This window comes from Odontesthes bonariensis, chromosome 23 (assembly GCF_027942865.1).
Source record: "Odontesthes bonariensis isolate fOdoBon6 chromosome 23, fOdoBon6.hap1, whole genome shotgun sequence".
Classification (NCBI taxonomy): domain Eukaryota; kingdom Metazoa; phylum Chordata; class Actinopteri; order Atheriniformes; family Atherinopsidae; genus Odontesthes; species Odontesthes bonariensis.
Window position 1 is genome coordinate 6,022,344 of NC_134528.1, and position 140,588 is coordinate 6,162,931.

General features: G+C 42.3%; 9 protein-coding genes and 2 non-coding genes across 27 annotated transcripts in view; 4 read left to right on the plus strand and 7 right to left on the minus strand.

Moving 5' to 3' along the window:
• Positions 1-6,206: 6,206 nt before the first annotated feature.
• On the minus strand, positions 6,207-33,914 carry LOC142374447 (neurotrypsin-like). Its single transcript, XM_075458155.1, has 14 exons — positions 33,753-33,914; positions 27,989-28,031; positions 16,486-16,728; positions 16,267-16,405; positions 15,998-16,176; positions 15,708-15,855; positions 12,403-12,581; positions 11,959-12,100; positions 9,781-10,001; positions 8,955-9,096; positions 8,589-8,867; positions 8,298-8,420; positions 7,915-8,183; positions 6,207-7,319 (listed from the first exon to the last, which is right to left on the minus strand). Exons 1-14 carry the CDS (start codon positions 33,822-33,824, stop codon positions 6,754-6,756), a joined length of 2,745 nt encoding a protein of 914 aa, XP_075314270.1. The 5' UTR covers positions 33,825-33,914; the 3' UTR covers positions 6,207-6,753.
• Positions 18,986-28,506, plus strand: LOC142374448 (E3 ubiquitin-protein ligase TRIM21-like). Of its 4 annotated transcripts, none has more exons than XR_012768720.1 (3): positions 18,986-19,090; positions 23,533-26,021; positions 27,203-28,506. XR_012768720.1 is itself a non-coding variant. In XM_075458157.1 (3 exons), exon 3 carries the CDS (start codon positions 23,535-23,537, stop codon positions 25,218-25,220), a length of 1,686 nt encoding a protein of 561 aa, XP_075314272.1. In that variant the 5' UTR covers positions 19,005-19,090; positions 19,537-19,624; positions 23,533-23,534; the 3' UTR covers positions 25,221-27,053. The 4 variants fall into 4 exon arrangements, 2 of the variants coding, with proteins under 2 accessions (XP_075314271.1, XP_075314272.1); XR_012768722.1 differs by having other exon boundaries at positions 23,533-25,297; XM_075458157.1 differs by lacking the exon at positions 27,203-28,506 and adding an exon at positions 19,537-19,624 and having other exon boundaries at positions 19,005-19,090; positions 23,533-27,053.
• Positions 33,915-41,609: 7,695 nt separating the features above from the next.
• On the plus strand, positions 41,610-53,067 carry LOC142373696 (cerebellar degeneration-related protein 2-like). 2 transcript variants are annotated; one of them, XM_075457070.1, is made up of 8 exons: positions 41,610-41,821; positions 42,135-42,208; positions 45,359-45,500; positions 46,209-46,321; positions 47,720-47,868; positions 47,961-48,131; positions 50,437-50,656; positions 50,873-53,067. In XM_075457070.1, the coding sequence occupies exons 2-8, from the start codon at positions 42,206-42,208 to the stop codon at positions 51,485-51,487; spliced, it is 1,413 nt and encodes a 470-aa protein (XP_075313185.1). In that variant the 5' UTR covers positions 41,610-41,821; positions 42,135-42,205; the 3' UTR covers positions 51,488-53,067. The 2 variants fall into 2 exon arrangements, with proteins under 2 accessions (XP_075313185.1, XP_075313186.1); XM_075457071.1 differs by lacking the exons at positions 41,610-41,821; positions 42,135-42,208 and having other exon boundaries at positions 45,224-45,500.
• A 1,048-nt stretch (positions 53,068-54,115) lies between these two features.
• Positions 54,116-68,082, minus strand: polr3e (polymerase (RNA) III (DNA directed) polypeptide E). Its single transcript, XM_075457602.1, has 21 exons — positions 67,943-68,082; positions 67,097-67,210; positions 63,096-63,146; positions 62,923-63,000; positions 62,489-62,604; positions 62,269-62,351; positions 61,936-62,043; positions 61,348-61,397; positions 60,264-60,383; positions 60,064-60,149; positions 59,480-59,524; positions 59,290-59,381; positions 58,969-59,089; positions 58,757-58,838; positions 58,591-58,650; positions 58,194-58,351; positions 58,025-58,086; positions 57,495-57,949; positions 55,764-55,841; positions 55,128-55,250; positions 54,116-55,048 (listed from the first exon to the last, which is right to left on the minus strand). The coding sequence occupies exons 2-21, from the start codon at positions 67,133-67,135 to the stop codon at positions 54,992-54,994; spliced, it is 2,064 nt and encodes a 687-aa protein (XP_075313717.1). The 5' UTR covers positions 67,136-67,210; positions 67,943-68,082; the 3' UTR covers positions 54,116-54,991.
• A 181-nt stretch (positions 68,083-68,263) lies between these two features.
• trnal-aag (transfer RNA leucine (anticodon AAG)) lies at positions 68,264-68,345 on the minus strand. Its single transcript has one exon. It is a non-coding gene; the product is annotated as a tRNA-Leu (tRNA).
• An 821-nt stretch (positions 68,346-69,166) lies between these two features.
• Positions 69,167-81,128, minus strand: eef2k (eukaryotic elongation factor 2 kinase). Of its 6 annotated transcripts, none has more exons than XM_075456829.1 (20): positions 80,867-81,128; positions 80,207-80,475; positions 79,594-79,647; positions 78,459-78,559; positions 76,220-76,280; positions 76,078-76,115; positions 75,261-75,432; positions 74,975-75,124; positions 74,764-74,896; positions 74,550-74,677; positions 74,225-74,444; positions 74,038-74,102; positions 72,310-72,387; positions 71,999-72,055; positions 71,737-71,781; positions 71,120-71,251; positions 70,596-70,784; positions 70,387-70,511; positions 70,104-70,282; positions 69,167-69,655 (listed from the first exon to the last, which is right to left on the minus strand). In XM_075456829.1, exons 2-20 carry the CDS (start codon positions 80,465-80,467, stop codon positions 69,546-69,548), a joined length of 2,298 nt encoding a protein of 765 aa, XP_075312944.1. In that variant the 5' UTR covers positions 80,468-80,475; positions 80,867-81,128; the 3' UTR covers positions 69,167-69,545. The 6 variants fall into 6 exon arrangements, with proteins under 6 accessions (XP_075312944.1, XP_075312943.1, XP_075312945.1 ...); XM_075456828.1 differs by having other exon boundaries at positions 71,716-71,781; XM_075456830.1 differs by lacking the exon at positions 79,594-79,647 and having other exon boundaries at positions 71,716-71,781.
• Positions 81,129-81,788: 660 nt separating this feature from the next.
• Positions 81,789-81,870, plus strand: trnal-uag (transfer RNA leucine (anticodon UAG)). The gene has a single exon. It is a non-coding gene; the product is annotated as a tRNA-Leu (tRNA).
• A 1,370-nt stretch (positions 81,871-83,240) lies between these two features.
• tha1 (threonine aldolase 1) lies at positions 83,241-86,586 on the minus strand. The gene is made up of 7 exons (XM_075457383.1): positions 86,215-86,586; positions 85,727-85,810; positions 85,008-85,096; positions 84,743-84,928; positions 84,060-84,197; positions 83,756-83,948; positions 83,241-83,658 (listed from the first exon to the last, which is right to left on the minus strand). The coding sequence occupies exons 1-7, from the start codon at positions 86,507-86,509 to the stop codon at positions 83,351-83,353; spliced, it is 1,293 nt and encodes a 430-aa protein (XP_075313498.1). The 5' UTR covers positions 86,510-86,586; the 3' UTR covers positions 83,241-83,350.
• Positions 86,587-101,595: 15,009 nt separating this feature from the next.
• socs3b (suppressor of cytokine signaling 3b) lies at positions 101,596-105,656 on the minus strand. The gene is made up of 3 exons (XM_075457584.1): positions 105,409-105,656; positions 104,288-104,633; positions 101,596-104,176 (listed from the first exon to the last, which is right to left on the minus strand). The coding sequence occupies exons 2-3, from the start codon at positions 104,414-104,416 to the stop codon at positions 103,637-103,639; spliced, it is 669 nt and encodes a 222-aa protein (XP_075313699.1). The 5' UTR covers positions 104,417-104,633; positions 105,409-105,656; the 3' UTR covers positions 101,596-103,636.
• Positions 105,657-109,277: 3,621 nt separating this feature from the next.
• pgs1 (phosphatidylglycerophosphate synthase 1) lies at positions 109,278-135,729 on the plus strand. Of its 4 annotated transcripts, none has more exons than XM_075457647.1 (11): positions 109,278-109,407; positions 114,883-115,093; positions 116,819-116,896; positions 124,749-124,848; positions 124,948-125,137; positions 126,116-126,294; positions 128,156-128,355; positions 128,477-128,768; positions 130,127-130,275; positions 130,370-130,500; positions 135,197-135,729. In XM_075457647.1, the coding sequence occupies exons 1-10, from the start codon at positions 109,292-109,294 to the stop codon at positions 130,487-130,489; spliced, it is 1,635 nt and encodes a 544-aa protein (XP_075313762.1). In that variant the 5' UTR covers positions 109,278-109,291; the 3' UTR covers positions 130,490-130,500; positions 135,197-135,729. The 4 variants fall into 4 exon arrangements, 3 of the variants coding, with proteins under 3 accessions (XP_075313762.1, XP_075313764.1, XP_075313763.1); XM_075457648.1 differs by lacking the exon at positions 109,278-109,407 and adding an exon at positions 114,655-114,730; XR_012768643.1 differs by lacking the exons at positions 130,370-130,500; positions 135,197-135,729 and adding an exon at positions 129,439-129,907 and having other exon boundaries at positions 130,127-130,193.
• Positions 135,730-137,536: 1,807 nt separating this feature from the next.
• cyth1b (cytohesin 1b) overlaps positions 137,537-140,588 on the minus strand; it is a 16,163-nt gene continuing 13,111 nt past the window's right edge. For 3 of the 5 annotated variants that reach the window (XM_075457322.1, XM_075457323.1, XM_075457325.1), the window contains exons 8-12: positions 139,951-140,062; positions 139,258-139,334; positions 139,072-139,143; positions 138,414-138,568; positions 137,537-138,335 (exon numbers count right to left, since the gene is read on the minus strand). In XM_075457322.1, coding sequence (XP_075313437.1) covers positions 138,257-138,335; positions 138,414-138,568; positions 139,072-139,143; positions 139,258-139,334; positions 139,951-140,062 — 495 coding nt within the window. In that variant the 3' untranslated portion in view covers positions 137,537-138,256. Of the gene's footprint in view, positions 138,336-138,413; positions 138,569-139,071; positions 139,144-139,257; positions 139,337-139,949; positions 140,063-140,588 lie in introns of all 5 variants that reach the window. The other 2 variants (XM_075457324.1, XM_075457326.1) reach the window with 1 other exon arrangement.

Sequence of the window (140,588 nt, forward strand, 5' to 3'; positions counted from 1 at the left end):
AGCTCTGTTGTTCAGCTTATACTGGAGACCATTTCTTTCCATCTGCAGACACTTAAACAACTCCAGTGGCCCGTTTTTCCTTTCCCTCCACCTGCACCTCAAAGTAAAAGCTCCCTGAGGAGGAGTCTCTCTTTGCTAAAAGCCGATGAACCAAGCAGCCCGGTGAAGCTCTTGTAATTGGGAGGCCTGTTTTGCCTGTCTGTTGTCTTCCTTCACCTCCCTCCCATCATCAGAGCGCGGGCATGATGTGCAGCGTCACCGCCCTTCTCTCTTTCTTTGCTGCACTTGTGTTCAAAGTCGTGAAGTTCTCAACTTGCAGCCTTTTCCAGACTACGCTTTGCAAAACCAAAAGACGGTCGGCTCTTCCTCACTGCTGTGCTAGGAAGTGGAGAGAAGACGACCAGTCGTCAGTGTGTGAGCCCTGCTCCGGCTCTGTACATCATCCCTGCTGTGCGCTAATTTCTTGCTCAAGAGCTTTAATGATGCCCTCGGCTCTCTCCTCAGTTGCCCTTTGCTTCTTCTTAATAACCCAAATGAGCGCTGATTGGACCCTTTCAGTCGATGTAGTGAGAGAGAGCAGTGAACACCTGCACGCTGTCCAATATGTCTCTCTTGGCCTCTCTGTTTAACCCCCTGGAAGTTTCTCGCAGCCTCTCCTGGATCATCGGTCGTATGAATCCTCAGCTCGTCTCACTCCATCTCCAGCGGTGCAGCGTTTTGTCTGTCTTCTCTTTCTGTCGACGCTGTGCTTCTTGCACATTCTGTTGTACGGTTTCACCCTGAGGTCGAGCCGTGTTTGTCATGTGAGAAGATGTGAGGCCTTCGAGACAAAACTCCTCTCACGCGATCAGACCCCCTTCCGGACTGCGATGCTGGTCTTCAGGTTAACGTCTCCGTGTAGATTGGGCACTGGTTTCTGCCGCCGCAGTATCCTGTGACACGGGCCTTGAAGAAGCTGTGGCCACATGCGGTTGAAGCAGCCAGATTGAACACGAAACTGTTCTTCAGCCAAGGGGCTGCTACAGGAAACCGTGCCTGCAACGCTATGGAAACCACAGTTACTTCCTGGAAATTATTTTAGCTTTAATTTTAGATCTCTGCGACAGATATGTGACCTTTTATGTTGTTTTGTCTTGTGCAAAATCCTATTAAATAAGCCAGATTGATTGTATAGTATTATCCAACTATAGACTCAATGTTAAAGGGGCACAAATGTATTACCGGTTGTCGTGCTGAAGGAGCACATGCAGTATTTGCTGCGCCACACAGATGTGGGATCACGTGACGGTGTGAATGCAGTTGGCCCATGTGCTCTGCAACCTTGTTTTACAAAATGACTCAGCAGTTATCCGTGTGAACCCGTCCGTGAATCATCACCTCAACTCTAAACCTCTAAACCTTAGTCTCCAGTTTATGGGACAGCCTAAAACATCTTATACCGGTTTGTTGCAAATCTACTTTTAAGCAGCTCTCACTTTACCTTGGAAAGATGACCCCATTCTTCTGCTTTGATTTGGTTTGCTACCCACACCGGTGGAGGACAAAGAAAATAGATTGTGATCAAATAAAAGGATGCAACTTATCCATCACTGTTGCCCCAAAGCATGCATGTATTTTTTTTTGTCTCATTTTGCCTCCCTGGGACAGGCATCAGCTGCTCCCCGTGGATGGAGGATTTACTTGTTTATGCACAGTATTGCCCAAAAGTCTTGAGCCTCCTCTCTTTTCTTTATATTCTGTTTGCCATGAGTCAGACCTTTTGTGGAAAAAAAAAATAATGGTCTTGAGCAATAATTCGTCAGGTTTTCTGGAGGTCTCTGAAAGTTTTTCTTTGGACAAACTTAAGGCCTGCTTTTTCACCCAGTCCTTGTACCTGTCAGTTTGTCAGAGAAATGGGGTTTTTCGTTTGTTCAGCCACTGACCTTTGAATTGTTTATACAATTTAATTGTTTTTGCCTTATACACTATATTTCTATCCCTTGTTTTCCTGACAGTTTATCAAGAAATGAGGCTTCGCTCAAGAGTTTTCTACAATACTGTGTGTCTGTGTTTGAGTGCTCATCGATAAGGGGTCCAAACCTCAGTCTGCAGTCAGCAGGTCGGCATAACCAGCTGGCCTTGTGTACATTCGATAGGACCTGAAGGCTTCTGTGCAAGTAGGACGTCTCAGCTTGTAGATGTGATTGAAATCCCTCTTGTTGCTCTAAACTCACCGTGTGCACTTAACTTGTGATACTTTCAGTTTGTTTTCATTAATGAAACGGCAACACATCTGTGCAGTATTTCAGAGCTGTATGACTTTACTACCTTCTGCTACATCAATCTCTGAAATGGAGAAAGGTTTACAAGAAACCAAAACTGTCAGCAGGTGGGAACAAAAGGGCAGTTTAATGGTTTATTTAATGATATAAGTGGGGTAAAACCATGCAGGTTCTGTAAGAGGAGTGGGTCTAATAGCTCCCACTAATGTTTCCTTAATCAATAATTCATCTTTAAGAACTGCATTTCACCTAACGTGAGTAAACCACTCACTGACAGCGGGAGCAACAGATGCTTTCCATGCGGAGCATTTGTAATAAAATCACACCCTGTCATCAATATTTTATCCCAACAACCACAGTCTGTCTGACACAAATCATCAACATGGTTTTGGTCACCATTCTGAATATTCAGCTGCTTCCCAAAAGGCTGCCTCATTATGCTCATTGTAAGTAATCATTTCCACAGTTTTCAGTAAAGACTGGCCAATCCGTTCCGATGAGGGTCTCCTCTGATCCCACTGTTTTCAGATGAAAACAAAAGAACAGGCTTAACAGTGCTCATGGGTGAATGAGAAGAGCAGCTAAGTAGATTTACTTTTCAATTACTTTGAGGCAATAAAGGGCTTCTAAGCTGTTTTTGTTTTTCTACCAAATGTACACAATCCATGAGTTTTGTGTGGGTTTCTTTTCGTACCAGAGGAAATTGACTTTTCTTCTGATATGCTGCCTTTAATCTTCCTCACTTGCTTCTCCACACACCAACACTCTTTCTTTATGATCCAGTCTGTTTAATTGGGGACAAATGCGGCTTTAAAACTCGTTCCTTAAAGCTCGTTCCTGAACATCTGAAACTGAAAAGAGATCACAGCAGCACACGGGAGATGTTCTCAGCAGGTTTATGCTTTAATACTCAACCATGATCCAGCACAGTACACTGAGGAGGAGGAACAACTGACAGGTTCAACACAGTTAAAGTATATTTAGTCTGCATCCCCGCCTAACCTTCCTGAAGACATACAATATTTACATGAACCTACAGGAACCGCTAGCAAAACTGATTGTTTCACCACTCTTGGAGGATTTTGTTTTGCTGGAGGAAAAAAAACACGCACACAAACAAATCACAGACATGATAAACACAGTAATTTATGGCAAATTTTTCTTTCACATCAAGTAGAGGGGAAAATGATGGAATCACCTTTTAATCACATTTCTAAAACAAATGCCTGCACAAGTCTAACTATGCAAAGGAGTCTGCAGTAGAGAGAGCGCCGGCAGAGCAAACAAGCTGTTTCACCAGGCCGATTGGCAGGAAACATGGCCCCAGCCAGAGAGCTGTCAGTGGGAACACTGGAAAGGATCATAAAACTCCTTCAAGAAGTCATTTCAAGTCCGAGTGTGGCAAAAGATGTCGGTTGTTTCCAGTCAGCCGTGTCTAAAATTTGAAGTACGAGCAAAATAGGAAGGTTCTGAGAGAGGAAAGATAGAGGTCGACCAAAGAAGAAGTCAAAATGTCAGGACGGAAAACTTAAAGCAATATGTCTGAAAATAGAAAATGCTCAACGAGTTAAAGGAAAAACAAATGGGCAGAGACAGGAGTCAATGTTAGAAATCAGCTAAAAGAAATGGGATTTATATTTAGAAAAGTCTAACATAAACCATCACTGACACCTAAACGGAACAAAACAAGGTTTCAGTGGGCTAAAGAGAAGCACACATGGACTGTGGATGATTAGATTAAAGGGATATTCAGAGATGAATCACCAATCTGCATCAGATGCTGGAACCTTAGTCTGGTGCAGGTCAAATTAAATGTATAAAGATGAAGGAAACGAGCACATTTCCACAGGTTAATGTCAGGTAAAGGACCAGAGGAGATGGCAGTCATTATCTCTACAGTAAATGTACAGGCGGACACATTCCATCGATTAAGAGGAGTTTTGGTGATGCTGAGGTCATTGTTCAGGATGATAATGCATCTCGCCACAGAGCAAAGAGCATTAAAACAACTCGATGACATGACCGGTGAACACTCTGGCTCGCAATCTGATTAAAAATTCATGGTGGAAGTTGGAAAAAGAGAAATGGTCGGGTCCAAAGCTCCAACCTGCAAAGCTGATCAGTCAACTGCTGTACAAGAAAGTTGGAACGCGACTATAATGAAGAACATTGTTTTTCACTTGTAAAATCCTCAAAGAATTCAATCTGTCATAAAAGACAAAAATACAACAACTGAATGAACATCCTCCAGATGTGGTGATTCCATCATTTTAGCCAGGGGTTGTAAAGGGGGAACATTAAGTCTGGGGAGGAACGGCGAAGGAACAGGCCTGAGTTTATCTACAGTAGTGTTGCGCGGGCCGATGATTTTTATGGCCCGCCCCAACCCGACCCATCACGCAGCCAACCCAGCCCGCCCGACCCGAAAGATTACACAATGATTTTTAACCCGACCCCACCCGACCCGCTTAAAAAAAAAATTAAATGAATAAGTATTTATTTATGTAGGCCTATTAAACACAAATGAACTGTCTGCGGCCGCGCAAGGGGGTGCGTAATGTCATAGGCTGCCAAAAGCTGCGCGCATTCACCCTTAATTTCCCTTGCATCAATACAGTTGCTACTCTAAAGTCTTGACCGCAGCACATCCATCTGACGATTATGGTTGTAATTCCACTTTTCGTTGCCACATCGGACACCCAAGCTCTGTGCATGTCATATGAATTTAGAGAGAGAGAGCTTCACGTGAGTAGGCTGCCTGTTTGCTGGCATTCTGCGGTCTTCAGCATTGGTGCTGTGCGCAGGGGGAGAGAGAGCAAGCACACAAGTGCAGACGCTGTCGATTGGCATTCTGCTGTCTCGGATGTGCGTAGGTGTGATTTTAACGGTGTAATTATGATAACTGTCTGTGATCTGACCCGACCCGACCGCAACCCGTGGATTCTAAGAAAATAATGGCCCGACCCCACCCGGCCCGCGGGCTAGCCCGAGGGTCCCGCCGGGCTCGGGCCGGCCCGCGCATCACTAATCTACAGGGTTAGAACGACAGGCTCGGGACGGGCAGTAGCAGGTTACGAGATGCTTCACGACACAGTGGTTCACAGAACATCGAGCACAAGTTCATACACTAACGGCAATGGTATAAAAAGAATCATCGGGGCCTCGTCATTTGATGACGGACTACACCGTGAAAATAGAGCAATGTCGCCATCTTCTGGTTGGATCCCACATCTGCTCAGAGAACAACAGAACAGACTACATTAACTTCACCAGGTTGGCTATCTAGAACACGTACTATCTGAACTCAGGAGTTGCAGCTACTTATCTATCCATCTATCTGAGAATATATCTACCGTGTCTATCTAAAGCAGTACAAAAAGATATTTATGACCCAACAGGCAGCTTAAAATGGCTTTGAAAGGAGAAAATCATCCTGTACAGATTTAAAGGACCATACCACTGTTTTTGCATGTTTTTACTTTGAAATGTGGGACCGAAAATCAGGTTGTGTTTCAGCCACACTTTTCTTTGACTTGTGTTTCAAGAAATGAGTTCCCATCAAATCAGTAAGTCTATTTCTTCTGTTATTCCTATGGGGTGATGTTATTCAACTGATCAGAAGACGGCACTGCTTTATCTCTCAGCTATGAAAGATTATTGGCAAAATTAACTGCACATTTAACGGTTCCTGTCAGGTTTTTTTTTTACAGATTTCAGGGAATGCTCTTAAGAAGATCTCCACACTTAGTATGAAATTAAGAAAATCGTTGACACGTGAATACTGAAAGTTAAGATTAATAGAAACGTGCTAAATCGGTGGTATGGCCCTGTGTCGAGTAGCTTACTTGTGGTTCCTAAATAAACTACGGCACTTTCACCAGTTAAGGTATAAGAGCCTGAAGAGATGAGCCCTGTTTGAAAAAGAAACCCACACGCATGTTTATAAAAAACGAACTCAGGACGAGCCTCACCTGCAGCAGGACTTTATCTACACCAGTCGTGTTAGAGGGGCAGAGATGATGCGCAGCCAGCTTAAATACTACAAGTTCTGTTTGTTAGTTTGTTTGTTTTTTTTCCTATAACTCACACAGAGGACACATAAATAGGTGAAATTAGCATAGATTCTTGTGTGGCTTCTTCTTCAAGATGTCCCTCAGATATTTAATGCAAATACTATTGTCCTTTAAATGCATGCTGCGCTGATTGTTTTGGCTGTTCGGTATCAGTGAAAGGCTCTGATCGGCACGCTGATAACACTGCCGGGCTCATTCTAAACTTCCCATCAATCACTTTCACTGACGCACCAGCCACTCTCTGGCAGCCTGCCCACATGGCTGGACGGTCAGCAGCCGCATACACTTGGGAGTCGCAACACTGAGTTCAGATTTGAATGAGTCTTTAAGTTGGGAGCATCGTTTCTTTGCCTTCCTCTTCCCTTTTCTCTCCACAGGCGGTCACATGGCACAGGTGGTAACCAATGGCACGGCCTCAATCAGACCACGACTTCTTTGTATGTGTCGGCATCTTCTATGTTGTACGAGTGCGTGCTTTTAGTGCGTGAATGAGTGTGTGTGTCTTTTGGCTTAATCTCACCGATGTCAGTTTGTGTGTGTTTGAACTTGCCGTGCACGTGGAAGTGCTCATCTTTGCCCTCGCCGTGTGCGTGCTCGTACATGTGTGTGAGCTCATTGTCAGGGTGTGTCAGACCAATTTGTGTTTTTGCGTGTTTTTGTGTGTGCGCCTCCTCCGGACGTCCCGGCGCGTCGATGACCTCGTCGATCCAGCTCCTGAAGCGGCTGACTCGTGTGTACAGCACAGGAGAGGAGGGGTCGGTGCAGCCGTAACCCCCGGCAACGACCCCAGTGAGAATCCATCGACCCGTCTCCTCCTGACACAACAACCCACCTCCAGAGGTGCCCTGGCAATCGTCAGCATGGAGGAGGCTGGTGTCCGGAGGACTGCCGGCACACAGCGTGCCGTGACTGGAGAAGCTGTTGCCGTAGCGCTTCTTGCATTGCCACGACGACATCAGGGGGACCCAGGAAGCGATAACAGAGTCTAGGAGGAAATGAAAATGTGATGTCAGAAATGTTGAGACGATTGGTCAACAATTCAGACCATGAACTAATAAGCTGAATCATACATCAAGTGTACGGTAGTCTGCAACAGTGTGAAGCTGCACATAGGCACTGCAAATGTTTAAAAACGCTTAACCTTACCATTCAAAATAAAGTACAGCTTTTTGGACGAGGGTAAGGTGCTAGATGAATATGTAAAATGATTTCCAAAGTTATTACGTTTTGGGGTTTTTTTTGTGGAAAACGTGATGGAAAAATTTCATGGAAATCTATCCAGCAAAAAGTAAAAACATGAAACCACATGGTGGCGCCAGAGTTCCAGTCAGGAACGAGCCAGATGAAACAAACAATATGGAGGAGTCATTTCGAGTTCTAGACACATAGTTTCACTACAATCATGAGCAAATTTACAATGTTTGTCTGCTGGTTGCTTGACACGGGTCATTGTGCAAAGTTTTGACATATTTCACTTTTGGTTTTTTGGGACCTGCTTTAAAGTCTTCACAGCTCACTTATTTTTAGACAGATCGTGGACACAGTTTGGCGTTAAAAACAGCAAAGAGCAAAACACAAACCTGGTCCTGTCCAGCCTGTTGTAATCATGACGACACAAGAAGATGGAGTCTTTTCTCCTGTTGTGGCATCAGCAGCAGGGAGGCATGCTGCGTTTGTGTTGGGGTCAAAAGTCAGACAGTGGCCCTTAGAGCTGGGCAGCTTCAGCAAAGCCACGTCGTGGCCTCCGCTCTGACCCTTGAACTTCCTGTGAACCACCACCTGCTCTGGGGTGAGAGTCTGCTCCGACGCTCCGACACGCACCACGTATCTGGACGGATCGCTACCAAACCTTTAAACCAAAGACACAAAGAGCTGAAGGTGGAAAAAGCACTTGTGTGTCATAGTCATGCTTAAGATGCCTCCTGAGTATAGGACCTGTTTTGGAGTTAAGTGCAGGATTTACCTGCTGAGACAAACGGCCGACGTCAGGACCCAGCAGGGGCTGATCAGAGTGCCGCTGCAGAGGGGGCCGCCGGCTTTGTCTTGAGACTGAAGCCACACTGACACCTGCCAAGGCCATGTGGTCCTGAGAGAGAAATAAAACAGTTTTGTCTGCGTCTGATGATCTACATCATGCAGCGTCACCTCAGTCAGATGCTACCTATGTCATAGCTGAGATAAATTCTCATTTATCTTTTTTTGTAATCAGGAATCATACCTTTCATCATATGTGTTTGTCTGTGTTTCATCCTACCTGAGCATGTTTTCCTCTCCTTGGTCCCCCCTCTTGCCCTCCTCCTCCACCAGCTTCCTCAGCCCACAGCTCAGCTCTTCAGGCTTGGCCTTTACCGCTGTCTCTGGTGGCGTGATGTCACACCTCGCCCCTGCGTTCTCCCTGCGCTTGCATCCCTGAATGTTCTGGCCCAGAGACGGGCACTCTCCCAGGAACTCCTCCTTCCCCGTGCACCTGACCTGGTCCAGGTGGATGGGTCCTTTCCCCTGACCGAACCCTTGGGCTGCTACCGCTCCACCACTGAGGAAGAGAAAATGTCATTCAGTACACTTTCCTGTTTCTTTTAACTTAAACTCTGCTCTGTTATGCACACACACAGACAGCGACCTGTGTCCAAGCTGTCTGCACACAACAGCTGCGTTCAGGTCGTTCCAGCCCGAGTCGCAAATACTTCCCCAGTCACCATGGAGATACACCTCAACTCGACCTTCCTTCCTGCTGCTGCCACCCACAAGACGCACCAGGGGACCTGCCAGGAAGAAAAGACTCTCATTCATATTCATGTCTGAGCTTCCACACAGCCCAGTCAACAATGACAGAGCAAGTTATACGTCCACTGACATTGTTAAATGTCATCTGGTGCGCTTTTATTCAGCCGCTATTCTCATTCTGATGACCTCAACATGTCGAGAGCAGAAGCAGAACCTCTGGAGTGCAGAGACAGTAAACAGCGCTTTATTTCCCCTGCTGTCAACATGTTAACAAGTGTTCACACTGAGGACATGATATGGTACCATAGAAAGAGATCAACCAAGCAAAATGTGAATTACACAGCCAGTTGTCCTGATTGTTGCTTGAAAGTCCAACATTAGCTGCACATGTTTATCTACAGTGAAGTTCCGTGAATCACCATTTTTATGGCAAAATCCTGAGATAAAAATGTGCTCATTTAATAGCTCTTTATAGCTGCTTTATGCACACTATTGTTATCAAGATCAGTTTACTTTTATCCAAAGAAATTGGGACCAACACAGCTCTTAAGGCTGGAGAGGAAAGTTCAATATAGGAAGGTGGTGAGTTTGAGGAATCAGAGAAAATCCCCCAAAACATCTAAAATCTCTATGAAAATGACCCAAAATAAAAACAGTAAATAAAAAGAGTCGACGTAGCCTGGTTGGGATCTCATTTCAGTGGACTCATCATCGTGTCTCACCTGTGGAAGGTGCAATCACCGGCACTTCGTTGGTCTCTTGGCTGGATCTGCCTCTGCAGCGAACACCCACGTCCTCGCTGTGGGAGCAGTCGGTCCTTCCCCAGATCCCGTGTTTACAGTCCAGAAGGGACGTCTCAGATCCCTCACACTGGACGTCATCCAGGAGGATCAGACCGACGCCCTCACCAAACGTCCCATCAGCTACAACCTCAGCGTGACCCCTGAAGGGGCAGAAGAGTTGGACAGCAGTCTTTTCAGAATCATGTCATACAAACTTTGGAGGAAACATTTCTTATGAATATATTTATGAATAAAAAGTAAAAGATAAATAACTGCCCAGTGTGGGATTAATAAAGAAGGTTCAATGACACCTACTTTTTTCTCTGTTTTGGTCACTACCAACTTGTGAAGGAAACACAGAGATTTCATCTGGAAATCTATCTGCTGTTTAGCTCTGAGCAGGTCAGTTTGCTTTAAAGTTTATAGAGTGTTTATCAGAGTTTTTCACTAAAACAAGACAAACTAGCTAAACAAAAAAGATCATGCCTAATCTAAACAACCACGCCTAGATTGGAGCTCAGAAATGGTTCCTGTTCCAGTGACTACAAAAAAAAAAAAAAAACAGTGAGAGAAGCACAAAAATACTAAAATACAAAGCATTTCTCATTTGAAATAAGTAAAACAACTTTTGGAATCGTTTAATATTTGTTTCAGACCATCTGTGTTAAGTAAAATGCCAAAACCTCTCCCTGCTATTGCGTGTCCAACTGGTTTTACTGGGGGCGCTGCTGCCAGAAAAACTGGATCACTTTCCCTTTTTCGAAAGTCTGGCAGCTCCCAATTAGACCAGTTTGAAAATAGGAGCAAATAGGAGCATCTTAACTGAAGAGTTGGGGTGAAAGTAATATCATTTAATAGAAATTATCATCATAAGTAAGAGCATTGCTTTGTGCCATCAGTAACTACAGCAGGGAAAAAACATCAGGAAGGAGAGGCAGAAGAAAACAGGAGAAAAAGTTGATTCATTCGTATAGTATATGCTGTTAACTGGGTTGGTGTCATGCTATTTTGCTTTACAAACCTGTTTTATAGTGTCATTATTTATTTAACAAAAACTAAGTCAAAATGCAGGAGCAGTGTATGAAAAATACACCCTTCCTCCATTGGAATTAAGAGGGTAAGTAGCATCGGGGTGCTGCTCATCAAATGTAGTTGATCAACTGATCATCAGCAAGTGTGAGCACCTCAATTACAGCAGAAGTTTGGGCAGTTTGCTGGTCTGGAGAATTCAGGTGTGTGTTAACAATGGTCTTTGAAAAGCAACTGTTTCTGCCCATCAGTTGTCAATGTTCCCAGGTTCCCTCCCAGCAAGTTCACCCCAAGGTCAGACCTTTTAACGCTCCACAAGAGCAACATCTCTGACCTCTGTTCAGAAAACTGAACAAGTTCGGCTTGTTAGGAAGTATTGCAGGAGAAAGCTCTTCTATCTAAAAAGGCAGCACATGGCAGCACAGCCTCGGTTTGTCCATTCGTGTCTGAACAAACAGCAACACTTCTGGAAAAATGTCCTTGTTCCTTGTCCTAGAAAACCAAACACAGCATATCAGCACAAACACCTCATAGCAGCTGTCAAGCACTGATGATTTGGGCTTGTGTCCATCATAAACTCCTCTGTATACCAAAGTATTGCAGAGTCAAATGTGAGGCCATCTGTCTGACAGATAAAGCTTGGCTGAAACTGGGTCATCAACAGGACAATGATCCCAAACACAGCAGCAAGTCTACAAGAGGATGTCTGAAAAAGAGAAGAATCAAGGCGTTGCAACGGTCCAGTCAAAGTCCAGACCTCCACCTGATTAAAATAATGATGTGGTGGGACAAATGTCCACAAACCTCAAACAGCTGAAGAAACGTAAAGTGGGGCAAATTTTCAAAGATGCGAGAACCTGGTAGGCATGAGTTAGTTTGTGTTGAGCATGAGGTGTATGACTGTAAACATGTTACAACTTGCAAAGAAAAATGTAGCAATGTAATACTAGAAACTGTAATTATTTTACATGTGAAACTCGTTCTGGTTTGAAGCTTTAACATACAATATTATACAATCACAGATGGAGTTTCTCTCAGGTCTCAGTGTGTGGAAACCAAAACTTGTCTACAGCCATCTTGTCTTCTTACCTGTAACCCAGCTGTCTGCAGACCACCTCTGCATGCTGCTGGGCCCAGTGGTCGTCACATACCGTCCCCCAGTCCCCGTTGTGAAACACTTCCACTCGACCTTCCCACGGACTGTCTCCTCCCACCAGACGCACCACACCATCTGAAACGGTTTCAAAATAATCTAAATTTATGCAGCCACAAGGCAAGATCCAGTTTCATAAATGCTGCACTGTTTTCAAAGTCTAATTTTCAGATCAATTGCTGATCGGAGTTCAGTTACAGGAATTGATTTGTTTCCTCTGAGCTCCCATAAATCCTGTTCCTGCTTGTCTCAAACAGGATGTTGCTGCTTCATGCAGTAATTATTTATTGATGTTCGGCAGATATAAATAGAAGCTTTAAGCTTACCAGGGTCTACAGAAGCCGTGCGTGTGTGTGACTGAGTGTGTGTGCGTGTGCTACCTGTATAAGGACTGCAGGACACCCCAGCGTCCTCCATGTGGTCACAGTTGTGCTGCTCCCAGTCGCCATGGGGACACTGATCCAGGAACAGCTCATTTCCTGTGCACTTCATAGCATCCAGCAGGATGGGGCCTGAACCCTGACCGAAGTGAGCCCACGACCAGGCCTTCGCTACACCCCTGCAACACACACACACACACACGCACAGTGTGCTGGATTTTCTGGCATTAAAAAAAAAGGGTTTTATCTATTGAAATATCAAAAGATTTTTCTTTTGGGAAATGTTTTCTCATCAAGCTTCACGCAACATGACGAAATGTCAAAGAAACAAGTTTTTGGAATGGTTGAATCAGCTCTCTCATCATTAGGTTTTTATCATTATCATCATTCGTTTAAGCCAATAGGTCCCTCTCTTTTGGTATTTTCCTTTCTCTTGCTTATGTTCTGTTTGGTGGAGTCAGACTCAGTGTCCTCATCAGGGCAGCCTACGAAACTACAGCCAAGAAGACTGGCTTCTGGCTCAGGTTGAGAAGGCAGGACAAGACATGGTTAGCCAGCAACTCCTGAGATAAGTTAGCTGTGGGGGCTGGACTGAAGTTATTTTCAGGTTTCCCTGCAGCTCTTGTGCTACTCTGCTTTTACAAAACTAAAATATATTCCATAAAAGCTTCCTCCCTGTGGTATAAATTGCTACAAGGAAGCTGCTGGTTTATGTGGTCATGATTTATTTATGTTAAAAATGCCATAAAAACGCTTGCATGTGACACACTCCATAGCGCTGCATCTTCAAACATATACTGGGACAAGGACGGTGGTCCAGTTAAATGACCAAGTCAAACTACAATCGGAGCTCAACATGTAACTATGCTGAGTGATGTTAAATCTTAAAGCAATATGAGTTTGTTTAAAGCATATAAAAGCATAAAAACAACTAAACCAGATGTTATTGTGCTGTAAGGACCACAAGATTAAGCCAAAGCCGTCCATCCATTTTCTATAACCAGCTTCATCCTCTATTACAGCTATCACAGAGCGAAACATTTAAAGTCCACACAAAAAGGCTCCAACCAAGATTCAAACTAGTAGCTGTCTTTCTGGGAACCTTCACAATATTCTGATTACTATAAAAAAAAATATATGGATTAACGACCAGATTTGTTATACAAGTGGAATGTAGTGTACTCAAGGTTTTTTCTATTCGGTTAGTTTTTGGTTTTTGGTTCATTTTTGCTGCGATACTTTTATCTGACAGCTTTAGGTACTTTGCACACAGACGAATAACAAATGAAATTAGATTTGTTAACAGATAAAACTACAGGAAAAAAAATCGGTGACTGTGTGACAATGATTTAACAATTTATTAAGTACAGAAAAAATGAACTGGCAACTAATTTCACCAAATAGCTGCCTCGCTAATGTGATGAGTTTGACTATTTTTTAAGAAAATAAAGAATAAAATGATTATCACATTGATCCTTAAGACATAATAATCATTGGTATCAGCAGTAAAAATGCTTTCACATTAAAACATAAGTAACAATGATGTATGCCAGATTTTCCTCCTCTAAGTGCTTTTCAATACCAGGAGTACATTGGATTACATTTAATTACTACATTTGCATACTTCTTCCTAAATAACGATTCAAATGCATTGCAAATTACGTGTCTGAAAATGTCTGCAGAGTGTGTTTTTAATCCGCTCTGTTGCTGTTGAAACATGTCCAAAATCTGAAAAGTGGGTCAACGTTTGACACTTTTGCTCACAACAGAGACTATAAACTAAACCATGTGGTGCAAAACAGATCATTTTAGCTTCATTTTGTCAAAAAAGAAAAAAAAAGTCAAAACACACGAGTGCCAGTCTGTGTGCAGCTGTGTGGGAACTTGTGCATCACTGTCAGGTTTTCTATTATTTACAGGCACAAACAGATGGTAAGGTGTCCCTCTGAGCTTTCAGGAGATGAAGGAAATCTTGTGTTAAACGCAGAGGGAGTTCTTTCACTTCACAGTTACAACTTTATCTCTGCTTGACACTTGGAGTCGTCTGCGATGTTTCTGTGCAGTCAGTGTGTGAGGACGTAACACCGGCTCAGATTCAAACCTAATCTGCACAATCACAAGGGTCTCCCGAGAATTCTCCAACAACAGACCTGCACTCTCCCAGTTCGTCTTCACACCGAACATCTCCAGCTCTGTACATCTCTGAAGAGAATCTGATAAAGGACTCAATTTTATTTTCAATCAGACTTTAGTGAACGACTGGTAGCCCTTTGCAGCAGCTGTTTATTCAATTTTAAATGAAAATACAAGAAATTAAACTCTAATTAAACCCTAAACAAAAATAAATAAAAAAGTAGATCTTTCAAGGTGGAGTTTTGATAAAAATCTACTGTATTTAATTTAATATTCAAATGGAAACCACACAACATAACTGATAAGATGAGCGTGCTCTACAGTTTACATTTCATCTATGCTACCCAGTGATTGACAAAGACTATTAACTCTGTGCGAAAAGTTTCTGTGGACACTGAAAACGGGTTGTAAAAGGGTTTATGCTACAGAAGGTTGCAGTTGATTGGAAAAATCATCTATCTATAAAAATCAGCCATCGAGATCGACCTGGCACCCACCACAAGCGGAGTCAAAGCCGGTCAGGGGAACAATTAAACCCTGTTTTCCACCAAGAAAAGCCTCTAGTGTTGATCTGTGATTTAATACTTTGCATTCTTGATCTGACTGATGTTTAAAGCATCTACCGTCAACTCTTCAGAAGTCGTCGTTGCTAAATGTTTTCGTACCAAACCCACCCAAACCTGTCAGAGCAGGACAGAGCTGATTGGCTCGTACAACTCTTTGGTCTCTACGAACACTTTGTTTAAAGCATGGCTAGACAGATTCTCTGGTGAGTGTGATCTCACAGGTCTTGTGAGAATCCATCTGCTTCATGAGGTAAACATACACCCCCCTCTGATGCTGTTAATACTAACTCGTACCCAAACGGATATTAATCCACAGCTCAAAATAGTCTCGTACAGACGCTCTTTTTTCTCCTGTTTGACTGCTGAAATCTACTGTTTCCAAAGCCTCGAGATTTATGTCTTCAGTAGGAGCCAGTGGGCTTTTAGCTGTGAGCCACAAGGTGGAGAATTTAGGAGGCATTATGATGTAAAAAGACAGTACGAAGAATATCAAATAACTTTAACTTATCCTCAATTTGCAGTAAATGTGATTGAATGTGTGAACTTTTTTGTCGAAGGGCCCCTAGAGCCAAACTATTAAGTGCGGCTGTGACGGTGTAAACGTACCCAAAGCCGAGCTGTCTGCACACCACCTCAGCGTCTCTGTCGTCCCACTGGTCGTCGCAGACAGAGCCCCACCGTCCTGCGTGAAACACCTCCACTCGCCCTTCGAAGTCCTCCTCGCCTCCAACCAATCGCAGCGGGGGGCCACTGCCTGACAGGGGACGAGGAAAGACACCTGCGGTTTTATTTGCATTGCAGTAACAGACAGTATAATTAAAAATGATTAAGGATGAATCTCTGTATATGGAAATATTCAGGTGTGGTTGCCATGACACCTTGGAAGTCACACTGACCTTCTGGTGGCGCACACACCACTGCTGCCTCGTTTCCATGGCTACAGTCACCGGTGACGAACGTCCTGCTCCTGCACTTACTCAGGGTCTCTTCGTCACCGCGGCAACCCAGACGCTCGTAGTGGAAGAGGCCAGAGCCGGAGCCAAACTGGGAGTGCAGCAGCGCGGTGCCAATGTCGCTGAAAACAAAGCAAAACAAAGAAAATCAATAAGACCGACGGCAGTCAGACGTCACTGCAGAGGTGGATGGACTGTTGTTTTACTCCCACCCAAAACCCAGCTGCCTGCAGATCACACCGGCATCCCTGTCCGTCCAGTGAGAGTTGCACACCGCCCCCCACTGGCCATTCAGGTAGACCTCAACCCTCCCACTGCCAGGGGACGAGCTGCCCACCAGACGGGCCGCACCTGAAAGACACCTTTTGTTACTTGTCTGTGTTTTTCATAAGCGTTCGTGTTACTGAACACGCGTGTGTGTGTAGATGTACCTTGGTGGCAGTCGCAGTAGGCCCAGCCGATGGCTCCTGAGTTTTGTCTGAAGAAGCACCACGGGTTGGACTCGCGGTCCGGATTCCTGCAGTAGCTGTGGTCCCCCAGCCCGCGGCCCGGGTACTGCATGACATAGTCTGGGAACTCAGTCCACTTCAGACAGGGGGCGCCAGAGTCTGTCTGGGACACCGTGCCGTTGTAGTATCCCAACTCTGTGAATCCCTCAGAGCAGGACAGAGGCACTGCACACAGAGGAAGACAAGGAGGGGGGGTGGATGAATAAATGGGGAGGAAGATGAGAGAGTAGGATGTTTGGGAAGAAATTAGGAGGATGTGGGTCACAGAGGACAGCAAGGATAAGAGGGACAGTTTGTGAGGAGCACAGAGGAAAGAGGAGTGGAATAGGCCTTCAAATCACATTACACCCGTATCTGTATTTCATCTGAACATAAAGGCTGACATGGGTGATTCTCAAAGGCTGTCCAGTGCCGCAGCATGATCCTGCCGGATGCATTCACCCCTACTGATCCAGGCTGAGCATGACATCAAACCACTCTTCATGTCACACGGTGGTGACCAGATTCTTCGAATAAGCTTTTCTGAGAAGGAGGGAAACGAGAGCGAAGATTAGACAGACCGAGAGCGAAACTGCTGACATCAAAGCGCTGCGGAAATGGGCCAAAAATGTAGAGCAGGTTGTGTGGTGTAGCTTATTAAAAATCAACATAAGCTTTAATGAAAAGGACAAAGCAAGCTGGGCTGTGCACTTAGAGTGTCTGAGTGAACAGATGTAATATAAGTACTGTATTATAAAAAAAAGGTGAGTTTAACAGACAGAGTACCAGTGGATCTTTGTTCATCTGTATTCAAAGCTTCCCCGAAAGGGTTTTGTTCATTATTTTATGTTTTTTTCACTGTTATGCCCTACAGGTGGCCAGACCACGACATGAAGATGATCCATCTTCCTAAGGTCTAAAGCAGCCCCGGAGACATTATTACACCAGTCTCCCATGACATCTACAGTATTTTGCCAAAGTATTTAGCTGCCCTTCATTCCTTAGAAATGTGCTTCCAAGGACTCAGACTTTCTGCTAATCTTTCAAAATGGTCTTGAGCAACAGCTTTCCAGGCTCTCTGAAGGTCTTCCTTTAGACATTGGCTGCATTTTTACTAATTTTCAGTCCAGTCTTTGTCCCTGATTTTTAGAGAAATGTTATCTGTGAACCACTTAACATTGACCTAAGAATTATTCAAGCATAAAATCTACATACAACAGATAACTTTGCAAAGAACCCATACACTTTGTTGCTAGCAGCCTGTCACAAACTCACATAAAGTGTTCTTATTTGTTCTCCGAAGATAAAACAGTTTGACAGACACAAAATAGCACTTTTACACCATCACAGTGTGCACAGTGTGAGAGGTTTAGAGTAAAGCCATCTACTGCTCACTGAACCCTCGTCAGAAGCGCTCTTCACGGAAGGGCGGCTGTCAGGAAGACGTTCTTAAGGAAGGGAAACAGGGAGAAAAGTGAAAACTGAAAATCAGTTGGCAACAGGTCTTATGGCGGGATGAATCAGAACAAAAGGCCAACACCCAAAGGAGAGCTTTGGAGTGTCCTTCAGGAAGCCTGGAGAACTATTCCGGAAGACTAATTACAGAAATTACAAGAAAGCATGTCTAAGACGGTTCAGGCTGTGTTGAAGAATAATAAATAGGACAGTTTCTCTGTCACATTGATTATCAAGTTCATTAGAATTCTACACATTTTTATTCTTTTATACTGACTGTATTTCCATTTCTATTTGCACATTAGCAATAAAATGCTGCACATACTTCCTGTTTTTCTGGAAATAAAAAAGAAATGAGGGGTGGTTCAACGACTTTTGCAGGTACCGTATTTTCCCTTTAATTGCTTCCTCTTTTTTTTTAATCCTTTCATGTTTTTTGTGTGAACTGATGTGAAAGTCTGAAAATCCCAGTGTTTTTTTGTTCTTTCTTTCTTTTAAGAAAGTTGTCCCACTCTTTCAAGCCAAACCAGCTGCTAAACAATGATTAATGGTGGAGTTGTTCCTGCAACAGAGCAACACGCTCTTATCTCTGCGACACACACACACACAGCTCGGCCATCCAGCAACATTATCTCCTCAGTGCAAACCTCAGGCCTGCCTCACACACACACACACACACACACACACACACACACACACACACACACACACACACACACACACACACCGTGTGACCAACACGGAAGCACAAGCACAGACACATTGGGTCCAGCTTGGAGGACGATCAGAGGGAGAGCTGTAAAAGCATGAGGGCGTGAGAAATGTACCAAAATAAAAGAGAAATCTATCCTTGAACTATAAATAATACAGAGCACGCTCAGGCATTATGCCTCAACCTGAATCCAAAAGCCGTCCTTCAAAGGTAGAGTCCAACAAGCATGAATCAGCTACTGACCACGCACACAAAATAGGCGCCTGTGCCTTTAAGAGATAAGGAGGAAACTGAAAGTAAACTGGCTTCTTGAGAAACAGCTAAAGCTCATGAATCATTTTTTGTGCTCATTTTCTGTTCTTCAGGCCCAAACCAACACACGTAAGTAGCTTTTTCTGAGCCAGACTCTCCCTGTAACTCTTTACAACGGAAGTTGTACTGTTGTTTGAAGCTGCGATTTAATCCCACTCTCTGATAGGAAATGCTGCTAGTTGCACAGATACAGATAATTTTGTCTGCTTTATCAAATAATTGACCAGTCAGGGAGCTGACACCCATCACACGTCACCCTCAGCTAACCTGAAAGTACCGCTGAAACGAGCCGTGTTCTGCTGCTGTTTTCGAGGTCAACAGTGAACTTTGAACTTCAGCCTTTAAGCAAATGGAGATGAAAATGTAAAATAACAATATAGTTTAAACATAGACAAACCTTGGGTGTCTTTTATTTCAGCTCCTCTTTTTATATATGTATATATTTATGGAGACCGAAACGGAGAAAACGTTAACTACTGAGGTTTGTGTGAGTTGCCATGTTTGCGTGTTTTCAGCCAGCAGCTGTTGGTGAAAGAAGCGTGATAAAAGTTGGATTCTCGGCCACGTGGGTTGACAGCCCTTTGGCTTAGTGCTGTTTAACAGGTATTCTTCTACTTATGTGATATTTTGTCTCATTGGGCTTCATTGTAACGCTTCAATGTGCATCAACTCCATTTTAGAATAGGTTTTCTCAATGTTATCCGCACTTTAAAATGATTTCGTAATAATCGTGTGCCTGATTTTTAAGTTCACACAAAGGAAAATCTTTTTTTAAAACGTAGCTTTTATTACAATAAAACAAACACTATCAAGCTTAAAACCCTGAAATGGGAGTAATTACTTGCAAAATGACTTTTTTTCTTTCGCTTTTAACTCTTTGCTTACAAACTGCTGAAAACAATCCGAAATTATTATCTCTAAAACGATATCATAACATTTTTTTTAAATCTCATTGGTTCCTACACTTTCTGAGGGGAGCTGCACATACTGTGCCTACAAAGAGTCAACACGCCCCTGTTACAGTGAAAAAAAAATATATATATATATATATATATTTACTGTAAAACTGTTCAGCAAAGAAGGTGAAATCTAACCGAATAGCATTAAGGGAAAAAACAATAAAAAATATCAAGCTTGAAGAACTGGTTTTATAAGTGTGCTCATCCTTTATCAAATTCAGGAATTGTCTTTAAAAAGCAAACGATTGACCATAATGGTATTCAGTTTCGAATTGATTGGTCGTTAAATGTGCTTAGAGTGCTTAGAGCTTAGAGTCGTGATGTTTTACACGTGTGCATCTAACTCTGGAGTTGCAGCGGTGAGACGATCAACAAACGGGTCTTGTTGGTCTCGTTATCTTTAACAAGAATGAAATATACTTAACTTGCTTATGATTAAAAATAGGTTTTCTAAGTGGTACTTAAAGAGCAAAAATGTGACATTTACACTCAACACTCCTCTTTCTCTCTAACACTCTAACTTTAAGCAGTTAATAACATCTTCTGGGGTTGCTGTTTGACAAAGAGCTTTAAGATCAGAAACGGGGTCTGTTCCTTGACATTTCTCAGTTTTGTAAAGTTTTATAAAAGAACATCCAAGGTATTAGATGGAGTAACCCCCCCCACCCCCCCAAACTGGTGAGAAGACGATTTCCTGTATTTTTTTGTACTTCTGGTCTAACTTGCACATCCTGATAGACAAGTTGTACAGTTTTTATGGCTCAGAATAAAGCAAAACTCAGCTTTTTCTTTCATTCATTAACCCAATAATTCCATCCAAGTGGAAAAAAATTATTATTATTTTTTTAACCATCATTAGAAAAGATGGATTTGACACACAAAAAAAATGCGAAGCACATCACCAAAAGAACAGAAGAGGTGATGGCGGCGTCGAGCTGAACCGGTGCTTCGATTGAGGCGGAGGAAGTCTTGAAAAGCTGCAAATACCAGTGAAATCTGGCAGAAGATCTTCGGCCATCTGCAGAGCAGCTGAAGATGAAGAGAGATTTTTAAAGGCAAAGCAGTAACCCAAAATATACATCCAAGTCAAACAAAGAATGGCTTCAACGCGGAACATGCTGCCAAGTTTATAAAAAATAAAATAAAAAGCCAAACTCATATCTTCTGCTCCTAAAAAGATGGAGAGCTGCATCAGCAAGGTATTAATGCATTTCTTTTCTTTCTTTAAACCGTGTAAAAACCCGTGGTTTTAACGGGGTTGAATGTTTATATCTTAACAGGACAGGAGGTGAAAATGATCACAAGTAACTACATTTTCAACCCCTTTTCTTCCGAGAACTTTTTTGATATGTACTTAAGCGTAAATAATATAGAAATCTCTATCTTTCAAAATGAACTTCCATTGTTTGCTGTAGATTTGGAAACGAAGAAGCTGCTTGAATATTAGAAAAAGCCAACTGTGGCAAACGCTACAGCTGATAGATCGCATACATTTTTTATTTTAGCTGGCTTCCCTGTTCTGCTTGAAATTAAAATTCCTTTGAAACAACGACTTCCTCAGTTTCCCTGTAATTCATGGCAGTTTAGCAACCTTTTTTCCCACCGACTCAGCAGGAATGTGAAGAAGAGTTGCACGTGCACATCCGGAAAAACTGGTTTAACATTTAAACACCTAAACAGTGCAGTGACGAAATGCGCTGCTGCTGGTTTTTTTTATATAAACATTTCCACCAAAATCCAAAATGAGTGTTTAAATGTAACGTTTTGGTTAAAGTGATGTCCAAAAGCCTAAATAGGGCGAGCTCTGGAAGACCGTGGTCCTCCACCACATCAGTAGCTCCTTCAGGGAGATTCTGGGAAAACCCCTCCTTCTCAAAAGTTCCCTTTGTGTCGGGGAGGTCGTGTGACTCGTGTCTTCAGCACTGAGCAAACTCTGTCTCCCACTTTTCTGTCTCTGCCACTCACACCCACTTTTCTCAGCATTTTTTCAGACCCATGTAGAAGGTGGCTTCAGGCTCACAGTTGGAGATGAACAGTACGACTAGTATGTGATTTCAACCAATCCAAACACGGCGACAATTTATGAATTGCTTTCTTAAGTCTATCTAACACGCTGTTATCAGGCTAATGCAGCAGCATGGAGAGACAAAGGCAGGAGCAATCATAGGTTCTGAAGTGAGCCGAGATACCTGGATGAAGTATATGGTTGAGGGCTACATGATCTGGTGACAGGTCTTGAAATCCCTTCAATGTCACAATAAAGCCTCGGCAAAAAAAAAGGTACCGTTGCTACGTTTCCCTTTTTCAGTTTCCACACCTGTTGCGATGGGACGACGTTAATGCTCATGATATAATTTAGAGCCAAATGAGGAGACTGAAGGGGCCTGACAGATGGCGTTAAACCCCGACTCTTCTTTAACTTTCCTTCTTCACTGCCACCTGCACATGACTAGGGTTGGAAGTTCAAAGTACATGCTAAAGGTTAAAATTAGTCTGCATGGTTAGGTTTCAATATTACAAATGCAAACTAATATATGTTGGACACATCTATGTGTTTTCTACACATTTTCTGGTGTGACTCGGCTGCTGGGGGTGATTACGAAGCCGGTTGGGTTAGAGTTTGATCCCTGCTGTTGCTTTTTTTTTTTTTTTTTTTTAACTCTCAGGTCTGAATTTAAAAAAAAAAAAATTAAAGTTTCTCTCTAAACTCACACAGTTATTACTTCCCCAATTTTGTTTTGCCATGGAAAAATGTCTTGTGGTATGACCCAAAATCTTTTTCCTCTGTCATTGAAAGGATTTTTTAAATTTAAAAAAAAAAAAATGCTAATCTAGCTCCTCTCATTCATCCTGTCACAAGCAGATGATACCACCCACTGCGTTCGCTCGGACTCTGTTTTCGCCTTTTTTAAAAAAAAATTATATCTGAGTAACTTAGCTGTAACTTTTTGAACCAGAGAGCTATTTTCAAGAAAAGTCATGCTAAATGCCAGTGAAATAAGCAGAAAGGGCAACTTATTCCCTTTCTATTGTTTTCTGTAACATTGCAGATGCAACACTAGCTGGTCAGGTAGCTTCCCGCTCCTTTGGCCGGCAGCTTTTCCACTCGCTGGCTCTGAGCTCGCTCGTAGCTCCTCTCAGTCTTGCTTTTTGTGTCTTTTCCTTTTAGCTTTTGCTAGCTCCTTTATCACTTCTTCATGGCGCATGCAAAACATCCCACCCAGCAAGTCGCCAGGATTGTTTCCTCCTTTATTTCACCTGGAACACGGGGGCTGTTTCTAAGACTGTAGGTGATGCTCTGCAGATTCAGTCATTCTGTTGATGACTGATTGTCCTCCAGACATGCCTTGAAACACATTAAAACTTCTTTTGGGCATGATAAAAGTTCAAATGTCAATAGAAACCTTGTTTGTCTAAAAGTAAATCATAAATCTTTTCCAATGAAAGAATAAAAGCTGAAACCTCCAGAATGGCTAATAAATGGACTCTACGGGGTCATTGTTTTTAATCTAAGTTGTTAAAATGATCTTTTTTTTTCTGTTTGTTGTTTAGAAATGGCCTCCAGCAGCAGCCTGTTCACGGAGGAGCAGTTTCTCTGTCCCATCTGTCTGGATGTGTTCATTCGACCAGTTTCCACTCCGTGTGGACACAACTTCTGCATGTCCTGCATCGCGTCCTACTGGGACGGCGCACCAGTCAGCCAGTGTCCCGTCTGTAAGGAGCGCTTTCAAAGACGGCCCGATCTTAAGGTCAATACTTTCATTTCGGAGCTGGCATCGCAGTTCATGTCGCTTCATGTGACAGACACTCACATCCAGAGCACAGCTCAGCAGCAGCTCAGCTCTGTGGTTCTGTGTGACATCTGCACTGACGCTCAAAGAGAGGCTGTCAAATCCTGTCTGGAGTGCCTGAGTTCATACTGTGACGTTCATCTGGAGCCTCATTGTCGAGCTTCTGGACTGAAGAGACACACGCTGGTTGAACCAGTGGCGAGCTTGGAGAGCAGGATGTGCAAGAAGCATAACAGGCTCCTGATGCTGTTTTGCATAGAGGACAAGGCATTGCTGTGCAACGTCTGCGCCATGTCGCACCACCTGAAGCATGACGTGGTCCCCGTGCCGCAGGCGTACGACAAGATGAGGGATCTGCTGGCGAAAGCTGAGGACAAAGTGCAGCAAATGATCCAAGACCGGTTCCGGAAGGTGCAAAACGCGAGGGAGTCGGTGACGCAGAGCAAGGCAGAAACGCAGGGGATGATAACGAGCAGCGTTCAGGACTTAGCAGAGCTGGAGTTTGAGATCAAGAAGAGCCAGGTGGAGCTCATCGGGGTGGTTGAGAAGAAGCAAAAAACAGCAGAGGAGCAAGCAGAGGGTTTCATTAGAGATATGGACCGAGAGATCTCTGAGCTGCAGGCGACAGCCACAAAGCTAAGTGAGCTGAAGCAGACTAAAGACCAGCTGAGTTTCCTCCAGAGCTACCCAAACCTGTCCCTCCTGCCCCACACCACGGACCTGTCCACGTTCAACTTTAACAGACACCTGGAGATGCAGCACATGTGCAAATCTTTGCGAAACTCATTTTCCCAGCTGCGAGCGCTGCTAAATAAAATGAACACCGAGATACATAAATTCTCCGACAGCGATGACGCCTCGAATGAAGCGGTGCTCAGGTACATGCAGCAGTATGAAGTGAACGTGGTGCTGGATCCTGACACCGCGCACCCCCTGCTCAGTTTATCTGACGATAGGAAGCAAGTCAGGTACAACATGGGTGCGGGTTTGTGGGCAAACCAGGTCATGAAAGCCAACATGTTCACGGAGCATCTGGCAGTTCTGGCACAGGGGGGCTTATCGTCGGGCAAGTTTTACTTTGAGGTGAACGTGGGTCAGAAGACCGAGTGGTGTCTGGGCCTGGCTACGGCGTCCGTCCAGAGGAGGGGGGCACTCGTTCGGAGTTCTCATTGTGGGCTTTGGGCCATCTGGTTCCTGGAAGATAAGTTTGAAACCTTCAGTTCTCCAGCTATACCTGTGCACACGGGGAAAGTAGAGAGGGTGGGGGTGTTTGTAGACTGCGACAGAGGTCAGATATCTTTCGTTGATGTGGTCACTGCAACCCCGATTTACTCTTTTCCAGAGTGCGTCTTCACTGAGGAGCTCTATCCATACTTTAACCCCTGTGATAACGAGTACGGTTCAAACTTGGATCCAATGGTAATTGTTCCTGTTTGTCGCACGGAGTGAGCAGAGGATTCAGAGACTGAAAAATGGAAAAAAAAATTGAATGAACAAGGAGTAATTCTTCCTCGTCCTTCATCAAGGTGCAGTAGAACTGAATGCGTGTTTGTTTCTCTGATTTTCCTCGTATTTTGCTGCTTTTGGGCTGCAGCCCTGAGGCAGAACTCCGTGGCAGCGTGCAGGTGCGAGGACGTAAAACACTGCTTTCAGTTCAAATCGCGGTCAAACACGCGTATGCAGCAGAAAATGGACTTCATCATAAACCCTGTAGATGTAGCAGCTTTCCATGGGGTTGTGTGGAGGTGTTCGTGTTTATTTTAGACAAATAAAAAATTATTCTGTTTTTCACTTTTAATATCACAGGAAAATGATGCAAAAACAACAAATAAATTTACAATCTTTGAACACAAGCTAACCCATATATCGAGCAGCCTACAGAGCAATAGATAGATCATAATACTTCACTATCACTATTAAAAAACACTTTGTATAAACAAATTAAAAATAGTGATAACTGCTGTAGTAATATCAGTTCTTTCTGCCTTTATTATGTTCCTTTTGGAGCCTTCTTCTTTACTTATTTCCAGTGGTTTACCAGACAGCTAAATAATGTGTTTTGCTCATTTTTTCAGTGCCTTTATAGGAAAGTAATCAGCTATTCGATTAATCACACTTGCTCTGTCACATATAGCACCTGCCTTTACAGTCCAGGACGTCATCATGTGTGGAAGTACAGAGTCTGACTTTTGTCTGACCTCCTGAAGTCAAAGCAGCACAAGAAGTCAAATTTCTAAGCCCATAAACCTGGTAAGGACTCCCCAAAGGAGTTAAGCCAAGTTTCAAATACCGTTTACAATCGGCAACCGCTGCGCTTCTTGCCGGTGCGCCTTTAAATTCAGGCTGAATTTTCAACAAAAGCTCAAAGATGAGATGACGGCAGTGTGACACAAATGTTTGCAAACATCGTTGTCCTCATTAATTATTTAACTTTTTAAGAGAGTGGTACGGGGTGAGTTAACAAAGATGAGCTTTAAATATTAAACAGCTGAGCTCAGTTAGGTGGAAAGCTGCGGTAATAAGAAAGCAATCATGAGAAGAATGTGTGGCTCTTTATTTAAACGAGGTAATATCTATGATCGCATCTTTTAAGGAGGAAGCATTATGCAAACACTCACATCAGATGAATCCATTTTTGATTGAAAGGGTTATGAGATGATCAGTCAATCATTACATCTTTTTAACAGTTTAATAGATCCCCCGTTAGTTAGTGTATGTTCTCTACCGATTTAAATGTTTCAGCTTTTAGCTTCACACAGCAGCTCTGACGCCGTTTCAGGGTTTTTGGTGGATTCAGCTAAGTTTTCTAAACAAAGAACAAAGACTGATTTGTTGCGCTCTCACAAGAACATTTCTGTTTCTTGAGCTCATCCTCCAGAGAAGTCACGGTGGCACAGAGGAAAGCCATTAATGTTAGCAACATGTTTGAGTTTCTTACTGTGAAAGAGAAGAAAACGAATCATTTTACACCAAATTTTGTTTTTTTTTCTCCAACAATTTAAGCATTTAGACATTGGCCACAAGATGTGATGTACTAAATCAAGTAGAGCAGGAGCTAATAGCATTAAGTCACATTGCTGAAGTTGTATTTCCTGTACATATATTCAATATATTTATGTCATCTAAATCATGTAAGCTATTTATTTTGTGGTCATTGTGTTGATGCTGTTTAAGCGAACTGATGAAAAGCTTCACCGACATATTGCTCAGTCATGGTAATAAAACTTTTATGTTTATCTTGATTAAATTTGAATAAAGTAAGAAAGCATTATGTAATCCAAACGCTGCATTTTCACTGTGTGTCTGCCCGCGTGGAACATTTCTCTTTCCGTTTCATCATCACTCTTCAGGCCTCATCTTTAAATTCCTCCTCAGTTTTCCCCACTACGTGGAATTTACACTTCCTCCCTCGTCCTGTTTGTCTCACTCAGGCGCTGTAATTCATCTCAACACCCGCACCGCTCACACCCTCCTCATCACCACGACAACCATACCCTGCCCATCGCCATGGGAACGCTCGGTCTCCCTGCTCCTATAATCCATTTCCCAGCCACAATGAGTATTTGACATGGTTTACACTCGCAGGCTTGCTGTATGGGGGGTAGCTGTGTGGAAACCGCATCTTCTTTACAAAACACCAACCATTATAAGACATATGGAATTGGAAAGAAATTGCTTTTACACAGTTTAACCAGATTTTGATTCAATTTTGTTCAACAAAGAGAGGTACCATGTGAAAAATGTAATGTATTCAGTTGCTGATCTTTGCTAAAGAGCCTTGAGGTAGTGTCCATATGATAAAAGAAGCTGGTCTCGCTGATGGATGCCGTGTTTTCTAACTGCATTGCACCTAAATTCAACCCATTTGTCAATGTGTGTGTGCGTTTAAAAGCGCCGATATTACAGCACTGGAAGTGAGCCTGAGCCAGAAGAGTTCCTCACCCCACCCCCATCATCGCCATCATCATAATGGCCTCCACTCCTCTCAGGGATGTACGGAAAGAAAAGAAAAAGGGACAATGAGAAGCGGAGGGGTGCCGCAGGACTAAGTGTAGGAGCCAGAGGATGTAGCACAGAAGAGGAGGTGGGCGACAGGATTTGTGTGAGTGTTCGAGCCAGAAGAAGGAAAAAGACACAGAGTAGAGGGGAGAAATGGCAAAAGAGGAGAGGATGAATGGATGGAGGAAGAGTAAATGAGAGTATCACCTCCCGCCTACCTGAGTTCTGCACCTCATTTAAGTAGCTGTCCTGAGCCACCACCTGCAGACCGAAGAGAAAAAGGACCGGAATTTAATTTCATCAACTTTACCTATATTTGACAGTTTTATTTGGACAAAACATATGCTTTCTGTTGCAAAACAAGGTCTGGACAGCAGTAGGTCTGACAATTGTCTGTCATGAGTCTAAAGAGTAAAGGAAACTGCTTAGAAATCTGTACAATGATCACAACATCTCAGGTTCTGGTGCGTTTATCTAACCATCATCATTTATGCATTCTTTTATTAAAATATGGTACCCTGGTTTGTGCATCGAGAAACTTGCATTTGTCACAGATGCGAACAAATGAGATGTTGCCATGTTGATTCAGAAACATCTAATAAGTTCCCCACTTGTTACAACCACATAGGTTATCATTCATTCCCCTAACAGCTTCCTGTGAAGTGCCACCACAACAAGCGGTGGAGCGTTACACACAGTCCTTCCAGTCATTCACGTGTTTACTACAGATCAAAAATGTGGCAGTTTCTCAATAAAAAGTACAAAATTATACAATTTCTATACCTTCTGGGCAATCCTGAAATTTTCTAAAGTTTACCCAGAAAGAGTTTTTAGTGAGAAAACAAATGTAAGATTTACTGGAAGTGGACGTTGAAGAGGCTTTACCCTGCCAGCCTGGTTCTCAGGTTGAGTTAATGTGTAAAACAGAGCAGGTAATTATCTTCACAGCAAGAGAGTGGGCGTGCTGATGAAGCTGCTATCATGCTGCTGGCTTCAGACTGGAGGATGGTAAAGAAGAAGGGTCATTTTCATGGGGAATATGTCTATTATCAGGATACCTGTCCGATAAAATCAAAGAACAACAAGAGAGTTGGCCGGTTTGGTTGTTGTTCATTAATAAACTGCATGACTGCGGCATGGTACGTGAATCAGTTCAGTTAAATGTATCTAGCTTTAATTGGCAGCAAAAGGAGACCTCAGGGCTCTTTACATAAGCCTCTTTCACTCAGCACATTCAAGGTGAGTATGATGCTGTTTTGCTGTGCATCACAGTCCTGCTTTTAAGGTATAGATGTGGAATCAGAGTTTAAAGTTCATCAGCTACTGAGGGCGTCACAGAGCAGACTCTATAAGAGCGTAAGGGACAGCCAGCGTGGCCAAACACACCTCTCTACTACTTGATGATACAGCGTAACCGCTGTGTCAAAAGGGCTTTAGCGACATTTCCTTTAGTGCAAGTTTATGTGACACTCCCCCCACATAACCCGGGCAGAATATTTCCTTTAGTGGCAACAGATCTGACACACACAATCTCCTGTTGTATGCTACATGTGTGAACAGACAGCTCCACCCCTCAAGTGTTTTTAGAAACTAATTTAATGGGAATAAGGTCAATACACAGTGTTTTAACCCCGACACATCAAACACTGCATGATATAGTCATTGATCCCAGTCTCGATGACACATATCAACCCATATTAACACTTAGAACCGTTTGGCATTATGTTTTGATGCACTGAGTGTTATTTACTTGTCTTTATATGTCCTTGTGTATTTGTCATTTATCTAAATGTTTTTATATTGCTACTTTTATTCATTTATTTCTGTGTATATTTTCTTAATTCATTTTCTTACTCTTTTACGGATTTATTCTTTTTTTGTGGCGTTTCTATCTTTCCATCGAGGACAAGACGTACTGGCACAGTGTCAGACTTGGCTCCTTATGTTGGCAGCTGGAGGTCTTTGTTCACATGATCTCTGCTGTCATGTCTCTGTTCTGCTCTGAGCTCCTCGGAGGCATCACGTTGCTGTCTTTAAGTTTACACGAAACATTCACATTTATACTAAAATCTCACAAATGTAATTCTTCTTTTAAAAAAGGGGGTGACTCATTCTTCTAGAAAAGATTTGCATATTTTTTAGTTTTATCCACATTCACATGCAAGGAAGAAAAATTAGGTGCACTTTCTATTGCAGTAAGAGGGTCCTTGAAGATTAAATGTACTTGTGGATGAGTTTATTCCTTGCATAATACGAGTGAAGTGGACAGTCTACACATACAGTCGTAGACAGTATCAGATGTTGCATGAAATCGATATGTGACTGTTTGTTTCGTCTCTGAGATCTGTTCAGAGCAGGAGAGGACACACACACTCACATCTCTGTGGAAAAACAGCAGCGAGGGCATTGAAATACAATACATTTCACCTTCACACAAGTGACTTCTGTTCTCTGCTTCTTGTTACTGTCACTGTCCAGAAACAAGCTACTGCACACACACACACACACACACACACACACACACACACACACACACACACAGAAATGCATAAACAGCAAGAAACCAACAAGCAAACATCTCCCAGAGGAAACCACTCAGCCTAATGATGTTAGAGCAGAAACAGGTGACCTGTGCTTGTGAACATCGGTGCAGATATGTCCATTCATGTCAATCACACGGCTCGATTACGCCAGTAATCCGTTAGGACGCTCTCACAGCTGCGTCCCCTGCATAGCTATGCAAACACACACACACACACACACACACACACACACACATCAGCTTACTTTGATCTCCTTGTGAGGATTCCCACTTTAACCATCACAGCTGGATGTCTAACCCTAATTCGTATCCATTTTTTACCCTAAATAATCTCTTTAAAAGTTGGTCCCAACAAAACACAAGAACCAAGAGCTTCTTGTGGGGTTTTTTTGGACCTTATAAGCATATAAAATCAAGCACACATACACACCACAGAGAAGGATGCACACAGACAGGGAGGCAGAAACACATAAGCTGGTCCATTTCAGCACATGGAAGTGATGCTTTCAGATAAAGCTTTTTAAGGCACTTTATGCAATATTTGCTTTATCAAATCTATTCTGTCTTTAGATTGTGGAGGCCCTGAGTCACTGCTGTGGTCAGTAATTCCTTTGACTCCAGTTCTGTGCTTTTTAGGAGCCAAATACTAATTTTCTGTTATTACAGTTGGGTCGATAACAGCTGTCAGAATTTTTCAGAAGACTAAATCTTTGTCAGAAGATTTGGCCATATCTTCAGACTTAGACGAATGGGTAAATGCAGTGGCAGAGACTGCGTCTACTGAGTCGGTTGATTGGTTGATTTAAAAGGAACAAAGTGTTTTGTCTTTCTCCAAGACTGATTCAGATCCTATCTGGTCTTCAGAAATTGGTGACTGAAGCACATTTATTGTTATAATAGTCACAGACTGAATTCCTTTTATTGTATTGGTAGCTTTTTTTTTCTGTTTCTAGGCTTTTTCTGGTGGTTTTTGTTGGTCTGGTGTGCCAGTTTACTATCAGTCCTAACTGCAAACCCGCTATTTTGTATCAGTTTGTTAGAGCAGCGTTACAGTAAAAATGCTAGTAGGTCTGCAACCACTTTTTTTACACCTTAACTCATTCACCATGATGTCCCAAAGCACAATTCGACTTAATCAAACAGCTTCTTTTGTCGGACCAACGGAACAAAATCGAAAAGCTGTCGAAGGAGATGAAAAAACAAGCACTGGAGCCAATCAACTTATGATATTTTGTGATTAAAATCGACAGCTATGATGATCAAACTTGTTGACAAATTTTCTTTTAAGTGACTAATGTATCAGTCAAAGGTGTCTTGGTGATTTTCTGTCAATTTTCCTCCATTTTGAGCCCCAGACTGTAAGACAGCTGGCCCCTGGGCACAGAAATGAACAGGAAAACAGTTTCCAACTGTACATCAGAGCTTAAAAGTTTCACTCTGTGATACAATCAGAATAAATGGATTTCATCAGTGTGCGTAATACGGCTTTAAAACTGATTGTTCAGTACATTCAGGGTGTCTTTAAACCAAGCTGTCCCTTTCCGTTCAGCTGTGACTACAATGCAAACCGTTTCTAATACACTTAGCAGCTCTGCAGACTAATATTTATGAATCAGATATAAGATTATGAACTAGCTGACAGTAAAGCGCTTGGTAATAAGTATGAATCTTCACTGCTAAAAGCCTCCTATTCAACCACTCACACAGTTCAGTTTGATAAAGATTGTTCCAGTCGTCTTGCTGATTGGAGCAGTTTATGAGCTGTTCGAGAACAGCGGAAGACAAATAGAGATTTGTAGGCCAAATCTGCTCTTAAAAATATCAGAGCTGACGCTTCATTTTTATAGCCAATAGCTACCTCAACTTTTACATATGTTTTACATATATTTTTGGCCAAATAATCCCTGTCAAAATCAGCATGTCACAGCTAATAAAATGTGATAATTTGCATGTCAAAAGCAAATTAATAGGTGTCAAACAGAAATATAAGGCAAGTACAGTGTTAAATAGGTGCTGCAGCGCAGAAACTTTTGAAAACATTTTAATGTGCATTCAAGGAAAATCCTGAAATAATCTTAAAATAGTATAAAATGGATAAAAAAAATCAATACAAAACATCTTACACCTATACTGTTGACTGCATGTAGACAAGTTATGGGCACAATGCTGTTTCTGCCATGCAATTTAAAAATGAATGCCTTTTCGTCTTATTCTCTGGGTGCAGCAACATGAAGTGGAGAGCTATCTCAAACCTTTTTAGTGTCCAGAAATTAAGAATGACTCAGAGCGAAGTAGAGTTTGCAGCTTTCAGAGAACTGATGTTGAAATGTTAACAGCTGGGTTCCTTCCTGTTTACCTGTGAACAACTTTGATGCTTTATTTTGATGTCAACTACAAAAGAAAGAGCACCACCAGCAGGAAACTCCTGATGAAAAGACTCATATTCAGGTGGAGAACTCATCAGCGGTGTGTTATTTGTCCTACACGCACGGCCGCTTCCAGAGTTATGGGGCTAATTAAATCCTGCCGATTCTAATAGCTTCAACACTGACTTCACCTAGCTCATATACGGCACATTAACACCAAACCCTCTCAATGCTGTGGCTTTAAAAGAGAAAGGATGAAATAGAAAAATAGAAATGAGGGAATCTACTCATTAATTGATTATTTTATCAATCACCTGCTGTTTCGGCTCAGATCAGACATGACACAGTTTCCACTTAAAAATACTTCACGTGGTCCCAGCGGACACTCTGCATGCTCTGACCTACACCTGACAACACCACCTGCTACCCCGCCTTTCTGTTTCCACATTTCCAAGTTTGACCAGATTGCTGTGACAAGCTTCAACCGCGCGTGCAGGGCTCGTCCCCACAACCCCGCGGGGGCAGAGGAGCACCGACGGGTTCTGTTCATGATACCCCGCTGATGGGTAAGGAGGAGGAAAGGAGGAGGTGGTGGTTGCGCCGGGGGCCGTGCATGTGTGCTCTTCTGCGTGCGTGTGAATCAATATAGAGTCCACTTAATTGGGAAATATGCCGGGAACATGCCACCATTGATAGGTTCATATGCGGATCTGATGCTCGTTGACGCCCCGACCTGCCTGCTTTGTTGGAAATGCACCCTGAATGAATCAGCGTCGGATTCATTTTAAAGATTAAAAACATCCACGGGCCATTCCTTAAATCTGGGTTACACATAGCCCTTAATTTTTGCAGTTGTAGGTCTTATCAATCTGATTATCAGTTTAATTGTCGACCCAATTAGGGTAAGGTTTGTAAAAATGCAGGGCAGGTCATTAAAGCGGGACTGTCACGGGACAGGATTCAAGGAAAAAGAAAAGCTTATTGAAAAAAAAAAGGAAAAAGCAGGCCGTACTGAAAAAAAAGAAAAAAAATCAACCTTATTATCCTCATCATCACACAGGATACAGTACGTACCTCCGCCACCAGCGGCAGCCAGAGGCAGGCGGTCCCGATCAAGCACAACATTTCCCGGCTGGTGAGAGCCATCCTTCGCGCCCGGAGTGTCCGTGTCACAACCAGAACAGCCGCCGCTCCTCTCCCATCTCTGAGTCCAACCTGTCCGTGAGGTGAACCGTTCTCCTCCGAGCCCTCCTCCCGCTGCTGGATGAAACGTGGTGTGTGATGATGTACGTGGGAGGTTTTACGCACAGAAGACAGGGTGCGGCAATGTGAACGGGATGGAAAACACACACACACCAATCCGATAGTGTTGAGCTCTGCAAAAACCTGATACCGCTCGTTCTCCCTCTTCTCTTGGCTCTTTTTTCTCTCTCACAGACACACAGGATGGTTTCTGCGGTAAGTCACATCGCTCCTGTTTCACTAGTGCGGACAGTTTGGCTCAAATTCTGTCAGTGGACTCTGAATTATGTTGTGAATTTCAGTAAAATCACCTCAGTATAGTTCATAGCCTGCAGACATGCACATTAAACTGAATATATGTTTTGTAACCTATTTCTTTTCCCAAATAGCAAAGACTGTTTGGCCCAAACCACATCTGGCCCACATTTGGCCGTGATTACGTCAATGATTTTAGGATCAAATCCAGCCACAAATACCATTCATGGCCAAACCTGGATGTTCTTTGGACCACACCTGACCCTCACAACCCTTGCCCTAACACATGTCAAGGCCAACTTATATAATCTTTGGCCCCATTTGGGGTATATAACTCATACCATAACCCAAATTCGGCCCAGCTCAAGACCTCTGGCCCATATAACACTAGCATTTGGCACATCAGTACCCTAACTAAGCCATAAGTTCCAAAACTACCCCCAGATTAGTCCCAAATGTGTCAGCCGTCCAGGTTGGTTGATCAGGTCAAACATCCATAACAGATGCTTGACAGATTTAGTCCTAAAATGTTGTTTGGTCACACAGTAATCATCATAGTGTTTGCATTATCAGATCAGACTTTGAACCAGCTCTTGTGAGGGGTATTCTATGCTATTAATAGGCTTGTAGGGCTTTTCCTACATATGGATGAATTGGGAAACAAATGGCCCAGGGCACAGAAGTTAATCATAGCCTACAGAAAGGTGTGTAAAAATGAGTGCATTACCTGCAGGTTACATCTCTTCCCAAATAGTAAAGAATGTTTAGTCCAAACACGGCCAACATCTGCAAGTTTCTTTAGCCCACATGTGGCCATTTGAGTATTTTTCAACTTAGAAAAACCATAAACTCTGTCCCAAACAAAGAGACTTGCAGACTTGCAAACAAAGCATCGATATGATTTGGGAAATAAAGTAGAACATATGGCATAGTTTGCAATTGTGCAAAGACAGAAGACAAAAATTATGTTTAATTATAATGGATACACCACAGCACTGAAACCGCCTGCTGCCAAAAAGGTTTGACCTGACACAGACAAGCAATCTCTGGTGTCCTGTGGTGTGGCACAGGGATGTTGCAGCGGAGTCTTTGGATCTTGTAAATTATGGATTGAACCCCCTGTAAATTAGGCTTCTTCTTCAGTCATCCAATACAATTCTAAGTCTTTAGGCTTCTTGTTGCGTTCCTCGGGTTGTTTCTGAGCAGTTTTTGTGTTATCCATCCATCCATTTTCTATACCGCTGAATCGGTATAGAAAACGGTCGGGTCGCGGGGGGGCTGGAGCCTATCCCAGCGGTCAATGGGCGAGAGGCGGGGTACACCCTGGACAGGCCGCCAGTCCATCACAGGGCGTTTTTGTGTTATGGAAGGCCATATTATACTGTTAGAGGAGGCTGTTAATGCTGTTGCCATGTGGATGTGTGCTCGTTCTGCAATGATAAGTGGCGTTTCCATCCAAATGCAGCATGAATTCTGATCAAAATTTCAAATAAATCAGTTGAAAATAATCTCATTTTTGTGTTTTCATTGACTATACTTATGTGATTATTCAAAGTTTTATACAAAATTTGTAATTGTTGGTGTTTGTTCTCAATTTAGAAGAAAAGGGAGTAACAAGATTTTGTAGTTAAACAAGCGCTAACAGAGAGTAGTGGACGATGGATACTGAGACTCTGGGGCAAGTGGAACAGTTTTTGTGACACCTTGGTGAGCATTCATAAGTCCTGTGTGAAATCTGTAAACCATTACACATTATATTCGTTCAACTTATTACCATTACACGTACCTTCTATCGATATACCAGTTTTCTCTTTTCTCTGTTTTTCTGTCTCCTCGTTCTAACCAACAAAGTGTTAAATGTACAGTTTTGATGAAATGAAATCACTGTTTGAACATGAAAATAATACATGTGACATCATTTTTAGTCTGGTGGGAAAACACCACAAACGTTCTGTATTCTCTTCTTTGTGCTGCAGCTCTTTTCAGTAAATCTGATAAAACATAATTAGCTTTGTGAGACATCAAAAACAGAAACTGGCAGTGAAGCAGAAAATTCTCTGCAAAGATTTGACTGATGGTGACAAGACCCCTCCAAAAAATATGCATTTGTATTATTGCTGTTGACAAATAGCCAGAGAGTCTTGTTTGAATATGCTTTATTTGAAGCTGATCCAGGAGGAAGCATTTGACATCGGTACAGATAAAAACAGTCGCCTGAAAGGATGCTTTGTCTTCACTCAGCAGCTGGACTGCACTGGAAAGAAATGGTCCGCTCAGCTTTTTCCAGCTTTTGAGCACTCTTTATCAAATCGATGAACAAGAAATGCAAAAGTCACCCAGAAAATATTTAATTTAACTGGATGATAGTTGTTGACATGTATGCTAATAACTGATAGCTCTTGTTTTGAATTTATGAATACACATAACTTATTGTTATAGATAATTATCAGTTCAAACGTCTTCTACCGAGTTGTTTAATGTCGTACAGTGTTGTGCATTTACTAGTTTGAATGTTTTGGGGGGATTTTTGTTTTGTTTTGTTTTTTTAATCATCTTTCATTACAATATTTGCATCATTATTTAGTTGGCTAAATGAAGATGTTAATCTTCTGAGAACAGCTCCCAAATTTCATGGCAATCAATCAGATATTCTGAAGGTTGACTGATTGATACAGTGAAGCATTTCAGCACAGACTGAAGGGCTTTTCTACATCTTCTGTCGCACACCATCCATCATGTCTGCTATCTGCGCAGTGTGTAGTCATGTCGCTTTTCATCCACAAAATCCAAGAAACCGCTGAGCAGGAGACAGCCATCATTCCCTCTTTTTCCAACCTGTGAATACAGCTGCCTGTCTTACTCCTAGACTAGAACCTGGTTTTGAAAAAAAAATGACATTTATTTTGTTTTTGCAGGGTCAGACACCTTCTTCACACAGAACTGAATGCATGAGATGTCTCCGTTTCAAAAGATTTCTACACCAAACCAGGCACTTGGGTGATTTTTTGTTCCTATGCCTCTGTGATCCCCTGAAGCTGTGTGGGAGAGATTAGCTAAATTCATCTACTTCACAGAGTTTTGTTTTACCCATGAGCCCCAGGATAGGAGATTACTTTTGAAATTAACTTTTTTTTCTTTAAAGTTTCATAGTTTCCACTACCAACGAAGCCTTTGATGTTGCTGTTCGGTGATAAATCCAATTTCTGTTATCATCATCGCCATCTCTCCCCCCTTATTTGTGTGTCTTTCCCCCTTCTCACTTGTTCCTAATTTTCTGTTTATTGCATTCTATTTCTGTAAACAACAGCTGTGCAATATAAAAGCAATCTCTGGCAGACACGTGTGCATGTACAGTACTCAGTATGTCTGCTTGCCTGCTTGTCACCCCCCACTCCAAACGCAAGCCCATATGTGATCCTGGATGAGAGTTGGCATCACGATGGTTTTTGCAAACGCCTGGTTGTCACGGCAACACAGCAGCTCCCCTCAGTGTGAGCACATCTCCCATCCTTGGTTTTTGTGTTCGTGTCCAGAACAAAAGGCAAGAAGAAAAGAGGATGAGAAATCAGTCAAAAATCATAACAAATTAAAATGGCTGCTCTCCGCCTGTCACACATCATTTCTGCAAAATGCAAGAGCTTTGAAGATTAATTCAAAACAATCACTCGCACACAGTCAAATATATATTGAGTGTGTTTTGAGGCTCTACCCAGAGGCACTTCCTAAAATCCCATTACACCCTTCCCCACCTCCCCCCTAAACATTTAGAGGATCCAATCCCCGCAGCCAAGACAGTTGGTATGGAAACAGATCAGTAAAGCTCAAAATCTCTCTTTTAACGACTCATTACCAGTTTCAGCGGCACATTTATGTCACTACTTCCATGCTGCAGCAGCAAGAAACACTATTCTTCAACCAGATTGCTTCAGGGATGAATGGGGAGTGAGTGAATGGAGTGGTGAGCACTGTAATATTTCAATTTCCTCCCTCTGTTTATCTGACTTTCCCTCACTTGGAAATCCACTATTGTGCTGCATCTCTTCAGTGCCACATATAAAACACGAGTGCAATTCTTGTTTTCTCTAATCACTTTCTGCCAGGTGGACTAGAGGAGTGCATGGGGTCCCATTCTGTTGTTTTGACATTTCACACCCCATGAAATCCAAAATGAAGCTGCAGCATGGCACCGATAAAAGCAAAAAATGCCACGGGTGTAAGTGCAGATTGGAGAAAGACAAACAGTGTTGATTCTGCAGGAACAGATCCCAGCCGCCCCATCACTCTGAGAGGCCGAGTCCCCACAGAGAGCTCTTGCTTCTTGCTCTGCCTTTTCTCTCATCTCGCTGACAGACGCTAAAGACAGATGCAGAAATTAGGAGGATGGATGGGAAGAGAGGGAAGACACTGAAGGTGGAGCAGAAAGGGGAGAGCACGTCCAAGATGAAAGAGCTGAGCTAAGAATGCACTAAAGGGAAGACTTGATGTGACAGCAACTAATCTACAACCTGGCTGAATAATGTGGGCTAAGGTTAATGGGGTAAGTGTAGCATGACAGTAAGACATCTGCAGCCTCACACAGGCTGTAAAAACTGTTCTCTCTCAGATTTCTGGTTCAAGTGACTCTTGATAATCAGGGGCCGTATTCATAAAAATTCTTAGCGCATAGAATTGCTCCTGGTGATGAAAATCGAAAACATTTCTTAGAAATGTCCCCTGAAAATCAAAGCGTACATCTTGGTAAAGATAAAAGCAATTGATGAAGCATCTTAACCCTTAAAAAGACTGTTAAAGTGAAAAACTGTTCGGAGTAGAAAGGAGGACTTTCAAATGGCTTAAGAGTTCCTGAAGAGGAGAAGAAATTGACCAGATAGTGAGAGGAGATATGCTCCAGAAAATGGATGACAGGTGGGCTGTGGAAATGCTACAGATTAGCTTGTGCCAAGATTGTGTCTGTCAATCAATCAATCAATCAATCAATCTCTATTTATGTAACACATTTTTGAGCAAAAGGCTACTTTATAAAGCAAATAAAAGTGCACAGGCAAGTAATGACCACACTTATAAAAGCAATTTGCAAAAAACAGGGAAATCACTAAAAATAAAGTCTTTCAAACAGGTCAGTTTTGAGCTTAGTCTTAAAAAGATTCCTCCAGTGTTTGTTTGGGACCGGTTTTCTTAGACAACGCAACAGTGCCATAACACCAGAGATTAGAGGAACCGTTAAGATGTTTCACAGCTGGGAAAATGCAACTTTGCAGCAGTTATGATAAACATAACAGGAGTCATTCTGAGTACAACAAGAAAAAAGTTAAACATTTTCAAAATTGCCATTCCTTGATCTCTGCTTTTCATGTCTCTGCAGCAGTCGCAGCTAGAAGCATTAGGATTTTAATTTGTCTGCACATACATCCACCTCCTTCTCGTTAACATGATAGAGTGAGACCGCCTCCTCAAACCTGGCACAAACTTTCACTTAAACTAAAGGACTAACTGATCAGTATTTAGTGGTCAAAGGGGAAAGTCTACATAATCTTACAGATCATGTGCTAATTATGACAAAATGATGAACTGATGACATTTTATAGTGTTTTTAATGAATCTGGACACCCCATGAAAACTTAATCTTATAGGAAATAAGCACCCCCACATTTATGACGATTTCAAATGCCTAGAATTAGATGACGATACACCACACCAGGTATAAATCATCAAAGAATGCAAAAAGGAATTTGGTGGGGAGCTTGTCTTATTGAAACCTTTGACATTTAGTTTGATTTGTTCTTTATTGTAGTATAACTATGGTGAGGTACAAAAAAGCTCTTGGAGGAGATTTTGAATGCATACGAGTCTGGGAAGGGATAAAGAAAAGATCAAAAGAATTGAAATCAGCCTTTACACTGTCTGCAATATATTACAATTGGAGAATATTTTAAACTGTTGCTTACTTACTGATGTAAGACTAGCAAGAGAGCAAATGAAATTGTCTGTTTTCTAGAGCGAATCTAATATGAAATGTTATTATTTTGACACAGTAACTGAGAACATGTTTGCAATGAACCAAAGACAGCATTTGAGTCAAAGAATCTCCTACAAGTTGGAAATGTATGTGAGTGAATCTCATGATATGGAGCTGCTGTGCTGCTGTGCCAGGAGAGCTCACCAACACGGAATCAACCACGAATTCTTCCTCGTAACAGAAAGAACTTGCATAAAAAGTGAGACCATCTGACAAAATATCAGAGCTGAGGCAGAGGTGGTCCATGTAATATGACAATGACCACTGAAATTACCAATCTGAATGCCACTGAGATGGAAGAAACCTCTGTAACATCAAGCTGAAAGAAGCCTTCATTGAGGAGTGGGGAAAACTTTCTGCCAGTTGTTGTCAGAGACTGGAAGATGATTACAGGAAATGTATCATTGATTTACTCATTTTTGTTGTCAGATAAGCAAATTTATTGTTCTTGTTTGCGTGGGTGGTGCGATTTACACCACTTTCATCAATAAATATGATTTGAAAGAAGATTACATATTGATATTTCCTACATTTTCAGTGGGGTGTCTGAATGTTTTCAGATGACCGAACATCCAAGAGGTCGACCATATTCAAAAAGACAGTGACTGAACTTTACTTTGAACATTAATCTTGGGTGCTCAGAAACGTAGCTGGTTAAAATAAGTCTTCTGTGCGGCTGGGTTTAAGATGTGTGTGTGCATCACGCACAGATAAACAGTTTCTTCTCTGTCGTGACAACAATAAGTGTGGGTCTGCTGCACACATTGTGCCTCCTTGTCCTGTTTGCAATGTTCAGGAGAGGAATGGGGAGTCACGTTTATGCGCCTCTGAGCCGACAGCAGAGGAAGCCACAGAGCCTAATTGTGTGTGAAAGGAGAACACAGCACTCTGATGCAGTCATTACTTGTCTAACTCCGTGTCACACGCATGCTATTTAGAAGGCAGATACGATGCAAAGTTTACTCTGTTTATATGAGCGAGCAAAAACGAAGAGCAACAGTACAACAGTGTTGTCATTTTTCAACTACGCAGCAGGGTTTCTGAGTGAGAAAGATCTAAAAACTTGATTGATTTCATTTGTCTAACATAAAATGACATGCCTTACGTTTACAGGTACAGCCACAATTACAGTCCCCCAAAGTCCTGACAACAGATAATGCAGCTGAGTTCGGGCATCGGACTTACTTTTGGTGAGCCTGTTCTGGCCCAGTAACAGTCGCCAGTCTTGGGTGTGTTGATCTGGCCCAGTGTGGGCTGAGAATTTCAATATTTCAAAAATTTCAGAATTTCAAAATTTTGGCCAAATTCAAACCAACAACAGACCAAATGTGATTTGGTTTCGGCACCCTGAACTGGACCGACGTGCTCTGCTGACCTATCCAGAGAAGCAACACAGCAAACCTGGAAACAGAGACTGAATTGTGACTTTGACTTTCCACTTTCCACTAAGGAGCGACACAGATTGCCGCATAAAATCCACTATCTTGCTTTTAAAACACATTTCAGATTAATCTGCAGTTTTGCTGCAACAAGAGGAAAGGCAAAGCCAAGACCAGAGTTCTGGCGTCTGGGCCCTCATGTTGAAACATCTGACCAATGACACAAGAAGAAATGTCAGAGACTAATCAAGGTCAGTGCATCATCCTGTAGAAACCAGTCTAAATTTCACAGAATACAGTCAATTCCATAGTGCTGAGGTTATTCAGTTAGGACAAACAGACCCACAATGCCTTCAAAATAACCATGTTCAGTGTAGGTGGAGGCTAGAGATCTCATGTTCCAGCTGAATGATACTGAGTCATTGCAGGTGCACAACAACAATATGAAGTCCTTCAGAATACATTCATAGGAACAGACGACTGAACATAATTGAGAGGACAGTACAAACCCTTTTGTGTCTTCCTCAGTTATGACTTGTTTTTATTTTCCTTCCTCTGGTACAGATGCTGCTTGGTGTTGCCACACAGTCAGGGTTACATTCAATACAGTCTTCTAAGCACATTATGGGCCGAGCATGGTGAGTTACTTTTTCCATTAAAATCGTACTCTCCACACTGTACAATATGATTGTATTGTGTAAGAACAAGAACAAAAGTATGCAGACGTACGTCAACAGAGCTGTTAAACAATTAAAAGATAAATGCTTTGTTTAATTGGACAAAAAGGAGACTGAAGCAATAAATAGACAAAGGAGATGAAGAAGATGAACGACTTCTCTTCATCACCCAGCTCCAGACTGAATGTGTCCTGCGTGTGATCTGATCTGATCTGTGGATCAAATCTCTGTGCTAAAGTTGATTGTGTCTTTTAGTCTGTTCAAATGAATAATTGAATCAAAATCAGAGTGTGTTCATCATGTCTTCTTTGTCTGGTTTGAATAAAGACTTTCATGATGGGTCTGTGTCCCTGAGCAGAGCATTCAAGACCAAATAGTAAAACCACACTGCCACCAACTGATTGAAAATAATATGTGCACATCATAGTGACGCAGGTTACCAAAGATAAGTATTCAGAAAAGTACCAACGCACACCAGCCCTAAGAAGTAGTGGTGGATAGGAGATCTACTTAAGCACTTGTACATTTTGAAGGTATTTTTTCTTGTAATTTATTTCTCTGCCACTTAATAGTCATCTAGTTTGACTCAATAACATTTTAGAGGTAAATGTTGAAGTCTTTGCTCCTCACACAAAATAATATGAAAAAAATATTTGTTTGTTTGTTTGTTTGTTTCTTTAATTGTTTCAAATCTGTGTACAGAATAGACTTTCACAATTAGCTACAACACTACGATTTGAAAAGGGTATGGAGGAAGCTTTGCTTTTAATATTCCAACCCCTCACTCAACCGCTCACAACAAAACAAACATAAAAACACAATTCAGTACAATAACTCTCAACACAAACACAGGACAAAGACAGAGACACAGACAGGCCCAGACAAACAAATATGTGAAAGTTAATTAAAATGTCAGATAATCTTAAACCACAGCAAAACCCACAGGAGCTTCCCACAGGCACAGCTCAGTTTTCCACCGCAGTCTCATCCCCAAGATCAGTAAGTCAAGTAAGAAGACCTTTTTTAATGCGTGACTTAGTTAACACAGTAGAACCAAATTTTCATCTCTTGAATTCATGATATAATTATTTAAACTTTTGTTTGTGCCATTTCAGTATAGACTGAGAATATGAATTACATGTATAGAAATATATAATCTTCTTAACTGTCTAAGTAAGCTTGAATATGTTAAAGTTGGGGAACGATTTAGCAGTAAAGTAATACATGTTAAACATTAAAGATTTTCTACAGGCTTACTGACTATTTAGAGGGCCAGTAGGCAACCAGAATTAGTAAAGAAATGTATGACAACCAAATCATTAGCTTGTTTTGCATTTCATGTCCAGAATATCCATGTTTAAGTTTAGCACATGGCTTTTCCCTTTCTTCCAGGATGAACATCCTTTAATTTCTAAAGAAGTAGACGGTACTGGTATTGAGTCCAGAAGAGCAACAACAATACAGAGGAGAGTGTACACTGTGTCTTTTCCTAACTGTATATAGATGGGAATCACAAACTGATCCGATGGAAATTAGTTGCACATGGATGGTTACAGCAGAATGTTAACCTTTCTCCAGTCTTCAACAGAAGGGATACCACAGTGGCCCCTTGCCATGTCTCACAAGCACATTTGTTTGTCAAAAATAATTAAAAGTTCCCAAACTGTCGCATCCAGGCATTATGCCGGGGTCGCAGTTTTAAAAAAAGTCGCAAAACATGACAAATTCATTAGTGCGCTGTGATTTGGTCACTCATTTCCCAGACGGAGTGAGACCTCTTCCTAAGACAAATATCCCTGTCGGGGAGCCAGGTCCCCGCGCATGCGTGGTGCAGAACGACCTGTTTTGGGACCCAGTGCCACCAGAGGGCAATCTCACTCCACATATCACACACTGGCCTGTCAGTCTCCTTTCACTGAGCTTAAACAGGTGGACAGAATTTATTTTTAAGGCCATCATTCATCATTACCAATAGTCTATATATGCAATGTCATATGAAATGAATTTTACTCCTCTGTGGCGGTATTTACTGCTCAAAATAATGTTCTTTTCTGTGGTGGTAAACATGAACACTGCATTCACCACTGCAGCGCCCCCGTGTGGTGAGGGTGATTCTGCCGTTACCAAGGGCTTTTTTTTTTAAATTAACTTTATTGAAAAAATATTACATACAAACAATTATACATAGAACAGCAGACAGGTGCTTCAATATTTATGTATCAATAAAAATAAATAAATAATAAATAAATAAATCACAGTGAACTAAAGTTATTATTAGTAATGCCAGTAAAGTTCAAAAAGTAGGGAGGATGATAAATTGATGAATACTGCTGTTACCAAGGTGGAGGGGATTCGGAGGAGCGGGTGTCGTGAGGTGAAATGCCGGAAAGTCTGCGTCCAAATCTACAAAATAAAGGCAAAAAAGGTTTTAATCGTTCTGTTTTCGAAGAGAAAATTCTGTGGGAATATTAAACAAACAAACTGGATCAGTGGGATGAGCTGAGGAAGCCTCTGACTGAAGACACTTTGTTGTTTGATCAATGCATTGTGTAGTAGAGGATGTGCAGCGGTGTCCATTTTGTTGAACAGCTTGTGTAGCTGCCCAAAGAGAAATCTGCAAAGCAGATTAAACTCCACCACAGACATGTTGAAGAAATGCAACATCTTCCAGTTACATTTTCTTGAACACCAGGATCTCTAGTCTGTGAGGTGTATATTCCAAAGCCACATGGTATTTTCCATAATGATAAAATTGTATAATTTTTCAATGTTTTTTTTACTTCACTTTTAACAATTAGAAGAAACACTTTTTTATAGTAACATATATGTGTTCATAACTTGCTATATTGATTTAACTGAACGGTGTTTGAAGTTTTTTTTAGTCCAAATGATCCAACTTAAATTGTAATTGTAAACCAACTTTATTTTTGACGTTCGTCTCAACATTTATCTTGAAAATCCAAACCGGAAACGCATTTTGAGCACAGCAGCGGAGTTTCATCAGCAGCCACCCGTATGTCTGTCCGGTGATGAGCGCACACCGGTGCCGGCGGCTGCAGCAGGCGGGAAGGACGCCAACTCAATTGATTGAATTCTATTTCTTTTTTCCAGCTGCCACGTTTAAAAATTCAAATACGCCTCAACAAGTGTGAGGGATTTTTTTACGCGAAGATGCTGACAGACACGATTGTTGAGGAGGAATTTGAGATCAAGGAGGAGGAACCGTGGTATGACAAGCAAGACCTTGAACATGGTACATTTCCTTTTCTGTCTTTGTCTGTCAAGCCTTACAGAAAAAAAATGGTCGTGTTTTCTCCTTATTTAATGCATTTCCATTTTCCAAATACATGGGCACGACATCTAATATAATTATTGCATTTAACATATAAATCACAATGAAACTTTTAAATCACGCAGGTGCTCTGTAGGTTAAATTTGTAGGAATTACTGCCTGGTTGTCTGAATCTATGTGATTTAGTGTTTTTTTTTTTTTTGTCGATTCTGCGAGCTATGTTCTAAGAAATTTTGTTGAAAATTTGTGAATCTTGGCAGGATGCAGGGAAAGACAGGAGTCAGCAGGAGACTCACATATGCGGCAAAGAGAAAAAAAAAAGCCATGTCTGAATGTGGCTTTAATCATATTGGTGTGTGTGTGTGTGTGTGTGTGTGTGTGTGTAAAATCCTTCTTCTTATGTTTAATTTTTATACATTGAACCTGCATTTAAGAGAGGGCCACATGATGCCAGGCTGGGCAATTCTCTGATATATGTAAATCCATATCTGTTATTTAGATTTGATTAAATGTAAGTCAGTTCCTGATCATGGAGGTAAACGTGGTTGCTGGACTCCTGCCAACAAAACCTCACAAAGCTGCTTGGAAGGTCTCTGTGCCTCCATCAGTGACACTGAGCTATGAGCTCCGAAGCCCGTCCGATTCCTGCTCACTCCATCTCTCCCACAGACCTGCAGCTGGCGGCCGAGCTCGGGAAGACTCTCCTGGAGAGGAACAGGGAGCTGGAGCAGGGGCTGCAGCAGATGTACGCCACCAACCAGGAACAACTGCAGGAGATCGAGGTAAGGACGTGTCTGTCGTCTCGTCTGACTCGGCTTCAGCTCGTCTCTGTCAAACCAGGACTCGGTCGTGTATCGGGTTACTTCATAAAATGACATGAATTATTCCACGAGAGCTTCATGTTGTGCTACAAAATGATTTTAAAATAAAAGGTATGGAGAGGCCATGATTTTCCTCTGGAGATAGTTGGTCATGTCTGCCTTTACTTCTCCTGTTTCAGTTTAAATTGATCAAGTCCCGACACTAAAAACTCAAATTCTGCCTCCCAGGCAACACAAAATCCTGCCCTGCCCTCTCTGTAAAGGCTGAACTGAAGGCCAAAACAGCACGTTATTCATGAGAAGATTTGTTTTCTAGTATGGTTGTTTTCTGAAAAAGATACCAGAACTGATCAAGGTTTAAATATAGCGCAGGAAAAACGGCAGTCTTTGTTGTAAAGGTGGAAAATGAGTGTTATTTGTTGTGTTGAAGGGTTTGTTGTCAGCAGTTTTCATAAAATGTAGTCATTTTCATGAGAAAATATCAGTTTGCATAAATGTATTTTGGTGTATTGGTGATGTAACAGCTTGTTATGTTGATCAAATGTGTATAAAAGAAGAATGTACTACTATATTACTTGTTTTCTTCTTGTTGTTTCTCTGTTTGGGATTACACCGTTGCTTGTGTAAGTCTCTGCATCCTCTTGCGAATTCAGGATTTCTCGCAGAACTTGGATCGAAACTAAATTTACAGAAACAGGGTCATTCTGGGGTTTCTGGATCTAAATGCATCCCTGCACCTCCCCGCTGACTTGCAGAATTAATCCCTTAAGACCTGAACTGTGATGCTACTTGTGAGCAGCGTTCCATATGATTACCTGATTCAGTCACTTATAATAATGATGAAGCAGAAACACCTTTAAAAGTAGAGTTGACCTGTGAGACTCTCGGCGTACTGTGCATGTCCTTCACTGACTTCTGACAGTTTATGGGAGCTGTTTCTGTACAGTTTGACATTGGACTGTTTGTTGGCAGTGCAAGGACGATCTACAGGTTTTCCTTTTTCTTTCTTGTGATTTTAAGCCGACAGATACGCTGTTGAAAGTTTTATGTCCTGGCAGCAACAACTGATAAGATTAATTGTTCTCAAAGACGTTGGCCCTTTAACACGTAAGGGGCATTGGGTCAAAGAATGGTTGAATTACATCATTGTTTTTATCTTCTCGCTCTCACGCTGCAGTAAATTGACCGACGATGCTGCTACCTTTAGTTATCCTAAAAAAATCACCATAGAAACCTCTCAGCCTGCAGATGATTGGCTAATTGGAGTCCTGAGTATCCTTTATGGCAGCCTTACCAGGCGATATCAAACAGTTTTTATAAGCTCCTGTTTTTATATTATCACCTTTCTCTCTTTGTCAGTACCTGACGAAGCAGGTGGACCTCCTCAGGCAGGTCAACGACCAGCATGCTAAAGTGTACGAGCAGCTGGATGTTTCAGCACGAGAGCTGGAGCAGAGCAACCACAAGCTGGTTCAGGACAACAGGACTGGCCAGCAGAAGATCCAGGGGTATGATGATGGTCTGGAAAAGTTTCAAATGAAGGTCTTTCTGTTTGCAGAAATTTTCTGTTGACTTTAGAGATCTTTGTTTTCCCATGCAGGCTGACAGAAACCGTGGACCACCTGCAGACGCAGGTGGAGGAGCTGCAGCGTCAGGTGGAGGAGTTGAAACTGAGTCCATGTCTGCCTCAGAAGCCTCCCAACAGAGAGGGGGGGCCTCCTCGCAGCGCCCAGAGCGCGTCCTGCCTGCAGGAGCTGCAGAACACACTTAGGTGAGGATCTGAAACTGGAAATGATCGTTTGCATCAGTTTCATGGATTAAAAAAAAAACTTGTTTTGATTCTGTACAACAAAACGTTTTTGAAGTGATGACAGTAAAGCAGAAATCGATGTGGCTGTAACTAAAGAATAAACTAGAAGGATTAAAGATAATAGTTGCTTATAAAACAGATTTCAGTAGCTGCCCAGGTTGATGCAGCATGCAAAAAGCTCAAAGTAGTTACATATAAGACAATGACACTGCTTTTATACAGTGTTTATATTTGTACAACTTAAGCAGAATATCTTTTAGCTTTTCGACCGTTCGTTGGAGTTATAAATTTAAGGGACTGTTTGACATTTTGGGCATACTGCACTGACATCAGGCAGCAACTTGCATGTGATATATACAACTTTTTAAAAAATGGATGCAGCACTGCTACCCAACAGGATTGCCTCCAGTTCTCATATTAATGGCTTGTTGTTTTTCCTTTGTAATGTCCAGATAGCAGCCATGTTACAAGCTGTATGAGTATGTAGAGTCCAATGAAGTGCTTTGTAAGAAAAACATTATCATTTTCATGCCCTGGAGTTGGTTCAGGGTTCAGCACTGTGTTGCTGCATAAGATTACATAATAATGAAGAAAACTAACTGCCTGAAGCTGAAAAATGTCTTCAGCTTCCGGTCTGGGGTGGCCACGAACACTCCTGCCCACATACCTGCTAATTAATAACCTGCTGTTAACATTCCCATCTGCATGACTGGTTATATTTACAATATTGTGTGGCGAAAATGACTAAGCTTGTTGCTCTGTTTTGTTGAGAAGGAAGCCTAAAGGAGTCAGTCTAAAAGGGTCAAATAGTCATTTAAAAAACGTTTGTTTAGAGCTTATTCCTCAGCCGAATAAAATGATCGTAATTGTTTTGTCACAGATCCAGAAACTCTTTGTAAGCCTGAAGAAGGGATCAGCAAATCCTCCTAGCTTCAGTTAGGCCTGCTAATCCTGCTCCTACTGTCCTCCTCACAGCAGTGTGCTTGTTTCATGCTGCGGCCACTTCCTCTTGGCTTGTGGCGGGACGGCTTCATTCACTGCCTCAGTTTAGAGTCTCTGGTGTGTAATCCTGTTTGGGCGGCTCAATCAAAAAACATCCAGGTCAGATGCATGGAAATCTCAGCAATGACAACACAGCAGTGTCGCAGGGACAGTTTGTTGGATGAGGTTGGAAGGAAGGAGGTCAAAGTCTGAGCTGGAGGGCACAAACATGTGTGGATAACTCTCTGAAGCTCGTTGATTGTAATCTAATGCTTTCGTATGCTTTTCTGGGCTTGTCGCTCTTTTTGTTTTTTTCTGACACTTTTTAAAACATTTCCACAAACTAACAACTTTTGTTACATCTCCAGATCTCTATGCAAAAAAAAAAAAACCCCATAAAGATATATATTTATGTTGATTTCATAGTAAACATTCTTAAGATCATTAGAGCTGGACTTGGATAGCGATCTTGGACCTTTCGACTCTCTTGTGTGCGTTTCATGTTGTAACCTTTCACGTGGTTATGCCTCGCTGACAGCACAGGCGTTACAGATTAGAAAGAGTTAGATAACGGTGCATGGGAATAGTTGCTAAAATGAGTTCACCCGAGTTAGAGCTGCAACGGTTATCAACTAGTTGTCAACAAAAAAACTAACTCCTGATTTTGATGATCAGTCAATTAGTTGAAATAATTTAATTTACAAAAACACAAATTTCTCAGATTATGGTTCCTCAAATACTGATATTTTCTTATTAAGATCAGAGAAAAATGTTAAAATTCAATCAGAAATCGTTAAAAGTGCTCCAAAAAAGGCATGTAGATCTAAATATCCGTCTCACTGAAAGTTTTTAAATGAGTATGAATGACTGCAAACAGGTGATTTTTATTTTTTTTTATTTTACCACTGTATTATATAGTGGAAATCATTCGGTGTTTCAATTATATCACTCAAAGCTACAAGATTCTCCTCCATTTTCTTGGTTACCAGGGTAACAGGTTAAGCTTCAGGCTGCTTTTGTGAGGTTTATTCATTCATTCCTGCATTTTAGCCACCAATTCCACCACCGATCCTTTCTGATGCCTCAACCTAACAAATGAGGTTTTTTTTTTGCCTAAACCTAACCAACCATAGAATGAAGAAAGAATAAAAACTTATTGTAACTTTTGATTTCAGGGGTCTGTTCAGGCACAATAAGTGTAAGGGAACAGAGGAAGTTATGCATTTGAGTCGTTCCGCCGCCATCTCGTCATACGTCAGGTTTAACCGTCCGTGTCTGTGCGCAGGTACGACTGTGATCCTGATGAACGCTCAGACGACCTCGAGTCTTCTGCTGTGTTGTGGCGGGAGGAGGAGCAGGTATCGCTGCGACAGTCTCTCCGTGCCCTTCAGACTCAGTTTGCCACTGAGCGAGCTCGAAGGGAGGAGGCGGAGCGAGAGGCGGAGCTTCTGGCAGGGGAGAATGCAGCGCTTGAGCAACAGCTGGCAGGGATGGAGGGCTGTCGGGTATGTTGGAGCAACTTCTCACATCTGTTTGATAATTAGGATTTTGGTATTTTTAATCAGATTTTTTCACATAACAGAAAATATTTTTGTCATATTCTGATTAGTTGGCAAATATGGAAAACGCTCCCTCCTGGAAAGAATAAATCATTGTGAGATCTTTGGCTGACAGTAGGTGTGATTTGTCTGATTTCTAAATCGTTATTCTGTCTCCATCAGGCCAGAGTGTCTGAGCTGGAGCACGAGGCGGAGGAGCTTCGTCAGCTCTGGAAATCAGAGTCCTCTTTGAGATCCATCAGGCCGGACGTCATGCACGGCCTGCTGCCGCACTCTCTGTTCCTCAACCCAGAGGAGGAGAACGAAGGAGTTCCGGCGGCGGCCAAGAGCCCTGCGGTCCTGAAGCGCTGGGCCAGCGAACGGCTGATGAAGGCCGCGCAGGTGCCCGACTCTCCTGACAGGATCTACGACCATGAGTGCTCCTGTGTGCGCCGAGCTGAGGTGGTGAAGTATCGCGGGATCTCGCTGCTCAACGAGGTCGACGCCCAGTACAGTGCCTTGCAGGTGAAGTATGACGAGCTGCTGCGGCGCTGCCACCTGGGACTACAGGAGGAGGAGGAGGAGGAGGAGGACGGGCAGAGCTACAAGTTGGTGCAGACTGCAGCGCTCATCGCAGCTCCACCTGCCCTGACTGACACGGAGGACTTTCAGGATGACTTTCACCAGCCAGAGTACAAGGAGCTTTTCAGGGAAATCTTCTCCCGCATTCGAAAAACCAAAGAAGACCTGATTGAAAACAGATCCTCAGCCGGTGAAGCATTACCTACTTTGCATTAGCTCCATTTGAAGTAAAAACCAGTTGAGAGACTAATTATTGTCTTCAAGTAACAGAGCAACTCTGTGGAAAGACTTTTATTTACCCAGATATGATGATCGCCACACAAACGAGTCGGGAGATATGGGTGATGCAGGAACAAGAGGACTAAACACCACCAGCTCACATTGCAGATGTGGCTCATTTTGCACAGAAACACCAGTGCCTGACGCCGCCGTCTCTACTGTACGATCACTCTACCTCATGTCACACAGTTCTGGTCACAACCAAACTCCTGTGGACACCTTTCTGGGGGAATAATCCATCATCTTCTCATAAGCTGGTGACGGTTTATTTTAAGGTTCCCATAATCTTCTAAAGGGAAAGTGACATCTTAATGTAAAGACTTAGAAGTCCTGGCAAAGATACCATTTGGTTGTAATTATTGAAAAAAATACAGACACATTTCATTATCTTGGTGAATGTTTGTGACATTTCACCAACTGACATTCATGTTTCCAGTCCACATAAAGTTCACAGAACCTAAGAGGATGTCCTCAGTTGGCCAACCAACTATTTCGAAGCCCAAATGTGCAACTTATCTGAAGTTATTGGCATTTCAAAAGCTGGAACTTGTTACTTCCAAGTGAAATGTCTAAAGTTGCAAACAATGATCCATTAGCACTTATAAAGTTAATTTGGAGTCGTGTTTGCATCCACCTGATGAATATGGGTCCAATATTTTCTCCTATAGCCTGATGTTTGGTCTCCATCAGCCGCTGAGGAGAACACACCTTTTGCTCTAAATTTCATCTGTGACTCGAGTGGGGAAACAAAGCAATAAAGTTGCATTCCAGGCAATTAATCAAAGGTTCAGGGGGCTCCAGCTCCACATTATCACCCTTTCATAACTATAACTGGTTATTGCCCTCAAATAATTCTGTTTTCTTCATAAGGACAGTTTTCAGGACACTTTCTAGAAAATTAAGGGCAACATCTAAGATGTAACTCTGCGGTACATCTCTGCGTTTTTTTTTTTTTTGTGTGTGCGACTTATTTTCTTTGCAACTATTTAAAAAAAAAAAGAAGAAAAAATTGATTGTAGCTTTGCCTGCGCCTGCAAAAAAAAAAAAAATCAACCAATGCACGGTTGACCAATATATGCAATGATGTATTGGTGTAGGAGTTCACACAAGGTGCTCACAAGGTGCTTTTTTTTAACTGTAACATAAATATTATACTTGGTTATTGTGTGGTAGGTTAGCTGGTTGTGAATGTTATATCAAAGGGAAGTTTACCAAAATAATAACTGTGTACTTGATCATGTAACCTGTAATGAAGGAATGTGTACGTCGAAGCCTCCCAGCAGCAGTTGCTGCTTCGCTGCCCGTGTGTCCTTGTTAAGCTTAAAGGTAGTTTGTGAAATCAAATGGAGATGCACTTTAGAAATGCACCCGGCATCGTCAACGCTGTTCGGACACTTTGTCTTTGTTGGATAGTTGATGCAAGCCATTTTTAAATCTTTAAATCACGTTCTGGATCTGAATAAATCTGCACTGTGCTTTCACCTTTAATGTTACCGCTCTGAGCCATAAAACATGAAGCAAGCAGAGACGGCATTTGTCTTTTGTTCTCTGCTTTCTGCTGAGTTTGCCCTTTTTTCGGTCATTCGTTGCTTTTACACCCTGAGAATTAAGCGGCACCTTGTAACACTAAAAATTAGACCATGAACGAGTTTACGGTCTCTCAAATCTGTCAAAGCAAATAATCCTAAAACTAAACGATAATTAAATCATTTAATTGTATACAGGCGGCTATCCCCGTAGACTTGGCAGAAACGGCGGGGTGGAAATGTAAAACAATAGGAAACATCCCGTGTCATAATTCCAGATGTGGTAAGAATCGGAGCTCGAAAAGAACTTAAAATCCCTCTTCAAATGTTAAAACACAAACTTGTTATTATTCAGACGGATGTGGACTCTTAAAACCCTGAAGGGAAATAATTGGTTTAAAAGACTTCTTTATACTGTCCCCAGCTTTGCTGGTAAAGTTTTTTTTGCCCATCCTACTTTAGTGTTGAAACAACAGTGAGTGGCTTCAGTCAGAGGCTTCTTTAGCTACCCATAATTCCCCTTTGGAATAATGAAATAATTTTTTCATTTTAGCTGACCATGTGAGAAATTAAGGCCTTTTTCTCAGCAACAACATCCTCCTTCATACATAATGAGATGAAATCCAGTGAGAAAACTATTAAATCCCTTTAGTCTGCTTTACATAACCTTCTTGGCTGCAAACAGGTTGGAAAAATATCCCACCTTATGATCTTCAGTTGTACTCAAGCTAATCTGGCTAATTTTTCTGACATTTCAGCCCTTTAATAATACCCCCAACATGTTAAGAGTTTATTGAGCAATATACCTGAGGAAAAATTTAAAATAATTTGATGTAGGGAACTGTTAATTGGGCCTGAAATGTTGGAACACAATGAAAATCAAAGCATCTCTCATAAACAGGTGGGGGGTTTGACTTTTAGCCATCAGCTAATGGCAATTGCTGTAACCATAGCAACAGCCGCTCTCCTCCACCATCACCCTACATGGCTATTTGTGTGCTGGACTTAGTTTTGCAGTGAAATGTACAAAATATTTTTTATTCCAAATTGCATCTTTATTGGTTCTCTTCAATGATGTCACGGCAAGGAAAAAAACATTTGAAAACCTACATTCAACCCAAAAAAAACTTAACTTCAGCCGCTTAATCCACTTGTTCCCCAGAGTTGATAATCAGTCACACGAATCTATTTAACGCAGGAAAAGCCACAGCAGATTCCAGGTCCACGAATACCAACAACATTCAGTCGAATGTGTTCGCTCGTTTCGCATTCCAGTTTCCCTTTTTGTCTGAATGAGTTTAGCAGTTTCTTCCAATGCTTTCGCTTGTTTTAATCCATCCTTACAGTTCGCCTTTTCCACCTGAGCATCATGGGTGGGACAAATACAGTACTTAGTTTGGATTTCAGAACTAAGATCCAATCAGATCCAATAAAAATAGATTAAATTACAAAACGGAAAACCAAATTTCGACCCACGAGGCCTTAAACAATGTTTCGTTGATACGATTAAATAAAAACATGTTCTCTGGTGATATCAGGTGTAACATGAAAGCACTCCGAGTCGCAGCTGTGAACGCCATCTGCAAAAGAAATTAATTCTACTGATAAACCGTATACATAAATCTTGCCATTTCTTCATTTTTTTGCTCTAAATCATCAGTTTCCGCTCAGACTCTCCAGCTATGCGGGAGTTTCTGTCCTCCGCTGCGTCAGTGCTCACGTTGTTGTCAGAAAACTTTCTGTTCTGAGCCGAACGCACAGCTGACATCTTCGTCCTCCAATCGCCGTCTCTCAGAGCCGGGCCAGCTGCTATCATCGGCTTTCATCTTTCAACTGCCCTCCCACTGGACACACAGGAGAGGTTTTAATTGGCTAATGGTGACCGCAGAGAGGGGGGGGGGGCAGGCTCTCTGGGTCAGGACTGTATCGTTCCTTTGAGGTACCACATCCCTGCGTGGCTGCTGCAGCACTCCTGCAACAACAAACTGAAGGTTAGATCAGTGGGAAACGGCGGATTAAAGTCGGAAATTCCGCCCCAGCACCCATCTCACCTGAAGCAGCCGGTCGATCTCGGCTTTAGAAGCGTCTCCAATCTCCTGCGCTAGCTTTGTTTGAATCATGTTCCTCCTGATTCGGTAGTTCTTCGTGAATAAGTCGTACAGCAGCCGACGGTGCTGCAGGAGAAAAACAGAACAGAGGAAATAATGGAAAGGTCTTGCTAAACTCCATCTTGCAGTAGGTAGTCTGAGTAGAGGAGAAACCGCTCATATTTCTCAGAGCAAAAGAAACAAAATCCACCCCTAAAGCTGATCAAATAACCAGCTCTGCTTCATCTGTAGTAGAACCAAAACACTTTACAACTCTGAGAAGTCGTGTGGTCCAACTAAGAATCTGTCTTGCATGTAATGACAGACTTAACTGATTTTTGCAGAGTTCAGAGAAGTCAAGGTGCAAAAGGGCCCAATTTCTCCCTCTTTCACTGAGTCCGTTACTGCGTTAACCTTAATGTTATAATAGATAAGGAGCAAAGTCTGAGAAATAAGCAACACAGTGAGGAAACCACACACAGCTGCTCTGACTAACGTAATCTTTAGTCTGAAGCTCGTGGGAATTCAGTGACTGCTGACACCGACTTGTGGTTTGCGGTCCGTTTTGGCAGCGAATGCCTTCACACAGCGAGTGTTTACCCTGTCGAAGTCGTCTCCGGTCTCCCACAAGCCAAACACCTTCTGTTCATCAGGAGCCGCTTTGCTCTGAGCAGGAAACTAAAAGTTAAAGAGAAACAAAGAAGTTAAAAGTTGACCTGAAGTCACGACCTTCTGAGATTGTTATCGGACCGTCCCAAAACAGTTTCTGTAATACCTGTTGAGCAAAACATGGACTAATAGCAACGCATTTCATTCACCAGCGTACCAGCTACAGTGAAGTCTAATCACCTTGTTTTCCCTCAGGCACCTGTTCTGCTTGTTAATTTGTTGTTCTGCTTGTTAATTTGATCTTCTGCTCAAATCCCCAGTCTAAACAAGAACAGTCTGAGCATCCACAGCCAGGATTATTTGTCCAGACACGACCCAGTGACTCAACGCTGATCTGTGAACTGTCAGATAGCTAAACAATAATGTTTACAGAGGGCAAAGAAAGACTCAAGATCTGCCTGTTTACAAATAACCTCCTGGCTTAACCATTAACTGAGCAGTAAAGGGCTTTGCTCTGGGACTAAGAATCTGTTGCGTAACAAAGATGGCTTCAAGCCATTCCACTCTCAACAGCCTTCAAAATCCTGCAAAATGGATAAGACCCAAGCCAGGACAGAGCTGGCTCAGAGAGCTTAAAGAATAAAGACACAAGAGGATGTGGCTAACACAACAGTCTTCCTTAAGCCTAAAAACAGCCACCTGAGCCCAAATGCACAACAGACCATCAGACTCCAAACACACAGGGCTATCAGGTGGCTCTTTGAATTTGAGTGGAACCTGAGAGCCAGGTTTGAGTGCACCTACTCGGAAAAACAACCGTTAATGTCGTTATTCTGTGCAAGAAAACGGATACGGCGAGAAATCCCCCTTTTATTCAGCACCACGGGTTGTTTTAAGTAGACAAACGAGAGGAGAAGCAGCTCTAATTTCAGGAAGGAAGGCAGCAATCCCGACAAATAAAAAGCCCAACGTGCAGGTGAATCAGAGGACCGATGAGCTCGGAGCCAAGCAGGCCGAACAATCCACAAATCACGCTTTTAAAAGCCGTTTCAGGAAGATAAGGGGCGGGGAAGTATGCGATAGTGCGGTTTAAGTGGAATGCATGTAAACCGGTAACAGGACTGCATCAACAAGAACATGACAGGAAGCTTCAAAAACTGGAAGAGCACCTGGGTCATCTAATCCCCCAAAGTAGAAGACATTCATCTGCTGTGTAACTGACAGTTTAACTACATCAGGATCTTATTCAGCCACGTTTCTTATTCACATTCAGCTGCTCTGCTGAGTTGCATGGTCTGAAGTGTGGATGTGGTTTCTGTACCAAAGCGACGATGGTTTGCTACTTCCTGTTGCTTTGCATGGGAAATGTGAAGCTGTGTGTTCAACATCCTGTTCGTGTAGGTTTGAACTTATTACTCTGCTGTAAACAGATCATTTCAATGAACAGCCAGAAAAGAATATAGATCTATCCCAACTCTGGAAAGCTTATACACATTGAACACGTTCACTGAGCAGGCGTTGAGAAGAAGAAAAACAATGTTTCATACAAACTGTAAGCACTCAAATTTGAAAAGAAAGAAAGAAAGAAAGAAAGAAAGAAAGAAAGAAAGAAAGAAGGAAACAGAGGAGGATCTATAGTGTATGTAAAGGAGTTTTGCATCCACGAGTTAGTAAATTCTGAGTTTTGACCATAGAAGAGAATACTTCTCCCTGAATACTGACAGGCACCATAATCTGTTTGCACTGGCAGAGCAGCACGGCGTCCTGGAGCATGTGGTCCGAGATGGAGTGAAGTATGTGCTGTCCCGCCGGCATGGAAGCCAGGTGCAGGTTAAACAGCCTCTTTAGCTCGTTCAGCGTCAGCACAAAATGTTTCCGGAAAGTTTTTAACACAAACGCCTGCAGCTCCGGGGACGGCGTGTTGGCGGGGCTCCCTCCGTTAGCGTGATCAAAACGGGGGGTGATGGCACTGGGGTAACCATTAACAGAACCGTTGGGGATGGAGGAGGAAGAGGTGTCCATTGGCTCATCCTCATTGTTGCTGACAGGGTCCCGTTTGATGTGGACGCTGCTTCCTGCGTGTCTGGTGTCCAGGTCCTTCTGCAGGGACGACTGGTTTTCTTGCGCTCGCCCCTGAGCCATCCTCAGGCGCTGCTCCCCGCTGATGTGGACGGGCTCTAAAAACACAGCATGCGAACGTCAGCTCAGGTAATCTCTGCTGAGTATTTCACCAACAGCAAGCTCTTACTCACCAGGCTGAGGGGCATTCTTTGGCACCATGTCTTCTTTAGAGAAACTGAACACCTTTTCCAACCTTTAAGGCAGACAGGGCAGATTGTTCCTGATAAACAACAAGCTATCTTCCTAAAAGAATCTTCAACAGCACTTTAATACCCTGGTGAGATTGTTAATGAAACCTACTTGCTCTGGATGCCAAGCCACAGCATGTGCTGCCTGTTCTCAATATCTGGGTGTTTCTTAATGAAGTCCACATCAGTAGGCAACAGGAACTCCCAGCCCCGGTTGATCCGAGGAGCAGCCACATGCTCGAGAAACTCCTTCACATCCTCTGGAGGAAGCTAACAGAGGGAAAGGGAGGGAGTAGTTTGTTTTGTTTACCCAAATAAACAGAAATGAGGCAAGAGGAAAGTGTTCAGAGTCGGCCCCGCTCCAATAAAGCACCCATCAAAGACTGTGGAGCTACTTCCACTGATCAACCATTCCTAAATTATTCAAGACAGTTTCATAGGTTTGATTTCATGGTTAAATAACATCTCAGAGTTCAGATTTACTTTTTAAAAATCACACTGAGCCTTACTTTGATGATGGATGTAATCTCCTTTCTCATCACAGAGCGCACCTGCGTGAACCTCCACATCTAAACAAAAGAAATAAGTGATTTACTAGGACTTCAAAAAGAATGCACTGGATTTAATTCTGCATTGTTTAATAAAAAGGGACAACGACAGGGAAAAACAGCTCACCACAAAATCCCTGCCGCGACAGAGGACCTCAGCGGGGACGCCACTGTGAGCGCTGCACGTGTTTTTAGGATACAAAACGTCACTGGGGACAAAAACACATCAACATCAGTAATATTCAAACTAATCAACTCTGCTTTTACCACAAAAGATCCACGTGCAAACTGGTGGAGAGAAAAAAAAAAAAAAAAAAAAAGGAGGAGGAATGGTCTCACCTCTTTACAACCCAGTTCCCCTGAACCAGCAGCGCCACCTGCTGGATGCAGCGCAGCACTGAGGTCTGGTCGGTGCCAGAGGCGAGCAGGCCCATCAGGTTAGCGAATGGCATTACTTTGACTGCAGAGAGCAGAAATTATAGAAGGAAATGTGACAGGAGTCAACTAAAAGGTAGATTTCTACATCACCTTTGGGTTCAAACTGAAAACACTCCAAACGTTGCACCATATTCCAACATCCTGCACCCGAGGAAGATTAAACTTCCAAACACGCAGCAGGCCTAATATTGCTAAACACACTGTGGCGCCCCCTTGGCCTACCATTCTTCATCAGGGTCTTGACTTGTTCTCCCAGCGGCAGAGTGCGGAGCTGTGCCATTGAGAGCACATTACTGGGACCAACGGGCTTTGCTCTAACAGAGAAATAGATAGTCATGTCAATGGTGCATTTCAGTGAATGTGCTTCTGTTTAAATCGACAATCATTTATCAGAAAAGGAGCAGATACTCACACTTTCTCTTCTTCGAGAGGGGGCATCAGCATGTCCAAGTACTCCCTGAGAAAATAAGAGGAAAGGTCTGTAATCTGAGGTGAGCACAGCTGGGAGGTGAAAACAGATCAGAGTGAAGCTAGGAAATGCTGACAGGATGGTGGATCTGTAGATGTTCCTATGAATTAGTGACAAGAGTATCTTTGACCTCCAGCAACAAGATGTAATTCTGACAAATCGCCTTCAAATCGATGAGCTGCGAATAGTAGTGCTGTTAGGTTTACAACAAAATAATCCACGGTATTAATGAGAGTAGGTCTCATCAAAATGGGTAGAGGGTTCAATTTATAAGTTAAATGCCTCAAGACAAACAGCTGATGACTGTATCTCTTCTCTCAGGATCTGTTAAACCAGAACAGAGGAAGAGGGCACAGTGAGACGGTGTCACTATGAAAGCAGCAGTGCTAACCATCATTCCACCCAAAATCATGAAAGTGAATGACGATACAAAATCCGGTTTGACCATGCTGCAAATAAACACAGTATGCCTCAGACTCTAACCAGTTAAAGTCGTGTAACCCACTGTGACGTTTGCTCATACTCACTTTGGAGTTTTGACCAGCTCAGAGTTTTCAGAGGCGTCCCCAGACTGACACAAAAGGTACTGCCTTTCATGCTCCGAGTGCCCGTCCTGCGTTAAAATAACATGTCAAACACAAAACTAAAAGACTGCAACACACTATGAAGCGTCGCATGAGGTTTTGTTTTGTTTTTTTGTTGAAAAATTGTTAAGAGCTCCCTCTACCTTAACACCGTGGTACTGCAGGTGAATCCAGGGTTCCTCCGCCTGCTTCTTCTGCAGGAACTCGTAGGACTGGATCCTCCTCTGCCGGGCCTGCTCTGACTCGGGGCGGGCGAACCTCACCTGGAAGTGAACACAAACAGAGGACGTTTCATAATTCTTGTATTTTCATAAGCGCTTAAAGCGATACTCCGGAGTAGATTCAACCTGGGGTCATTTGAACCGTGATATCCAGCCAAGTAGCCCACCTGCAGTTTTTTCGATATTGGCTGAACATCAGCTGAGTTACTGAGTTATCCCGAATAGCTTCGTACAAGCGCTAACGGACCCTGGCAGTATCTCCAAAATTACCACACTAAAATCACATGCCATGACACCAAACTTCTACAGTAGTACAAATATGGTCTGTACTCACAAAACGATGCATTTGGAAGTTTGAAAATAGTCCAGGAGTTTATTATTATTAACACAAGCCTGATAGCTTTTCTGCTGCTAAAGCTGCGTCGACGTCACTTCTGGGAGCTTCAAAGTAAGATGAGGGTTGATCTACTACTGTAGACAACAAAGTATATGCCATATTCTACATGAATTTTTATGTTGTAGAGTTGTGAAATTATTTTAATAATGGAGAAATTGAGCAGCCTTGCTTTGTTGTCTACAGTAGTAGCTCAACCCTCATCTTACTTTGAAGCTCCCAGAAGTGACGTCGACGCAGCTTTAGCAGCAGAAAAGCTATCAGGCTTGTGTTGATAATAATAAACTCCTGGACTATTTTCAAACTTCCAAATGCATCGTTTTGTGAGTACAGACCATATTTGTACTACTGTAGAAGTTTGGTGTCATGGCATGTGATTTTAGTGTGGTAATTTTGGAGATACGGACCAGGATCCATTAACCCTTGTAGAAGCTATTCGGGATAACTCAGTAACTCGGCTGATGTTCAGCCAATATCGAAAAAACTGTGGGTGGGTTACTTGGCTGGATATCACGGTTCAAATGACCCCAGGGTGAATCTACTCCGGAGTATCGCTTTAAAGCCAGCGTAATTATGATTTTATGCTGCGTGTGTGTAAACGCCCATCTTTACCGTAATGGCTTTGGCTTCCTCCTCAGCTTCATCCTGAGACGAATCTCCACCTACAGGAGGGAGACTCTCGTCATGTAACATTTGCACATGATCGTAGCACATTCGAAGATGTTACGTTTGAGACTGCTTGAGGACTTACAAGTTAGACATATCAAACACAAAATTAAACTTCTCCCAGCTATTTTCTAGACAAATCAATGGTTTTATCAATTAGATCTGAGAAAAAAGTGAAAGTTAGTGGCCTTTTAGACCTAAAGATAGTCTTGATTTATCTCATGAACGACCAAAATATCAAAGATATTCAAATAAAAATACAAGAGAGGCACCACTCATGTTTAAAGAGTTGGTAAGAGGCAATTCTGTGAGCAATTGGCTTAAAGAAAACAGTCAAAACTGTGTGTAAAAAGAGCATGTTTTGATTTTGATACCAGTAACTAGGCACTTTTAGTCACGTATTTTTTTTCATATATGTAAAGATATTTAGTTTATCAAAGAAATAAAAAATGTCTTCCCAATTTAGTGTCATTTCTAAAAATAAAAACAGGAGCCTACGCCAACTTCTTTCACGATCAAACGAGGAAAACGCACCTTCGTTTGCCGCCTCGCGCTCTCTGGTTTTGTTGTCAGCCTTGTCCAGGTAAGAGAAGCTGGGTCTCATCTGCAGGATTCCCGTCAGAGGGGTGATATGAAGCTCGCCTGTTCACAAAAACAACAACAGTTCAATGGCTTCCATTCATTTAACGTCACAAAGTAGCTCTCAATGACATATCAGGTGATAATTGTCAAGGCAGTTAAATGATTGAGTTAAAAAAAAAAAAAAAAAAGGGACTCTTGACGTTGAGTGAACTTTGAATGTTTACAGGAGCAGGCCAGATAAAAAATAAACTGCGGCAGCTGTTTAACCAGTTAATCTGGTCTGACCTTTGCGAAACACAGCAGCCGCATATCTGGAGGTGTTGGTGGTTGCCTGAATGGAGGAGAAGGTCTGCTTGTCCATCTTTTTTCTGAAGAGGAACCATTTAAAAAAAAAAAAAAAAAAAAGAGAGAGAGAACACTCGGTCAAGCAAACTATCTGGCAAATCCTTCAGCTTAACAATCAAAGGAAAGTTCTAGAAAATAAAATTCTCCAGGTTCGACGCACGCGGAGTAGGTGTTTGTTTCGTCGTAAGTTGTGCCGTCCACATTCAGAGCTATCTGCTCTCCTTTACTGCGACAGTAGTTCGGACTCATGGTGTCGATGGCCATTTCCAGCTCCACCTGTCCCACGAGCACAACAAAAAGTACACAATAAATGCTTTGCGATTATTGTTATTCCAATCAACGAAAGCGGAGACGAGCCGAGTATCACGATGTGGGAAATCTTTTGTATTTTGCATTAACTAGCAAAACAATGGAAAATGAACATATTACTGTTATCTAATTCACTGACCTGCAGCTCAGAAAAACCACAAAACTAGAAGCTCAAAATCTTCAAAATGAAAAAGTCTTGTATAAAGCTGGTAAAAACCACTGGACTAAAAAGTGACGACAGAAAGGCATCAGATGCCTAAAACAGACTTTAAGGAGCACGTTTACCCTCTGCTGTTTGGGTTTTATCTTAGCAGACAGGTGGTTGACATCATCATAGGTCATAGTGGCCGGGCGTACGGGGTACTGCGTCAGAAAAAAACAAGACTTGTTAGTCAGAGACCCGTGACATTTTTAACCATTTAGCACCAGGATCTTGCACGATAAAGGTAAAAGCTCACCTGGAAAAGATACAGCTTATCTGCCAGACTTTTGGCGAGGTACACGTCGATCTAAATGAAACGGAAAAGCGGAATAAAGTCACTCAGATTGTACAAACTGATGTATGGAGCAAGGAGATTCTCTCAGTCAGGCGGGCTGTTTCAGGTGCTGTTTTTATAGCTGGATATTTCTGCTCCGATTTTTCTGCTGGCTTCTCTTACGAAACAATTACTGAACTCACTGAGACAACCCCCTGTCCTCTCATTGGTTCTCAAAGTCATGGGTCAAACAAAACCTCCACGCATCTAATAATTTTCTCATCTTTGCCTTACAGGGAGAGTAAGGCCCCCCTGTCCTCGACTCGTACGAGACTCAAATGTTGACAGCTTCTTTTCTAAAACTTAAACTTTCCTATTAACCATTCTTTTATTTATACATTCAACAGATATATTTCTCACAACCTATTGACCTTAGTTGTAAACCTCCTCCCCTCTCACCCCTTATAACATCCTCTTAGATGTCAAAGGTCAAAATGTGATTGATCAAAGTCTGGCTTCGTGTTAGTTTACATTAAAGAACGAAGAATGGAGTTTTTCAAAAAACCTTGCTAACCCGCGCACACTGTGAGTTACCGTTTACTGTTAATGTGCGGCAATGTCTGCAAAAATATGATCTGCACAGACACCTCATCAAAAGAAAACTTTTCCCCGAGTCCTCACCACCAAATTCAGCGTCGGAAATCTGCAAATGAAGTCCTGTGGACTGAAGAAGGTCAAGCAGAATATTTTACTAGTCAACAGGAAGGATGGGGCTGATGAAACACCAGCAAATTTAGGGGGAACACTCAAAAAATAAATAAAAGGGTTACCTTTTTAAATCTTAGCTGGCGGGAAAAAAAACTGGCTACAAGCTCAGTCATTCTTCTGCTCGTTCAGCCAGCACAGCTCATGCAACACAAGCTACATTAATTTCTGAGTATGAATGAATAACAGCTGTTCTTGTGGTACAAACTGAGGTCAACAGATTTGACGAGCTGTTGGGGAGGTTAAACCTGAGATGACGGAGATGAAAAACAGAGGGGGGGGGGCAGAAATAAAACGCAGAGAACACTTGACCACTGGTGCCCAAACCGTATGCTGCTGTCCCCTGAGCTGAGGAGTCACAGTGTGTCAAAAGCCCTGTTGATTTGTAAACTAATATTTATTACATGATCTATTATGCACAAATGGGCATCACGAGTCCTTGAATAATTTAGGTGTTTAACCTTTTATTAAGTTAAGTCTAGGTTAGTATTATTAAACTACATAAATTGTTGACAATTCCCCCAAATCATGCTTTAGTCTGCATTTCTGCTTGCTTATTTTCCCACATTCTGTCTAAACATTATTAAATACTTTCAAATCTGACCATCTATTATCTTCTGCTTTGTGAAGGTTGGGTCTCGGAGGCAACAGGTGGAGGAGGGAAAGCCAAAGATCTGCAGTGTCCGCAGCAACACTTTCCACCCAGTGGCGGCTCCTGACATTTTTTTTAGGTAGTGCAATTTCCAGTCTGTGAAAGCTGCATCAGAGTGTGCTGTGCGAAGCTGAACTGATTGCACTGATGCAAACCTGTTATGCTCCCACACATGAAATAAAATGTCCAATCGTCCAGAAACTCCTTGTCTTCCTTAAATAAACACAACGCAGAGTCGAGGGGTTATTTGGTCTGCCAAATAACCAAAGTGACTGCAATTTCCCCCCGTTATGTCCATAAGTACCATAAAAGTCCATAGGACTGAGGTATATTTGTCTAGGTAGCATAATTTATTGTAATAATTTTAAATAATTTTTTGTTATTTTTTTGCATAATTTGCCAATCAGTTAATATTACACCTTAACCATTATTTATTTATTTTCCTCATATTGTTCCAGGATTCTATGAACTAAGTAAACACATAAGCTCTTAATGATAAGATTCATTCAATTTTCATTCTAAAGAATGTAATTAAAATGACAACATATAAATCCAAGTCAAGTGTTTATTGAAGTTTTGGATAAAAGTATAACCAGTTGTCAAACATGGTTAAGTGCAGCTTACTTATGTGAGATTTCTCTCTTTTTTAAATATAATACTGCACCATTAACAATGAATGTGTCATTATACATTCTGCTATCATTGTCAACATTATATAAAAGATTTAAATCATTACAAGTCAATGATTGAGCACAAAAGGGTAAGTTATTTAGCTACATCAAATACTACCTGGAAAATAGCAGGGTTGGTGGAGCCCTGGGTTTCATCTTTGCCTCGCAAGGCGAGCCCGAAAATCCTGCAAAATTCTTCCAAACTTCCTTCTCCGCATTAGTACGACGACTAAAGGGTACTTCTGTCAGAAATACTACCGTATTGTTGCACTCGACACTCGCCATCTTCTTCATAGAATGTTTTTTTTTTTTTTCTTTATTGAAAACCACAATGTTACAACAACAAGTAGAACGTTCATGGTCCCGTGCAACAGACACATGACGAAAGCACGTTGTGCGTCGTTTGTGCGAGCACATAAACCCTCATAGAAAATGCATTGGGAGCAGGATTTTTGAAAAAAACCGAGGTCCCATTCATGTCAATGGGAGCTTCCTGGTGCAAATTCGACCCTGACAGAAATCGCACAAAATGGGCGTAGCAACCCCAGGCGCGACCTTAATCTGATTGGACAATGACATATACAACCAGTTTGCCTAGTAGATCAGTCCCACCTTAGCAACTAGATTAAAAAAAAAAAAAAAAAAAACTCTGTGTTTGGTAGTGCGTCGCACAAATCGCCCCTATGGAGGAGCCGCCGCTGTTTCCACCTCCTCCTGGGGGGCTCCAGAGGCGTTCTCGGGCCAGAAGGGATATATAATCCCTTAAAGGGATAATCTGGAGTAAAATGCACTTTAGATCAATTTACGGGATGTTGGGAGTACATACGTTGAGTTGACATCAAAATCATGTCATTCGGATGTGTTTTGAGAATTTCGATTTGACCGTTTTTAGCCAAAAGTCGTTAGCCTGGAAGTGAATGGGGCAAATCATGTCACCGCTACAAAACGCTATTTTTATACCTCTTCTACAGCTCCAAACAACATAACACTTACGTGGTAGTGAGTAGAGGGTCCCTAAAGCCAAACCGAAGTGTCCCGAGGTCTTCATGTGGTCGGATATAGAGTCCAGAATGAATTTAATCAAGCCAGGACCTTTCCGGAAATGTGTCTGCTGCAGCTGCCGCTACAGACCGTGGTGAAGTTGGTTTGATATTGGTTTGAAAAAAAAGACACCTTATTTCCTTATTGTGAATATCTGTCGAATATCCAATATCAAACCAACTTCACCACGGTCTGTAGCGGCAGCTGCAGCAGACACATTTGCGGAAAGGTACTGGCTTGATTAAATTCATTCTGGACTCTATATCCGACCACATGAAGACCTCGGGACACTTCGGTTTGGCTTTAGGGACCCTCTACTCACTACCACGTAAGTGTTATGTTGTTTGGAGCTGTAGAAGAGGTATAAAAATAGCGTTTTGTAGCGGTGACATGATATACCCGCGTCACCTCCAGGCTAACGACTTTTGGCTAAAAACGGTCAAATCGAAATTCTCAAAACACATCCGAATGACATGATTTTGATGTCAACTCAACGTATGTACTCCCAACATCCCGTAAATTGATCTGAAGTGCATTTTACTCCGGATTATCCCTTTAAGTGTGCTCTAGGTCTGCCCTGAGGCCTCGTCCCAGTTGGACCCACCTAAAAAACCTCCAAAGGGAGGTTACCAGGAGCCACCCTAATCAGATGCCAGAACCACCTCAGCTGACTTTGATGCAGAGGAGCATCTAACTAAGGCTGAGCCCAGCCACCCTCTTAAAGAATTTCAGCTGCTTGTAGAGGACTGGAGCAAAGATGGAGCAGTAAATGGAAACCTTTCAGCTCAGCTAACCCTTTACAGCAAGCTACAAAGAAATAAATGAATAGTTTATCTGAAATATTCTCAGCATACCTCCTCTATAATGGGATCATCATCATCACCACTGGCCATATTGACGTGATCAGAGGGACGGGCTGAAAGGAGATGTCACAGGAGAGGAGCAGCAGGAGATCTCAGGGATCCAACCTGGACAACAAAAACACACCGAGTTATTTACTCATACCAAGAGGTTACACCCATAGTGGTGATAAAGAACAGCCAGCTGGTGCAGTTACACAATATGCTATGATTCACTGAGTTGGTACGAGTACACAGTCCACTTACAAGTAAAAATACCAACAACTATGAAGACCCTGAAGTGGACACTGCTAGATCATGATCATGTTATCTGTCAGATGATGCTTTCACTGACACAGCCAGGTATAACACTCACATGATATAACTGTACGCAATCCCCTTTAAATGGCTGATCTTCAGGAAAACGCCTTTTATTAGGCATTATGTGTGGTATACACGTCAAAACAGTGATTTCAGACTATTATAACAATCACAGCAGATACCTACACGTATAAAAGTCAGTTTCTAGCACCGTTAGCTTTATCAGCCAGGTTGCAGAAGAGTTGTATCTACACAAAGGCCCACATTACACAGCGGTAATCTTAACCCCTATACACGTAAAAACAACAAGACAAAAAACATCAAGCTAAATGCCTCCATTTACTGTAAATGCTTAAGCAACGTATACGCTAACAGGATGCTAGCCGGTGATAACAAGCCTAGCCAAACTACTGGCACCCACTAGCTTAGCTCGGCATGCTAACACACACATGCTAGACAAAATTAGTCATCGGCCTGGATTTAACGAGCCTTAATGTAAACGGCATCCACACGAGACACCTGAGCAAAAGTAGCTCTCACCTGCACACTTCACCACACAGTTTGTACTATCTCATTAGGGTGTATGGGCAGTCCATGAATCTGGTGCGCAAATGAGCAGAAGTCAGGCAACTGATCTCTACAGCTCGACTCGAGGTACCATGTTGACTCTGCCTCACAGACACGTGGGGAGGAGCTCGTGTCCAAAATGCTAGGAAGTTCTCACAGGGGCACTGTTGTTTTAGTATTTTTCATATCAGTTAATGTTTTTTGATTAATTTTAACAGAAGATAGATTTTTGTTGTTGCAGGTAGCTGACTTATTGGCTGAGGACACCTTGCTGTGATGGGCATAAAAAACTACTGGCAGCGGTGGGATTCGAACCCACGCCCCCGAAGAGACTGGAGCCTTAATCCAGCGCCTTAGACCGCTCGGCCACGCTACCTTGTGCGTTGCTGAGAAGTGAGCGTCTAATTGTTGTACTCGTCATATCCTTCCTGGCTTAAGGAATCTGTACAGATGGATGTTTGACACGTATTGTACACAGGATATAACTCCATTACAATGTGTGACCCGTTGTTCTCCTCAAAAGGGTATGTCATACATTTATGACAACGAAAACTTAATTAAAAGAGTTTAAATCGGTGTGTTTTCAATTATCCTGTGCAAAAAACAGCAAGGTAATAAAAGACAGATGAGTAAACAGAACACTCTTTTTTTATTTTTTATCCAAACCTTTATTTTAAACAAACAAGCAGGTGAACAGCTGATTTTGCTTTATTTCTTAACGACAATAGTCTGTGAAATAGTACAGCCGACGTTGTTTGGAATTAGTCTGTTAGAAAAGGCAACATATAGTGTATTAAAAACAGCATATTCGAGGCATCTGTTAAACATCCCATAGAATTGCCCATTAACGCAGATAGTTTTGTCATTACTGTCAGCCTGTTGTAACACATCATTCAATAAACTGAGGCCTTTCGATTGCATTTATTCATAAACTGCACATGGGAATAGACTGAAATAAGTGAATTTATTGAAAAATGACTTATTAAAGTGTAACGTGTGATCTGAATCGTAATTTTATGAAAATTATGCCTTGACAATGAGTGAATAAGTCAGCTGTTGAAGTTAACTAAGAATCTGAGATTTTTTAGCTAAAAAACTCAACTCAATCACTATTGGCTTAAGCCCTCATTGGTAGAATAATTTGCTCAATGACAGACCTTCCACAGAAGACAACAATCACAATGGAAAGATGACCCATAAAAAGCAATGCAAACTTTATTTTACACTCTCATACTCTGACTTTTTTTACACATACATTCTTCCAACATAAGTACATCAACATTTTGGGGTGGGAAAAAAAGTCAATATTCATCTTTGTTCTGATTCTTAAAATCTTGTCTTTCATACAACCATATTTACTTAAATAAAAAGGTAGTTCGAGGGGAAATTTAAAAGGAACAGGAGTCAGCATTGATTTGCCTCGCAAACAGAGACGGAAACAGGGAGAGAAAGGACTCATCCTCGATGGCTCAGCAAACAAACGCAAACTGCCAACAGCGAAAAAATTCTCTCGTAAAAATATGTAAACTGTAATCATTCAGGATGTAAGCTGAATACGTAAAACATGTCTCTGTAATTACTCCTCCACCAGCGCCCAGGCCTCCTCAGCTTTCATGTAGTACTGGTTGGCCAGTCGACCTTTCATGGCCGCCATGGCGGCTTCTGCGGCTTCTGTAAACAGATCACCTGCAACAGAGAGAACAGATGTTACAGATGTTACAGGCGGCTGCAATACAAAGCACCAAATCCCCCCAAAAAGACTACTAACAGGTCTCTAAAGCCTGATATGCATGTTAAATATCTTCACTGGGCAACATGTTTGTTGGAGGAGATTCACTTCCAAAAATTGCGTCACTTAAATAAAGTTTGCTATGAAAAAAACTACAGTGACCAGCTGTTTTAATAATGAACTAAATTTTCTTAGAAGATTTCCTCTGAATTCAACAGGATCCAACAAATCTGGCTGCCTGAGACAAAGCTCTAAAGATATTAAGAAATGGCCCAGAATGCAGATTTTTGCCCTTTTTATGATATTTACTTATATTAAAGAATATCCCAATATTTTTATTTTTCCAATGGGGTTATATGAGCTACTAATCCATAATATCAAGGAAAGATTTGAGTGGAATCGAACCTGCTTTCTGTGGGTCTGCGGTGAGGTTGTGGCCTCCCTCTTGGTACATCTCGGCCTCTCTGGACAGCAGCAGGTAGCGAGGCTCGTCCTGCGTGCCATCGAACTCTCCACCCTCATCAAAGTCCGTCATGTTCAACGCACTGTCATACCAGTGAATTGCTTCATCCCAGTCCTGCTTTCTGTGGAACAGAAACGCCCTACAATAACCGCTAAAAGCCACCAGGGGGCAGCGTTACACCGCTGCTGGAACAGGTTTGTCTGCTTTAAATGAACCTACACTGACCTGTCAGCTGACAGATTGATTCCAGTATCAAAGGCTCTGGCCACTATTATCATAGACGATCTGTCACCCGCTTCAGCAGCCTGCACCAGGTACTTGAAACCCTTCATCCTGTTTCCTGCATTATCCTGTCAACAACACAGATAAGGTCAGAACGGGCACATACAGGTCAAATCAGCTGAAAAGGGGATGCGCACATATGTGTGAGTTACCTCCAGCTCCATGTCTGGCAGTATGTGATGAGGCAGCTGCAGACAGCACTGTCCTAAGGCTACGATGGCCTCCAGCTCTCCGCACAGGGCAGCTCTCTCCAGGTGGAACATGGCTGAGTCCTGATCCCACTGCTCGTCCTTCTCGCAGAAACGACCCGCCTCGTGGTAGCGGACCATTCCGAGGTGGACCTGGGTGAAAGGTCCAAAGGAGAAACACATGAAACAAGCACACGTGTGTTTCAATGGGATCTGCTGGATTTCTTAGTGAGACAACTTTTTTTTTTTCTTTCTGGCATTGTATGAATTGGACTAATTTGGATTTAAATTAATTTGATATTATTGGATTATAATGGGCTTGATTTGGCGCTATATAAATAATACTTGACTGAATTAAATCGAATACAGTGACCACTGTTGGGATGAATATATTCTTAACTGGTGTTTATTTTTTTTCAACTTTACTCATTCCTCTTTTTAGTCCGAATTAATTGTCCACGAATAAATGCGATGTTGTGTCCTCTCACCTTTCCAAGGATCGACTGTCCAATCTTCTTCTGCAGCAGAGCGTTGATGCGCTCCACTTCAGTGGCCACACAGGAAGGTCGGTGGACGTGAGCACGGGACGAATGGTAGAAGCTCCACTTCTCCTCTGTCAGCTGACCGAGGTACGAGAAGATGAGAGAAAAACAGAGAAAATGTTGCCATCTGTTCCTCACCAGATGAGACGGGGAAAAAAAATGACACTGCACTCTCAGCCAGGGGCGCACCCATCCAGAGAAGTCTGCTGTAATTTTAGAGCTGGAGGAGTTCACCCACAGAGCGCAAAGCGCGAGAAAAGGAAAACACACAGACGCATGAAGCTACTATGGCAGGAATCGTTAGTGAAGATGGTAGTTTTGGTGAATTGGAGGTAGATGGTGTTTCAGTTCCAAAGATCATTTTGCTTTTATCTGCATTTTGGGCTGTCCTCAATAACTCAGCTGAAAATAGTGGAAGAAAAGACATTGGAAGCCGTGACAGATAACGGTGCACACAGCCAAAAAAATAAAGCTCTGAAGCGGAAAAGACTGCACAGCGCCGCTAAAACAGCTGGCTTACAAGCCTCCGTGCAAATAATCACCCTTTCGTGGTCGGGACTGACTGAATATAAGTTTGCAGAGACTCTTGGAGGAGTGACCATCTTCCTCTAGTGAAGGGAAACAAAGAGGAGGAGGAGGAACTAGATTAGGAGAAAGGTGATGAGTGATTTGGTTGTTAATCAGGTGACGAGAAGGAAGGGAAACGAGAAGGTGAAGAAGGACCATGATGGGGAAAACTAGGGTGGGATTATTTGATTGTGATGATGATGGTTATGTTTGAGGGAATGATGGCATGTACACACATTTGCTTTAATATTTGTTTACCCTTCTGACACTGTCCTCATCCGATTCAGAATAAGCCCTGTGGTAGCGATGATGGACCTATGTGATGATACAACAAGCTTTGCTGTAAGAAAACCTAACATGGGTCAAATTCAATGTGGAAAACAGAAAAAGAACTAACAAGTCTAACATGTTAAATAGCTGTTTGATCCATATATTGTTTGTTTTTGTTCTTTATAACTGCCTGACTAATCACTCTAAAATGTGTTTCTGCTCGTAAATCTCACTTGAACTTGCCACAGTGATTTAACTGAATTGTGTTGGAAGTTGGAAGCTCAAATGGAAGCTTTTACCCCATCGACGTGGTCATTTGGATCCCCTTCACTCCTCCTCTCGCTGGGGTAGCCGCTGTCACCGCCGCTTTCTGATTCCTGAAGGCGGAAAACAAAAAGGGGACTTGTGAGTTGTGTGGCAGGAGAGATGGCCTTTGGACTCAACAGCACTTTTAGCTCTTCATTTTCAGCTTTAGTTTGAATTCTAACAGATCATCCCCAGACCTTAAAACGGTATACTATACTATACTGTTTTACATTAATTTTTTAGTTACACATGGCACCAGCTTTTGAAAGATGAAGGTCGGGAGTAGCTAAAAAGAGCTCGATGAAAGGGTTCCTGCACGGCACTGCACCAGTGGTACACAGAGCATTGCATATTTACCCGCTGTAGCTGTCCACTGCCACTTGGGGGCACTGTGGAACAACTGTACCTGTACAGATCAGCCACACCACTGAAGCCACTTAGTTGAGAATGTCATGTTCCGTTGGGAAACTTTACGGCACTCACGAGGACTTTGCTTTGGGCTTGTTTAGGAGGGTGTTAAATGTCAAACACTTGGGAGTAGCATTCCAAGACAATGGCAGGCACACTGCACCCCACAGTGCAAAAAACACCAAAAGGGGACCCCAGAATAAGACCCATCCATGAAGGCCCCACCCGAAAACCCATAAGAACCACAGGACCAAAAAAACCTCTAAAGATCCAGTAGCCAGGCGGCACTCCCAACAGTCCTGATCAGAGTGGTTCTAAGTCAGAAAGGGGATCAACACAATATTAATCAGATGGTTTTAATGTTTTGGCTGATCAGCGCGGGCTACTCTTCTTTATGTTTTTGCTTTGCCGCTGCAGCAGAAGAGACAAAGGTAACAGCAGACAAAGAACTTCTTTACCAAAGAACAAAGAACCAAATTACAACAAATAATGCATTGTAGGTTGAAGGCATTGTTGGCAGCTGCAGTCACAAGCTGCGCTCGTAAACACACGCACACATTGTCTCATTGAGCTCAGCGGTCAGAGTGTTCAAGCTTTCAACAACTCCGCTTCGGACCACGAATAGTGTCAACACTCAAGGACAAACTGCCATTTGCTCATTGCAATCCTGCACACAAGCAAATGTCTGTAGCCTCCACGATCTTCTATCTCTCAAATATATATATATATATATATATATATATATATATATATATATATATATATATTATAATATAATATATATAATATATATAATATATATAAAAATTATGCAAACTGATACAAATGAGCAATTGTTAACCCCATATTATCAGAATGTTTTAGTTTTGTTGGATTTATCCTTTTGAAAATATAACCCACATAAAAACCCCACAATAAGAGAGAACAGCGGTTCAATCAATTAATACAAAATGACAAAAGAAAAGACAAAGAATTGAACAGATTATTTTAACTCAAAGTGTTGTTTTTTTTTAAGGAATTTGTGGATTCAGACTCGAATCAAAACTGAGCACACAAGACCTGAAGAAAATCTGAGGGTCAACAATAATCCTTCAAAAACACACACACACACACACACTCTTATTCAATTAGCACTTTCACCCGCTTTCAGCTTTAACTGTCGGATGCATGATGCAGATCATATGCAGAAGCTCTGATATTCCTGGAAACTCGTTTTGTTTAATGACCCGTTTTCGTTTTGTTCAGTGAAACAATGCGTTTCTGTTTTTGACTTAAATTGTTTGTGTCAAAGCCACTTTCACCAGGTTACTCACCTTGTGGTCTCCTGCGTTGTTATTGTTGAGTCTTTCATGTTCGTACATTCCAGTGAAAGAAAAGCCTAGAAAATACAGTAAAAATGTAAAGCTTTTCACAACCGGTGGTTCCTCAATATGAATGTATGTAGAGCCGTATAAAGAGCACTATAAGGGCGCTTTTCATGTAAAAGAATTACGAATTTACCGGACGTAGACTTGCCCAAAGACCCGCCTGCTGCTATGGGAAAGCCGGGGAGGGCGAGAGGAGAGCATGGGATCGAGTCAGTGTCGCTCATGTTGTCATCTGCAGAGGAGGTCTCAGACATGCGGGACAGCAGGGGGGGCGCCCGGCTTGCAGAAAAGGTGCGAACACGAGGTGATCCGCAGATTTCCTCTGAGCCCCTCAGCACCGTCTTGGCAGTTTTCTGGAAAGAAAACCAGATGAAACTAAGCGGGAATAGATCGCAGAAGAAGCGGAAACAGGCTTCAGATGGACTCTGACTGAGACTTTATCGAAACGGTAAAATTACCAGCAGTTTGTTGGTGCAGTCCAGCTGGGACTTCTCTGATGGGGCGAGGTCGAAAGGCGTCAGGCCCATGCTCTTGCAGATCTTGTTGCAAAGGTGGGAGTGGAAGAACAAAGCCATGCCTCGCACACCTGGAACACAGGTGTTATCAGAGTGGAGCCTCTTTAGTCATTTCTGTTCTGAGTATGTAGCAGCTGTTTGTCAAATTGAAGGGTACCTAGATTTCCATCTCCAAAGTCAGTCCCCTTCTCTGTGTGGATCTGAGGGTCTGTGTAGAGATCTCCGACTCCCTGGATGTCCACCACGATCAGCTGGTGGCCCGAACGCTCAAATGAGAAGTGACTGAAGGCCTGGTGGAAAAGAAATGAAGCTTATATTGGTCTGTCAGCTGAGCGCGAGTCAATACTAAAAGGCAACGTCTTGCTCACCTGTGGAGTGAGTCGGATGTTGTCGTCCCTCACAAAGCCAGAGTTGGAGTTGTATTTGATGTACTTGCCCTCGATGTAATGCTCCAGGTGGAAGAGAGGTTTCTCTGGTCTGTCTATCATCTCCACTACACACATCTGCATGATGTCCACCTGAGGATTTAAAATAGATGGTGGATTATGTAATGGATAATCAATAAATACCACAAAGCTGTGCACTCCGGCTGATATTTGCTGATATTGTGCTTTATCTGTGCACGTCAGATGACCATAAATGTTTGTCCTCTACCTGTTTGGGAGGTCTGTGGCGATTGTACTCCTCCCCCCAGAGTTTGGCCTCCATCTGCAGCCTCACATCCTCAAAGTAGACATTTCTGTCCACCGTCTCCATGTAACGCTTGGCCACATAGTTGGAGGCCATCTTCCAGTTGCTGCTGTGTGAGAAATTTGAGAGCTTCTTCCTGTAGGGAAAAAAGAAAAAAAAAAACAGTTGGGTTTTTGTAATAGTGAGCAGCATATACATTACATTTGTTTACAGTCTAAAACCCCCGCTGAAGCTATGATTCTTTATTGAACTACACAGCTGAAATACCTCAGTTCACAGAAGAAAACCTGGTGTGAACCCACTCATATGCAGTACCAGTGTTGGAAGAAAAACATACCACAGCATTTCTTTTTTTAGGACCTCAAATGTTTGGGCTTGTAGAGGCAGGGAGAGTTATTTTCACCCTCTGTATATTTTGTTCTTTTTATAGAGAGGAATTTTTCTTTGTGATATTTTAAGAGAGAGACATCTGCAAAAAAGGTTAACTTGTTTCCTCTCCTTTACATTTCCCACATTGCTGAGGATTGAACATTAAAAATGAGACGCTTCAAATCTATTTCATTCAAACAGCAAACGTCTGGGGAATCGATTCTGTGAGAAAAGAGTTTGAAATAAAGCTGACGCGCCGTCATTAGTGTGGTGCTCTGAAAATGTCGCATTTGAGCAATGTCGACCAAAGACATATTTCACTGTTTTGTTTCCACGTCGACGACGAGGAAGAGGACGAGGGCAACAAATGCTGGATGAGAAGTGATGAATACAGAGAAATTGTTCAACTTACGATCTGAAGCACTCCCTCATGGCCCCTTTCCCAAATGGCTGTGAGAAAATAGAGGAGAGGGAAATACATCAAACATGAGATAAGACAGTACAAGTCTCTACAGTACAACAAAACCTTTTTTTTTTTTAGATAGAACAAATACCTGGGTACCCATCTTGATGTGGATCTGGTCTTGATTCCACTCTCCTGTGACCGCATTGTATCTGTGAATGTGAACAGCTGCATTAATTATGTTATTATTCAATATGTTTGTGTAAAAATGTTGAACGCTCCTTAAATCCTCCTGAAATTATATATATATTTATGTTTTTCTTATTTTCTGTGGTTTTATTATGAACACGTTACACATGTTTGATTTAAAAAAAAAATAAAAATCTAATCAATCAATTTTAATTTTTAAGCAAGAAAAATAATCACTGTGGACCAAAACAAGATACTGCTAAGCTCATGTGCATTGGGTACTGACACACATCAGACTTCCAGAATTTTCTTTAAGGAATAGCATGTCTGGAAAAATCCTGTATATCATAATAAATCTGTAAGGACGCCAGTCAGTCAAGTCATTTTATTCTTTGGTAAGTCAGACACAAGTCACAAAGTTGCTACCTCTAATGCATATCAAGAAACAACCGCATTTCTATCAACTTTTTCTACTTCACATCTTCTAAATGCAAGCAAAATGACCAAGAAAATGTGGCTTAACTGTCTAAGACCTTAGTTTATCATTTAAAAAATTCTTCAGCCTGAGCTAGTTTGTGTTTAACACCTAATAGCGAACGTTAGCATGCTAACACACTGTGTCGATGTGACAGAACGAACCCCGTGACCCTGCTCTGCAGTTAGATAAACCCGCCAGGTTATCTGTTTTTGTTGTTGTTTTGTGTACCACCTGTTACACTGTAAATCCTTTACGGTCTGTCACACCACTGACCTGGTTTCCATTACAAGACCACTGCGGATAAAAATGGCAAGACTCCTCCTAACTGAGGCCCCTAACTAAAGGAGCTCAAAGGCCTTCAGTTTAATTCACGTCTGCCAAGTAAAAGGGTTTGTCCACAGCTCATTCTGTAGTCTTATCACGGAGCCACATAAACCATTTACGTTTCCTCTGTGTGCAAAACACAGGGAGGCATGAAACAAAGAGGTTCGGTGCCAATGATAAGGTCATTCTGACTGCATCCATTTCACTTTGTTTGAAGTTGCTTAGCTGTAGTGACCAGGGTTACTGCAGTTAATATAAAGGCATATCGAGGTCAGTGAGTCTGTTTGGATTGGCAGGGTGTGTGTCCTGAGTTAATGAGTACTGCATGTGCACAACTAAAACCACCTATCAAACGGTCGGTGCAAAGAGATCACTTTCCACTCATGCATCCAGAGAAGAAAAACCAAAGAAAAAAAAACAACTTTCCAATATCTAATCTTCAGTCCTCTCTGCTGAAGAGCCCTTTAGGCTGGGAACACAGCGTACCGTGACTTTCATACTGCAGGGGGCAAAGAGGAGTGAGGTTACCAGTAAGTAAAATTAGCACATGAAAAAGGCACACCAGGGCAAAACCCAGCCTCTGATTGTCCCTCCTCCCCCACGTACAGCATGTAACAGGAATTCATCTTCATCCTGCTCTTCGCCCATACCCAAATATGCAGTTGTGTCCTTTTTTAAGGAGTTTGCAAGAGGCGTGTTAGTGTACAGCATATAGAAGCCAAGCTAGTCATAATATCTGGGTGCACTCTTGGTACCCCACCCAAATACAAGATGATAAAAATAACTCAACGGGCCAAAGGATGTCATAAGTGCCTCATGTACCGTTGTAAGAGGCAGTAATGTTTGTCAATAGGGAAGTGGGGATGGGGGCGAAGCCTGAAGTCATCTCTGCGTCAACTCTGAATGTGTAAACAAGCGCTTGTCCTATCAGCTTTCTAAAGTGATATGGTGTCAGCTTTGTCAAGTTAAAAAAAGGCAAAACCTTATGTAACACGCAAAGTTAAATGAAAGACGTCAAACATCTAACTATAGAATACTGCAAATATGATTAATTTAGCATTTTATCAACATATGGGATATAAATATTTTACTTTGAGAGGGTTTAGAAGCACTCAAGATCACACTCCACCACCCATATTATAACATTTAAGCCTCTAAAATCAGGAAAAGCGCTGATGTCATTAATAACCTTAGAAACAAATGCATTCCAGTGAGATGAGCTACCTCCAAGCTCACAGTGTTGTGCATTCAGGGTCGTGTTGTGCATAAAGGAACATTTGTGCCGGCAGAGCCATTGTTAACAGAAACGTGCTGCACCAAAAGAAAACACACCGATAGTGAAAAGTCAAAGTCGGCTGAGTAAAACGTTCATCCTTCTTTGACAACAAGTCATACACACCTGTAGCGAATGCAGGGCTCGGTCGCAATCTCCTCCAGATGAAACTGGGCCCACGGGTCGGGCATGGCTCGAGCCTTCTCTATTGCATGTAACCATAACGCCTGTCACATAAAGAAGCATGCTTAGTTGTTGTCAGTATTTGTTTTCATGCAAACTTTTAATAAAAGCCTGGTTTCCAGACAGGTTGCTGCAACACAGAGAAGAAAGAAGGGGAGAAATTCCATGCAAAGCTGTTAAATTAAACAGCAGCAAGAGGGGGGGCTTTTTTTTTTTTTTTCCTTCTTTATAAACGTTTTCTGCGCTCACTAACTGATACTTCGAATCTCACAGCTTCTGCACTGAACTCCTTCCCCTCATTCCCTGAAATATTTGCACTGAACCATTTTGGGGCGAAGAAGATTGATGAAATAATGGGTGGATTTCAAAGCAGGCCAGATTAAACGTATTAATAAAAGCCAGTTTTGGAGTAATGTGACACCCACGCAGTGCCCCGTGGTCATCTGCAGTTTAAAAAAGCAACTCATGAATCAAGTAGTAAACTAAGTCGAGTCCCGACCCATCCCACAGGGCACAGCAGCACGTCTCCCTCGTATTTCACGGCTCACTGTCCCGCAGACGTGTTTATATTTAGAGTGACAAATTTACATGAAGTGAAATACGAAGGGTCATGTTTTCAACTGAGAGAGCGTGACGTCGGACCCCGACCACGTGAGGGGAGGAGGTCCCAGGATCATTTCAGCCCTGTGATGAGGCGCGAGGATCAAATGAATGTCAAGCCTGGTTTGAAATGACAGCAGTTTGTGGGATTCACGTCAACATCGGCGATGCATGTTGTAGCTCTGATAATAAAGTCTGGTCTTTGGTGTAGCTTTGCATCAATCATTAACTTTTATTGTTTTCCTTTTAAAAGAATCTGTTGTGAAGGAAGGGAGGTTGCAACACAGGAACTTGTAATGAAAAAAAAACATCAGTAAGCAGAGGGGCAGATGGGAAAAGATAGTAGGTGAAAACTAAGAAGGACATTCCACAACAGGGAAAGGACAGCAAATTATAGAGCAGGGTTGGGAGAATGGAGGTATGGCTTATCATTGATGAGGAGGGAGAGAAGCAAAATGTAATCTGATCCGACACATACCCGTGCGCTCTCAGACAAAACACTGTACGACCGAGCTTCTGCCTCTGTTTCTTGCTATTTAGAAAGGTGAAGAAAATGAGTAGTTTTCCGTCAATAAACAGTTCTCTTAACAGCATTATTTCAGTCAACATTAAGTCTCTTTTGGTGCAAAAACGGAAAAACAACACAACAACTCAATAGGGCTTTTGTCCCAGCTGTAGTTGGCTGCTGCTCAGGCTCTCTGATGAGCAGCAGCCTTTACGGAGCTCGCTGCTGATCTGGAAGCAGCCAGAGTCTGAGCCTTAAGAGACGTGTTTACAAACAGCATATTAATGAGGTGAAAAGTGCTTCCTGTTCTTGTCAGACAGTACATTGAAGATATCTGCCTGCCTGGCTGGCTTCCACTCCAGTAAACAGACATACACATGCAAATAGTACACATACTGATGCGTGCTTGCATGCATGCTCGTCTCTCCTTTTAAGGCGAAGGCTGTTCACACAGATAATTGCAGAACTGAGTAGTTGTAATAGTGCACGAGCATGATGATTACTTGATTTCAGTGTTTGCTGATACTTCTTCCTGTTTTAAACATCTGACCACCACCTTGCACCCTGCTGCTGGGCAGTGGCTCACCTTGTACATGAAACCGCCCTTAGGAAGAGAGTTCGACAGCTGTCTGGTGTAAACCATGTCTTTCAGGTAGTGGCAGACCTCCCTGGCACTGTCAGAGTCAGAGCCCAGGATGGGGGAGATGAAATGCTCATCATCATCATCATCATCACTAGCGTTGGCGTCGCTCAGGGAGGAAGCTCGCTGTTTGGTGCCATTTCTCTGGAAGAGGGGTCTCTTGGCACTGCCCTCCTCCTCCATTCTGAACATCAGTTCGTCTTCCATGATGTCTGCTGTTGTTTTGACCAGAGAGCAGAGAAAGAGTTTGAGAATATTCGGATGCAGTGGAAAGCAGAGCCCCACTGAGGGATTAATTCATGTTTAGGAGCAGTATTATTACATGTACAAAAGCGCCCTGCATCATGGCTGGACAACACATGACGCCATTAGAGAGGAGGCTGCACTTCAGTATGGGCATGCAAAATCATAAACTATTTCATTTATGTGATCAAGAAGATGTAGGCACATGTGTGTTGTAATAGTAAAACATGTCCGTATCGTTGGTGACATCCTGTTCAGCATGCAGCAGCAGCAGGGAAGGATGTTGTCTCCAGCAACAAAAGGCGTTTTACGTTGTTCAATTATGTCTTGGTATTAGATGCAGGTTTTTAATTAACAACAAACCTTATAATCGGATGTACATAGATTCCTTCAATCGTCGTATCTTGACAGACTGTGACAGTGCATGCAGCCACCTCGGTCCTGATACTTCCCACGACCTGAGTTAGAAGACAGATAAACTGGATTGCATGGGCAACCGTTAAAAACTCCTCCCAGGTCCGAGGGCTTCTTTCCTGATCCTCCGCTGTATCCTGAAGGTCCGGGGACGTGCCTGGCAGCGAGCTGCAGCTCTTGTACACTTGCGCCCACAGCGCCACGGCGACGGTGCTCCTCCGCACGTATCAGTACGCCAAAATGTTCTGGCCACGCCCATGCGTCCCGCCGCCTTTAGGACTGTCGGAAATGTGAAAACTAATGAATGGAACGCATGGAAGAGGAGTCTGAGATAAAAAAAAAATGTAAAAAGATTTGCGAGGACACCTGTACATCAAGGACGGAACAAACAACCAAATAAAAGTAGTTTTAGGAATAATATCACACTCATTTGGCCAAGACCGAAGAAAGACCGAAGCAATTCTGACTATCAGCATATGAATGCAGCGCTGAGATAGCCTCACTTTAGACTCTCTTTGTGCACTAGTACAAACAGAGACCTCGTGTTTAAACGTAGTGTTGCCAGTAGTTTTCCATGCTGAACACGGTCAGCAGGTGTCAGGTATTTATATGGACAAACCAGTTGAGGCGGTATTTACATTGTTTCGGGTTAGAATTAGCTCAAAGCAAACCAAAGTGAAAACATTTGTTACTTTCTTAATGACATTACCAAATTTGTTTTATTTCACATAATCATGTAGTGACAAAATAACTTGGGAAATTAGTAAGGGCAAAGAGGGTGCATCTATTAACCGTTCCTTCACAAATTGGAAACCATGACGTACAGCAACTCCTATGATTTAAAGACTCTGTATTTTCCGCATTGTATTGAGGTAGCGTGGCCGAGTGGTCTAAGGCGCTGGATTTAGGCTCCAGTCATTTCGATGGCGTGGGTTCGAATCCCACCGCTGCCATATGTTTTCCTTTAACCTTAAAATAAACAATCGCAAAAAAAGCTGGGATATACGTTTTCATCAGGTACAGAGAGAAAGATAGTGCCCACATTCATCGATTTATCCTTACAGACTTTAAATAAACAGGTGTGGAGAGAGCTATGTAAACAAAACTGGAACGATTAATCGTAGATACAGACTGACCTATAACAGCTTTCTTAATCAAATTTTATATCACGCCACAGAAATGACATGAATACAAACCTTAGATATCCAATCTGTTCTTTAGAAGTTGTACAGAGGAAGGCTAAATTCCACATTCACTCGGTTTTGCACAAAACTCAACACATTCTGGCACAATTTGTCCAATATTTTGACAAAACTTCTAGGATTGCCCTTCTCAGTAGACCCTCGGGTTTGTTTAATAGGAGATTATTGTGGCACATTTAAAAAAGAACGAACAGAAGTTTCTGGCTTTGGCCTTGTGCGTGGCTAGGAAGTGCATAGCAATTACGTGGCCAATATCTAAAAATCTAAAAAAAAACTGTATTTCACCTGAAAATATCACTTTTAATCGTCAGGAACGATTATAACTTTTGTTAAGATTTGACTTATTTGACACACCCCACCAACGCCATTAATGGAAAAGCGTACGGCCATCAATTTGATTTAGTGGTGCCACCTTGTGGCCTATGGTTGTCATAACATCCTTTTAATTGTCTACCATCACCATATAAACTAGATTAATGGGCAACACAATTGTGAACACACTCGAACAGAGCTAAATTTTAAGGGTAACATTTCAGGAAAAAACACATAACTTTTCAGATTTTTGTTCATAACATATAACATGTCTTCTCTAAGAAAGCCGATCTTACAATGCTTTGTCTGTATTTATGCAAACCAGAGCAGAAAGTCAGGGTGTGGACAAAGAACATCTGAGGGTGTCCTGGAGTCTCTCGCTACTGGGACCTTAACGGTAGATCCTTAGTGCCCTGTGGATTGGGGGGTATGCAGGTTTTCCCAACAAATCATTGCATTGTAAAAAATATGTGCAAAGTTTCTCCCTTTACTCAACACTTACACCTTGTTTCCAGTTTTAAGTCACTTTTTGACTCTGTGGAATGGAAAGATTTAAAACTCTGGACCTGAACAAAGTTTCCTAGCAAAGATGTATGGAATTTACTCGGAATTAATTCTTGTCTTGTGCCACAAATCTCCCCATCCGTCACATATTAGTATTTTCTGATTTGCTGAGTTATAAATAAAAGAAATTTTAAAAATGACTGAATTCAAATCTGTATCATATATATATATATATTTTATTACATATAATAAGGATTTTGTTTAATTAACTGAAAGAAAATTAATGAACCAAAGAGGTCAGCATCCAATGTGCCTAAGGTTTTATTTGTCCTACAAACATAGCATCTGTTAGTCCTTGCTGAGATTACTCTTTGAATATTCCAAAATTCCTTATTTTTAGACATCCAACGAGGTTTCACTGGGCTTTGACCTTCTCTCTCAAGTGCTGAGAGGCCACAAATTGCATTTTCTGGATGGCCAGCTGGGTGTCTTCGGGGGATATCCCAAGATGCCACACCGCCCTGATGGAGTTCCCAAAGTGAGGATACATGAGGACTTGTATCCCCTGCCCCAGAGCTGCCTCTTCCCCCTCCTCGACCTGACCCATGCGAGCACAGAACTCACGGGGACTCAAAGAGGAATCCAGCACGCTGAAACGCAGGATGTTGGTCTCCACAGCGCCCATGTCCACCGAAAACAGAGAAGGCTCACAGTCCAGTAGAGCTGGCAGAGGAGGTGAAACGAGTACAATGAAGAACTCGACTTTAACCGCAGTGGGTTAACGCCTTTAATTACATGTACAGAAGGGTGAGCTACTCACCTTGAGCAAAGATTTTTGCATTGCGATGATCGTCCTCCAGTCTTCCTACCATGTCCTGTAAAGACAGTTTTCCAGCCGCAGCGAGAACACCAGCCTGCCTCATTCCTCCACCCAGGACTTTACGGCACCGTATAGCTCTGGATATGAAGTCACGTGGTCCAACAAGCATGGAACCCACAGGAGCACCCAAACCCTGACACACACCAAAGACACCTTACTGAAGTTACAGGGCTCCATCTTTGCTTTACAGGATTTTAACCGCTTTGTTGGTATGTTCTCATGCACACTGCGTCTTCAGACCCACCTTGGAGAGGCAGACACTGACTGTGTGTGTGTGCTGCAGTATGGTGGATGGAGGCACCCCCAGGGCCACAGCAGCGTTCATCACCCTGGCTCCATCCATGTGAACCGACAGACCATACTGATCTGCTAAAGCACGAACCTTTGAGATGGAAACAAACCACCGGACATAGTCAAAACCCTCCAAAAAAACTTGGATTTTCTCTCTAAATAAGCCAATTATTCCAGCTGCTTCAATATATTAATAAAAGTTTCGATTAGCGTAAGTTAGATGGAAAATAAACATGATGACTACTTAAAATCACTTTAAACAAATCTTTTAATCTATGTTTTTACTTAACAAAGATGTGCACATTTATTAGCACTGCTGTCAATATGCAGGAGTAACCTGAGGGGCTATTGTTCATCTGACAAAAAGCAGACAATCAAATCAGATTAAACAGTTATCAAGATCATTTATAAACATACAGAGCAACAACTAAAGGCAACAGAGAACATTGTTGGCAAAAAAAAAAAAAAAACATCTCACAGAATGCTTTTATATTGTTTTTGTCCTTAATTTGGAACTTTGAGTCTGCAAAAGTCTGAACTTTAAATGAAAAATGTATCATAACCGTGATAATAAGACGCGTCATTCATAAACGCAACAAAAGCAAAGCCCTGATGAAGAAACGCATGCAAACACACCTCCTGCAGGAAGGGCAGAGGCAGCACACGTCCTCCCTGTATGTTGTGTGTGTTCTCCACACATATGAGGCGTGAGCGTGGGTAATGTGGGTCTGGGTAGCCGTGGCGGATCTTTGACTCCAGCTGATCCAAGTCAAATGTCCCATCAGAGAGGGTGGTCACGGTGGTGGCGTGGACACCAGCCAGCTGTGTCAACACAGTAAAACATGCTGAGTCCTTGCAAAGATAAAATGGACCGTGGACGATGGAGCTCCTGCACACTCACCTGCGCGCTGCCTCCTTGTTCATAGATGTGCAAGTGGGACAGATCGCCTACAATCATCTCGGCATCCCGTTCCCTGCAGTGCACCATCACTGCATAATGAAAAAATGCGCATTTGCGTCCTTCCTGTCATCAGAAAGACTGATTTGGTTCCCACCAATGGCGTAGCCACGGGTGTGCCGATGCCACCCAAAGAGGCATTATCTGATTAAATAATAAATGTGTTCAATCGCCAAGCCACGCCGTCTTGCACTTTAAATTAAGAGCTGGGCAGTGCGCACAGGTAAGCAGCAATATGGTTGTGTCCTTTACTCTGCTGCTATGCTCAATAGTTGTGTTCAGATGGTTAAATAGCTTTGTTGATCATGCGTAATGTGGATACGTTATGGCTCTGTGTGTCTGTGTGTGTGCGTGTGTGTGTGTGTGTGCTATGTTTTCGCTGTGTTTTTTGTATCACCTTGTTATTGATTTATTTGAGCGCACGTCACGTGTGAATGTTTAGGCCTGCTGTGAACTACTGTTGACTAATGAGAACGCACACAACGTGTGGATATGTTTTGTGTTCATGACGTTGTATTTGAGAGATACATTCTTTTGAATGTTTGTGGAGGTGTAACACTATGTTGAAAATAAATTTGGCACACCCAGTCTTTGCTGGTGCACACCCAATGACATTTTTCAGGCTACGCCAATGGTTCCCACCAATAAAAAGTAATGCTTACCTGCGATAAGATTACTCATGGTTCCAGTGGGGATGAACAAGGCGGCCTCCATCCCGAACATATCAGCTGCAAGTTTCTGCAACTCTGCAGAAATCAGAAACATACTTTCAGGGTTAGCTAGCATTTCACAAACAAAGATGCAGACACATTTGGGACTAATCAGGTTATGTGTCATTTGGGCCATCTGTGGCCCAGAGGTCATGAGGTCATCCTTTGCTATCAGGGATGATGTTGTAGTGAGGCTTTTGTAGGCAGCTGCGTCTCTGTGTTAACTGAGGGTCAAATGACAGATGTGTCTGTCTTCTATGAACCGTACAGCCAACATAAAGCCTTAATAAAAGTCCTAGTGGTGAAGTATTGGCTGGTCAAGTCGTTGGTTTGATGAAGTTCTTTAAAGATTATGTCTAATATGTGCACATATGCACACACACGAAAAAAGCAGAAATGTTTCTATGCCTTCCAATAATTGTATCATTGCTCCCCCTTACCATTAACTGTCGGGTCCTCCCCCATCACGTCATCTCCGACCTCGGCCTCCGCAATGGCCTGACGCATCGCCGGCCCGGGTTTGGTCACCGTGTCGCTGCGGAGATCCACCACCCGGACGTGGGTCGCCCCGCCCGGGCCGGGGTATTTGGGCTGCCCGGTGTTGTAGTAGCCCCGCGCGGAGCCCAGTCCCATAGTGGCGGCTGCATCTCGTGTGCTAAGCAGTTTGCTGGACGCAACCAGTCCGTGGTTCAGAAATGTACACAAAACCCTCTTGGAAAATGTTTTCAGATACATGATGCTTCTCTTTTAAACATATTTATCGCACATTTTTACGCGTCGAACTTTGGATCGTTGGACTCGATAATCATTGACTGACTGTAGGACTAGTTAATAGATCACCTATCTACACGATAGGCTGAAGTTTCTTTCCTGTAGAAGTAGAAGGTAGGAACACTGCTGATGATGAAAAATGAAAGGCAACTGTACTCTATTTCTGACACATTAAATCACTTTATTTGATAGGTTAAAGTGGTCAAGGCATTATGTAGGGATTAGACTGTTATAACTCCTCTTGAGACTGTCCCATGAGCTGAAGTCAAGCTGGACATAGTTGATTCAAGTAAATTCAAGTCTGCATATATTATGTGGAAACTGTTTTTGGTGTGTTTTTGCTTGGGGCTAAAAAACTGCCAATTGCGTTTCTTATAGATTACCTGAAATGTGATTTCCCATTGAGACATACTGTGGGGATGAAAATTTTATATGAAAAGTGGACAAATGTTCCATTTTTAGGGGTTTTGCCTATCTTTCATGTTTTCATTCGAGGCATTTGGGCTGGGATTGTGTCTCCATGTGACAATGTACACAGTATCAACTGTGTAACATCTCTGTGACAGGCTCTGGGGACTTTGCAGACATCTTGCTTTCCTGGAGACATATGCCAAATATTATTATATACAGCTTTGCAAGAGCACGTAAGGTTAAGGGCCCCAACTCCAGACAACATAAAAAAAAATACCTCACTCCCTCGACACTTGTAAGAAAGAGGTTCCAGATGTTGATGTCCACCCGATTAGAGGTTCAGCTAAACATTATGTCCTTTATGACTGATTTCATGAGGATAATAATAGGATAAAGGGTGCCCACCACGCAGAAGCTTGGCCTGGTTCCACAACTTTCTGGGAGATGTAAGAATGAAGAAAAACAATGACTTCTTAGGCGTACTTTTCCCATCAACCCATCTGTTTCTCATTAGGAGTATTGTCCACCATCACAACACTCATAGAAACAAAAGACGAGCGGATAAAATAAGCTGCACCTGTCTTGAATGAGCCTAGAAATCAATAGGGACTCAAGTGGGCCCATAAGGGTGAATTCAGTCTGACGTAGTTCGCTTTTATGGTTCAACCTGGTCCAGGTTTTACTTTTCTTTTTTAAGCTGAATTAATTGCAAATTAGTCCGACTAACTGAAATAAGCCTGGCTTATGTGGAAAGCTCCCTTTATGCAACAACCCCCAGGATAAGTTGTATTTTAATAACATTGTATCTGTTTGTTTTTCTTGCCTCTGTCTGTAAAAGAAAAAAGAAATAGGCTACTATTGAGATCTGTCACTGAAGGGTAGAGGTAAGGAGCTTCTTCTGTTGTCAGCATGTTGTGACAATTCAGGAAATTTGCTTTGTTGCTGTTTTCCCTTTGTTTCCGTTCCTACCTGTGTGTGCAAACTGTTTGTTTTTTTTGCTGAAAACTTGAATTAGGTTATATTTCCCTGCCTTTCCAGGGTGTACTCCATGTCTCATCCTGTTTCAGATGACAGGCTCCATCTTCACAGGATTTTAACTGGTTTAGAAAATGAATAGATGGATAGTTGTAATGTCTAAATTTCTATATCTTTTTTTTTTTGTGGTGGTGGTGAGTGTCACCTACTATGCTGTGGTTTGTGGTCTTCCAGTGAGTCCTGGACAAGACGTAGGTGACATACAGCAGCTGCCATCTGGAGTCATTGTTTACTCCGTTCATATTGCATCTGTGTTACTTATATTTTACCCCAATACTCTATTAGTGGTACACACAATTAACTGTCATCCTAATTTAGTGTTAATTTTGAACCAGTTTTTCCTAGTTGCAATTCCTCTGGTATGTACACCGTGTTTTATTTTACTTGTGTCCTGAAGCTGCAGTGCAGCCTCCGGCACTGCAGATGGCACTGTCGTAAAACACGACGATCCTGAAACGGTGGTACTACAGAAACCTGATATTACATCCACACATCAACATCCACAGATTAGAAAGGACCTCAAGGTGGCGACAATATACCAAGAAAACTTTTTAACAAAATACGAATGGCAACAAAATGATCTATTCCACTGCTTCTGTTTTTTAGAGACTTAATCAAAACTCTGTCACCTCCGAACTGAAACCTCATTGTAAACACAATCAATGCTTGATAAGTACAATACCCTAATTTATATATTAAAATATGAAAACAATTAATCAGTCTAATTACATCCCTGACAAACATGTAATTGCGTTTATAATGTTTGCAATACATATTGGTAATCATAAGCTGCTGTTTGTACAGGATTGAAATACAGCGCTGTGTGAGTGTCTTAAACAGGGCTCGTTTCTTCATGTGCTTCCAGGAAAACAGAAAATATAAGATAAGATAAGACATACTTTATGGATCCCAGGGTGGTAAAGGGTGGTTCTGTTTTTACAGCAGCAAGTACAGAGCACAGGGAACAATAAAAATAGTTGTAGCGGTCTTTGTGACAGCAGAGCTGAATGAGCCGCCTGGAGGAGAAACTACGCCGTCTGTCCAGTACGTGATGAGAGGGTGGTCAGGACTGTCCACAGCTTGTTCACAGTCCTCTCCATCACAGCATCAAACATCTTCAGATTGTGTCCAATGTACCAACCTTTCTGATCAGTTTGTTCAGTCTGTTTGCATGGCTCCGATGCTTCTCCCCCAGCAGACAACAGTGAAGAGCAGTACACCCAGGTACCTGTAGTCCTCCACTGCTTTGACAGTCCTTCCAACTAAAATGAACGACCACCTCTGTGGTCTTTTCCTTGTTCAGCAGCAAGTGATTTCTACCCAACCACTCCACAGACCCATCCTCCAGCTCCCTGTACTACTCTTCCTGTACACCATTTATACACCTCACCACCGCAGAGTCATCACAAAGCTTCTGCAGGTGGCACAAACTGGAGATGTATTTCAAATCTGAGGTGTATAAGGTGAACAGGAAGGGACACAGCACAGTACCTTGTGGAGCTCCTGTACCACTGACCACCACGCCAGCGAGAACACCGCCCGGGCGGACAAACTGTAGCCTGTCTGTCAGGTAATGAGTATTCCAGGAGATGGTGGATGAGTTGACACCCTAACCCAGCAGCAGAGGCTGAAATCGCACAGGAGAAATCAAAGAATGTGATTCTCTCACACCACCACCATCCAGGTGCAGCTACAGCAGATAGATGACAGCATCATCCACCCCCACAGCAGGTCGGAAGGCAAACTGTGGAGAGTCAAGTTATGATGTCACCTGCAGGTTTAAATGGGCTAAGACCAGTCTCTCTAACACCTTCCACTGCACCGCCAACCTGTCCAGGCTCAGACAGAGGGCTGGCTCAGGACTTCAGAAACAAGGGGCTGATGCGAAATATATGCAGTGAGTTATTGAAACATGTGCATTTATAAAAGGAAACACAATCTGTAAGGCAGACACAAAGGTTGCAGAATTCTAATAAACTTGAAAGTCTAAATTTGGTCTGAGCACCTTTATTCTACAAAACAGCCCTCTGTGTTGAACCCTCTTCTATAAGCTTTCTGTCATTTTTTTAAGTAGTCTTCAGGAATAGTTCTCCAGGCTTATTGGAGGACATCCCAAAGCTCTTCTCCGGATGTCGACTGCCTTTTGTTCCGTTCTCTGTCAAGATGATCCCACACTGCTTCATAATGTTGAGGTCTGGGCTCTGGGGAGGATTCATCCCTCTAATAAGACCTGTTGCCACAGATTTTCAGTCCGGCTATTAGGTCAATTTTAATTTCTTTCAAACTGTGTTGTCTTTGGCATTTCTCATAGATACAACTAAAAGAAATGTGAACAAATCATGTGCCTTTGAAATAGGTTGCCTGAGGACACTATTTAAAACTGATTCTTTGCTAAGTTGTCTGTAATATGTAGACACAACACTGGTTCATCCCTGAGTTAGTTGCTTTTTTCTTTAAGCTTGAATGATTCATAGGTCGGTGTTCAGTGGCTTATCAAGCCAAGAAAAAAAACATCCTCTGAAAATGCTCAGATACAAGGACAAGGACAAAAAAATCTGCATAAAAAGAATGCCAATGTACAAATATAAACTATGAAAAGATCCTCCAACTGTTGCTTGAAGCCATTTTTGATAATTACAAGATAGTCTGGCTCCTTGGAATTTATTTAAAAAGAAATGACGAGTGGCTCAAGACTTTTGCATAGTAGGTGTACTGTATGTTCGGAAGTATTAAATAACTTGGAAATGATCTGGGACGAAGTTAAAGCAAAAATTGATTACTGTAGGCATCACAGAATCATATTTATTGAAAGATTATTGCTGTGCATTATATTGTATTGCATGGCTGATGTTCTATCATGCCTATATTCAGATCACTTTGCTGTATTTAAACCACTTTATAGAAAATTTGTATGAAAACAGAAACAATCTTTTTAGTATTTTCACTTAACACTGTTGATAGCACACCTGTTTGCTACTTTTAATACCTCTCCGTCATCTCCAGTCAGAATTTGAATCCAAATGTTTCCAGTCTTCTCTCCATGGACGCCATAAATCCTTCACAGTAAGAGATATGCATCTATGTAAATGCCTCTTTGCATCTGTGCGTGTCTGTCTGTTCCGCTGCCAGTTTGAGCGATGTGTTTACAGTTTGATGTAGTCATGCTCTGAAATAACTATCACACTTTGAGATTCTTCAGGGGTCACTTGCCTGTTTTTGGTCTGACCTTTAGCCCCACACTGACCTGTAAAGGGAGATGCACATATTTACACCCTTGGAAAAATGGAGATATGGGGTCAGGCCCAAACTAAACTGGTTATATTTTCTACATTTTATGGGAAATTAAGCCCCTGTCTCTCAGGCTCCTGAGGTTAAGTCAATATTTGGAGATGAAAGTTTGTGGGAATTTTACCACCATGGCACTCACTATCAACCCCCCCCTGCCCTACAAATGATATGGCTGCATTCACATCACACCCCCTACACCCCCCCCCCCCTCCATCAGCTCGCAGGCGTTTCCCACTCAAATGCATGCTCTTGCTGTCTTAGCTGATTTCCATCACTCGATAAAAAGTCCCAGTGTGTGTTATCAGGGCCGCCCTTTACTGTAGTTAAAGTTTACACTGGCAGTAACGGTGCCAGGTTTTATGATCCATAACAAGTCGTCATTGAAAGTCATTAGCAAACATCAACATCGTAAATTGGCCGCAGTTGGTCTCGGGAGTCTCGCAAGGGCTGTGAACAGGGAGACATAAATATGCATCAGTGAGCGATGCAGAGCAGCGGTAGATCTCTGTGATGAGGAAGGTGGGAGACAGGCGTCCTCAGCAGGATTTTTTTTACGGGATCATTGTTGGCACTGCGCTCCGAAACCTCACATTTTTGTCTGCGTGTGCGCTCCGCTTGTGTTTTGTTTCTCTCAGATGCCTTCCAGCATTCCTCGCCTGCGCGCACAGGGGAGAGTGGTGTTTTGGAGAAAATATTGAATTAGAGAAAAAGAAGCAGAGAGGGAGAAATGAAGGAGAGGGAGAAATATTGACTCCTTCTGGGAAGGAGCGAGACGGCAACGCCTTTCCAATAACCATAAACCCACTGGGCTGAAAATAGACGAGCCGAATGAATAAACGAATGTGTTCATACCACATGAGCTCTTCTCTTTCACAGACTGGGGGGAATGGAGGTGACCCCCCTCCCCTTCCTCCCTCTTTCTCTCTCCTCTTTCACTGAGGCCATCATTTCTTCACCATGACGAGAGATATTAACCGGAACAAAACAGGTGTTTATGGGAAGCCTTCCCTCGATTGAGGTTTCCATGCACACACAAACACACACACACATTTCTCTGTGCAGCATAAAGGTGTCGACATCGGGGCCTGTGAAACAAGAGTAACATCTGGTTCGCATTTCACACCAGCCCCCCCTCTTTCAAATGTCATGGGCCATGTGGACATACTTTACACAAACCTTTGCATGGTTTTCTCTGTGAGGACATTCAGTGACATAATTCACTTTATTCTTAAACATCCCAACCGGTGCCGAACCTAAGTTTTTAACCACGGAACAGCTGGAAAGGTCTTAACTTAGAGCAACACTAGAGAAGTTGGTGAACCTTAAAACTATGTGCTTCTGACTCATTTTGAAGTTTTGTTACGTGCATTTCCTGGGCCTGAAACTGCCCTGGAGCAGCCAGGGGCTGAGATACCGCAGTTCACTACTTTGTTTTCGGGCCCGCACCACAACGTTTTGCTTTACGGTCGCTTGATATTTTTGTGGACTTCTGATGGCAGAAGACTCAACATGACAACATATTCATGTGTATAGCTGTGCATGAGCAGGGCTCCCACAGAGATTAGTTTTTTATGACAGGGGTGTTTTAACACACAACTTTATAGAGAGCCAAAGAGTGTTACTTCAATGGTTTCTCTTAATGTTTCTCACAAAGCTGGTTGGACAAGCACACAAACACACATATGGACATCCCTTCAGAGGACATTATTTTAGCTTCCATTCGTTTCATAGACACTATATAACTTCAACATAATAACTGTTTGCTTAAGCCTTATAGCTTTAACCAAGTCCTCACCAGAAAATTTAACTAATAACATTACAGGGCTTTTTATTTTGTCTTCAAAAGGGAGACAAATCTCAAACTAATCTATGGCTTCACAACATGAGTAACTCGTGTATACACACAGATCACTAGATAATCTGGAACCCTTTTGCTCTTTGGCTCCCCCTACAGTTGCAGGATATAATAGCCCTGTCGTAAAAAAAACAAATCTCCATCTGAGCCCTGGGAGGCAAGCAAGGGAGGCATGATGGTGTAAATTCTTTTTTAAAGCAGGGAGGGGGTTGTCTTTTGCTCCTGTTTTCCTTCGTCTTAAATACTTATTTCCTACAGTGTCCTAAAAACAAAATAAGAAACATCCAGAAACAACCATACACTACATGGCTCGAGATTCATGGACAAATGAACGTTGCAATGTCTGAGCAACACATTCCCAAACAATGGGCATAAATCTACTCCTCTTCTGGAAAGGCTGTGGGGCCTGGCGACAGGGATTTTCTCCCTATCACACACACAGGAGCATTTGTGACTTCAGGCACTGATGTCATGTGATAAGGCCAAGCTTGCAGTTCATCCCAAAGGTGTCGGATGGCTGGTGGACAGAACTGTGCAGGCCGGTTTAGTTCTCTCATACCAAACTGGGAGAGCTCTATCCTTTTTGTATCTTAGTCTGTGGGCATTGTGTTGAAACCGAACTGTTGGCACAAAGACAAGTGCAAAATACAGTCTTAAATTTTTATCGTATGCTGAAGCATTAAGATTTCCATTCAGTGGGCTGAAGGGACCCAACCCAAACAATGACCAGCAGTGTCTGCGTGCTTTTGGCCATGTTGTTTATTCTTGGTTGTATTTGCTGAGTTTTGAGACATCTTCTGTCTCCACCTTCGGTTCTAGAGAGGAGAATGGAATCTGAGTGTGGTTGAAAAATGACATTTGAAAAGCTCAAACTAATTGACTTGTTTTCACAGAACTTGCCGTGAACAGTTTTCATTGGAACCGCCATCTTGGCCCAAATACTCCCAAAGAAAACCCCGAACAACAAGCTCTGGGGATTATCGTAACCAAAAAATTAGTTCTGCAAAGACTCCAAAAAATATCTGCAGGCGCTTTTTAGAAAAAGGTTCAGAAGATGATTAACTTTCTTTTGTTTTGTTTTGCATGAACAGACTCTTTATGTTTGTGGAAAATATATCAGTCATGTGATAATAGAGCACTTAACTAGGCCATCAAGATCACCCACTGTAGGAATCAGCTGCAACCACTAAGGGCTGTGAGTACTCATTCATCTCATCCTTCATTCATCTGCTTGCTGACTGCTTTCAGTCAGTCATTTCTCATTTTGTTCATTCAGCTGTAACTATAGAACCTGACCAGCTTGTTCAATCTCTCTTCCGAGAACCATCACATCTGTCTTCTTTTCTACCTCCATCTGCAACATTCATTTACCAGACCTTCAGTCACCCCTCGCTGCGATGCTGTCACCCTCTTGACCCTCTTTTCACTCCTTCTCCTTCTCTTCATCCTCCTTTGCCACATTGCCTGCTCCCCTCTCACTCCGTCTCTCTCTGGGAAGTCATGTGACTTCTCTGAAGCTGAGCCCTATAAACCAGCAGTACATGGGGGGCTCAGCGTGTATACGGCTCTCTGATTGGCTCTCACATTTGGACGCTGCTTGGTGCGGACAGACACACATAGATATTGGAGACCCCCCATTTTCCTCTTTCAGGAACAAATGTGATTTTTCACATTACAAAACAGGAGGGGGTCATAATAGTGTTTGTGTGTGTGCGTGTGTGTGTGTGTTTGCGCAAGTGTTTACACATATATTCTTTTTTCAGTTAATATTCAAATAGAAGATTGGTTATTGGCCTTTAATGTGTGGGCTGTTCTCACAAGGGGAAATAAATGACTAAAGCCTGAGCAGAGTCATTAGTTACATGTTGGGGGATGTGTGTTGTAGAAGGCCAATAGCTGAATTGATTGTTTAATCCCACTGAATCCTTGTTGAGACAAAACACAGTCTGACAGATATTGGCAAAAAAAAGGGCAGCTAGTCATATTCATCAGCACATCCAGTTTGGTTTAATAGTTTCTGTTGGATGTAATTTGTTGTGAAACCCCTGTGAGATCTTTTATGTAACCTGAAATTATTATTATCTGAAACTTACCCCAGAAAGTTGTTTTGGTCTTGACTCATCCTAAGATCCCAAGTTTTTATCCGGCTATGATAACCGTGGCTTCAGGAAGGGAAGAGAATTAATAATTTTATCCACTATTGAAACCACAGAGTATACTGTTGGTAAAGAAATGTCAATCACGGTGGAGCCTCTTTGATATCCTTTGCCTTTTTACTGTGTAACCGACACACAGCCAGAGACACATTTTTCCTTTGGCTGTGAGTTCATACTCTCAACAACTATTGCAGCGTTTTCTGTAAAAAATTCTCAGCAGTCATTTATGATCCCCAGATGATTATTCCTAATGACTTACATGTGACTGTATCCGGAAAATTTCAGTATCTCTGTTTACAAAATTAATTGTTACAGTTTTGTACAGATGTTTACATTCCTTTGAGAAAAAAAATCCAATAATTTCAGTGATCTCACTTTTCTTAGAAAGTGTGAGCACTGGCTTCTGTTCAGAGTGTCATTATTTTGTGCTGCAGTGGAAGACACTCACTTTCTCATACACCATTTAATGTGTTCCATTTTTCTTAGATGGCAGTGGAGTCTAAAGAATGGCGTGAACATAAAATTATAAGGATTCATGCAAGCAGTGAATGATTAATTAAACTATTTTGGATTAAACTACAGTCTAGTAGTTTATCTAGTTCCATCAGAGGAGTTTGTATTCGCTGGATCAACAAAACCTCCTCTCAAAGATAAGGAGTTTCTATAACAGTGATTATGATCTTTTATTGTTAATTCGGCTTTCCGCTTCAGGCTTGTGCACATAAAAAGGGAGTTTAAATATTAATTCAACGCTTGTATTGTAAACAATACAGAAAAAACTTGACATCTAATTCTTAAAAAGAGCAGGTTGTATGAATTGAGAGGTTTGAAAAATACAATAATCATTATGGTAAAATTGTTGAAAATTACAAAGTTAATACATGCCTGCTCAGTATTTCATGACGACGGTACATAAAGCTCTTAAAACTTGCCATGACACTCTCCCATAATAATAGAAATCATGTTAGTCATTGACCACATCAAAGTGAATATTTATTGATAGAATATTATCTCATATATAGACTGATTATTTTTCTGAGATGTTTCCAGTATAGAAACAATATAATGAACTTGTTGGCAAATCTGGACAAGATATGAAAACATATATAACTGATTCTACGTGACCAACTAAAAGCACGGTTCCCATGTTAAACACGATACACAGCTTACATCTTCCTTTAACTCTGCGCTTTGCATTTTATCCCGGTGTAAAAAATGAACTTTCGATACCTCTGCTTGTTGACATTTAAATTTGATTTCAGTCTGAGTTTGCTGTCTGGGGTATTTTTCAGATGATTCAATCTGAAACTCTGAACATAAGGAGGGGCAGGTTATCAGTTCAGCTAACGTTACCATGGTGCCTGAGCCAGGTCAAAGTAACACCAGAGAATCTTGCACATTTTTTGCTCTTTGGCTCCCCCACAGTGGAGGGGCGTAGTATCGCTGTCATATAAACCTGCATATACTCATATAAACCCTGTGTGAGCCCTGCACATGTACAGCCATACACATTAGTTTGTTGTCATGTTGAAGAGAACACAAAGACGCCATCAGAAGCCCACAAAAATGACAAGCGACCGCAAAGCAAAGCGGTGGGATGTGGGGAAGAAAACGAAAGTCATGAACTGTGGTATCTCAGCCCACTGGCACTCAGGGGTAGTTTCAGGCCCAGGAATGTGCATAACACCCGTCAGTGCACTTCAAAACGAGGTTAACAAACTTCTTTTGTGTTCCTTTAAAAGAGTCACCTTCATGACACTGAAAACTCTTCAATTATAGCTCAACATTGTTTGCTAAACCACTAATCTTTCTTGAGCTGGCCTTATACTACACAATTTTTCAAGCTCTTTCAGAGTGGTATAGGGAAAGGGATTCTCACGAGAGTTATGGTGCCCGTGATCTCCGTCGTTTGGAGTAAGGTGGTCATAAAACTCAATCCAGGCTGTTTTAAGGCAGTCTGTCTCACATCTTGGAGTTATGATGAGTGTCTCGTCTTGTTTTATGCAAATTGTGTCGTTTAGTGGCGTATTCTGTGTTTTCAACCACTACGTGCAGGGAAAACTGGCTGAGACTGACCATGGCAATGAGGCCAAAAAATGCACGGTCCAATTGGACCGAACAAAAGGAGGAGCCACTAATTGTATTATGGCAACAGCACAAATGTCTCTACGTTGTTTCACTGCACTTAAAAATGCAGCTGTGGCGAAAAGCTGCTCCTCAGTTTGTTTCATTTTTATTAAGAATTTCCACCAGGTGCAGGATGGGAAATAATCTCAGATAAATCTAGTTCTGGTCTTGCAAATAGTGAACGTCCAAGATATCGAGTCTTTGCAAAAGTCTTTCATCTGTGATTTAGAACTTGGTGACATCGTGTTTAGATGTGACAGGGCACCAGACATTCGTCTTTTAAAAATCTTTAACATCAGAAGTTGTCCAGTGTATGGGGGGCATCAGGAGTACGTTCCACACACAGTTGTTTCTGCTTTTATCTGTGCAGACATTGTAAAACACACTATCCCGTTATCTAGTACTGCAAGTTGATTGCAAGCAGGCAGATTCAAAGTAACACATTAAAATATTGCTGATACATGCTCTTCTTTAGTAGCAAAACCAGGTGACAGTGTAAAGGTTGAGTCTTGTGTTTAGCAGTATGAGCTGGTAGAGATCAAAAACTGAACTGAAAGAGACTTACTGTCACCAGGAGGAAATGATGATAATATTTCCCCGGTTTTGTTGAATGTGTAAATAATATACTGTTTGCTGACATGTTTGCCCTTGCTCCTGCTGCTGATGTCTTTCATGACCTGTTATTCCTCACTTTTCCCCATCCTCCATGCATTGCTATCTTTCCTTTTTAGTTTTTGTCTCTTGACCTAATTTTTCCTGCTGTTTTTAACCACTTTGTTTTTTTATCATTATGGACAACTTTAGATTTTCATTTGAAACAGAAAACTGAATTCTTCTTTTCATTTACGATGAAAATGTTTACCTTTTACCTTTTTTGAGCTGTTACCTCAGTTTATTGCCGCGATAGAGGGCAACCGGGAGCATCGCATGTTCCGACTTCCGTCCAGGAAAAAATTTCATAGAAAATGTTACAAGAAGTTGGATTTTGGTAACTCAGAATGTTTCTCAACTTCAACTTCCACATTTATTGCTGTTCCTCATATAGGCCGCTTACACAGTAAACACATTTTTCTTTTGTTTGTCTTGATCTGACGAAACATTGGACCTTTAGTTGATTCTTGGTTCATCTATTTCTTGAGTTCAGAGACTGGTGACGAGTGTTTATTGCTTGACAGCAAATGAATGAAGCAACATGCAGTCAGCTGTCTTTATTCCACATGATTTGGAGTTCTGATTTCCCACGTCCAGCGTACAGACCGATTATTTATTGATCGACAACATTTATTTTTTACTGTGGCGCTGCATTTTTTTCTTACAAGATTAGAGTTTGCTGTCCATTCATGACCAAAAACCCCTTACTCACCATGTATGAATGTGCATGCGGTAATGTTTGAACTCCTGTGTGTGTCTGCTAAAGCGTCAAGTTGAAATGTTGTGCAGTCCCGCTGGCTGGCTGTGGGGACACACACTGACACCTGAGAGTGTTCGAGGGATTGGTCTGAGTCCACGCTGTTACAGTAAGCCATTTGGCATTTGAGCTTCTCTGCTGCTACGCTTGTGCAGCTGTGAATGGAGAGGGGGGGAAAAAAAAGAAATAAAGAAAAACAAAAGTTAAAACAATACATCTGTGCCTATGACAACATGCCTCGCAGCTGCCTTTTCCAAACTTTTTTTTATATTTCGGTATGAGCCACACCCGTGTGTTCATGTGATAGGCGTTCCAGGTGTTACGGGAAAACCATTTCACTGATGACCTGCATGGAAATGAAGTTAGTCACAATGAGTTTTTGGGCACTGTAGAGTGTGTGTGGGGAGTGGGGGATGGTGGATAGTGATCTTAGTAAAATACTGAGGTTTGACTGTGTTTGTGTGTCTACATGTGTCACACTGAGCTGGTCAGTACATGTCAAGACTGCATGTCTTTACAGGCTTGAACACACAAAATCCTAGTTGCACACAGGATTTGAGTGCATTTGCCTTTCTGTATGCTTCCCATATGGTTTTCATTGATCCATGTCCCTGTTATACCCCTTCTGCTGCCTCGCGTTCTCGCTGTCTGTGTCTGTGTGCGCCGATGGTGAAGGAATGATGGAATGCTGGAGGGTAAATCTCTTGTTTCCTGGAAGCCGGTCTGGCTTTATCAGAAGCGGCTGTGACAATACTTGAACTGATGGGCCAACCAAACGTCTTTCCTTTAAGAGGCGATCAGGCAGCAAAGAGCCTTCCTGGAAGAAATAATCAGCAAACTGGAGACCCTTCCTGGAAAGGCTGCTGTGGATTGCCAGTTGCAGGGCATTTTCCTAACCTCTTAATATTCCTTCCACCTTTAAGGATTGACATGCTGACATTGGCAGGAGCTCATATATGTAATGAAAAACACAAGAAGCTGTTGATATTATGATTTTAATCAGGCTGCAAGAACATCATTAGTCCAGCAGTGTTCCCATTGCTCAACTTGCTTCTCATTCTTTGTGCTGCATTAAGACATGCAGATAAATGTGTGAGAGTTGGTGCCCTAAAGTTTTGGTGTGAATGTTTTGATTGTTGGAAAAAAGAAAAAACTCTCGAGAGCCGGGTGTTGTGCTTGGCTGGGACACTGTTGACAACTGCTGAACTGGACACAGCTAGTCATAATCCGAAAAAATGAATCATAGTGGAAAAACTTTCTGCGAGCATGTGAGATTCACAAGAGGAGCGAAGGATACAGGCAAAATATTCCAGTCCGACTCACCAGGCAACTATGAGGAACATAAAATGAGTCACAGTGAGCTGAGCTGGCTTATTTAGACAATGTGTTTGTGTGTAAAACTGGATTATTCTGGTTGGATTTTGGGAAGAAGGCTCACTCTTTCCTGTTTGTCTTTTGACAAGTCATTCTTGTCAGTAAGTGCCCCGCTCAGTTTTTGTCAAAAACACACACACCAACTCTTGAACCAAAATATGAGACAATGGATCCCTTGATTTAATTAATTATGAATTAAATACCTGAAAAACACTTCTTCTCAGTCCTGGGCTGGCTCATTGTCAGGGATGTTTGTCAAAAAGGTCCAAATATACCAATTATATGTTCACGTCAACGACTCAGTTTCACTTCACATTTCAGACTTTTTTTTTCCCCAAGTTGAACGAGATGCTCTGTATTGTTTTGTTTTTTTTCTTCTTAAAGAAAGCCTCGTCTCATTAGTGCTCCCTCGTCTATCACACGCAAACTCTCACTCACACAAAGACAAGTCATTCGCTCCTTCTCGTACGCACACTAACACCAGGCAAGCCGTAAAAACTCAACTCAATTAAAGTGCCTCTTTCCTGGAAGCCAGCCTCAGACAGAGCACAAGGTATGCAGGGAATGGGAACCGTGTGTGTGTGTGTGTGTGAGAGAGAGAGAGGGGAGTGGGGGTGGGAGGTGGGGGGCAAATAAATGAAGAAACTAACCTCCTGCTTAATTTTACCAACAGCTATCTCACTTGACCAAACACTTACGCACTCACACTCTGCACTGGCTGCACACTTAAACCACGGAGCGTCATAAATCTCCTCCACGTGGACGCTTTCACCTATCTGACCTCACACACTCGCACATATACATCTATCCACATGTTCCCCAGAGGACACCGTCCTCTCTCAGCCCCTCAGGCAGGATGTATAAAACCCCACTGCATTCCTTTCCAGTTAGGTCCAGCCCAAAGTGAGCTCTCCACACAGTAACTGCTGTGTCAAAGGTTGTGTGTATATGTGCGATGGAGTTAACCTAACTCTGCGCTTCTGGGAATCCCTTTGTTACTGCATGGCGTGCACATCAGCAATACCCAAACCACCCTTTCCCATATATTCTCTGATGTTTATGGGGTTCACCCACAATGCTCTACTCGATCAAATAAGTGACACTTTCAGTCATTTTACATGATGAATGTGGGCCCGCCTCGTGTTGTTTCTTTTAGCGCAATCCCGGGCTTTCAAAGCCAGCCGACTAAATAAGCCCTGCTTTGTTTAACAAGGAAATCCCATTTGTCAGTAAATAATCTTGTTGTAAAGCCAGGAATTGCTGGAATACAGACTGCTTTATGATACATTACAGTAAGTTAGCGCAAATCCATTCAATATTGACTCAGAGGGAGAAAAAGAGAAGCAGCAGAGGAGGCAGAGAGACAAACAGTGAAGTAACACACAGGGCAAATGCATTGGCTTTTGTAAAAATAGTGCTCTTTAATATAAATTATTGAAATATTTTAGAAATATAAATATGTGCAACGTTCCTTTTCATTTATTTTGTAATGCTTTGTCATTTCAGATATTACAGCTTGTATTTTGCCAGACTAGTGGCCAGCCTTTTGCAAAAGAGTCTTTATAAAAGACAAATGATTCACATACACATGGTCCACCGCTGCAGCACAAGTAAGAAGTCGGTGTTGACGTGAGAGCGTAAGACTCAGATCTGACCAAAAAACATGTGTCACCAGGCTGCAATTCAGCGCCCTTGTCTAAAGTAGCCACATGAGCTTACACTAATTTTATGATGGGAAAAGGCAATTACTCCCATATGGATCACAGGTGAGTACGAGCACGGGACAAACGGGGAGGAAAATCAACACAATCCTGGTCAAATCTGAGTCTTGCAATTTGTTTTTACAAAAGGCATTTTTCTTTAAAGAATCACTTCAGGGAAGTCTGGAGTTCCCTTGACTTTCAGACAGACAAACCCAACTGTTCGCTCCTGCTTCAGAGGTGACGATGGAAGGTAGATGGGGGGCAAAAAACAAACAAACAAACAAAAGCCATTAGACAAATAACAAAAGTCCAAATGACAGCTTATTTCCACCTTCTTGAGTTGTGTGAGAAAACCAGGAGAGAAAGAATACAGGCACTCAAACATACATGGGCATTTTAACAAAAAAATAAACGAGTTGGCAATGCAATCTAAGAAAACCTAAAAAAACAGAATTAAGACTCGGCAAACGCTCTCTTTATCTTGTTGGCTGCTATATTTACAGGAGCAGCGTCCCGTTAAACTCTATCATCAATTACATCAATGTTTTTGTAAAGCTGTATACCAGTATGTCTCCTCCCCTTCTCCCCTTCCCATCACCGCAGTTCTCCATCCTCTTCAATTTCCCTTTCCTAATCCCATTTCCCGCTCCTCTTTCTCCCTTAGCTCAAACCGTTTTCCCACCCTCAGCAACCTCTTCCCCACCTCCAACTCATCGTCTTCAATCCCCAGTGAGCCTTACAGCTTCACAGACATTTTTTCTACCCAATCGGGGCAAGAATAAGTCCTGCCGCCGCTTAGTTTGGTCCCACGCCTGAGCTTTTGTGTCAGTAACAAGCTTTTGTCTCGGCGACAGCAGTCTGTTTTCTGTCACTCTCAAAGCCAACATAGATCAAAAATAGGGCAGGGTAACAGAAGACAAAACGAGACACAAACAGAAGGAGAAAATGCTTTGTAATGTTTTTTTGTCCCACGCTAACAAAACCTTCGTGTGGGCCTGTACCTGCATGTGTGTGTGTGTGTGTGTGGAGCTAGCGTGCATGACCACCCCACTCCCCTCGATGTGGCAACATTTGCGGGAAACAGCAATGGAAATATGTGCACAACCACAACACACGAACACACTCAGACAAACAAATACTGAGCGCTGGGCCCCTCATTTGGACTTTGCCTTTTCTCTGTAACTCCTCCTTCATTCACTCCCTCTCAGCCTTTCAGCTCTTTGCCATCTGTCATTCTGTCCAGCGATCCAAAGTGTTGCAAATGACATGCTGACAGAGGAGGTTTCTTCTTAAGCACATTACACCCACCGAGATCACTGGCGGTGCATCGATCACTCACGGTCATCGTTTACGTCGACCAATCGGGTTAGTCTTCTACGAGGCATTGCTCTGCGTCTGAGTCAGTCATAGGAAACGTTGGCCTTTGACCTCTGGCTTCGTCTGCCACTCGTGCTAGTGGTCAGTTTTTCCAAGGCAGGATGGACGAGGTTATCGTTGGTTACCCCCAAAATCACGCTCCTCATCCAAAACTAAGTAGAAAGTGTCCATCAGTGATTAAAGAGATCTACAATCAGCTGATTCAGGCCACTATGGAAAACTGACCTTATATTAGTTTCTGAGGCTCAGCCTGGTCAGTCTCTGGTGGCACAACTGTTCTCGCATGCGCTGAGAACTGATCTGTGCGGTCGTCCAGGCACCTGGTCTATGTAGCAGAAGCTCTGCAGTTCCTGTCAGTCATATAGGAGCATCGTACTTCTCCAGGAAATCTCGAAGTGTGTGCGGAAGCTGCTCGGTTTGCTGTGATGCCCCGAGACCTCTGTTGTTCAGCGTCCGCCTGCACATGTGCTGCAGGGACGAGAGAGACGTTAGGAGGGGTCGCTGCAACTCCAGGGGGATTTTCTCTCCACCGGTGTGGATCAAATAAACATTGCGGCCCTTCATTTTTGCCTCTCCTGAATTCCCTCCAGCTCCAGCATCCGGCCCTTTCCCCATGTAGTGCGCTATGAGTTTAAGCACACAGTCAAACTGAGGAAGCTCTTGGGTGTTTTGAGCATCTGGCTGCAGGAAGAAGCCACGTTCCTCGCTGTGGATGCGCAGGTTCTTTGTTCCCCGAGCTGTCTGCACAGACAGGGTGAAGAAGTAGTGGTGGTCTGAGGAGTCACGGATCAGGAAAGTGCCAGGGGGCTCAGAGCGCAGCAGGGTGCTGGCCTCCCGGCCCCCAACAGCCCCCCAGTAAAAGCCACTCTCCTGGAGCTTACGCAGAGCACGCATCACCTGAAACGGGTAGAGACAGCATGTCATCACACGTCATTAGTCAGGGTGAACATTGGGACTCCAAAAACCCCCAAAGCAACTCGTGTAAATAAAAAGTCGGGTGTGACTGACCTGCTGGTAGTGTTCATGCGAGCTGAAGGGCTTGTAGTGATGCGGGGTAAAGTTTGACCTCTGAACCCGGCCCTCTGGAGGGGGAGCACCGCTCATTGCAAGGGGGTTCCGTCCACTGAAGGTTACCATGGCGCCATGGCCCCCTGCCTCCGCCCGCTGGTCGAGAGGCAGGGGGCCTAGAACAGGAGCTTGGAGGCAGACAAGTGGAGAGGCATTTGGGGCAGAGGGAGAAGAGATGGAGGGGGAAAGGGATGAGGGTGTTGGGGTCACACACCGGGTCCAGGGCCCCGGGGCAGAGGAGTCTGATGCATCCAGAGAGGGGCTGGGAGAGAGCACCAAAACACAGCTGGAGGGAGACGGGAGTGGGAGAGCACAGATTAGCCCCTATCCATCTATATATAGACTGATGACATACAAACATAGAGGCAATAGAGTCTCACTGGAAACTTACACTCCTTCATTAGAAGTGACATAAACAAATGACCACTTTGGCACGCTGGAGCTCTCAGTTTACTCCCATAAAATGCAGTTATGGCGACCGTGACAAATGCATGAGGCAGGACCGGGCAGTGAGCATACAGGTTATATTTAGTTTTAATGAATCCTCTGCTGCAGCTGCACCGTGCAGCCAGACGGCAACTGGATCCTGATTGCTTTCAATTGTCTTCGATCGGCGCACCGCAACAAGGGATTTCCGAATCGGGGTCACTGTGAAAGAGTCAGTCGCACTTTTTCCTCCCCCTCCACCACATTCACTCATTACACTAAATAACTCTTTATTCCTGCACCGGCGGACCTTTCTCCGGTTTCATTGGAACTGAATTGTGTCCCGTCTGCAGTGATCCCCTGCAGGCTACGGGGAATTAGACTCTGCTTCACGGGACAGTGCAGGACGGAGGAGGGGGAGAAAGCAGGAGGCGCCATAACGGCTCAGAACCACCACCGAGGTCGGTCCACTACCCAAAATACTGCCGAAACAACCCAAAAACGTATAGTCTACATCCTGCCGGACTCACGCTCCAAACTGCCGCATGACACCTTCGGTACTAAAACTCGCTGCATCCTTATCTCCGGTGTCATTCAAGCAGACGAGCCGCTCTCCGCGTCTTTTCCCAACTTACCTTACTGATATGTTCAGCCCCGCACCGCAGCCGCTCGTCGCCGAAGGAGAAGATATGCAAACTACCCGAAAGTAGTGCTAGCTGAATTATTAACTCAGGCATTAAAATCCAAAAGAAAAAGTATCCAGAAAGTGTGTGGGTTCCTTCTCAGAGCGGAGGAATGTGGCAGCGGTGATATCAGCCGGAGAGATCCCGTGTGTGTGTGGAGGAAGGTTACAGGAGGTTGTTTCCAGTGAGTAAAGCCGATGTTCGTAAGGCTCCGCCTCCTCCGCTCGGAGGTTCTTCCAGTAAACACACGCACGCTCGCGCGCTCGCGCTCGCACGCACGCACGCAAAGAACAGGCGCTCGCGCTCGTGCTTTGGCAGATGGCCAGTAAATAATCAGCGTGACCTTTGCCGGGCTCTTTCCTGGTACTGGTGGGTTCCCTTTCTCGACAAGGTGAAAAGGTTAAAAGCTCCATACAGGCAATAATAAAAAGAGAGAGAGAAAAAAAAAATAGAATAATCACATTCTGTTAATGTCACAGATTCACGGAGCAGGATTTAAAGACACATCAGTGGTACGCATATTTGATCTAGAGCAGTGATTAACAAGTATAGGCTACTGCATGAAGAGTAATTTAATCATGAGTTTAAACAGCACACTGTTGCACACTGAATATAGGGAGTAAAAACGAATTATTAAGCAATTAAAGGCATGGTCAAATAATCGTTCATATCTATGATTTATGTAACATCTCTGAGGCGTGCTTTGTTTATCTCTGTAATCTGTTTCCGTCAGTCTTTGCCCATCACCGATGCTGCAATGTGCATTTTTCTGCTGTTCACTAAAACAGAGCCTCACCTTAAAGCAGAACGCATGTCCTTACAAACTGTCAGCATCAAAGATAGTCATTCATTTTAGCCGCTTCTCTCCACAAAATGCCAGGTGATCACATTAACACCTGACCTACTAGCCCACAAGGAATCAAATGTGCGAAGATAAGGTCCCCCGGGCTGCCGTTCCATGTCAGGAAGCCTCTGACTTACAGTAAATGCTCTTGAGCAACAAGCAGCAATGTTACTATTGTGTAGAGCCTGACCTGAAAATACTCTTTTACAAGGAAAGACCAACATTGTAATCTTATCGTACATTTATTTAGCAAGACAGATGCTGGTGTTACATGATTTTATGTTGTTTTTATGTAAAGTGTCTTTAAGTATTTAGAAAAGTGCTTTTAAATAAAATGTATTATTATTATTATTTATTATATGATCATCTATTATGTAGCTTAATTATTACTCCAGTTATGTTGGCAGAATTTTAATGTTTTATCTGCTCAGTTGAGTTGTTCTTATGCTTGGTTGATTTTTGTCTCAATGTTGTTGTCAGTGTACTGTTGGGTAGCTTCGTGTTTGATATAACTGCCATGAACAGCTTTTTAAAGTTATCATTTTAATTGGATACGCTTTAAATGAGCCCGATATGACTTGTGTTATGAATCATTTATTGTTCTGTAATGCAGGTTTACAGGGAACAATGCATATAAAGTATTATCTGTAAAAAAAACTGTCCTAATTTACATATACGCACTGAGCAGAAGACTGAGCACTGACCGAGCCAAGTTCAATCTTCTTGCTTAAATTTGCATGGATACGATAGGGGATTTTTTCTTTTATCATTCCAGAAACAAAAATAAATAAATACAGTTCGCAGCTGGGAAAAAAACAGTAAAATATTATACAAGTCAGGATACGATATTATATGAAAGCCATCTTTCAAAGCCTTTGCGTTGTAAACAGAAATAAAGGTGGGAAGGCTTTGGTTTCACATGATTCTAACTATGCAAGAGGAAATATTTGGTTGAGACTATGAAATGACGAATTTTCAGAAAACTGTCTTTAAAGAAATTGATTATGAGAATTATAAATTTCCCTACTTGTTTACTTACATTAAGTCTGTTTTCTGAATTGCTGTTTAAATATGACAAATAGGCCAAAATGAACAGTACTGTGTGTATCCCAATCTTTTCTTTTTCAGTATAGAATACATATACATTTTTCTTTCAGGACTTCTTCTGGTTTGAGAAGTTAGCTGTGGTTATTGTGATGTAGCAGAGCTGCAGAGTTAAAAGTATTTCACACTGAAATGATGGCTGGTAGAAACTAGTCAAGTAAAGAAAATGTTACTTCCCCGTCTGATTAGCAGTGCAAAAAGTAGTTCAGTTCATGTATTTGCATCAATAAAACCAGAATAAAATCAACCCACTGATTAATGTTCATATCAAGCTGCAAAACTACGGTTACCATCCTGCCAGCGGTGTCATTACTTTTCTATAATAAGTAACTAGCATCTGTCCAAGGTCCCAACAGGCTGGCGACAAACTCATCTGCTGGCTGAAGCAGTCTCCTGTGCAAAATACAAACACAGACAAGTTTCACTAACAGCTGAGAACACAACTTGACAGGTCCCGTGGGGAGCCGACATAAGCACATGTTTCCAGGAAGGCATGAGGAGGCTAACTTGCAAGGCTTATCTGTGTCCACATTCCCTTTAAAAAATACACAAAGACTACCAAGACTGGAACAAAACCTTCAGATACACACAGCATGACTGAATTTGAATACATATACACTTCTAATCTGCTTTTACTTTGTGCAGTAATGTCAACGTGTACAACTTGAGTTTTCTAAATGAATTTTAAAGCTCATTACATATCATTTTATAGTCATGTGAGTGATGTGCTATCATTTTTACCCAGTAACATTTCAAAGGAAAAAAGTCTTGGGTCCCTCATTTCTTTGTAGATTTTTAGGGAAAACAGGAAATTTGAGCAACAGTTTATTGAAATGTGCAAACATAAGAGGAAAAACAGTATAAAATGGAAAGTCAATATTTGGTCTGAGCACCTTTACTCTTCAACACAGCCTGAACCCTGTTAAACAAGTTTTCTGTCATTTCTTTAAGTAATCTTTGGGAATAGTTCTCCAGGCTTCTTGAAGGACGTACCAAAGCTCTTCCTTGTAAGGTCATTTCTATTTCTTAAGGACATCTGTAAGATACTTTTTTTTTTTGAGGCCCGACATTTCTTCTTTTGTATTTGAAGGACACACTGTACACCACTTCAAGATATGGTGGGATTTAATCTGAAAGTTATTTTGGAATCAAACTGTTTTATCGCTGGCATTTTTTTTTGTGGCAATGGGAACAAATTTGTGTGCCTTTGTCACAGGTGGCTAATAACAAAGTGCCTAAAGATACTATTTAGAATTGGCTCTTTGCTATGTTGTCTTCTATGTGCAGACACAACACTGGTTGACATTGAGTTTTTTGCTTTAGTGATTTTATATTTCCCTGAAAATGGTAAGATACCAGTCTTGACTGATAACGGGTGAACAAGCTGCCGATATCCACCGAAAAACTGTGAGATGCACTCAGAAAGCCAGGACAATTATTGCCCGAGGCCACTTTAAACATGACGAACGTCTGGCTGTTTGTAAGAATAAATGCCTATAAAGAAATGAGGGGAGTTTTCAGACCTTTGCACAGCACCGCGTGTCTATTTCTGCACATTTAGCAAGAAGAAATACTAAAATTTCGGTCAACTGAATCTCTCTCTCTCTATTTTTTTTTTTTTTTTTAAGTCTGAGTAACATTTAAACTGAATTTGACCACTTTTAAGTGTAGTTAGGGTAACTGATGCTACAAACTAAATTGCAGGCGGACCACTTGATCTTAATAAGTTTTATATCTCAACCTGGAGACAGACAATCGGTAACGCTAAGTTCATCTAAATGAGTTATTTAGTCCACGCCGTCTAATTCAGACTATTAAGGTATTATATTGTTATCTGTTAACGAAGAGGTGTCGATAAAGGTTTTCAAAGACGTTGGCGCTGCAGCAATGGCGGCTCCCATGTCCTGGAGGAGGCTGGTGCATTCCGTGTACTCACCGGCCATCGCCGGGGTTTTTACCCGAATATCGGACCGGTTGTTCCGCGCAAGGGACAGAAGAAGAGGGTAAGTGGCACAGTGCATCAGCTCAGACACAGAAACGAAGAGAGAGCTGTGCTTTTCTGTCCGCGTCGTCTCCACAGCTAGCACTCTTTGCTAATTATGTTCCTGCTAATGCACCCATTATCGGACACGCGCAATTTCGTGCTTTTGCTTCAAGGCACCCTAAATGCTTGATATTTGAACACGCTTAGTTCCCAGCTTGCGACGCAGTTTTGTGCAAAACTAATGCCTGATTTGGCCTGTTTCCACTCGGCTAATGCGGCTCACTAGACTTGACGAACGATGGCTAACCTTCAGGAAAAGTTTTCGTAACTGCACAGTACACCATGTTCTCGTCATGAAGCGCTGCCTGTCAGTTTACTAAGACTGAAATCTGACACCTCTCATCCAACACACACGCGTATTTTTCTCCTAACTGATGCTTACATGGTAGAGCAACTGTGTTGGCTGTTCAGATCAGCAGGTGTAGTGACGCCTCACACTGACACACCTGTGTTTTCCACGACACAAGGATATATTCTTCCTGCTTATCACAGTAGACCCTTTCACTGCAGACATTTTTGCTTTGTCATAGCAGGAAAACCACAGAGGGGTTTGTTAAAATGAAAACAAGTGCAGGTAGCTCAGCAGGTTTTTAGAAACTTGCCAATGTGACAGTTAAGACTCATCGTTTAAGTTAAGTCATCATTATCAAGCTTGTTCCACCTGTGCTTTACTTCAGAACCTCCTCAGTGGTGTTGAAGGGTAAGAGCATAGCCACCTTTAGTCCTGAGGAAACTTTAGAAAAACTTTCTTTAAACATTGACAAAGGCGCTTTGAGCGCCCTGTTACACAAGTGTACTGCTTTTGTAATACGCCGTGGTTTATATACATATAGCTGACTGGATAAAACCTCTTTCACAATGTTTTCACAAAGCAACATTGTGGGCAAATAGTCTTCGCCTATGGTGGAACAGAGCTTACTCCGTCTCCCTGAACACTTTCTGAAACTTAACGGAGTTGATTAAAGATAGGTAGGGCCAATGAACCGAGCCAACCGAGTGAAAATATCTTATCATTGCAAGGCTGCGATTTTTAAATCAACAATAAACGGAAAGAAAAAGTCAGACATTGTGGTCATGTTAAAAAAACAATGTGGCTCACAGTCACCTGCCTGTCCTTACATCTATTCACATGATTCCAGTTATTATGACTGTGTGTTGCTTTGCATGTAGCTTACATTTCCTTTCATAAAAGATGGTGAATTACTGAAGGAGATCATAAAGAAAGCAAGCAAGATTTTTAACTTATCATTACAGTATTGGATCAGCTCCCACTGTGGCAGCCGCTTGGACACTTCCAGTTCATTTATGCTTAGCCCTCCATGACCAGACTTGTTGTACATCTGTAGTTTTCATGTTATAGGACAGTCCCCAAACTGTAGTCAGGAAAGTTGGAAACATGTCACTAAGCAGATTTAAATGGCTCTTGGAAAAAGGGGGGGAAAGTAAGTTGTTCATACATCTTATGTGTCAATCTGACTTAAATTGAGCTTCTCAAAAACAGACTAACACAACCAGATGATGTAGTTTAGGTTCGAATCACTGCTGCGTGTATGCGCTCAGCTAGACTCAAATGGGTCTAAGTGCTCCACACTCTAATAAAATCTGTATTTTTATGACCGCAGCATCATCTGACAAAATCACCGTTCAAGTAACTTAAACACAGGGACTCTGCAGTAAATTCAGCTGCACTTACATGTATGATGAGCTCTTGAAGAGGCAGTTAGACGCAGCACAATGTCCTGAATGTTTTCTCACAGTCCACAGCATCGAGGCTAGGGGTGGGACGATATGCTTTGGTCACGATTCGATTTGTATCACGATTCTTGATAATTGCGATTCTCCAAGTATTGCGATTCGAAATAATCAGTAATTGCAATTTTCTTCCTCCTTTAAAAAAAAAAACAAACCAGTTGAATCATACACTTCTAGAATGAATGTCGTTCCCATAAACGATGCACATCAGTCTGTGTCAGTCAGTCCAGCAGCTGACATTTATTTCAACTGAGACAAAAAGAGGCATTTTTTAAAGTTTACAGTTACAAAATGAAGTGAAATGTCCACACAGCACAAATGTGGACTAGTTTTAACATAACTTAATGTGATGAATTGATGAAGTTTATCTGGACACAGATGTGATGTAATATAATCGATAAAGCTTCCCTTGGCATAGCAAATGTGTTTAGCATAAACGGTATTCAGATTACAATTCTGCTGCCATAATGCTGGACAGGACAAGGGTAAAAAAATAAAAATTGATTTTTAAAATCATCCCATAAAAAAATCGCAATATGTACATGAATCGATTTTTTTTCGCCCACCCCTAATTGAGGCGTTCGCATACTTTAGTCAATAACTCGATTCAGCTCCCGTGCATGTAAACGGTTAGGACATTGGTCCAATTAACTGGCCCAGCGAGCTGTAACTGTATCTAAACTCATCTGAGCTACAGCTATATAACTACTGTTAACTCAGGGATCAGAAATGTACTTGTTGACTGTCTAAAGAGTCAATTACAGAACATTTGCAGTATGAGAAATACAGATGCAAAAGATACTCTACGTATACAACATAATTGTATTTCAGGCTCCAGCCGGTTTAGCTGCTTCTCTTTGGAAAACAGAAACATTATGTAGATATGGATTGTTACGTAACTCTCCCAAAGTGTCCACATTGTGTGTGAATTACAAACTGCCGCTGTCCTTCCCAGGTCAAGGAAGCGCCTGGTTAGATAGTCATTTTTGGCTGAGGATGGTTCCTAACGGAGTTAAATGATCTGGAATGATCTAAGCACCAGCCACGATAAGAGCTTGTGTCTTTATTTCCTAAATGTTCAGTACAGGCCCCTCTGTGTTTCTTGTTTTATCTCATTGAGTGGGGGACACATAGGGCCATCCTTGACCAAAGAAGATGAGATAATGCTGCCCAACAGTTTGTGATTATTTATTATATAATTAGAGGTAAAAACTAAACGGAGACCCCTGTTTTGACTTCTGAGCAGTTATAATTCGACGTGTTTTTTGGCGGTGGCTTGCTTCCAAGTTTTTTTGACGACAGTTTTGGACAGGCCCTGTCACACTTGTTTGAACATGAAATGGCAGGTATACAGAAAGTCATACCTACAAAGAAGTTGTTTTTTTCTAACATTTTTAGGATGAACCTAAACACCGACTGGGAGCCAGGCCCAAATTTCCGAATGTCGGTGCTGCCCTTGTGTTTTGGAGTTGATCTGATACGAATCCTGGAATGTGGAATAGAACGACGAAGCCTGTAAAAGTCTCCTCTTAATTATAAGTAGACAATTGCACGCTTCTCTTATTGTGAAAGAGAAGTATGTTAGAGCACATACTTTTGGCATTACAACCAAGTTGTAGTAATGTTGGATGGTGGCCTTTATCTACATTGAAAAATCTACAAACTTTTACTGTTTGCTTAATGAATGAGTTGCAAAGAATGAGGATGTGAATCCTTTAAGGATGTCAGACGTTCCCAGTTATCCAGTTTTGAATTCTAAGTAGGACAGTGGACGTTTCTAAATCACATCCTTCATATCAAGAGGGATGTGGTACACATACCAGAGTAAACAGCTTCTCCATTCATTGATCCATCCTGCTAAAGGCCTGCATTGTTAACTGAGCCCATGACTCTGAGAGGAAGTTATATCCATCTCTATTGGAGTCATCAAATAACTCATTGAATAACTTAATTTAGAGAGCAACTACAGACCATTTTATGGAATTATTGTGCAGATTTCTTTCCATCTATTTGCATCCCTCTTTTGGGATGAAAAATATATCAGTTTTAACATTATATCAGAGACTTAAGTCACTTTAGGCTGAGGCGATATTTGTAAGTTTGCCACTTATCTCCCATCTCGTCTAGCACACTCACATTGAACTTATAAAGAATGAATTATTTCATTAATTTCCAGACTGTTCCTCTGCCCTGCATGTAACCGTGCTGACTGTCTTATCCGTTACAACTTGCTGAAAACTGCACAGGCGTCGGTATCAGCTGCCCTCTGTTACATAATCCCATCAATGAGTTAGATGCTCTTTCATCTTTTGTAATTTGCACTGCTGTAAAAGACGAGATAATTAACCGTAAACTATAGATGCACACAAGGAAGTACACTTTTATGTAATGTTTTAATGAAGGTGAGCCCCACGTGTGTTTATGACTTGACTCTTATCAAAAGTGACGAATTGAATTTGACTATATACAACCTCAAATAAACAAGAACATGTGTCATCTTAAACTGTAACAGAAGCTAAGACAAAGGAGACAGCTGTGTGGAAAAACTGAGATTGTATTCATCTAATTTTGGACCAAATCATTTGTTGTTGTTATATCCTGGTTTTATACGCATAGAAACATTAAAACTTTGTCATATGACTGTTTAAAAAAAAAAAAAAAAAATGTTTCCTTAAAAATTTACTGGAACCATCCGGGTTTGTGCCCACATGGCGTTTTTTTTTTCCGAGCACCAGCTTTTCCTTTTCAAATGTTCAGAATGATTATAGAGTGGCGTGTGCTGCACCCAGCGCCTGAGCGCCAAGAAGTTATCACCTCGGTGACCAGGAAGATGTTCTTGCTGTGCCTGTGTATCTGGTACTGTAGGCTGTGACACATCTCACAGAAATGATCAGAACAAAGACAGATAAGCTCATCTGTGGGAAAACTGAATGTTGATTGTAATGATATCAGCAGCGTGTTCGTGACAAAGCTGTTAAAATGTGGAGGCTCCTCTGATAGGAGTCCTACTTACAACTGTGCCTTGTTTGATCAGATGATCAGAATGAACTATATTGATCATTGTTGGTGAAATTCCAGATGGCTGGATTTTGGATTGACTGGAGAATTCACCTTGTGCTGTTATCACATCACTTATTACTTTATTTTATAACATTTTTTTTAATAGAAAACTATTTATAAACTTACCTTGGTTACAGTGACTGCCCTTAAAAATATCTCTTCTGGCAGCCGAGCTGGAAATACGACTCGTTTTTATAAACTGTTGATATTTTGTCCACAACTGGACGTTGGACAGAATAATGGTCCTCATCTCAGGGAAACAACCGTGTGATGACTTCACTCCAGTTATTTATAGACTCTTATGAAAGATTTTTATTGTTATTATGATTTTAAAACTTATCTGTTTACTTTGTTGCAGAAAGTGATGATATTTACAATGACGCTGCATGAAAAAGGAAGGAAATGGAAACAAAAAGGGAAAGGTGTTTATCAAATGTGCTGTGGATTGTGGCTGCTGATCAGTTAATCAGGTACATTTGATTAGCAGCAACCTGGCTGTGGCCTGCCCTCAATTCCCATAGAGGCAGTTAGGGTGGGCTTAGTTTTAGGAGGATAACTTCACGGTGTGATATGTGATGTGTTGTTAACACCCGTCCTGCTCTGCCTCGTGTGTCTGCTGCAGGTCGTCCGTGCTGCTGCTGGCTCCCCTCCTCGCTGAAAGCGACCCGACTCCGCGCCGTGTTTCCAGGCCCATCGGGTCAGCCGGAGCCCAGGGCACAGACGGCCTCTGCTCCCGCTTCCGATGGATGGCGGAGCTAGTACCTGCCTTCCGGGTGCCGGGCACCCACATCCACATTCTGACCTCACCTGACCAGTTCTACCAGGCCATGAAGGTCCGTGTCACCGACAGGTGTCATTTTTTTGGCTCTACTGTGTCTTCGACAGCGAATGGACACAAATGTTTTGCTTGATTCTTAAGTCTTTAAACACAAGATAATCTGTATTTAGATGGAAAACACTGGCAGAGTTACACATAACTGGAGCTATTTTATGGTATCGCTCTGAGTCCGTCTCTGAGTGCTTCTGATTGTCACTGCAATTGTCATTGTCTTGCCTGTTACCATCTTTGAGTCTTTGCGTTTGTATCTTTGAGTCTGTTTCTGGTTTTATCTTTTCGTCTTGCCTGTTTGCATCTTTGAGTCGTTGTGTTTGTATCTTTGAGTCTTTTCCGCGCCCACTTAGCCCACAAGGGGTACAACAAACAAAACATTTCAAACTGAGCATGTGCAACCTTTAAACAACAATCTGGTGAATGCAGTCTGTAATTAACATTAATTTCAAAAGTGGAAATCCTTTCGTTATTGTTGGCAAAACCATTTGGGTTTGTATGAATGTGTGTGATTTATAGTTGTGACACTTCCTCATAACATCCAGATGGAAAGGTTTCATGTGAATGACACAGTTTAGTCGTAGCTCCATTATTCTTTGTCATCACCGTCACAAGGTTGTTCAGTGTTTGTCACGATTTTGTAGTGCCTTAAGCCAGAGGAATTCCTGTGGACAGAACAGGTGTTAAAATAAACCAAGCTGGAACATCAACTTAATTCAGCAAGACCTCGGATTTTATTGCTGTAGTTGGGAGTATTTAAGGAATAAAAGGATTATGTTAAGTGTGTCATACTCCACAAAGTTAATACCAGTAGTGCTTAGGAATGCATTAAAGAGGCCATTTTTTTTCCACACAAATCTGCCAAACATTTGTTTAATCTAAATTCTCAAATGAGAGAATTAAAAGCTTGTTTGGTCTTATAAACAATAAGTTGGGCTCAGGACATGTAAACAATCTAAACGCAGGACCTGAGGTCAAAACTCTGATGAGCATTTGTATTTAGCCTACACCAAGTAAGTTGTTCCTTATGGCAAAACACTAAATGAGAAAACGTGTTTTTGTTATTACTTTATTGACTTTTTATACTCCGAACTCTAACTCTGTAACTCTTCCCTCCATTATTTTTATTTTTTTGAGTTGATTTCATGGTCCTTTTTCAAACGTACCAGTAATATTTGGTGTCTTTTTTACTCTAGTATGTGCCTCAAAGCTGTTAATCGCTCCTCCATGTTCACCGGCCTGTGGTTAACTGTGTCAGTCTGAACCCTTTAGGTTCAGAACAGGTAGTTTATCGTGATTTTTTTTTTAATTCATTTTTTTTTTTATCGCTTCATCACTGAAATCGGCAGCCTGTGAGAGCTGAAGGTGTTAACCGGAGCTGGAAAGTGAAAATTAGGATGAATGTCACTATAAACGTTCAAAACAAAGAGCTTCATGACGTTAAGAGATCACTCTTAGATTATCCGTAGGAATATTGATTAAAGGTCTCATTTTTTTCGCATTATGTTTAGATTTCAGAGCTGCATTTTAAACTGAGATTGCCTTTATGAGAGATTCATTGTGGCCTCTTACATCTACTTTTCTTCTTTTGACAGTCTCAGAGCAGCTGTGTGTATGTAACTTGCAGGAAAGTCTCTGAATAGGCATTTGTTACCGGATTCCTAACACACATACACTAGAGTTTCATTCACCATTGTGATTCTTTGTTTCTCTTTTTCTTTCATATCAGGCGCGTATCAAGACGGCGCAGAGGCGAGTGGTGATGGCCTCGTTGTATCTGGGAACAGGTCAGCTGGAGCAGGAGCTGGTGAGAACTCTGGTGTGCCTTACAGCTTCTGGGAATGAACTTTGTTTAGTTCAAGGCAGGTGAGAACAATGCCATGACAGCATGGGCGCGTGCCAGATAACTGGTCAGAGATGCCAGAAAATATGAGTCAGAGTTCTCTTCCAAGACGACCGCAGCGTGGTTTGTTCAGAATGAAAAAGTACTCTAGGCCAAACTACAAGGAATGACCCCAAAATGCAAGGGTTTATTGGTATAAAGAGACCAGCGTTGGCGTGTGGTGGCTTGCTGTTCTTCATGCTTGCAAAGCCTCGCGTAACAACACGAAACCAAAGCAAACCACAGTCTGGACAGATGCTCGTATGCAGCTGTTTTTCATGTTTTTTTTTAACGAACTGGAATGAGCAGCAGCAGCAAAGAAGGTGAAGTACTGAAATCCAGAAAAAGGTACACGCAAGCCAACTTACTTAATTACAGTTAGAAGCATCAGAATCAGCCACTGAACTCTGTAACCTCACAGGATGATGGATTACTAGAAATTCGAGTCAGTAAGGTGCCGCGAGGCCATGTGACTTTCATATCCAAGCCCAGGTTTGCTTTGAAATGGATGAAATTAACTAAACTCAATGCAGTGCAAAAAATTTGAGCGTGGTCTGTGGTTGCGACTGAAAAATGTAAACGGCAGGTGTGATTTCAGAGTAAAACCAGGACACATTAACACAACACTGTTCCCAGGCTCAACCGCGGCTGGACTATTACTGACAGTCACACCTGAACAGTGTATTTACTCAGATGGATAGTGCAAGCGTGGAGAATAATCTGATAACTGAAAGTGAGGCTTATTTGCCTTCAGCAAACTACATGTAAAGGTTATTCAAGCTTCCACATGTTTCCAACTCCTTTACTGGTCTCCAGGTGGCTTTAGCGTGCAAGGAAATAGGCAGCACAAATGGAAGGAAGGACAAGGCACAAAGCTTTGCACATCGTGATGTAAAGCCCAACCAATACCTGACTTTTGAGGCCTGATATCAGTCAGATTGCAAGGTGTTTGGCGGAAAAACATCGATACATACCAGTGACGCGCGGGTCGACATCCCGCAACCGACTGCTTTTTCCACTAACCCTCCCGTTAACTCAGACCGCAAGAAATATTTATGAAAAAATGTTGACCCGAACAAAAAAGTAGCCAATGGTCTTAATGAACATCCTAGCGTCATTGGAAACTCACAACGGACCTCATATAGCCTACCTGCATTCATTTTTAAGGTGTTAAAATTGTAAGATGGCATTGCTTGTAAGTTTATGTTGACAAACTTGCATTCAAAAGTTAAATTAGCGCTCAGCATCTAAAAGAATACAATAGAGGTAGCCTTCCCACAACAATTGGCTATAGGCAACTTCGTCACATGGATGAATAATAAAAGCTCTCGCATCACATGCACAATATATGTCTTTATTAATGTATGTCTGTGAACGCGTGTTTCATTTTAGACAACCAAAAGTATCTGATCAGGTCGCATAAAGACATCTATGGTCTGTTTACTCTTTGGCTGCGATGGCTTCCCGGTGCCACACTTGTGACGGGCCATGTTGGTCGTTCCAGTTTTGTGGCTATCAAATGCATACATTGCTTCACAGGAGGTGCACATGACAAAGCCTGAAACTGCAGTATCCTGATGGACAAACTTATCTTTATCTTACATTTATAATTTCTGTTCAGTCACGAGTTCTACCAAACATTCAGTATTTCCTCCTTAAAAGTTTCATCAATCTCTTACATGTTTCGTTTTCTTGATGCAGACCAATAATTGAACCCTTCGAAACAGAGTAGCATCTTTTCCCTGACCACAGAGATAAGCTGCTGTCAGTGGATTTATCAGTCTGACTGATTGCTTCAGCTTATTGAAGAAAACTTTTCGCTGTCTGCGATGTAGTTCCTCTCCTCTGATGTTTCTTTCTTGTCCTGAGGACGTACAAAATGGGAAATGAGATAACTGTGGTGGATACTGCTTTTGGTTGCATAGTTACAGATCAGCTTCTTTTTGGGCTCTTTTCTTCCTTATTACTTATTCATTTTGTAAGCCTAAGATCCCCTAAGTCAAATATCTATTTACTTCACAACTGCTCCTTTAGTGGTTTGAAGCAAACAGGAAAAACTGTCCTTAAGGTTCTCGGGTTCTATTCCCAAAAAGAGATCCACTTGTGCCTCTTTGACTTTACTTTAAACAAAAAGGAAAGAAATAAGAACAATAGATAAAATCAGATAAAATCAGTAGTTGAAATGTGATTAAGTTTCGAGCTTTATTCAAACGCAGCTGAAAATAGGTGTGTCTTCAACCTGGACTTAAATAACTGAGTGTTTCAGCTGATCTGAGGCTTTCTGGGAGTTTGTTCCAGACATGTGGAGCAGAGAAGCTGCATTCAGCTTCTCCATGTCTGGTTCTGACTCTGGGAACTGATAGAAGACCGGATCCAGATGAGCTGAGGGGTCTGGAAGGTTCATACTGGGTCAGGAGGTCACTGATATATTTTGGTCCTGGACCATTCAGAGCTTTATTGAGGCGCATCAGAACTTTAAAGTCTATCCTCTGATGGACAGGCAGCCGGTGTAAAGACCTCAGAGCTGGACTGATGTGCGCCACTTTTTTGGTCTTAGTGAGGACTCGAGCAGCAGAGTTCTGAATAAGCTGCAGTTGTCTAACTGACTTTTTAGGTAGACCTGTAAAGATGCTGTTACAGTAATCAAGCCTACTAAAGATGAATGCATGACTAGTTTTTCCAGGTCCTGCTGACACATCAGATCCTTTAACCTTGATATATTCTCAAGGTGATAGTAGGCTGACTTTGTTACTGCCTTAATGTGTTTTTCCAAATTTAGGTCTGAGACCATCACTACACGCAGATTTCTGGCCTGGTTGGTAGTTTCTAGGTGTATAGATTGAAGTTCTGTGGTGACCTGTAATCGTTTCTCTTTGGCTCCAAAGACAATTACCTCAGTTTTGTTTTTGTTTAGCTGGAGAAAGTTGTGGCACATCCAGTCTTTAATCTCCTCAATGCATTTACCAAGAGCCTGTACAGGGCCTCGGTCTCCTGGTAACGTTGTAATATATATCTGGGTGTCATCTGCATAGCTATGGTAGTTTATTTTATTGTTTTTTATAATCTGTGTCAGTGGGAGCATGTAGATGTTAAACAGAAGAGGTCCCAGGATGGAACCTTGAGGAGCTCCACATGTTACTCTTGTGTGCTCAGATGTAAAGTTACCTTTTGACACAAAGTACTTCCTGTTCTCTAAGTATGTTTTGAACCAGTTTAGTAATATATTGTGGTCAACTGTATCAAAAGCAGCACTGAGATCTAGTAAAACTAAGACTGACATTTTTCCACCGTCTGTATTCAGACATATGTCATTAAACACTTTGGTCAGAGCAGTCTCAGTGCTGTGAGACAGAATTTGTGAGCTACACTCAAACAGCCTCTTAGAGGGTGATTGAAATGTTGAGATTTTACAATCGTTTTGGGAAGCTGAACTAGCCTGACTCCTTGCTTTTGTCCCTTACTTCAGCTCTAAAACAAAAGTCAAGGAGATAGCCTAGCGGTGCAATTTAGAAACCGTTTTAATTACCAAAAGCAAAAATAGCTCACATTTCGGGGAAAATACAAATGCTCTGATTGATATTGACACCCTCACACCCACTGTATGAACACTCAGGTGCTGAGTGGCGAAAACAGAGCAGCTTCCATTACTTGCATTACATCTGAGTTCACACAGTGTGAAAACGCACACCCTATTCCAACACCAGTGACCATTGATCACATAAAGGAAAATAACTTGTGTAGATTTTAAGGTAAAATTTCATGATGAACTTGGTAAATGAGTCGCTGTGGATGCAGCAATCAGAATAAAAGCAGCCGGCACGTCGGCCCACAGAGTTGGTAGTTATCATTTAATGAAAACTGATGGTGATGGGCTGACTCGGATACATTTTTTGAATCAGAAAACCCGTTTTCGGTCCCAGCAGTAAAGCTTTTGTGCTTTTGTTGAACCCGTCCTCCAGGAGTACTGTGCAGAGCTGGTGGAGTCCAAATACTTCACAAAAACCTCATCTCTCCACCCAAAATTCAGCCTGTTGGAGTCTTCTTTTTGTGATTAACTCCCAACTTTCTATTAAAATATATTCTTGATTGGCGGTAATGTCTTCCTTACTGTCTGGTCTTCTGTTCTTTGGAGCCTTCAGGTCTCTTGTTCTTCGTGGTCCCACGGCAAGTGATTACACTGCCCTCCTTTTTAGGAAAGACATGATTGGTCAGTTTAGCTCTCATTTTAGCAGGATCCCTCATTCCGTGACCGTCACGTTGCCTGCTCTAATACAACAGAGGACCCAACCAACACATTTTGTTGTCTTCTTAGCAACACAGAGCTGGAAAAAATTCTGATTGGATGACAAACTGTTTAGGTCATACTTATCAGGGAGAAGGTTTTGTGTCCGTGTTGGAGTCCTCTCCAGCACCTCTCACATGTGGAGTGCCTCAAGGCTCTATTCTTGGGCCTCTTCTCTTCTCGTGTCCCTGTATTTCCTTCCTCTTGGATAATTCTCCAAAAATAAGGCATCACAATCCATTTTTAATGCAGACAATTGTCAGATTTCTGTGCCACTGATGCAGGAAAATGGATATTCTACAAACCAACTACTCGAGTGCATTTCAGAAATTAAGACATGGATGTCAATTAACTTTTTCTATTTTAAAGATAACTAGACTGAGGCTATGTTGTTTGGGCTTAGTGATACTTCTAAAGTTCAAGTTGACCTGAGTCCGTTAAGTCATTATTTGACTCTTAGCAACAAACCTCAGTGTGAGGCTGGAGAGCAATCTTAAATTTCAGTCAACTGACCAAAGCTAAACCGTTTCCTTCTCTGCATCACTTTGAGATTTTAATCCATGCTTTTATCACAACTTGTTTCGACTACTGCAGTGCACTAAGTGTTAGTCAAGCATTACTTGCTCTACTACAGCTGGTTTTCTCATTGGTTTGAGGTGTTGGCTTTTTCTGTGACTTGTTTCATTGTTAGTTTTTAGTGTTTTACCTTGTTTTCTCTTTATTGTATTATGGTTTTAATGTTTTCACATTGTATTTATATCTGTGTGCAGCACCTTGGACAACTGTGTTGTTCTTAAAGTGCTGTACAAATAAAGTTGGATTGGAAACTTAACTTTTAGTTAGCCGTTCATATTTCTGCACAAACTGAATGGAACAATTCAAGGGGTTTAAATCTTCAGAAGCATTTGGTTTTGGAAAAAATCAGGAATTTGCAACTCCATACTGGCATGTAAGGGGCACTGTGGGGTGGCATATAATGACTTAGCAGAATAATGCATCCCTGGTTTCTTATCCAAATGTTTGCTGTATGATTTCTGCTGAGAATGAGCTGCCCCTGGTGGTAGCCTATGTTGAACAGCCTTTTCCTCTTTGCACCCTGTAGTGAGTCATACTTTTCCCATGCTCTTGAAATGGACAATAAAGAGCCGTTTGTGCTTGATGAATGCAGCATAAACGTTAATTTATTCCTTTTGTCGTTCGGCTCCTTCTCGGAACATTCACGCATGTATCGGGCAAAGTACCGAATAAAACGTGACCCTAACCCTAACCTTCCTGGAACCAGAAGTCCTGATTTTGTTTTTTATTAGCTAAGTTTAAGTTGGAGAGATGCATGAAGGAATATACTGTATATGCAAGTGATATTTAAGCTTAAAGAGTCTTTTACTGAACTGTAAAAGCTTTGTTTCCATTGGCAACTACAGCTGCAGGAACCTACCATTCAGTATCACCTGACACCTTAATAGGAGAATATACAAAGCTCAACATGTGGTTGGCTAAATATTGTTGTAGGGGCGAGATGTTAAAACACGACTGTGGTCCACAGGAAACCGTTTGGTCTCAGCAGATTTCGTGACTCAGAAGTTTGGAGAGAGTTATCAGGGCCACGCCAAATGGGTATTTGAAGATATCTCAATCTATCACTTTGCTGATTCAATCATTTGGTTTTTAAATTGACAAAAAAATGGTGAACTTGGGCTGCTCATCACACGTTTCAGACCAAACAACATTTGCAACTATACGATATGGAGGAAAGTGGCAAATCTGGATATTTATAAAACTGAAAGCTAAGACTATTTTCCTAACGATTGACAATGATGCCACCCATTTTGGTTGTAAAAGATCAGAATATGTTGCAAAATGCTCCTGTGCTTCTTGAAGTCTAAATGTTTTATTTATTTTTGCATCCAACAGCTAAACACACTGACGATTACTCCAACGAGAAGAGAAAAATCATAAAATCTGCACATTTGAGCAGCTGAAAGCAGCAGATCTATGGCATTTAGTTCCTGACTTCGATGATTGATAGATTGTTAAAATTGTTGCGATCAATCAAGACTGCTAATTAAAAAACGCTGTGACACCTAAATTTAATTTGACTTTTAGTTTACTCAAGACTGAATGAACCCAAGATGTTTCTACTTTTTGGTTTCTTGAGAGCTGCATTTGTTTTGATATGCATCCATTTTAATCTTTCAGGCTTGCAACAGAGGCAGTTTAGTGCGAGTAATGAGGTATTATAAAATAACGATGTTATTTCAAAACGTCGATTGCGATCGCGATTTGGTTCGGAAAGCAGGATCCATAGAAGTCTTTGAGGAGCAAAGGTATACAGAAGATCTCCAATTTGTCAGCAAATTCCCGAGAAAATAATTGAACTGTTTAAAAGCCAAATTCCTAAAAGAAAGCTTGGAAGGGATTTGCACGTTTCTCACGCGATGGTGCAGAAAATCATTAAAACATTTTCAGTGTATAAAGGATGAGTCAAAGCTGGACACCCGTGATCCTGCAGACGGGCACATAATCATGAACTGTGGTTCATTACTGGCTGATTAAAACTACACAGACAGGAATGTCACATTAAACTTTACTGTGCAAACAAGAAGCCTTAAATAGGAGGCATCTGGGCTGGACCTTCACACTTTGGAAACCTGTACTCTGATCTGACCGGTCAGTATCCAAGATCTATTTTTTTGGATGAAATGAGCAAAGACCAAAAGGACTGCAATGGCAGCATTGATGCTGAAAGGTTCTTGGAGGTTTCAGAGCAATACACGCTGCCTGGAACGTCATGCATTTTTCAATAGAAGACTGTGTGAAACCGCATTCTGCTCACATTACAGAGGCATGACTGCAGAAGTACGAAAAATGCGACGGTGACCTTGTACCGTTGAGCACCTTAAGAGGTGTTTGCGGGGGGGGCTGAGACAAAATAAAAACTGAAAAGCTTGGAGAACGCACGGCCACATTACAAAGTGGTAAATACTTTACTCTCCCAACTGTTTTTGGAATGTGTTACAGACCTGAAAAACCAAAAATAACTTCTTTCAGCTCCTCACATAATTCAGACCAAAGGAAAGATTGTGCATCTGTAAGTGTGAGAAACTGTCAAAGCTGGTTTGCTAAATGTCAGCTATTGTTCGTCTCCCTGAGGACAAGAATTTGTTCTGTGTTAAAGACGAACTCAGAAGGGTGTCATTATCTTAATGGGTTGTGCAGCATATTTTAAAATCCACAAGTCTGTGGGCGAGGTTTGAAAGATGCGTGATCTGTGCTCACCTCTCAGCTCAGCTTTAGGGAAGCAGCTCGGCAGCTGCTGTGAGCACAACACATCCAAATGTCTGAATGAGAACAATTGCATCTGATTTACATTGTGATTAATGAACACGGCCCTGTTGCATTAGTGTTTTTTTTACATTTGAATCATGAATCCAGCTGTGTTACATAAATGACAGGCTAAACTGGTGCAGAAGTCCTAATCATATTTGTTTTGTTAAGGTGGACTGCATGGAGGAAGCTCTCCAACGCTCCAAGGAAAACAGTCACTCTTCTGACCTGAAAGTCTCCATATTACTGGACTACACGCGAGGATCACGAGGTGGCCGTCTTTTTCCGTCAGACGTCATCGCAGCTGTTGGTCACAGATCCCCACGCTCACCCTTCCCGCTCTGTTTGTGTGCCTGTGTCCCACGTGCAGGGCAGATTAACTCGAGGACCATGCTGCTGCCTCTGCTGCAGCGCTTCGCTTCTCAGATGCGGGTGTCTCTGTACCACACGCCGGACCTGAGGGGCTTGCTGCGGCTGCTGGTACCGCAGCGCTTCAACGAGACCATCGGAGTCCAGCACATTAAAGTCTACCTGTTTGACGACAGCATTATCATCAGCGGGTGCGTTGAGTTCAGTCTGGTCTTTCCTCTTTGACTCAATATAAACTTTTTTAGCCTCTGTTTGCTTATTTGGCATGAAACTAGAGTGGTGGATTACGTCCTTTGGGTCTCATTGCGTAATTCTTTCCTAGTCAAAGAGCAGGTGTGTACCACTGGAGCTAGGAAATGTTCTCACTTTGTGACATATGCAGGGAAAGTGGAGATCAGTGGGTGTGCTCCGAAGCTTGTGTGGTTTCCACTCCATTTCAAGAAAGACGAGTGAACTCATGTTTGGAAAAGAACCACACTGAAGTTTTTCTCTGCAAAATTGGGCCAAGAGGACGAGTCGACTGACGTGAAGGCTTGTAATTATGTCTTAGAGAGCACCTTATCTGTGGTAGTGGTAATGCTTTTCTGCTAAACAGATGATTTAAACCCTCCTATGTTGTAACTCCTGTCTGCTTTCACCCTCGTGTAACTTATTTTGATCTCTGGTGCATTCGCATAAAGATTTCAAACTCAGATTTTAGCTGTTTACCACCGTCGTTAGGAAAGGAAAAGGAGGGCATTGGGTGTTCTCCAATACCAACCTTCCAGCAACTTGGACATCAGAACACAATTCGGGATCATTGATTACAAATTCCACACTCTCTGGTTTGTCAGCATCATCATTAGACTCAACCAGAAGATTTCTGCTGTTTTTTTTTGGTTTTTTTTAAAGCTAAATCAGAAGGTTAAAGCAGCTCCAACACGAAGCACACTACCAAACAGACGGTGCTCAAATATGGGTCATTAAATGTGACATCTGCATCTTCAACAAGCACTCTGAGTCATGCTTGACATTCCTCTTGAAGCAGGTTGGCCTTTTACATAACATGATGGTGCACAGACACAGATGGGTGTTAACATGACTGAGGGGAAGACACAAAAACATGAAAACACTCTCAGCTGGAGAGGCCTTTCCCCCTGCCCCCTTCTTTACCCGGCTCTCTTTTTCAGGGCCAACCTGAGCGACTCGTACTTCACGAACAGACAGGACCGCTACGTGCTGCTGGAGAACTGCAGGGAGGTGGCGGATTTCTTCTCAGACCTGGTGGAAGCCGTGGGGGACGTCTCCCTGCAGCTGCAGCCCGACGACTCGGTCACCATGCTCGAGGGCATGGTGCACCCGTACAAAGGTAGAAGCCAAACACGCCTGTGCGTGCACAGTTGCATGTCGCTCAGTTATGAACCGGTGCTCAGTACCAGCAGCCCACCTGTTGCTGCTAATGGAGCTGGAAAGCCTAGAAAGACGAAAGGATGCTGGTCAGAGAGACGCGTTCTGTGGGAGGACAGAGAGAGGTCTTGCGGTTTGCTAGCGGGATGTAAAATTGTCAGGATTTTGTCTGCCTGAACACACACACACACACACACACACTTGTCCAGTGTGTAACTGTAGCACAGCACGCCAGGATGTTAGTTTTAGAGATGAATGACATCATGTCTGCCTGGCTGTACCGTGGAAACGAACACCAGGAATAGAGATGTGATGTCACAGTGTTGCTGGAAGAAGATATGTAGTGGGAACTGATGCGTACACACACACACACACACACACACACACACACACACACACACACACACACACACACACACACGAAGTTATTGGGAATACAGACTGAAGCTGATGAAGTTCCAGTGAAAGACATTTCTATTGAATCACTGAGTGGATTTGTAACTGAATAGGAACGGTGACGTGTCCTGATGCGAAACAACAGCGGAGGGGGTGGAGACGGCAACAGTTGAGGTCAAACTATTGTTAGCTTAGGTTCAAAGGTCACTTCACCCGAATTACAGAAGTAACAGGAGTATCAAACCTGGTATCAAAACTTTTCGTTTTGCTTCACTTCTTTCTGACATTCATTACGTTGACACGACCTTAAAACTTGTAATCAGTTCACTCACTCCTGCATGCAAACGTGCATTGAGACTCGACTTGTCTGAGGAGCTCTGTGCATGTTCCAGAGAGAGGACAAAGACAGCAGTCTCATGTTTGAGGTTTTTTAAACAGCCTTGGGTGGAGGTGCATTAGTGCTGGTTTATCACGTTTGATTCTGAATCTTTATTGTGAACGAAAGCTGCTTTTTTTTCTTTCTTTTTCTTTATCTCGTTGATTGAAGAAAGGTGTGGCATGACAACTTAGTGACAGTTGTCGAATGTCGTTTTATTGGTGGAAAAGCCTGAAATGCCAAGAATATGTGAAGGAAGTGGATTATAATTTCCATATAGTTGTCGATTTTAATCCTCATTTTGTCCGGTTACTTTGTGTACATTTCTGTCTCAAGTATGTATTGATAAGCCTGTTGTTTTCCTTAACTTATCGAAGTAAAGTTGCTGCCCAAACTGACACAAACTTGTCTCTGAAAACTGGAATTTAGAAAAAAGAAAAGAAAAAGAGATGTTAACCACCGCAGCTGCATGGTTTTGACTTGCAATCAAGAGAGTGCTACTCGATGAGCAACAACAAACACAGCAACGGCTCGGAATCCAGCTTCAGTCCAGCCTAATCGCTGAATTCTCTCGTTGACGCACATTTTATTCGTCTACAGATGGCCTCTGTTTGTCTTGAAATGACAGAAGGCTAACTTCAAAAGATTTAAGGTTTTCTTTTTCTATGTTGATTTTGATACTGACCCTTTAATCCTGACCGGTTTTGATGTCCATGTGTCAGCCAATCAGAAGCTATCATTTTCAGCTCAGGAACTGACTTTTCACACGTTTAATTATCCTCCTCCCTGCTTGACTTCGGAGTTGTTTCCATCTCTTCGGAAGACCTTACACTCATTTCCTGTAGACTTACCAGAACCATAACTACTACTTATAAAACTACAGCCAACATTACTGTCACGCTTTTGGCCCTAGAGTTGAAGGATGTACGTTCCCAAAAGGGAGTCGGGTCGTCGTACTCTGATCACTGTGACCCAGAGATCAGTCTGACCCGTCCCCCACAGCTCATCTCTGTCTGCACTCGCTCTCACACCGGGTCTCTGTGACGTTCAGGCAACCGGCAGGACTTCTCGGCAGCGGCGAGACAGCGGATCATGGAGGTCGTGAACACGGCCCACGTGAAACAGCAGCTGCAGCACCGCTCGGAGGACTTGGAGGACGAGGGGATGAGCGACGGGGAGGAGGACACCTGGGTGTTCCCCCTGGTGCAGATGAAACCTCTGGGCATCCAGGTGGACGAGCAGGTCACACAGGTGAGCCTCCTCTGACCTGCTCTGATTGGTGGCGTTTTGTCTGTTTCTGAATAACCAGTAATTAGATGTTCACAACAAAACGGGAATAAAAAATGTGGCTGTCTTTGATTTCCGTCTCCAGCGCCTGCTGACGGATGCCGGGCCGGACTCCACCGTGTATCTCACGTCAGGCTACTTTAACCTGACCCGGGCATACATGGGGCTGGTGCTCGGGACCGGAGCCAGCTACCGGATCCTCACCGCCTCCCCCGAGGTCAACGGGTTTTTCGGGGCCAAAGGCGTCGCCGGAGCGATCCCTGCAGCTTACATTCATATCGCCAGGCAGTTTTACAACCAAGTGTGCCGGCTGGGCCAGCAGAAGAGAATACACCTGCACGAGTACCACAGGCCGCAGTGGACGTTTCACGCCAAAGGCACGTAAAATACGAGCACACAGATCTGTCTGTCGCTCAGTCACAATTCTCCCTCTTTTCTTCTTTTGTATTTCTCAGTACATTCATTGTGTGTATATGAATATATGGAAATGCCCAAACATGTGGGAAAAAAAAGCACGATTCTGTGTTTTTGTCTGAGAGAAAGTGTTCAACCTTCAATCTTTCAGCAAATTAGTGCGTTTATTCAGTTCTCACCTCTTTATATGTAAAGATTGTGGAATTTGAGAAGCACTCTTTAATAGACCTACCTCTGCAGATTCTCCTTTTATAGAGATGTTATAATTATTGTGACATGAACAAAACTTGCTCAATTGCATCAGAACAATAGCTGAAATCTTAGTTGAAAACACTGGTGCTGCCAAATGAAATTAAAGAAACACAAAGGAGGCTAATTTAACTGAAGTGAAGACATGTTAAAGGTACACCAGTTGATTGCAGCTCTTTTGATTTCCTTGAACTTTTCTTTGACCTCAGACACTCCTGTTCGAGGAGGTTGAATTCTTTTGTCACCTGATCCTGAGCGAGTCTTCTCTTCTTCTGTTTTTTTTAAGCGCAGAGAACTCACCGATACAAAAGCTTTTTGCTTAATCAGGACTTCCTCCCCCTTGTTTTTGTTTTCTAACTTGGGTTTTTTCTCGTTCGTTGGCAGGTCACGATTCACGGTTGATTGGATGAGTGCGCGTTGGGTTTTTCTCACTGCCGACTGCACACTTTCTCTGTGTGTACCACAGATTTCAAGCTCTTTCTTTGCCATGTTTGAGAAATAACAACCCAGATTCCTAATAATCTAAGTCTATGTTTTACTTGTTTGTCATAAAAGTGATTAATGCCTTTAAAAAGGGACATTTCTGCTGTGATGCTGTGCCTCCTTAGTACTCTGCAGAGTGGAATTTTTTTGATTAAAAGGAAGTTTGTCTTCTCAGTTTCTGCTAACATGTTCAAAGTTGATTTTATACTCTTTTAGGAAATGGAAAGATATTTACCGGATCCTTTTAGGTTTTGATTTCTCATAAAACAGGAAAAAACACATCTCATGACTCACGGAGCAGATGAAGCGGCTCAGTGAAAATGATATACTGGGGTATCCTCACAGCTCTGCTGTTCTTGTGGTCACAGTGGTATGTAGCGTGAGAGACGAATGCTTGTACAGTCACTATGTTTTAGCCTCGGGACAAGGATGCACACTCGCTCTCTCTCATATTTTGGGGTTTTGGATCGACGCTGGGGATTTCTGCATGTGCTTCCTTTTAGTTGTGGTTTGGGCCGGCGGAGATCTCTGCTGGAAGCGGCTCTGAAGCATTACCTCCTCAGTGACTCGGCTTTTCCTCTCCTCACAGGTCTGTGGTATTACCTCCAGGGGCAGGATCGGCCTTGCCTTACTCTAATTGGCTCCCCAAATTTCGGTTACCGCTCGGTTCACCGTGACTTGGAGGCCCAGATCGCCATAGTAACGGAGAACGAAGAGCTGCAGAGCCAGCTGCAGGAGGTGGGATCGTTAATCCCTCAAACCACAGCCAGAAATGATGATGGTTGACTTTGTAACATGCGACTGAACACACACCTGTGTTTTAACCCGGCAGGAGCAGGACATGCTGTACCAGCGCTCCACCGAGGTGTCCCGCTCCACGTTTGAGCGGCCCGACCGCCACGTCAAGCTGTGGGTGAAACTGGTCACTCCTCTCATCAAGAATTTCTTTTGAGATCCCAACAGGTGCAAATGTACACAGGCACAAACTCACTACACATGAACAGATTTCAAACTGAAAGTACCGTGTAAAAAGTCTTGAGCCACCCCAGATTTCTTTATAAATGCCAGAAAAACATGAAATAGGTGCGGCAATTTATTGACACGTATGTTAACATCAATGAGAGTAAAATACAGTAAAGATTCCAATATTTGGTGTGAGCACCTTTTATTCTTCAACACAGCCTGAACCCTCTCAGACGAGCTTTCTGTCCTTTCTTTAAGGAGTCTTCAGGAATAGTTCTCCAGGCTTCTTGAAGGACATCCCAAAGCTCTTCTTTGGATGTGGGCTGCCTTTTGTTGCGTTCTCTGCCAAGATGATCCCACACTGCTTCAGTAATGTTGAGCTCCGGGCTCTGGGGAGGATTCATCCCTCCATCAGACCTGCTGCCACTGATTTTCAGCCCACTTCTTGTGTCCTTTGGCACAGCTCAGCCTTTTCTCCCTGTTTCCCTTCCTGAAGAACGGCTTCTTGACAGCCACCCTTCCATGGAGGCTTGGGCCAACAGTAGATGGATCACCTGAAGGTCCAGTAACAAAGTGCCTAAAGATACAATTTAAAATTGATTTATTTGCTAAGTTGTCAGTTATGTGTTGACACAACACTGGTTTATCCCTTGAGTAACAGTGTGGGTGCATTTTTTTTATGCTTGAGTGATTTGGTCAGTGTTACGTGGCTGAACAAATGAAAAAAAAAACAACAACACATTTTTCTGTAAATGGTCAGATACGAGAACTGGACTGAGTGTAAAAGCAGCCACTGACAAAAGAAAAACACATTGAAAAACCTTCAGAATTTTGGAGAACTGTTGCTCAAGGCTGCTTTAAAAGATTAGCAGAAAATCTGGATCCTTGGAGGCAAGATATGAACGAAGGGTGGCTCAAGACTTTTTGCACAGTACTGTATGTTGTAGAAAAAGACTGTACCAGTTTATCATTATAACTTATTTATTTTATTGGGGAGAGAAGTGCAATTTGGTATAAAAAAAAAATAATAATAATAATAGTAAATAAGCAAAATACGCACTGTGAGCCAGTAAAAACCTTTAAACATCTTTACATCTGCAAAAAAGAAAGTCCAGAGCTTTCAGGAGTTCAAACTAGTTTAAATAAAGTGCTGTTTGATAACGTTGATTCAAATTATAAAAGAGAACTTTTTGCAAAGTTAGAATTTCAAACTTCATTCAGATTCAAATTGTAAAAACACAGTTGATGCTTATGCATGTCACAACCCACGCTTAGCTGCCGCCGGGGCTCCGAATCTGCTCTAATCTTTTGACAAATGATCATGAAATGAGTGGCGAATTTCAGTGTTTCTGCTCCTTTTTTTCATTTGAGGGCAGCGCTTTTTAAAATCGACTGCACACGACCCGCTCAGTATGCAACAAGCCGGAGCTAAAAGTGAGTGAACCTTTAACTTAAAGCATTAGCGGAGAATTTTGCAGTTTTATGCTCTTTGGTTCTCCCTACGGGTGTCGTTAAAAAAAAACAAAACAAAACAAAAAAAAAAAACCTCTCTCTGAACATTGAGCCGTAAATTTGTGGTCATGCCTTAGAGGCTGACAAAAAAACACCTAAAGAAACCACCAGATATGTCTAGAGAACAGCTAGTGTATTGTTACAGGACCTACCAAGAATAAGGCTGCATATTGTAATAAACTGTGATATACGTGTTGAACATGCTCACAAAGAGACAAAAACAAAACTTTATTTGTCATGACAACAGTGTTTTAACTTTGTTTAGTTGCTGGTGCGTAACGTGGTACCTTAAAGCAAAACAGCATCGTGCCGAGCGGGAAAAGAAAGTTTTGAATCGCCACAGTTGGAACAGTGATGACGATGTCATCTGCAGAGGAAGGAGAGTTGAAACGTGACATGCAAACACATCAACAGACGTCATCCAGTACAGTCCCAAACCTTATCGACACTGTATTTGCACGTTTTCACATGCAAATGTCAAATATAACAGCAGCCGCTAACGAGTGACTTTACGTCATTTCTGAGTTATTCGTTTGTTGCATGTTCAGAATAATTTTCTGTTTCTACTCGGGATGCTGGTTTTGTGTCACAAACTATAAGACGAGAACACATCTGTCACAGACACGTCTGTCCAGAATCCAGAGCCAGAGTTTGCTCTATAGCAGCTTCTTAAATTTCTGCATCATTTCCACTGGTTTTGTTCCGATTTCGTCAGTTTTGCCTCGTAGACAAAATACAGCCTTCAGCGTTTTGTGCAGAATCACTCGCATGCACACACAGTTAAACAGGCTGCGGCTTCATCGAAATGTCTGCCGTCATTGTGGTGATTCCCAAATCGCAGGTCCCGTCTCCGTCTTCCCAGCAGCCCGGATCACCACACTGAGAACAAGGCCAGGCTGATTCACTGCTGTCAAGAAGTGAGTCAGTGTGGCGTTAGGGTGATGATTTGACACTGCGGTCTGTGTTACCGTGAATCCTGTCAGGATTTTGGAGAGGTTAGTCAGAAACGGGAGTAAACAGAGAAGTTCATGTTGAGACGAGATTAAGAGATGTTCAGACCCGAGTGCAGGGAGACGGTAAAAAAAAAAGGCTTTATCTCATCGTGGAGCTCCAGCCAAAGAGGCTGGAGAAAAAGGCTTTCAGCTTCTGAGAACAGGAAGTGTCACGGGCTGAATGTTGACGGTAAAGGGCTGGTCTCTTATCACTACCTGAACGTAGCCAGGAGAAGGAAAAAAAGAAACATTTCAGTGAGCTGCTGCCAAAAGGAAACAGTTAAAAATAGATCCATCTGCCTTGACGTATTGGGCACAAACACACACGTAGTAATGAGAGAGTATTTCAAACTATTGTTTGAACAAAGGGGGAAAAAAAACAGTAAGTCCTCATGTTACCGGTTTAATGACCCACTCATGTGACACTGATTTCAGCTTCCAGGCATATTCAAGTCTTGTGTCTGTCAGCTGCAAATGCAAACAAACCTAATTTAAGTGAACCATGAAAAAGTCAAGTAGCAGCATTCAGATCCCACATGTAAAAAATGTTCATGTTTTGTCCGAAGTAAAGGGACAAAACTTTGAGCTGCTTTTCTCAAACTTCTTTCAGAGACCGATTTTAGGCTTTTAACATTCTGAAACGGATACAGCTTTGTGTTGTGTCCGATGTGAAAGAAGCGGCGCTATGAATGTCTGAGGAAGTTCTGACTGAGATTAACCCGACCACTGAAGTCACTTCTCATTCTGGAGCCAATTCAAAAAGTAAAAGTGGTGATATTCTAGATGTTCATTTATTTAAAACAAACAAAAAAAAAACAACGTATGAACAGGAGTACTTCAGTCAGTCACATGAATGTGCGAAATTGAGCCGCACGGGCTCATTTTCATCTGCAGCTTCCAGCAAGTCACATGAAATATTAAAAGAAACCGTGAGTAAATTGGCATAGTCAAATAATAAAACCATAGCAGATAACAGAATGAGTGGTTTAAAAAAAGAAACCCAAGCATAGATAAAACATGTTAACACCCTCTACTTTGATCCTGATGAGTCACAGTTGTAAAGCAAAATACTGTTACAACAGTTTCATTCCTACAACTCCGTCGAAAAGTATTAAAACGCATAAAAGAGCCACAGTGTTGTAAGTTAGACCGAACATGAGTTCATTCCAAGTTTTGTTTTAATGTCCACAGTAAAAATAACAAATGCAGAAATTAGTTACTTTTACAACTTGAGATGAGACATGTTGATGAGATATGAAATACTGTACTACCATCACGTAACTTTTTACTTTACATTGGATTTAATTGGACTGTATGCAGCTGGATCTCCCGTTTTGTTATACATTTGCACAAAAATATAAATGTAATTCATTTAAAAAGCACATCTCATACATTTCTCTCTAATAAGATGTAGGAACTCCCTCATTAGAGCTGACAATGTCTGAAACAGCCGAAAACAAACCCACTTTGCTCCTGTTTGTGTCCACCTGGCACTTACAGCGGCTCCTCTTTTTTTTTGTTAATGTTCCTGACAGAGGAAAAAACTAAACGTGACCCTCAAACAATAGCTCTGACTGTTGATGGGGTGTAAAGATCTTATCGGGAGCTCAGTCCATCTATTGTTAGATAGCAGTGACAACAGGTTGGAGCTTCTCCACTCGCCTGCTTTAAAAGCCACAGCGGTTTAGTGAGGGGCGTGCTCGCCCTCTAGTGGTGAATCTGCGATCTCACAGGAGTCCCTGATGGTTTTTGGCTTGTGAGCGTCTGTGGCAGAGCTGAAACTGGTAGTCTTTTGAGAATTCACTCGACTGTTGAACTGAAATTTAACTGCACATCAGGTTTGGTTGAGCATGTACGACACAGGGTTGTTAATCAGAGACGCCGTTTGTTTTCCGTCATGTTATTGAAACATGAACACGACTCGGAATGTAAATGTACTTAATTTCCTCACTAAGGTCTTTCTAAATCCATCACAGAGGGAAATTGTCATTTTTTTCCCTCTAAACATAACATCTGTTATAAAACAAGCACATGTGTAACTTTACTCCATCTTTTTTGGATGAATATGAGGACATTATTTAGGCCTTCCCTTCTCGTCCTTGGTGATAACTGTAAACGGGTTCCCCCGTGCGGCACGCTGCATTAATTAAACACAAAACGCTGACCATTTTTCGTGTCTTTGTTGTCTGCAGACGGGCTTCTTCGGTCTCAGTGGAGGTTGGAGACACTTTGACGCGCTCGAGTGTGCCGAGGGTCGACGTCTTCAGCGTCACCTCATCAGTGTCCCAGAAAGCGACTCTGAAACACACACACACACACACGTAAATCCTCTTTAATTAACTCCCTGACCTGGTTCACTATTTAATGTACTTTATACATTATTTATACATTAACAGCGGACGTCGTCACACTGTGGATTTCTGGTTCTGTAGTGCTACTATCCTCAAACATTTCAAGAAAAATAAACCTCTCTTTACCGTACGTACACCTCCACAAGTGCTGGTGTTGCATGCACAAGAACTAAACAGAGACTTCATGGGGGAATGGTCGTCTGTAATGAAGGCTGTGACGGTAAACGGACGGGTGTGGTGAAGCGCCGCAGTCCCTCGAGGAGCCTTAATAACAGCTCTCACGATGCGTTTACAGCTCTGCCTACACAAACATGTACAGTTATGTCTTATTATGTTTGTAAATTAAAGGAAGATGCGATGAGTTTTTAAAGTGACTTCAAATGTTTGTCCTTTCTGTCGGGTGCATGACTTCACTTTATTGTTTTTAAAAGAACAAAAGGTTTAGAGTATACGTTAAAGCTGCAATAACCCGGGTTTCTTTAAACAAAGTGGAAAGTGTGATCAGTAAGTCACGAGTTTGACCGCGTTTCACCTTCTTGGTTTGGTTTTTATGACGTGCAGCTTAACCGCTTGGTCGAGTCCTCCATTCGAACACCAAAAAACATCTTGATAATAAATGATTTTTGTTGGCAAATTCACACACGTCTGCAAATTAAATTCTGCTTTTTTAAGATGCAGCTGCCTCTGCAGTCTGGAGGCGAGCAGACAGTCTGCAGCAGCTTTTAGAGCTGAAAGCAGCTGCCTGCTGCGGCTGAATTATTCTGACAAACATGACTCATCCAAAACAAAGGGCTGAAACTTACTGTGAACCCAAGTTTGATCAAGGAACTACCTATGCTCACGCTAAAGATCCTGAAACCTCGACATTTGACCAGTTTAACGTGTTTTTTTTATGCGTAATCGTCACGGCCACCAACTGAGCAATCACATACTTGTTATATTAGGAATAAAAAAACCCATCAATATTCCAGTAATTTATTTTATTCATGTGTGTCTTGGCCGTATTCTCACGGCACGTCATACGATTTTAGTCTTTTGGCTGCAGCTGTGTCGAACAGTCTTGGGAGAAAGGAAAGAACACATATTACATCCTTCAAACCAGGAAGGGCTGATAAAGCTTATAAATCTTAAAAGGTCAACAAATCTGTTTTAGATAAGTTTGCCTCCACGGAAAACACATCTCACACAAGTTGATTTCCCATTAATCCATCTTGGACCTATTCGAATTGGACTACAATTAGTCTCTACTGTTGTGTTTTACGAAGCCTGCACACTTTGATAAAGAAGTTGTCCTAACTTTACTTCCAGGTTGCTACATGCCGTCATACGTACTTGTAAAAACAAAACGGGCCTCTCTGACCACAAATGTTTTGTAAGAATAGAGGCAGCTGACATAATGTGCACCGGTTTCAGTTCAGTTGTTCATTCTCTGGCTCGTTAATTACTTTAAATCCATCAGCCTGGCCAGAGGTGTGTGTGTGACCCACACCCAAACTTCCTGGGATAGTCCAGAGATGGTTTAAGTATTTCCCCCCCAAGAGATCTGATCTCTCAGTAGTAGTCGGTCCTTAAGGAGAAATCGAAATCATCTCGAACATGACCCGATTAAAACCACGTTAGCTTTCCAATCAAACTGCTTCACAGCACAGGTGTGCAGACTTTGTGGGTCGAATTGAAAGCCGACTGATGGGAATCAAACAAACCACTAACCTGCCGAGTGCGTTTGTGTTCCTCTGGCCGCAACACGTCTCTTCTAGGTGGGAAACTCCCTGCTTGTTGACAGATGTTAAAACACCGCTGTCAACATGATCAGATAAACTGCAGCAGGAAGAGACGCTGCGGGAAAATGTTGAAAGCAAACATCTAGTTTAGATAAGATCATTTCAGCACTTCCTTAATATAAGGTGCCGTAGCGTGACCAAATTCTTTTGTAACTACACAACTGACAAGATAAGATAAGCACTTACCTGATTGATGTCACTACTTAAGTGTCATGTCTTCATTCGTTATCCGGATCAAGATTTTTTCCAGATTGATGTGAAATCACTGTCGTTCTAGTTGTACAAAGTTTCAGAAACTATTTCCAAGCTAAAATATTGTTAGTTATCCATTATCTAAAGTTCAAAATTGACAATCACAATAATTTGAAAGTAGAAACCACAGCACAAGATTGGTTTGCAAGTTTTTTTTTTTAATCAGACAAACAATAAATTACAAGAAATCTGGATAAATAAATATTCAGCCGTTTCTGTTCCCTTCACCTGAACAGCGGTAAGAAAACAGGCCTGTTAAAGCATTTATATGTCAACACACTAAACACAGGACAGCGTCTCTGATGGTGACTTAACTTGATTTGTTTCTGTCGACGTCTTCTTCGGGTGTTTTGATGTACGGTTAAGGTTTAGCAGGTCAAAGTTTCCAGTTTTAAAAATGGTAAATACACAGTTTAATGCGATTTACGCAGTTACTGTCCAGCATTTCATTGTAACATCTATTATACCCCCCCACCCCCACATCTTGTGTGAAGCTTGTTTTTTTTTTTTTACATTTCTCTCCTGGAGAAATGTTCTTAGTACTTACAGATACTCGATGCACTAAAGCAAACCAAACACTGTATGGAAAGTCTCTCGGGTCAATCGGTCATTACAGCAGATTTCAACAGATGGGAGTCCTAGCTAGAGGGCACAGTGTAACAGTACTGCAGAAGCAAACTGAGGTCTGGGCTGGTTTCTTCTGCTTAAATGTGAAGTCATTCCTTTGAAGAAGGGGATTTTCATTGCTGAATGTAAATCTGTTCAGAGGGGAACAGTCTTTCTGAAAGCTGAAGGCTCTGAACCAGGTCCAAGTGTCACTGCAGGTCCACCTCCAGCAGGCCTGTGCTGGTTGTTCATGTTTTATCCTCTACAGCCCCTTCAGGGTGGAGACCTTCTTCTTCCGGGCGGCCAACATCTCGTAGAACGGGTCTTTGCTGATGGCAGCCCTGCAGGTGGAGGCGAAGGAACGACCGTTAGCCTCCGTCATTTCTTTGTCTGCAGCAGAGAAAGTAGAACTGACTCACTTGATGCTGCTGATCCATTCGTCCTTCTCCTCTGCGGTCGGAGCAGAGATTCTGTAAAACGTGTGGTTTCCCTCGACAACACGGCCGTCTGCCTCAGTCTTACAGGCCTTGATCACCTGATCTTTGTGGTTGGGGATGAAGAGCTCGAAGCAGTTCTGGGAGAGATCATAAGAAACAAGAAGAGTCGGGAAGTTCATAACAAAAACATAAACAAGCTCCAATTCAGTTTGAAGGAAAATTAACTGACCAAAAGAAAACGAAAAGCATTAATCAACTTACTTTAGAGTTACTCTCAATGGGAATTAAACAAAACAATTAATGGGTATCGAACTGCAAGCTACAGTAGATACACATTGTTAAAAAGGGGGATCAATTGTTTTTTTTCTGTTATGTAGTTAAAGCTTAGCAGACATAATGCAGACAAACGCCGTCAAAGTCGGTAAAGCTAAGTAATAAAAACACCTGTCATTTTAATCATCCTCCAAAATGTTCAACAACACTTTTTAACTGAAGAAGAAGAAGAAAAAGAAACATTAACCTCCTGAAAAGGATTTATTGTAGGGCTACATTCAAGAAATTTATCCTGGCTCGATTTCTTTATTCGCATATATCGCATCTGGATACCTTAAAAAAGCCAACTATATAAACAGAAGTTTACCGGTTTCTTGGAGTCTTCAACTTCCCTGATACTCAGATTTTCCAGTGGAATGATCCCTCTGGGTTCCTTATCCTTGTAAATGGAGAGAAGAAACTACAGTGTGAGCATCAAGTCCAACTTAAACCAGCATTCAGAGTATTTAGCAGAACTCTTGTGCAGAAACACGGCCAACCATGAAGAACTCACAGTGGTGTATTCAAAGTAATACAGGCAGCTATCTGTGAGAATGAACCAGCGTCTCTTCCAGGTCTTCACTCGTCCACCTGAGGACAGATTACAGGTGAGCTGCGACTTCCAGAAAGACAGAAAACCGGGTTTGATATTGAGAGCTGTGACACACACTGACAACACAAAGCAGCAGGGTAATTAAAGCCCACTGACTGCAGAAGCTGAGGTTAAGGCTTGGGCCAGCAGTGAAAAGCAGATGTGAAACTCATGTTTTCCAACATCAGGACACAGCAGAGGGTGAAGTCGGATGTTAAAAATGAATCAACCAAGTTTATTCTGTCTGCAAATGTGATGCAAGCAAATGTGAGCGCACACTGCCAGTGGGAACTGAGAGGTGGAGGGGAGGAAGCTCAGTGGCAAAGCAGTGCATTGAAGCTGGGCAGTTTAAGAGTACATACCTCCTGGAGTCAAAATCATGAAACACAAACAAGAAGAATGTTAACAAGAGTATTATAAAAACTAAATATGCAACATTTCTGTCAACTTTGTTCAGGTTTGTCATAAAGCAGAAACACAATCTTTGTCTTCTTAAAGTGTTATTTCAGACTCTGTCCACCAGAAGGCCGATCTGTTTATAGTTTTAGAGTGCTGTTGGCGGACCGATCCAAACTAAACGAACTGAACTGTTTCACACCATATGAGTTCACATACCGAGTTTTAGCAGCCAGCCCTCTCTGTCAGGGTTGAAGAAGGTGTGTGTGAGGTCATTCCCATCATCCTCTGGGATCTTAAAGGGCTCGTTCTTGATGCTGTCGTACAAGTTCTGCAGAGGGGGTGAGATACAGACCACGTTTCTGAGTGCTTTGTTCACTCCAATCAAATCTGCCCGCAGCTGGTTCAGGGTAGGTATAATAATGTGAGTGCAGCTGCTCTGTGGCTGCGGTTAAAATGGTTGCTGTACTGTTCAGTTTATCATTAGAAGGAATGTAGGGGCACAACAGCTTCAATACATCCAGCACTACACACACAATCACTGCTTGTAGCCATTATAAAATAGTAGCCAAAGTGTTTCATCACCATGGCAGCTAGTGTTTGCCAATCCGCCTCAGCAGCCATCAGTAATGATACCGCCGCCACAGCTGGAGGTGCGCCGACTCACACGTAACGTTTCCTGACACAACTCAGTTCCCCTGTAAGCATGAGGAGGGGTTTCCCACTTTGACCTCAGTCTGTCATCCAAAATGTTCATTCACTTTGGTTTTACTTTGACGATAACATGTCTTGTTCTCATTTGTGTAAAAAAAAATATGTTTAAAGGTTCATCTGAAGATACAATGAGGCGGAAGTTT

What these genes read in the sequence shown, in the direction of transcription:
- eef2k (XM_075456828.1), bottom strand. Translation starts at nt 80,467, where the DNA reads ATGGAAGACGAACTGATGTTCAGAATGGAGGAGGAGGGCAGTGCCAAG. An exon ending in CAAATGACCACGTCGATGGG is followed by an intron (nt 72,056 to 72,309) that starts GTAAAAGCTTCC and finishes ATCATCACATAG; the next exon opens with GTCCATCATCGCTACCACAG. An exon ending in TCAGTCCCGACCACGAAAGG is followed by an intron (nt 71,252 to 71,715) that starts GTGATTATTTGC and finishes TACCTCGGTCAG; the next exon opens with CTGACAGAGGAGAAGTGGAG.
- LOC142374448 (XM_075458156.1), top strand. Translation starts at nt 19,039, where the DNA reads ATGAATCATTTTTTGTGCTCATTTTCTGTTCTTCAGGCCCAAACCAAC. An exon ending in TCAGGCCCAAACCAACACAC is followed by an intron (nt 19,091 to 23,532) that starts GTAAGTAGCTTT and finishes TTTGTTGTTTAG; the next exon opens with AAATGGCCTCCAGCAGCAGC.
- pgs1 (XM_075457647.1), top strand. Translation starts at nt 109,292, where the DNA reads ATGGCGGCTCCCATGTCCTGGAGGAGGCTGGTGCATTCCGTGTACTCA. An exon ending in AGTTCTACCAGGCCATGAAG is followed by an intron (nt 115,094 to 116,818) that starts GTCCGTGTCACC and finishes CTTTCATATCAG; the next exon opens with GCGCGTATCAAGACGGCGCA. An exon ending in CTACACGCGAGGATCACGAG is followed by an intron (nt 124,849 to 124,947) that starts GTGGCCGTCTTT and finishes TCCCACGTGCAG; the next exon opens with GGCAGATTAACTCGAGGACC.
- tha1 (XM_075457383.1), bottom strand. Translation starts at nt 86,509, where the DNA reads ATGTATCTGAAAACATTTTCCAAGAGGGTTTTGTGTACATTTCTGAAC. An exon ending in CATGAGTAATCTTATCGCAG is followed by an intron (nt 85,097 to 85,726) that starts GTAAGCATTACT and finishes TTCATTATGCAG; the next exon opens with TGATGGTGCACTGCAGGGAA. An exon ending in CTCTGCCCTTCCTGCAGGAG is followed by an intron (nt 84,198 to 84,742) that starts GTGTGTTTGCAT and finishes TCCATCTCAAAG; the next exon opens with GTTCGTGCTTTAGCAGATCA.
- LOC142374447 (XM_075458155.1), bottom strand. Translation starts at nt 33,824, where the DNA reads ATGGCTCTCACCAGCCGGGAAATGTTGTGCTTGATCGGGACCGCCTGC. An exon ending in TGCAGGCAGCTGGGTTTTGG is followed by an intron (nt 16,177 to 16,266) that starts GTGGGAGTAAAA and finishes CTTTGTTTTCAG; the next exon opens with CGACATTGGCACCGCGCTGC. An exon ending in GGTGATTGCACCTTCCACAG is followed by an intron (nt 9,097 to 9,780) that starts GTGAGACACGAT and finishes TCTTCCTGGCAG; the next exon opens with GTCCCCTGGTGCGTCTTGTG.
- socs3b (XM_075457584.1), bottom strand. Translation starts at nt 104,416, where the DNA reads ATGGTAACCTTCAGTGGACGGAACCCCCTTGCAATGAGCGGTGCTCCC. An exon ending in CGCATGAACACTACCAGCAG is followed by an intron (nt 104,177 to 104,287) that starts GTCAGTCACACC and finishes TACCCGTTTCAG; the next exon opens with GTGATGCGTGCTCTGCGTAA.
- polr3e (XM_075457602.1), bottom strand. Translation starts at nt 67,135, where the DNA reads ATGGCCAGTGGTGATGATGATGATCCCATTATAGAGGAG. An exon ending in GGCTGCTGTGTTTCGCAAAG is followed by an intron (nt 62,044 to 62,268) that starts GTCAGACCAGAT and finishes TTTTGTGAACAG; the next exon opens with GCGAGCTTCATATCACCCCT. An exon ending in AGGAAGCCAAAGCCATTACG is followed by an intron (nt 60,384 to 61,347) that starts GTAAAGATGGGC and finishes GTTCACTTCCAG; the next exon opens with GTGAGGTTCGCCCGCCCCGA.
- LOC142373696 (XM_075457070.1), top strand. An exon ending in GGCCAGCAGAAGATCCAGGG is followed by an intron (nt 47,869 to 47,960) that starts GTATGATGATGG and finishes TTTCCCATGCAG; the next exon opens with GCTGACAGAAACCGTGGACC. An exon ending in CAGGGATGGAGGGCTGTCGG is followed by an intron (nt 50,657 to 50,872) that starts GTATGTTGGAGC and finishes TGTCTCCATCAG; the next exon opens with GCCAGAGTGTCTGAGCTGGA.